This window comes from Oncorhynchus kisutch, linkage group LG9, assembly GCF_002021735.2.
Source record: "Oncorhynchus kisutch isolate 150728-3 linkage group LG9, Okis_V2, whole genome shotgun sequence".
NCBI lineage: Eukaryota > Metazoa > Chordata > Actinopteri > Salmoniformes > Salmonidae > Oncorhynchus > Oncorhynchus kisutch.
The window spans coordinates 28,206,569-28,350,747 of NC_034182.2; the positions used below are offsets into that span (position 1 = coordinate 28,206,569).

General features: G+C 43.9%; 5 protein-coding genes and 1 long non-coding RNA gene across 33 annotated transcripts; 5 read left to right on the forward strand and 1 right to left on the reverse strand.

The window, feature by feature from the left end:
- Window positions 1-14,507: 14,507 nt before the first annotated feature.
- On the reverse strand, window positions 14,508-19,496 carry LOC109896454 (B-cell CLL/lymphoma 6 member B protein). Of its 2 annotated transcripts, none has more exons than XM_020490711.2 (11): window positions 19,365-19,496; window positions 18,954-19,040; window positions 18,596-18,822; window positions 18,258-18,503; window positions 17,751-17,942; window positions 17,210-17,602; window positions 16,957-17,072; window positions 16,666-16,803; window positions 16,315-16,457; window positions 15,987-16,124; window positions 14,508-15,676 (listed from the first exon to the last, which is right to left on the reverse strand). In XM_020490711.2, exons 2-11 carry the CDS (start codon window positions 18,984-18,986, stop codon window positions 15,536-15,538), a joined length of 1,767 nt encoding a protein of 588 aa, XP_020346300.1. In that variant the 5' UTR covers window positions 18,987-19,040; window positions 19,365-19,496; the 3' UTR covers window positions 14,508-15,535. The 2 variants fall into 2 exon arrangements, with proteins under 2 accessions (XP_020346300.1, XP_020346299.1); XM_020490710.2 differs by having other exon boundaries at window positions 16,657-16,803.
- Window positions 19,497-25,634: 6,138 nt separating this feature from the next.
- LOC109897025 (thyroid receptor-interacting protein 6-like) lies at window positions 25,635-37,967 on the forward strand. Of its 8 annotated transcripts, none has more exons than XM_031832317.1 (10): window positions 25,635-25,717; window positions 28,323-28,533; window positions 28,823-28,959; window positions 29,234-29,317; window positions 29,402-29,995; window positions 30,176-30,272; window positions 30,429-30,598; window positions 30,816-30,994; window positions 31,142-31,262; window positions 31,437-37,967. In XM_031832317.1, exons 2-10 carry the CDS (start codon window positions 28,332-28,334, stop codon window positions 31,566-31,568), a joined length of 1,716 nt encoding a protein of 571 aa, XP_031688177.1. In that variant the 5' UTR covers window positions 25,635-25,717; window positions 28,323-28,331; the 3' UTR covers window positions 31,569-37,967. The 8 variants fall into 8 exon arrangements, with proteins under 8 accessions (XP_031688177.1, XP_031688181.1, XP_031688176.1 ...); XM_031832321.1 differs by having other exon boundaries at window positions 25,657-25,717; window positions 31,104-31,262; XM_031832316.1 differs by lacking the exon at window positions 25,635-25,717 and adding an exon at window positions 25,741-25,874.
- Window positions 37,968-40,766: 2,799 nt separating this feature from the next.
- On the forward strand, window positions 40,767-46,194 carry LOC109896456 (thyroid receptor-interacting protein 6-like). 4 transcript variants are annotated; one of them, XM_020490714.2, is made up of 10 exons: window positions 40,767-40,873; window positions 41,208-41,400; window positions 41,705-41,841; window positions 42,098-42,211; window positions 42,416-42,916; window positions 43,096-43,189; window positions 43,343-43,503; window positions 43,716-43,894; window positions 44,529-44,649; window positions 44,756-46,194. In XM_020490714.2, the coding sequence occupies exons 2-10, from the start codon at window positions 41,217-41,219 to the stop codon at window positions 44,885-44,887; spliced, it is 1,623 nt and encodes a 540-aa protein (XP_020346303.1). In that variant the 5' UTR covers window positions 40,767-40,873; window positions 41,208-41,216; the 3' UTR covers window positions 44,888-46,194. The 4 variants fall into 4 exon arrangements, with proteins under 4 accessions (XP_020346303.1, XP_031688183.1, XP_020346301.1 ...); XM_031832323.1 differs by having other exon boundaries at window positions 43,099-43,189; XM_020490712.2 differs by having other exon boundaries at window positions 40,781-40,947.
- Window positions 46,195-49,392: 3,198 nt separating this feature from the next.
- On the forward strand, window positions 49,393-88,037 carry LOC109897026 (thyroid receptor-interacting protein 6). Of its 14 annotated transcripts, none has more exons than XM_031832332.1 (10): window positions 49,393-49,781; window positions 50,066-50,202; window positions 50,448-50,561; window positions 50,647-50,956; window positions 51,074-51,222; window positions 51,387-51,483; window positions 51,643-51,812; window positions 52,017-52,195; window positions 59,872-59,992; window positions 60,126-62,302. In XM_031832332.1, exons 1-10 carry the CDS (start codon window positions 49,580-49,582, stop codon window positions 60,255-60,257), a joined length of 1,611 nt encoding a protein of 536 aa, XP_031688192.1. In that variant the 5' UTR covers window positions 49,393-49,579; the 3' UTR covers window positions 60,258-62,302. The 14 variants fall into 14 exon arrangements, with proteins under 14 accessions (XP_031688192.1, XP_031688184.1, XP_031688193.1 ...); XM_031832333.1 differs by having other exon boundaries at window positions 49,400-49,781; window positions 51,390-51,483; XM_031832328.1 differs by lacking the exons at window positions 49,393-49,781; window positions 50,066-50,202; window positions 50,448-50,561; ... (5 more) ...; window positions 59,872-59,992; window positions 60,126-62,302 and adding exons at window positions 82,394-82,628; window positions 82,851-83,058; window positions 83,348-83,484; ... (5 more) ...; window positions 86,099-86,219; window positions 86,363-88,037.
- Window positions 74,888-81,680, forward strand: LOC109897027 (thyroid receptor-interacting protein 6). Of its 4 annotated transcripts, none has more exons than XM_031832339.1 (10): window positions 74,888-74,990; window positions 75,357-75,567; window positions 75,830-75,966; window positions 76,230-76,343; window positions 76,550-77,119; window positions 77,343-77,439; window positions 77,599-77,768; window positions 77,979-78,157; window positions 78,863-78,983; window positions 80,551-81,680. In XM_031832339.1, exons 2-10 carry the CDS (start codon window positions 75,366-75,368, stop codon window positions 80,575-80,577), a joined length of 1,617 nt encoding a protein of 538 aa, XP_031688199.1. In that variant the 5' UTR covers window positions 74,888-74,990; window positions 75,357-75,365; the 3' UTR covers window positions 80,578-81,680. The 4 variants fall into 4 exon arrangements, with proteins under 4 accessions (XP_031688199.1, XP_031688196.1, XP_031688197.1 ...); XM_031832336.1 differs by having other exon boundaries at window positions 79,133-81,603; XM_031832337.1 differs by having other exon boundaries at window positions 77,346-77,439; window positions 79,133-81,603.
- An 11,470-nt stretch (window positions 88,038-99,507) lies between the features above and the next one.
- On the forward strand, window positions 99,508-102,132 carry LOC116375227 (uncharacterized). The gene is made up of 2 exons (XR_004210952.1): window positions 99,508-100,290; window positions 101,527-102,132. It is a non-coding gene; the product is annotated as an uncharacterized LOC116375227 (long non-coding RNA).
- The last annotated feature ends 42,047 nt before the right edge of the window (window positions 102,133-144,179 follow it).

Below are 144,179 nucleotides of genomic sequence, written 5' to 3' on the forward strand. Positions count from 1 at the left end.
TCCAAGGCTCTTCCTAGAGCTGCCCGCCCGACCAAACTGAGCAATCGGGGGAGAAGAGCCTTGATCGGGGAGGTGACAAGAACCCGATGGTCACTCTGAAAGAGCTCTAGAGTTCCTCTGTGGAGATGGGAGAACCTTCCAGAAGGACAACCATCTCTGCAGCAGTCCACCAATCATGCCTTTATGGTAGAGTGGCCAGATGGAAGCCGCTCCTCAGTAAAAGGCACATGACAGCCTGCTTGGAGTTTGCTAAAAGGCACCTAAAGGACTCTAAGACCATGAGAAACAAGATTCTCTGGTCTGATGAAAACAAGATTGAACTCTTTGGCCTGAATGCCAAGCATCATGTCTGAAGGAACACATTGACCCGTAAACTGACTCGGTACCGGTACCCCCTGTATATAGCCTCGTTATTGTTATGTTATTGTGTTACTTTTTATTATTTTTACATTTTGTTTATTTGGTAAATGTTTTCTTAACTCTTCTTGAACTGCACTGTTGGTTAAGGGCTTGTAAGTAGGGAAGATGGGAAGATCTACACTTGTTGTAGTTGGCTCATGAAACAAATAAAGTTTGATTTGAGAGGAAGGGTTAAGGTTAGGGGAAGGGTTAGTTAAAATGCTAAGTAGTTGCAATGTAGCTAAAAAGTAGTAAGTAGTTGAAAAGTTGCTAATCAGATCAAATGTTGTCTGTGATGAGATACGAACCTTTGGGTTGCTAGACGTTCGCGTTATAAGCAGACACATCCACTCTGACCAAGCACCCAACTTTTTGCCTTAAGTAACCATCTGTCTTATGTAACCATACCAAACGTAACATATCATACTAATTTACGTGTCCCGGATTTACTTTTACAATGTTAAATCTAGTCTATGAGACCAGGCTGCTTGCGCAATAGGCACCTGTGCTCCTCTGGCCTTTCTCCTTAAAAAGCGTTCCTTAGCTCTTGGAGTCCAAGGAAAAGCTATACTAGAATAGGTTATTTGAAGAGGGATGGAAGCGCTTGTTTGCTAAATGTTATATACAGCAGCCAATAGAACTCACGGGTGACAGAAGAGCGAACGAGAGACGGTGGTAGGCTATAGCAGTTGTTTATTCACACACATAGCCATTCAATCTTCCTGAAGAGAAGTGTAAGACGTCTGCATCTTATTCTGGTCCTATATTATTCAAGCATGTCATTACAATGATGAAGATAAGGACAATGGGAACTTGTTCAATTTAACTGTTGAAAGGAGAAATGAAGCAATGCTAGAGAAAGAGGATATAGGCTAATAACATGAGGGGAAATATTATGAAAGGTACAGTACCAGTCAAAAGTTTGGACACACCTACTCATTCCAGGGTTTTTATTTATTTTTGCCATTTTTTACATTGTAGAATAATGTAAAAAATAATAACTATGAAATAACACACATGGAATCATGTAGAATCATGTAGTAACCAAAAAAGTGTTCAACAAATCAAAATATATTTTATATTTCAGATTCTTCAAAGTATCCACCCTTTGCCTTGATGACAGCTTTGCACACTCTTGACATTCTCTCAACCAGCTTCATGAGAAAAGCTTTTCTAAAAGTCTTGAAGGCGTTCCCACATATGCTGAGCGCTTCTTTTCTTTCACTCTGCAGTCCAACTCATCCCAAACCATCTCAATTGGGTTGAGGTCAGGTGATTGTGGAAGCCAGGTCATCTGATGTAGCACTCCATCACTCTCCTTGGACAAATAGCCCTTACACAGCCTGGAGTTGTGTGTTGGGTCATTGTCCTGTGGAAAACCCATGGCTGCGCCCCTGCCCAGTCATGTGAAATCCATAGATTAGGACCTAATTAATTAATTTTGTTCTATGAACTGTAACTCAGTAAAATCGTTGAAATTGTTGCACGTTGCATTTATATATTTGTTCAGTTTAAAATAGCCCCTATCCTATAATTGTAACTTTGTAGGCCGCATGTCCTGCACCAGCATCGCATGTTCGATCCCAGCTTCATGGTTTGAACGAGGTGCGTAATTCCAGTCCATATTATACAGTACAATACAATACAGTACAGTAATACAATCCACACTCAGAAATATTAGCCTACTGGAGCTTGTATAATTTATGTACCCAAGAGAGCATAGCTACATCTATGGGCTTTTGTGTTTTTCTGTCTTGTGTAATGTGCGGTAGGTAGCCTATTAACGGCACAATCATTTCGGCTCATGAAATGTATTTTAATGTAGGGCTCATAAAATGTATTTGATGTATGGCTCATCAGGCTCAGGTACAGTACACAGCATCAAACTTGAATTTTGATGCCGATCAAAGCTCTAAACAAATCCAGACCTAGTTATATGCTTTATATCAGGGGTGTCAAACTATTTCCATGGAGGGCCTAGAGTCTGTGGGTTTTGGGGTTTTCCTTTCAATTAAGACATAGACAACCAGGTGAGGGGAGATCCTTACTAATTAGGGAGGAGCAAAAACCTGCAGACGCTATTTTCGAAATGGAACATTTGTAAAACACAGGGAAAATGTTAAACCTTTAAAAACACACGCAACAACGGTAGTTTGGACATTTAAAATCTAATGAGAGTTGGGTAGCTTATTTAGTTAGTTCAGTAGGTCTTTCTTTAGGAATGAAACATGAAGGAATGCTAAATCAAAACAGTCATTTCAGTCTTTTCCAAGTGTCTTCTTTTGGGGTTTATTGGGAGACTTCAACCTATAAGGTATATAGCTGCCACCTACTTTACAGGGTAGTGAACGATAGAGAAAAACTACAAAGAAACCATTCCACTCCTTACAGTACAATTCAAATCACATCCCTACAGGCTCTGGGGCCTGTGAGGGCAGAACATTCTTCAAGATTCCTTGCAAGGCCTCTGCTGTAAAATCACTGAGTCTCAAAATGCCTTTAGCTGCACTCAAATTGCAACTTTTCTTTGCTTAGTCCACTCTCTGTGTCCGTGTCCTAAACGTCTTTATTTGTCTTGTTTTCTTTCTTTGTGGATTTTTTACATGCTTCAGCAGATTATTATTCTTAGTGAAACTTTCACCAAACTGAGCAGCCATGTTGTTTCTGTTGTTGAGACAGTTTATGAGCATTTAGGTTCCCCTTGACATTGAAGCTTTTCCCAAAGTCATCACAGCTAAATGTTTTTTTTCTCCTGTGTGAATCCGAATATGATTGGTTAGGTTTCCCTTCTGATCGAAGCTCTTCCCACAGTCACCACAACTAAATGATTTCTCTCCTGTGTGAATCCGTTCATGCCTCCGTAGGCCTCTGTTCAGACTGAAGCTTTTCCCACAGTCACCCCAGATAAAGGTTTCTCTCCTGTGTGAATCCGTATATGTTCCTTTTATGCCTGATTAAGTTCTTCTTGAGACTGAAGCTAAACCCACAGTCATCACAGCTAAATGAGTTCTCTCCTGTGGGAATCATTTTATGCATGGATAGTGTGGCTCCTAAATTTATGTTTCACCCCCCCCCCCCCCCCCCCATGAGAATTACCTAAATGACAGAGTGAAAAGAGGAAAGCCAATACACCACGTTACTGAGTACCAATCTCCACATTTTCAAGCAAAGTGGGACTGCTTCATGTAATGTTATGGTATGCTTGTAATCATTAAGACTGCGTTTCAAACTCAAAGTAGACATCTCTCAGCCCTAAATCCTGAGCCCTTGAATTACGTTTTACATCGTCACATCCGAGTGTACCTTAAATGTCCATTGCGCAAGCGAGGGAGAGTGATGATCGGAGAGGCAACGTCCTTGGTGGACATCTTGAAGTTGAGCTTAAAAACAACCAACCTAAAGCTATTAATGTAGGTAGTAATCTAACGTATCTAGATAGCACTCCTGTCAGGTAGCTAGCTACAGTAACCCATAGCTGGCTAGCTAGTTTTATAGTTTGGTCATGTTCCCAGAAATATGTTTATGAATATAGCTACGTTAGTTCACCTAGTTCAGCTGCAGATGGCCCAGAACAGGGCCGGAATGTCTCGCTCTGCATTGTAATCAGAGGGCTAATATCAATTAATACTATGCATGCCAGTCTCTCTTGGCTAAGAGTTGAGGAAAGACTGACTGCGTCACTTTTTGTTTTTATAAGAAAGATGAATGTGTTGGAAATTCCAAATGGTTTGCATAGTCAATTTACACACAGCACTGACACACATTTACCCCACCAGACATGCCACCAGGGGTCTTTTCACAGTCCCCAAGTCCAGAACAAATTCAAGGAAACGTACAGTATTATACAGAGCCATGAGTGCATGGAACTCCCTTCCATCTGATATAGCGCAAGTGAACAGCAAACCTGGTTTCAAAAAACAAATAAAGCAACACCTCACGGCACAACACCTCTCCCCCATGTGACCTACTTATTGTGTGTATGTACTGACATGTGACCTACTTGTTGTGTGTATGTACTGACATGTATAACTGATAGATGTGCACACATACTACGTGTTATGCAAATTGTAGTCTTTTGTCTGTAATGTCTTTTTCGTTTTGTTTCGGACCCTAGTAAGACTATCTGTCGCCGTTGCCGTCGGCTAATGGCGATCCTAATAAATCAAATTAAATCAAAATCCACATCCTGCCTTTTTAGTCCCATCTTCTGACAGAAGGCCTTTTTGTCCTAATTTTCTTTGTTCTTTCAATTTTCATTCTGTTTTCTTTCTTTGTGGACTTTATTCATATGCTTCAGCAGATAAGCTTTCTGACTAAAGCTTTTTCCTGCAGTCACCACAGCTAAAGAGTTTCTCTCCTGTGTGAATTCATATGTTCAGAGTTCAGGTGTCCCTTCTGATTAAACTTTTTCCACAGTCACCACAGCTAAAGGGTTTCTCTCCTGTGTGAGTCTGTATGTTCATTTTAATTGGTTAAGTGTACTTTACCATGAGTTTTTCTGGTTGTGGTGTTGGATTTAGAATATTGTTTCTCCAATGGTGAGCTGGGATCCAATTGGGGGGTGGGATGCAATGCTAGGCTTCTGTCAAGTTCTACTGGGTTGCTGCTTGTGGCCGAGCTGTGGCCAGCTCGGCCACAAGCCGGCTTGATAATAACTCATTAGTCTGACAAGTAGGACTGATCTTTTTACTTGTCTGAAAGCTCAAGTCACTTGCCCCCCCCCCCCCCCCATTGTGTTGTATGATGCAAGGAGCCACTTTACAAAATATAATAAATTATTATCACTGGTATTGACAACGGAGGGCTGCTGGTCTCTGATCTAATGTATTGTATCTCCTGCTGTTGTGGCCTTGTGCCAAGCACTTAACCCCTCACAAAATAAAATACTGCAGGGTCATTCCACCTCAAAAAGAACAGGAAAGGATTTTGACACCCACCATCTCAGATTGTTCTGAAATTGTTTCTGTTGTTAGAAACAGGTAAGATTAACTTTCCTTCAACATTATTTTGTTGAAATGTAATTTGATCTCTGAGAAATTAAACAAATCGATTGCACCCAAATTGCCCATTTTGATCTATAGGATTCATATAATATTCAATGAATATAGTACCTAACATCTGATTTGGACCAAACTTTTTTCTAACAATGAGTTAGACATGAGGAATCCAAAGAAATTGCCAAAAAAAATCACCAACAACCCCCTACACCCTACGCCAATTGCACCCAAACAACGAGTATATAGTATAAATTCCCTACGTCTGACAAGTAGCATGGAACTGCGGCTCGAGTATTGTGGAGTATTGTTTCTTCATCCTATGTAATGTATTCTCAGGTAATATGGTGATGTTTTTTTCCCCCTGTTTGGATAAATAAGTCATTGAAGTTGTTAGATTTATGTCCCATCCTACATCCTGATATTACTAGGTTCTGACCACTAGATAGCGCTGTCAAAGTTTTTTAAATCTATATTTGTTGGTAAGAATCCTCTCTTAGTTCTTAAACATTTTATGGTATAATCTTCATCAGCTAACTTTTTGTGAATGTTGAAGCATTTATGCAATCACTACAAGCACATAAATCACATAAAGGCTTCATCAATCATAAAGGTCATGATAAAATGACTGATATTATCTGATAGAACAAAACAAATAAGATATCCTAACATGCTGACCAGACCGGACATGTCGCTTGCGCAAGCGTCGCAAAATACATTTAGAAATCCATGTTATTCAATTATTGCACCCACACTGCTCGCACGCGCCAATGAGCGTCTGCGTTGCCAAGGGCTAAAATAGAAGTCATTTCTATTTCTGACGCAGATCGCGCTGAAAGTCCTGCCTCTCCCATCTCCTCATTGGTTTATAGAAGCAGGTACCCACATGCCATCTCCTCATTGGTTATACCCATGTGGGTGATTGAAAGACGAAATGTTTTGCCAGTTGTCGTGGTAAAAGTGTAGATGCCAATCACCATATAATTTCAAAGATGAAAAAGCCTGGAACGAGGAGAGATGACTAGAAATGATTCGGTTGGCCGTTTTATTTGTGGATTAATTGTCGGAGTGGAAGACCTTGTGCATTTCAGGTAAAATAACAACTCAATGTTTATATCCGAGGACAAATTAGCTAGCAACAGCAAGCTAGCTAGCTAAATTGCCATAGTTGTTTAATGCTTTTCGACCTGTCCCCAAATTAATGTCATTGGTTCAGAGTTTGTTTTGATATTTTAACCTGCATGTCGTGATCACGTTTGGTGTAGTGGGACAAAATAAATGTATGCACGATAGCGCACGATGGCGCACGCTTGCAGCCGGTTTGGGTTCCGTGTAAGCCTTAACCTCAGACCTCATTTTCGGCATATATCCCAAAACTCTATTTTTTCCCCCATTAATTTCCACCATAGGAATGGCCAACCAACCAGAGGAACCAGACTTTAGTTCTGGGTTAAGCATAAAGAATGATAGAGGACTGTCCCATTATGTCCCATTATGGTGTCTGTGAGCACATGAGCAGCACCATTGTTTGAGCCCATCTCCATTTTTAAGTAGTCCGTTTCCTTTTTCTACGACCTCTGAGTTGGTGAACAAACTGAAAGAGTGCATACTGCCAACTGGAGTGTGTTGTTTGAACAGATATAAAGCCAAGATTGGCCATTTCCTTCCACCTGCAGTTATGTAATGTTTGATCACGAGTATAATTCATTGGCTTGTCCCTTCTGATGACCTGGATGAAATTATGTGATTCTATCTTAACCCATAGGATGTCCCACCCAGTTGACTACTTAAAAAATGTGGAATTCCTCAATGACGCTGCACATGTTAAAACAGAGTTTTGAGCACTACAGTCCTCTATCACTCTCTATTGGGTTAACCGAGATTAGTTGTGACTCTAAAGTGCAGTTTTACCAACTAACAGAAACCAACACTAGAGGGAAGTAAAAGAACACTTTAACTCATGTTGAGGGTAACTCAACCCATTGTGTCCTGTACTATTGGGTACACACACACAAGGGCACGCGCACACGCACACGGACACACGCACACACACACACACACACACACACACTTCTCCAACATCACAACCCAAAATTATTTTCACATTCACATTTTCACCTATGCCAATTGGCCCCAAACTCAATTCTATCAGACTGGCAATACAATGAGCAGTGCAATTTTAAAAAATCTATATTTTGTTATATTCGTTTTTGTTTTGTTTAATTTTTGCAAGGATGTCGTTCATTTCCAACTCTAAGCATAAAAATAAAAACAGATCATCAAAATTTCTCATGTTTCAAAACCCCGAGCACATTTTCAATTTACTGAGTACAACAAAGAAATTCACAAATCCACTGTACCAAATCAGTCTTTCAATTTGAATAGATATTCAATCTAAGTATCTGCTATTAAAAATGCAATATTCAATTCATTTTTTCAATGATTTTCTTGTCATTTGTTAACAATACAATTACCTATCACTTCATTAATCTGCTCAAAGTTGATAGCTACTAAACCAAAATGATGAGGTGCGTAGTTAACCTACGGTACCAGTCAAAAGTATGGACACACCTACTAATTCAAGTTTTTTTTCTTAATTTGACAGTTTTCTACGTTGTAGAATAATAGTGAAGACGTCAAAACTATGAAAAAACATTTAGGGCTATCTATATACCACCCTACCTTGTCAGAACACAAGTGATTGGCTCAAACGCACTAAGAAGGAATGAAATTCCACTAATTAACTTTTAACAAGGCTCACCTGTTAATTTTAAATGCATTGATGCTGGTTGAAAGAATGCCAAGAGTGTGCAAAGCTGTCATCAAGGCAAAGGGTGGCTACTTTGAAGAATCAAATGTAAATATATTTTGATTTGTTTAACACTTTTTTGGTTACTACATGATTCCATATGTGTTTTTCATAGTTTTGATGTCTTCACTATTATTCTACAATGTAGAAAATAGTAAAAATTAAGAAAAAGTGAGTAGGTGTGTCCAAACTTTTGACTGGTACTGTATATAGTTTCATAACGTAGCATTATGACTATAACTAATGTTCCCTGACGGAGGGAACTGAGGTACCATATATTATGGGGAGTCACACTCTCGCGGCTTTGGTTGAAGGATATACAATCACTCCTGACCAGTGGTGGAAAAAGTACCCATTTGTCATACTTGAGTAAAAGTAAAGATTCCTTAATAGAAAATTACTCAAGTAAAAGTGAAAGTCACCCAGTAAAATACTACTTGAGTGAAAGTCTTAAAGTATTTGGTTTTAAATATACTTAAGTATCAAAAGAAAAAGTAAAAACAATTTCTAATTGCTTACATTAATCAAACCATATGTTTTGTTTTTGTTATTTATGGATAGTCAGGAGCACTATTACTTAAGTACTTTACACCACCGCGCCTGACAAGGCCAATTAAATCTGTACAGGTGATACTGTAAGCGTGAGGCTCAGATTCATTCCTTCATTTAATACCGCTCTTCACAGAGTCCAGGAATGGGTGGTGCGGGGCCAAACAGGTGTTGTACCTCATTGCCCTCCTGCAAGGAACAGTAGCTATAACACTACGTTCCCTTTTTAGTCATTCAACTTTGGTACAATATACTATGGGAAAATATAATCATGCCTCAAGCCGACCCCAAGGGATACTACATGATACGACCCATGGCAGATCACCCAGACCTGACCTCTCCAGATGCGGCAGTCTGGGTATTGCGAAAACGACGCACTGCTTAGTGACTTTCCCCTGTCCCAGCCATAAGCAGACTGTGTGTTACACAGGGTGCAGTGACATCCAAGCGATAAAACCTCACAAAAGTGTGTGTTGATGCCCAACTCGCCACAGCACAAATATCTCCTATAGTCAACCCTTTAAACAACGCCCAAGACGCAGATCCCTGGTGGAGTGGGCGAGTACACCGCGTAGTAACCCTTGCCCCTTGCTGCTATATGCCAGGGAGCCTCCACAATCCAGTGGGGGAGACGCTGCTTAGACAGCGCCCGGCCGCGAGCTGGATTAGCAAAACATACAAAAAGTTGGTCACGTAACCGGATATCCCGGGTCATTTTAATGTATGTGGGTAAAACTCGCACCGGACACAGGGCATGTGTCCTCTGTTGTTCTTCAGAAGCAAAAGGAGGAGGTGAAAAGGGAAATAGCTCAAAAGCTGAGGACCTGCAGGACACAGCCATGACTTTCGGGGAGAAGGCCACATTTGGACACAATGTAACCATCGAGTCGACCCGGGGTGAATTGAGTACAGGAAGGGTGTACGGATAACTCGTGGAGGTCCCCAACACGTTTAGTCGATGCCAAAGTGCTGAGCAGGGAAGTTTTGTAGGAAAGGATCTCCATATCCACCGATTCCAGACGCTCAAAGGGGGAACAGTGCCTCCAAAACCAGCGCCATGTCCCATGTGGGCGCAATAGGTTTAGAGACTGGTCTGAGATGACGTAGACATTTCAGGAACCACACCACCAGCGAGTGAGCCCCCGGTAAGGTTCAATCAATTTCCACATGACTCGCTGAGATGTAGCCATGTACACTTTTAAAGTGAATACACAGAGCACTGAAAAGGAACAAGTCCTTTATCTTGGCACCAGAGCTCAAACGCTTGCCACTTATACGAATACAGCCCTCTCGTGGAGGGTGCCCTTGCAGACTGAATGGTAGCAATAACATTCAGAGGTACATCTCTAGCCATCACTTTGGCCCTCTTAGAGGCCAGGCCTAAAGGAATCAAATCTCTGGCCTCGCTTGCCAAATATGCCGTGTTCCAGGGCCACCAGATCCCTGTGCAACGGGAGTCCCAACATAAATGACCTGCATGAACCAAGGCTGCCTGGGCCAATGGTGAACCACAAGAATCGCCAGTGCATCCGTTCCCAACGGGCCACTCGGGTTCCTCATCGAGAAAACTAGACTGCACATTTTCTTGTGACACATAAAGATCTACTTTGGACCTGCCGAACATGTCACATACCTGGGAGAGCTTCCACTCCTGAGAGAGAAGTTCCCACCTGGATAAAACATCTGCATCCAAGTTGAGGCAACGTAGGCCTGACAGGGACACCCGAAGTGACCGACTTAGACTGTGAGATGCGTTGCCCAAAGCGAAAGCGTGTGTGCACTGCTGCCCTGCGATAGGGAGCGAGTCAATGTTAGGCGGGATAGAGATAGTCTGTCCCCATCTGTTGGTACCCACCACCACTGACACATTGTTGGTTCTGACCAGCACAAGCCGGCCTGACAAAAACAGGGGGAAGCGCCTGAGCACCAGATACTCCGGGTAATTGAAATAGTGTGCTCCTCACCAGTGTCAAACCACCCAAATTGAGTTACCTTTGTACAGCGCACCCCACCCTCCGGAAGAGGTGTCTGTTGTGTTCACCTTGCAGGATACAACCCTGATAATAGCAGAGGGTCCCACCACTGGGCCATAGCCCGTAGGCCTGACAGGGACACCCGAAGTGACCGACTTAGACTGTGAGATGCGTCCAGGTGAGTGGCTAGCACAGCGATGGAAGGGCCATATCAACAATAGCCCTACGGGAACGACTTCCTTCACAGAATCCATCATCCCCAGTAGGCATAGGCACTGGCAAAAAACGCACTGTGTGACCCAATCAAAATTTGGCAGGGCCCAAACCCGGACACCCTCCGTGGGGATAGAAAAGCATGATACGTGAGTGAGTCTAGCTCAAGACCCGGAAACGGAATGCGCTGAGATGGAGTCAGACATCTCTTTTTCTGGTTTCTTATGAGGCCTAGAGTCTGAATATGGGAAAGTAGTATGGATGTGTATAACACTGCTTGCCCCCTCGACTCCACAGCCACCAGCGGTTCTTTGAGCATTCTGAGTTTATAGACTGAGGTGCTTGCTAGAATGGGAGGCAAAGCTGAAGATCCAGCAGTCCCGGATTTCGACACGGGAACCACTCGGATTGCCTGCTTCTGGATACGGGAGGATATTCCTCCCTCAAAATGGCCACTGAGGCCTTGGGAATCGTCAGCGTGATGACACTGCAGAAGCATAGTGGGACACAACAAATTGTAGCCTGTATCCTGACATCACAGTTGGCATGACCCAGGGCGACACTGCTCAGACTGCTCTCAACATGCACACATTCTGCCATTGGATAAAATGTCAAGTTCTAGTCAAATACTGTATGTACAATTATATTGACAATTTACTATTCTTTCTATTCAGCACTACATGTGTGTCTTGTATTTTTTTGCTATGGGATTAAATGGTAGTTAAAATGACTAAATGGTGAGCCTATAATTACAGTACATTATTTATTGGTGACTAAACAAAATGTGCGCATGCTATTTATTTATTTTTTTACTCCCTTTTCTCCCCAATTGGTAGTTACAGTCTTGTCTCATCGCTGCAGCTCCCATACAGACTCGGGAGAGAAGAAGGTACCCAACCGCACTGCTTCTTGACACAATGCCCACTTAACCCGGAAGCACCAATGTGTCGGAGGAAACAACATACACCTAATGACCGTGCCAGCGTGCACTGCACCGGGAGTCGCTAGTGCGTGATGGGACAAGGACATCCCTGCCGGCCAAACCATCACCTAACCCGAACTACGCTGGGACAATTGTGCGCCACCCCATAGGTCTCCCAGTCACTGCCGGCTGCGACAGAACCTGGACTCAAACACAGATCTCTAGGGCACAGTGATGCAGTGCCTTAGACCACTGCGCCACTCGGGAGGCCCATGCTTATGGTATTTCACAGAAATCTTTTGTATGAATGTCTCAGGGGTGAAAGCTGTGTGAAACCCCAATGAATGCACAACCAAGGGTTCTGCACATACGATAGGGGACATTACTAACCACTGGGCACAGACGTCAGTTCAACGTCTAGTTGTGATTTATATTTGGTTAAAATGTCAATGTGAATTCAACATTTAATCAACAAGAAATAAATGTCACCATGTCATTGGATTAAGTTTAAAAGTTGGGTGGGAAAAAAATAAAATGACTTCTTGCAAATCCAGTCAGTTTTCAACGTTGATTCACACAGTTCTTGCACAGTGGGTAGTGTTATCGGTTTAGAGTTTTGTACTTAGAGCTTTTAAAATATATCACTTACATCTGAAAAATGTGCCAAAGTGATTGAAAAAATGTGGAGCAGAATAGTCCGCGCTGGTTATGGAGCATAGAATGAATGATCAATTGATAGATAGCCTGTAACGTGTGATACAAGCATTGACATGTGTGAGGATGCTGCCAGTGTCAAGAACTAATATGGGTCAGCAGATGAAATGTCTGTTGATTTACAGACGGTAGGCCATGTCATGTCAGTGACTATCTCGTTGATGGAAAGGCTGGGGGAAGGGGTTGGAAAGTCCCCTCTCCTTTCCAACATTTCTCCAAATGCCTCTTCTCCTCGCTGCCGTTCCCACAGACAATGGCTGTGTCTGCAAACGTAATGCATCCTCCATCCATGTTTCCTCAATGACTCTCAAAGGAGCGCATTGGAGGAGTGGATCCAAGTGTAACAGTATAACTTTAGACCGTCCCCTCGCCCATACCCGGGCGCGAACCAGGGACACTCTGCACACATCAACAACAGTCACCCACGAAGCATCGTTACCCATCGCTCCACAAAAGCCGCGGCCCTTGCAGAGTAAGGGGAACCACTACTTCAAGGTCTCAGAGCAAGTGACGTCACCGATTGAAAAGCTACTTAGCGTGCACCGCTAACTAAGCTAGCCGTTTCACATCCGTTACACTCACCCCCCTTTTGACCTTCCTCCTTTTCCACAGCAACCAGTGATCCGGGTCACGGCACCAATGTAACAGTATAACTTTAGAACCTCCCCTCGCCCATACCCGGGCACGAACCAGGAACCCTCTGCACACATCAACAACAGTCACCCACGAAGCATCGTTACCCATCGCTCCACAAAAGCCGCGGCCCTTGTAGAACAAGGGGAACCACTACTTCAAGGTCTCAGAGCAAGTGACGTCACCGATTGAGACGCTATTTAGCGCGCACCGCTAACTAAGCTAGCCATTTCACATCCGTTACACAAGGTCCCTCCCTCAGACCTCGTCCTCCAATGAGCTTTGAGTGGAATCAAGGAAGGTGGAAACAAGGATTAGACAGATAGTATTCACACAGGTTGCACCCAAAATAGCACTCAATCCCCTATAGTGCACTACTTTTGACAAGGGCTCCGGTCAGACTAGGGCTTGGCCAAAGGTAGTGCACTGTATAGGAATAGGGTGTCACAGATGAGATGATCAGGTCCTTCTGCCTGCCACAAGCCCATCACAGAGCAAGAACTGAGGGTGACAGACAGTTGGAGAGTTCAGCAGGGGCCACTGCTCCCTTCACCACAGGAAGCAGTATGCTATCACATAGTGGATGGCAGTGTGCACTCCGCATTACAGCCCTGCCGGAAACAGGTGCCCAGGTCTCTATCTATTGTTCCTTCCCTCAACAACAGCCAGACCCAGAGAGCGGTTTGCGTCATTGTTGGCTCCTCTGCACAAGAAGTGAGTCATGGGGGTTTGAAGGGTGAGTTAATGGGAGGAAGGAAGTCTAGGGAGGAGATGTGTGTTTTTGGTTTTGCTATCCTTGTGGGGACCAGTAGTCCTTGCACGGATAGTAAAACATTTTGCCGGTCGCCACAAGGAAAATAATTATTTTAGACTTCGGGCTTTACGGTTACAATTAGGTTAGGGGTTAGGTTTAGGGGTTTAGGATTAGGGGTAGGGTTAGGCTAAGGGTTCGGGAAAATAAGATTTTTAAATGGGAATCAATTGTTTGTTCCCCACAAGGATAGTAAAACAAACGTCTGGGTATATGTGTGGATTTGGAAAGTCCTGCATCCCTAAATCCTAAATCACTCATTATTAGTATGGCGGGTAGAATGCTGAGTCCAAAATGATATTGAATATTTAGATTGCATCCATATCTTATGTCTGAATCTTTTCAGATAAATACAGTAGTACCATGTCGTTGTTTCCTTAACGGTGGTACAGGAACTTAGGCATACACAAGCCATCTCCAGGGGGTATGTTATTTAGTCCTCACACGTTCAACACATAGTACAACTTAAAAAGATACAACTCATTTGTAGTTAATGGCAATCAATTTCATTTAATTGGTATAAAACAGTCCTTGTCTTTGTCCAGCAAAAGAACACCATACAATTTCAGATATCAACATCATCTCTCATCCATTTTTTACAGTAGCATTATTTTGCTTTTATGCTCTGAGAGCCCATATTCCTTCATATACAAGAGACGGAAGTCCTGTGCCTGCTTGGACTCCGAAATAAAATTATAATTAATCACGGATGACAAGTTATAATCTTACATTTAAATAAAAAGCTTTAGAAGAACACAGCAGGGATGTAACGGGCAAATATCTGATCCAATATGGCACATCATTATACAAAAGCCCCAAGTATGTAAAAAATAAACATTAGTTAAAAAGCTATTTAAAGCTGTCACAATCGGGGTAGTCTATTCACACGTTAGTGCTGAGGGCATCATGAACTTTGACCTATCTTTGTCTATATTGTTATGCAATGACATCTTTGTAGTATCCCTTCCAAATACTCAACGATCCCCAATGTGTCCCAGTCCCTAAAAATACCTGTGAGACTGGGAAATAAATCAAACTTTCTTTCACGTGCTCTATCCATTTCTACAGCTCCCAACCTCATAGCAATTTACTACATCATTCTCTCTCTCTCTCTCTCTCTCTCTCTCTCTCTCTCTCTCTCTCTCTCTCTCTCTCTCTCTCTCTCTCTCTCTCTCTCTCTCTCTCTCTCTCTCTTTCTCTTTCTTCCATTCTCTCTCTCTCTCTCTCTCAAACTGATGGGCTACAAAAACATTCCATACTACTCCCAGTAACTCTTGACAAGATCCAGGTTATACTGACCTAACTCATATGTGCCTCACTGACAGCATGTAGAGGACAGGCATCAGCATGCTATCTACATATCAGCTCAGATCTCTGGCCCTGCTGTCTTTCCCCAAATCATATTAGAACATCATGGCTTGATTGGCTAATCACATACAGGACCCATGTACTTCCAACTATATGTTTAGGTGTTATAATGGGGTTAGGGGTTAAAGTCCGGGTTCAAAGGGAAGACATTTAACAGGCCTGCAGGATGGACTGGTAGGGGTCGGCCAGGACCTTGTAGTGGATCTTGTTGTTGGTGACGGCGCCGTGCTTCTGCCTCAGGTGGAGACGCAGCTGGCTCTTGTGGCGGACGTGCAGGTCACACTTCTCACACTGGGATAAGAGGGAGGGGAGGGGAGAGGGCAATGTCATGGCATCATAATGTTGTTGATGGTTGTAAACAGACAAATGATCTATTTCGTCATGGAACAACTGTTTGTATTGCAAGAGGTCAAACACAAGAGGTGTGCGGCGCGCCTTCGTGCATATGTGTATCTGTCTGCACACGAATGTGTGTGTCAAATCAAATTGTATTCGTCACATGCGCAGAAATACCACAGGTGTAGACCTTACCAGGAAATTCTTACTCTCAAGTCGTTAACCAACAATGCAGTTCCCTGTAAGGTGTGAGTGATGTACTCACAGTGTAAGGCTTCTCGCCCGTGTGAATACGCAGGTGGCTCTTCAGGGTCTGCAGGTGACGGAAGCGAGTGCCACAGGTGTGACAGGGATAGGGCTTCTCCCCTGTGTGAATCAGAACATGGGCTCGCAGGTGGGCCACCTGTAGGTTAACACACGTGCACGGGTCAGCCAAATGAACATTGATAAATAACGTATAACATAACATGGCTATAACATCAACCAACAACTTTGACTTCGACCTTACACTTTGTTCCTGCACACACACACACACACACACACACACACACCCTCTGTTCAACACCTGTCCCTCATCTGTGGTGGGTCCTCACCTGAACGAATCGGGTCCCGCAGGTATCACAGTGGTAGGGCTTCTCTCCAGAGTGGATGCGGGAGTGAGTCTTCAAATTGGCGGGCCGGTTGAACTGGGCGCCACACACGTTGCAGCGGTACGGCTTGTCGCCGGCAGCAGGGGCTGGAAAAGAAGGAAAAGAGAAGTTCAATGAAACACACACATCAACTACCTATGGGGATAATCAACTGCAGTCATAATGCATAACTGTCCAAACTGCTGCAAACCCCCCGTTCGTTACTTTGATGATAAATGGCACTCAAACATCATGTCATGGAGGTTTGTATGTCAAATGACCACACCATCAGATGTCATTGGTTACCTGCCTTACCTGTGCAGACAGCCTTTATCACGCTCAGGTTGTCGGAGTAACGGAATGGCAAGCCGTAATTCTTGCGCTTGATTGGGTGTTGGCAGTGATGGGCAGCCTCTGGCTCCAATGGGCGGGGTGCCAGATAGCAAGGCGAGGCTGACAGGGAGGGGCAGAAAATATATACTAATACGTATCTCATATATATACATGTGACACGTATGTACATTGTAAGCATACAACACAAGTATGATCTCTCACTGTTTAGCCGGAGAAAATACGTGTTTTAGGTTGTAGTAACTGCTGTAGTACCTGTTCCTTCCTTGTGGGTGGGAGGCTCCATGGGGTGGTCCTCAGAGTGTGCTGACAGCCCTGTGAGGGGCACCAGAGGAGGGCTACGGCCAGGGACATCATAGCAGGAGACGTGCCTGGAAGACAGAACATAGTCATATTGTCCACATCAGTGCCAAGTTAGCCCATTTAAACTATCTCCTTGGAAAGTTTATTTGGTCAATATGACTTGTTGGTTTTAAAATACCAGTATTGCAAAATATTGACAACACACCTGTCATTTTGGCCAGATCCTTCCCCTGGCCATGCCTCTATAGTTGGCTTCAATGTCACCTCCATCCTATCAGAGGTGGGGGTGTGCCTAAGCTGCTGCTGGTCCTCCTCAGGCTCCTCCTCCTTCACCGTGGTTATGGCACAGAATGGATTGAGGACGATGTACTTGTACTTCTTCCAGTTGCACGCCTTAGGGTCAGGGCTGTTCTTGGGTTCACCCAGGTTACAGGTTTTGGACTCAGCAGGAGAGTTGGGCTGGCAGCTGGAGCGGGATGGGCTTTCTGGAGAGGGTGTGGGGAGAGGGGATTCAGGCTCCAACTTTAGTTCCTTTGACCTGGGCTTACGGGTCAGGAAAGTCCCTGGCTGCAGAGAGGCCCGGATGTCTCCAGGGACCCTGCAGGAGAAAAAAAGGAACTCATGTAATGAGCAAACTGAACATAGACAATGGCACATAGAGACAAACGCACACACATGCTACTGACAAAGAGATAAGCAGACACATGTACACACACACTCTCCCTCTCTCTCTCTCTCTCTCTCACCTGGCTGAGTCAGGGCAAATATGGCCCTCAGCCTCCGCTGCGGGCTGTGAGGGGGTGGAGACAGCGAGAACAGACGGGCGGGGTCTTCCATTGATAGGGGGACTGGGAGGAACTCCCTCTGAGGGTGCCTCAAACACTGCAGACACCGTGGAGTCCAGCTCCACTTGAGGGCGAGTCCCTCTCATCCTCTCACTGTGTGGGGAAACAAAAGGAACTGTCAGGTAACGCCAGTCAAAACCAATTAACAAGAGACCATAGGTAAAGGATTCTTTAACATAGTTTCGACCTGTAGGACAGATTTAGAAGCCTATTTAAAGCTTAAAACGTTTACAGCTAACTGCCTATTCAAGTCTACCCCAAAGTCTCTAGGTGACACGGTATTTCAGTCAATTTTCAGTAAACTTTCCCCATGGGTGATTTTAGTTTATCCTGTTAGCTAGCATCATCACTCTCTTACCTCCCACCCCCCAAGGCTCACCCATAGACGTATAGAAAAAAGGGGCTCACATGTGTAACATGAAAGCTCTGCAGGTGTCAGCCACGTGGTCCATCTGCAGGTAGGTGGCGACGGCGAGCACCCCGGGGACGGTGTGTGACGTGAGAGGCAGCCGGGAGGTGTACATGAAGTCCAGAAGCAGGGAGACGCTAGAGGGGTCCAGGGAGTCAGGGAGAGACAGGGTTAGGGCCTGGCCTCCAGCACCACTCTGTACGGGGGAGGACACACGATGGCAGTACAGGGAGTAGAAGAACCCACTGAGAGAGAGAGGACAGAATGTGCAATTTAGTGCAAGAAAAAGAAGAACAAGAACAAGAAGATTACAATGCATATTATCCTCTGAGCTGACCTGCAGGCAATGAGCACAGCACAGTGAGCCTGCAGTTGGGCAGTGCCCACCATGAGGGTGGCATCGGTCAGAATGTTCCGGTGCCTCAGCTCATTCAGATTCAGCAGGACATCGTTGGAGTGGCGCGTAAACTCCTTCACATATCCCTCCGCAGCAGCCGCATCAGACGCCACCACCGCACGCCTTCCTCCAACCTGGTATCCCTCCACCACCTGGATCTTGCTCATCTTTTGTTTGGGAGAGGAAGGAGAAAGATATATAACGGTAGAGTTGCAACGGCACTATGTATTATATTAAAGTTTCTAAAATATACAATGTACTGTCCCAGTAAAAATGCAGCTCTCTCACATTGACCTACCTTGTTGAGGAAGGCACCAGCTAGAGAATACATAGAGGGCAGTCTCCTGGACGCCTCTGTTAGGTGAGACCAGCTCCCTACTCGTACCTGCAGGAAGCAAAACATGACGACACTGAAACATAATGCAACTTAATATGAAATACTTCATGCACAACAAGACATGGATCTCATTACATCATGAAAAATACCAACAACAAAAAAGAAATAGCCACAAAAATAGATTCTTATCAACAACATAATTCGCCCTCCGGGTGAAACCATGTTGATCGAATGTACTTTTAGACAGAAAAGTGGTATAACGAGCATCCCTGACGTCGGTTTCAATCAAACCAATCCAGGCAACCCCTATATGTTATCAAACATCATGAAACATGATCGAACCCTTAAATAAACATCTAGGTAACCACTCACCCCGACCAGCAGGGACGAGAATCAATGTGCACAATGCTGACCTCGCAACCCTCAGTTCAACTGTCAGCTACCTCAATATAGCTATCCCAAGATATGACCTACCACAGCTGTCTGAGAAAGACTGTGGAGGTTAGCCGGAGGGAGGGGAGTCTTTATAACATAGCGCAGGAAGCCGCATGCAGACCAGCTCCACTCATGTCCTCTTTCCTCAACGGCCCACACGTACCCTGGAAGCTGTGCTGCCGGCAGGGTATTTTTAGTGGACTATTAGTTTTTCTAACCCCATAGTCTCTGCAAACAAAGTAATGGCAGGAAAGTGGTGTGAGTAGAACAAAAATATACGAGGATCCGAAGGGAATAGGGATTATGTTGCTGAGGGTGAGGCTCTCCAGGAGCTGAACCTTAGGGTCAGAGAAGACCATCCTCCATCCTCCACCACCAACGCCTTCCTCCCCATGAACCCTCTCCAGGAAGTTAAAGAACACCTACATGTTAGATAAACAAACCTTGTTCCAAACTCACAACCTGCCCCTCGGGAACTGAGGCTCTTCAGATATCAGAGAAGGGACCATTCTTGAAATGTAACATTGTATAGACAGAGCAGAAGCCATTGACTTGATGGATTTAACGTTGCACTTCCACATACATCAGGCTGAAACATTTTCTTTCACACCAGACACATATAGTATCCTTACTCAACTCACTGCAACTTAGGGTGAGCATACAGCAAAATCTGTGTGAAAATCAGACAGAGACTCGCAAATGACATGATGTATACCTCTTAGTCATGCAGTCATAAAGAGTATATTTCTGAGGTGACAGATCCAGGTGAACGTAAAGTTATGAGCTCTCCGTAAAGTCTTCCGGAAGCTTCTGGCCTACTGCCTGAGGGGAGAGGCCAACGTGTTATGGGCACTTAGAGGAAGGAAACGGGAGAGTGTGGGGAGGAGGGAGGCAGGGGGGCGATATGGGAGATACTCTCTCCCTGGCTTGCAAAACAACAACCGCCAAGACTGTTAGAAAAGCAGAGGACAGATGCGCAGGAACTGCCGAACACACACACACACACGCACACACACACACACACCATATATGAATGCATCCTGCGAGGCGCACCAAGAAGAGGAGGAAAACGCCTGCGCAGGACATCCGTCAATAATAAGTGGAGCAGGAGACATGGGGAGGGGATGAGGGAGGGGAGGGGGGGGGACAAAGTGTCAAAGGTCAGCATTAACTTAAAAACAAGTGGAAAAGTGACCATCTTAAGCACAGCCTTGGTTCACAAAGAGGTGCATGACATTACAACACACAGACCTAATAGACGGGCTGCTTCAGTGCACCATGAACTTGCATTTCCTTCAGATCAAATAATTCTGACAGAACCGGAGGACCTTGAGCGAGTTTCAAGGCGTCTGTCGGTAGGTCAAGACCAGAAGGAGATAAGAGTCAAGAGAGAGAGAGGCCCGCCCTTGCAGAAACAGCAGACAGTCCATAGGGATGATGCAAATTGCAAACCTGAGATTTCAGTTTCTGTTGAATGTGTTTTTCTTTTTTATCGTTTTGTGGTTTTATAAGCAGTGAGAGAGGGTAGGTTCTCCACCATTTAAGGAAAACAAGCATTGAATCTGTCAAGATGATGCAGATAATACTCCCTGATTCGTATTATTTAATCTCTGTAATAGGGTGTTAAAGTTATTATGCATGAAACAACAAATTCATGGACTGTTGAAGCCAACCCAAATCAAATAGAAGAAAAATACTTCCCTTTAAAAGGAGACCAATGTTAATCCCATTTTTCTGTCAGTGAAAAATACTTCCCTTTAAAAAGAGACCAATGTTAATCCCATTTTTCTGTCAGTGATTTTTTTTTTGTGTAGGAGTTGAAATATATGTGTACAAGCTGCAAACAACGACAAATCAACCAATATGGCCATGTTTGGGTATAAACCCATAGTGTAAATGCGAGTCGGAAGCAGAGTGTTTTGCCCGGGGTGTTGAGTGCGTGTGTGTGTCCTTGTGCTTGTATTTGTTTTGATGGAGGCCAGATCAATTGTGTCTTATAAAAAAGGGAGAAAAAAAAAGATGAAAGATAAACAACATTTAAGAAAACAGAGAAAAAGATGTAGCCTGGGTCTAAGATACTTCCAGGCATTGTGAGAGGAACGGAAGAGGGGGGCGGTTGAGGAAAAGTGAGAACATTACGAAACAGGTTCGCCAATGAGCGGAAGCCATTCAGTCTGTCCAGTTGGCAAGGCTCTGCTAGCTAATGGAGACTTCCCCTTGTTCACCCAATCTGTCAGTGTCCACTACTATGCCCATGTAAATGATAGGAGCTTTATCAAAACTTTAATTTGGAAGGTTGTGGTTATTGTAGTGTGTTATGGTTGTCGTTCTGATACTGTATGTACAGGACTAGAGACCGGTTGGGTGAAACATCACCTCCGTACAGTAACATTGTGGTTATATAATCAAGGGCAAAGGTCAAGAATCTTATCAAATAAAACAAGACAGAGTTAAAGAGTACAATTTAAAGAACACTCTAAAATACTTAGCTTTTTTGATTATGCACATTTTTCATAATGCATTTGACAATGAATTCTTTCATGTTTGACTATATTTCCTATTTTGTTTCTGGTTCTGAAGCACAAAAAATGCAATTCCGGGAAAGCTCTTGATTGGGCTGTCGCTTTGTTGCTTGGGGAACTACTTTACTACATACCGTAAAAGGTGTTGACAACAAGAGCCTGAAACAATAACACAGATTCATATAAACTGTTTCTTCCTGTGCTTGCCGAGCATTCTGGACATATAAGGGCAAGCTGTAACCACTATCCTGATAGAGAAGGTTAGAGGGGGGGGGGGGGTGTAGGAATTTTGTCTCCCTTAGATGGCGGTAGGAATTAGAAAAAAAGAACAGAAAACCGGTGCAATGAAAAACAATAAAGCAAAACATATTGGAATAGAGCTTCATTTGAAGCTCTGTCTGGGGACATAGGGGAGTGGGCGAGATACAGTGTCTGGGGACATAGGGGAGTGGGCGAGATACAGTGTCTGGGGACATAGGGGAGTGGGCGAGATACAGTGTCTGGGGACATAGGGGAGTGGGCGAGATACAGTGTCTGGGGACATAGGGGAGTGGGCGAGATACAGTGTCTGGGGACATAGGGGAGTGGGCGAGATACAGTGTCTGGGGACATAGGGGAGTGGGCGAGATACAGTGTCTGGGGACATAGGGGAGTGGGCGAGATACAGTGTCTGGGGACATAGGGGAGTGGGCGAGATACAGTGTCTGGGGACATAGGGGAGTGGGCGAGATACAGTGTCTGGGGACATAGGGGAGTGGGCGAGATACAGTGTCTGGGGACATAGGGGAGTGGGCGAGATACAGTGTCTGGGGACATAGGGAGTGGGCGAGATACAGTGTCTGGGGACATAGGGGAGTGGGCGAGATACAGTGTCTGGGGACATAGGGGAGTGGGCGAGATACAGTGTCTGGGGACATAGGGGAGTGGGCGAGATACAGTGTCTGGGGACATAGGGGAGTGGGCGAGATACAGTGTCTGGGGACATAGGGGAGTGGGCGAGATACAGTGTCTGGGGACATAGGGGAGTGGGCGAGATACAGTGTCTGGGGACATAGGGGAGTGGGCGAGATACAGTGTCTGGGGACATAGGGGAGTGGGCGAGATACAGTGTCTGGGGACATAGGGGAGTGGGCGAGATACAGTGTCTGGGGACATAGGGGAGTGGGCGAGATACAGTGTCTGGGGACATAGGGGAGTGGGCGAGATACAGTGTCTGGGGACATAGGGGAGTGGGCGAGATACAGTGTCTGGGGACATAGGGGAGTGGGCGAGATACAGTGTCTGGGGACATAGGGGAGTGGGCGAGATACAGTGTCTGGGGACATAGGGGAGTGGGCGAGATACAGTGTCTGGGGACATAGGGGAGTGGGCGAGATACAGTGTCTGGGGACATAGGGGAGTGGGCGAGATACAGTGTCTGGGGACATAGGGGAGTGGGCGAGATACACTGTCTGGGGACATAGGGGAGTGGACGAGATACAGTGTCTGGGGACATAGGGGAGTGGGCGAGATACAGTGTCTGGGGACATAGGGGAGTGGGCGAGGTACAGTGTCTGGGGACATAGGGGAGTGGGCGAGGTACAGTGTCTGGGGACATAGGGGAGTGGGCGAGATACAGTGTCTGGGGACATAGGGGAGTGGGCGAGATACAGTGTCTGGGGACATAGGGGAGTGGGCGAGATACAGTGTCTGGGGACATAGGGGAGTGGGCGAGATACAGTGTCTGGGGACATAGGGGAGTGGGCGAGATACAGTGTCTGGGGACATAGGGGAGTGGGCGAGATACAGTGTCTGGGGACATAGGGGAGTGGGCGAGATACAGTGTCTGGGGACATAGGGGAGTGGGCGAGATACAGTGTCTGGGGACATAGGGGAGTGGGCGAGATACAGTGTCTGGGGACATAGGGGAGTGGGCGAGATACAGTGTCTGGGGACATAGGGGAGTGGGCGAGATACAGTGTCTGGGGACATAGGGGAGTGGGCGAGATACACTGTCTGGGGACATAGGGGAGTGGGCGAGATACACTGTCTGGGGACATAGGGGAGTGGGCGAGATACACTGTCTGGGGACATAGGGGAGTGGGCGAGATACACTGTCTGGGGACATAGGGGAGTGGGCGAGATACACTGTCTGGGGACATAGGGGAGTGGGCGAGATACAGTGTCTGGGGACATAGGGGAGTGGGCGAGATACAGTGTCTGGGGACATAGGGGAGTGGGCGAGATACAGTGTCTGGGGACATAAGGGAGTGGGCGAGATACAGTGTCTGGGGACATAGGGGAGTGGGCGAGATACCGTGTCTGGGGACATAGGGGAGTGGGCGAGATACAGTGTCTGGGGACATAGGGGAGTGGGCGAGATACAGTGTCTGGGGACATAGGCGAGTGGGCGAGACACTCTGTCTGGGGACATAGGGGAGTGGGCGAGATACAGTGTCTGGGGACATAGGGGAGTGGGCGAGATACAGTGTCTGGGGACATAGGCGAGTGGGCGAGACACTCTGTCTGGGGACATAGGGGAGTGGGCGAGACAGAGAGCGAGATACAGTGTCTGGGGACATAGGCGAGTGGGCGAGATACAGTGTCTGGGGACATAGGGGAGTGGGCGAGACAGAGAGCGAGATACAGTGTCTGGGGACATAGGCGAGTGGGCGAGACAGAGAGCGAGATACAGTGTCTGGGGACATAGGCGAGTGGGCGAGACAGAGAGCGAGATACAGTGTCTGGGGACATAGGCGAGTGGGCGAGACAGAGAGCGAGCGAGATACAGTGACCTTCGGAGAGTATTCAGACCCCTTGACTTTTTCCACATGTTTTTTTACCTTACAGCCTTATTCTAAAATGTATTAAATAGTTTTTCCCCCTCATGTATCTACGCACAATTCCTTTGACCCCATGGCTTGTTTTTTTGCTCTGAAATGCACTTTCAACTGTGGGACATTATATAGACAGATGTGTGCCTTTCCAAATCATGTCCAATCAATTAAATGTACCATAGGTGGACACTAATCAAGTTGTAGAAACATCTCAAAGATGATCAATGGAAGCATGATGCACCTGAGCTCAATTTCAAGTCTGATAGCAAAGGGTCTCAATATTTATGTAAATAAGGTATTTCTGTTGTTGCTTTGCTTATAGGACATTGTGTGTAGATTGATGAGGAAAAACATACTTAATACATTTCTATCTATCTATCTATCTATCTATCTATCTATCTATCTATCTATCTATCTATCTATCTATCTATCTATCTATCTATCTATCTTTTTGCAAAGGCTTCTTTGTAACATGAAGAACATTGTTTGTCAATTGCAAATTCCTAGAAGCCTATCAGGTGCAGGTAAGTCGGTTTTTTTAGTAAGAGGGGGATGTCTTAAAGCAGGATCAGCTAACAAAATGGACATTTCCAAATCTGTCTGACATGGGCTATGCATTGGGTCATAACTGATCAAAGACTGTGCCTGTGCCATGCAGAGTCTCTGCCAATACAGCGTCTGTAACAGCATGAGCAGTACAGTTGAGGTAATCTCCATTTTGAAGTAGTACATTTTCATCTTCACAACTGGCTGATCCCTCTGTAATGTACAACATGCAGCACGTCATACCCCATCCTCCTAATTCAGGCATGTGCTCATGGTCCACCACGTTTTTTTATTCATAATAAATTAATACATTCATGGTTCACCACGAAGTTCACGTCGCACATTTGAAAGGCTATGATGACGTAGCAAGCTGAAGGCCTGTGATAAAAGCAGGATCCATGAGAAAGTAGGTTACTAGACGAAAAAAATAAGTAGCTAACTGTAAAGAGGTACTTTTATTCTACACCGAATAACTCAAAGTTTAATTTCGCGTGCTTGTGTTCAAGTGTAGGCTATCCTTCATGTGTAGCCCAAACAAACAACTAAACAAACATGTCATTACGGTAATTGTTGTAATTTACCTGCATTACCTCGCAAGTAGACAGACGTCAGTGTAACTGACCAATTTGATATCCCTAGCTAGGCGACATTGACGCTGCAGCAACCAAAATTGGATTAAAACTGAAAAAGTGAATCATTTTCTAGACATAATTAGTTAGCCTACTAACTAGCGTACACATGTTATTTGCCTCGGCGTAATTTGACAAAGCAATAGTTTCTACCTTTGATCGTGTATAAAGTTGCGGTGCAAGTAGGCTATAAGATGTAACATTGTTTGTACGTGATCTAGCCTCATTGTCGCTTCACTGAAATATCTTTCGTTTGTAAATGAGTATGAAGACGAGGAGACCGAATGCTTTGGGATTTTAAGAGGTAGGACATCTTAATTCCAGCCTATTCGCCGTAGCCTACAATACCTACGTCCCAATCGCAGTAGTCGTGTTATTGTTTTAATTGAAGAAGTTTTGGTAGGCTGGAATTGCAACACTGTAAAGTTGCTATTGCTGCGACAATGTATCAACTCTAGCGCGCTCCAGCTCTCCAATTCAATTTACGTTTGACAGTTAGCTCAAATCAAAAGTGTCGTTATCATGATTTAGGCAACTGATATCAAGTTGGTTAGTGGTCTTGTGATCCACCGTAAGACTAAAACAAATGGATTTTAATCACAGAATGATAACGCCGCTGTGATAAATTATCCGGCCCAGCAATCCTCGGATTTGAGTGTGTGCTCAGCCTGATTTAGGTTTAAATCAGATCGGTGGGAGGAGGGACAGCTACTCCATAACATATAGACCATGACTCGAGCCATTAACGTGTAGTTAACATAATCCAAACTACGTTATACATTTGATAGTTTATAAATATGAGGTGTAAGGTAGATTAAAATGATCACCATAGGGGCTGTCATGTTCAAAGTTTGGACAAGAATGTAGTGTATCCTAATAAAATGGTAGGCCTAATTACAGTCCCATCCTTATAGCTGTACCCTACCAGTCAGTGGTTTTATTTTTTTCCACTGCCTTGTGTATTTTGTTATGAACTAGGTCCAGGTGCCTAAGCAGAGACATCATTGCACAACATTTCCTCTCTTGTTTTTGTTTGGGATCATTTAGAGTTGAGTGTAAACGTCAGAGACAATAACTATTGTAGTGGATACAGACCCATGGGTAATAGTGGGACAAGCCATAGGTCTCGCACCTGTGGGGTTTGTGTGCGTTTTTGAGTTTGTGTTTTGGCGCACTCTGGAACAGAGTCGTATACTACATCGCTAAAACAATGTTTGCCAGCTGGCAACAACCAGAAATTACTATAGATGTTCTGCTTCATTAAAAAAGTAAAATGGACCCCCCCAGGTGCAAATTTTGGCATTTGCCCTAGCACTACACAGCTGATTCAAATAACTGACTCATCAAGCTTTGATTATTTGAATCAGCTGTATATTGCTAGGGTTAAAAGATAAACGTGAACATTTCAAGTTTCTTTCCAAAGAATGCAGTGTTTTCTGAATATTTAGGCAAGTTGGCTGGCTAACTCATTGATCCTGCTTTGTAGTATACCCCTCTGGTGCCTCTGTTGGCTGGAATTCCCTTATGGTTGGGAATGCACTATCAAACTTTATTTGTCATATGTATAACGTTAACGTGAAATGCCTACTTATACAATCCCTTAACCAACAGTGCAGTTCAAGAAGAGTTAAGAAAATATTTACCAATTAAACTAAAGTAACATAATAACCAGTACTGAGTCAGTGTGTGGGGGTACAGGTTAGTTGAGGTAATCTGTACATGTAGGTAGGGGTGAAGTGACTATGCATACATAATAAACAGCGAGTATCAGCAGTGTACAAAACCAATGGGGGGGTGTCAAATCAAAATCAAATCAAATAGTCTGGTGGCCATTTGATTAATTGTTCAGCAGTCTTATGGCTTGGGGGTAGAAGCTGTTAAGGATCCCCTTTTGGTCCTAGACTTGGCGCTCTGGTACCGCTTGCTGTGCGCTAGCAGAGAAAACAGTCTGACTTGGGTGACTGGAGTCTCTGACAATTTCATGGGCTTTCCTTTGACACTGGCTATTATATAGGTCCTGGATGGCAGGAAGCTTGGCCACAGTGATGAACTGGGCCGTATGCACGACCCTCTGTAGCACCTTAGGGTCAGATTCCGAGCAGTTGCCATAGTTGCTTCTCAACTATAAGCCTATTGTTAAACCACGTATGTGAGTTGACATAGGAAATCCAGGTTGAAGCATTTCTGGGTTTACAGTGCTTACCTGTGACCTAAATATGCCAACAGAAAGTATGTTGGTGTGGCAGTTTTAAAAAATCTAATTGCCAAAATAGACTTGCAGCTGTGTTCGTTTTAATATAAGAACCTGATTAATACCAACATGTAAGTGTTTTGTTATAGTTTTAAAGTATAACAGTTTAATCACGGCAACCTTTTTTTCAGAACCCTGACATGTCTGGTCCTACCTGGCCGCCTCCAAAGACTCTGGGTAGCCCAGTGAGACCGGTACCTCGAATGTCCCAATCTGGACCAGCCGTGTACAGACAGCTGCCCATGAAGGTCTCCTCGGACACCCGGCCCAAGTATGTGGTCCATGACCAGAACAGAGGAGGAGGCGGAATGGCCACTAGGTACTTGGCTACAAGATCCACAGGTAAGAACACAGTGGTGGGCCTTACATTACACTGGGCTTGTCTTGTGTGAAACCTTGCTATTATGAACTTGTGCTGGACTATTGTGAAAATCAGAAGTCCGTTATTCTGTAGCTCAAGCCTTGGAGTAGAACGTTGGACCTGACACACTACTGAGTACACCAACAGCTTTGGTGATTAGCACTTGATGTAAATAAATGTTTGTCATGTGATTAATGTTAAGTGTACTCTGTGGTTATTAAGTCTTGTTTGTAAATGTTGAAGTGCACTGTTTTGTATTTCTTTCTTCAGCTGGGCCCATGCCGCACCACCACCAAGAGGACCCAGGGTTTCACTCTAAATCTAATGACCACTACTACCAACCACCTCCCCACCGGCTCAAAGAAGACCCATCCTTGAACCCTCACATGGACCGCTACCAGCTGATGGTAGGTTGTAATTGCATCTGTAGCCTGGAATTCCCACTGATTATTGGTCCATTTCACCATGGTGTTTAGTGTAGTTTCTAGGCAAAGATTTGTAGTAATGTAATTTTGTAATGACGCCAGAAATGGCTCAGTAATACTAAAATAAAAAATGTATTGGGACAAAGGACAAACACGTGCACATTTCTACATTTGCTCTACCTATTCATCTCCTTCTGTTGTGACATTTTATAAAGGCGCCCATCTTTATTATGTGATCCTGCTCAATTTTCTAAAGCACCACTCCAACATCGATGCAGAGATTGATTCGCTCACCTGCATGCTGGCCGATCTGGACAGCCATCCACAAAACAGCGCACAGGTAGGCTACACAGACTGACTACATGGGACTGTTAGGAATGCTTTAAATATATATATATATATTTATGGTTCCATTCTTTCGCAGCTGTACGACAACGTGCCTTACGACAAACACATCTCAGGGGACTGCTACAAACCCTCAGCCCAGCCAGGAGAACCCTCTCAGGGCAGGCAGTCCATGGGATTCTCCCCTCACCCCCAATCCCAGTCCCAGTACCCTCCTGCATCCCCATACCCCAGTGATCCCCACCAGGGTCTCCAGTACTTCCCTCAGCCAGACTACACTGACGCCCAGGTATCCAAACGCTACCCCCAGCCTGTCCCTGCACCCTACACTACCACCTCCACTCCTACTGGCCCGAGGTTCAGTGTCCAGGTCAAAACAGCCCAGCCTGTCACCAACTCCCAGACTGTTAGGCAAGCCGAACAGGCTTACACCCCTCCCCCACACCGCCAGCACACGTTGTGGCCCCCATCCCAGAATCAGACTGGCCCCCTGGGCTGGTACCCTCCACAACCCGATTCCCAAGCCCAGGAGCTGCACTCTGAGAAGGGTTACAAGGGGAGTGATGCAGGGTCTGGAGGGAGAGCTACCCAGTGCCCCGTGTCCAATAGAGGCCCAGAGACTCACCAATCAGGGTCAGGCTCGGCACCAAGCTCCGCCTATCAGCCCAGTAAGGTGAGTGTCTGTGGAGTTCAAACATCTGCGACTGTTTGTGGTGTCTCTTCTTTTTTTTTTTTAAGGTAAACTATGGTCCTTTTTGAATACGTATCTTCAGTCTCTTGGTTTCACTGACCTAAATGGGAAAGTAAAGTCTCTATGTTGATCTTTAATGAAAAAGTTCATATATTTGTCAAGCAGGGGACAGCAGCTCTGAGGCCAGAGGAGGAGTTGGACCAGCTCACTAAGGAGTTGGTGTATGACATGAATCATCCCCCTACAGAAGAATACTTTGGTACGTTCCACTTTCTTTCTAATAAAATTGTATGTCCTATGTTTTGACTGGACTGTTATTACATCTTAATTTTTCCTTGGGTGACACCGTTCCTTTCAATGCCACAATATGTCTCTCCCATTTTCCTCATCTCTTCTCCCCTTTCAATACAACCAGGTCGCTGTGCACGTTGCGGTGACAACGTCCTTGGCGACGGCAGTGGCTGTATCGCCATGGAGCAGGTGTTCCACGTGGAGTGTTTCACTTGCATCACCTGCCACACTCGTCTTCGGGGGCAACCGTTCTACGCCCTGGACAAGCAGAGCTACTGCGAGAGCTGTTACATTGTGAGTGGCTGTCACTGACTGTCCCCTTTGTATTGAGAAGGCTCTTCTCGCTCTCTTTTGTTCTACGTTTCTTTTTAGCCGTATTCTCTCAATTCATCAGTTGATCTCGCCTTCTCTTTCACTCTTTCTCGGCGTCTATCTCCATAACTATTGGCTTCTCTCTCACACACACACTATTCTGTCTGAACCTGTGCTGCCCTTCTCCCTCCCCCCTCAGAGTACCCTAGAGCGCTGCTCCAAGTGCTCCAAGCCCATCCTGGACCGTATCCTACGGGCCATGGGCAAGGCCTACCACCCGCGCTGCTTCAATTGTGTTGTGTGTGGCTGCTGCCTGGACGGTGTGCCCTTCACCGTGGACGCCACCTACCAGATCCACTGTATAGACGACTTCCACAGGTTAGAAACACGGACGCAAATTACGCTTTGAGTTGAAGTTTTAGGCATGCGTCTATTGGACAGATTATTATATCTGATTGTTAGTTTTCCACCCTCTGAACTCTGTTAGTGTTGACGCTGAAACTTCCAGCCTCCTGTCCCACACAGGAAGTTTGCCCCACGCTGCTCAGTGTGTGGCCAGGCCATCATGCCCGAGCCTGGCCAAGAGGAGACGGTCAGGATAGTGGCGCTGGACCGCAGCTTCCACGTCAACTGCTATGTGTGTGAGGTGAGTGGTCACTGTGTGTGTGTGTGTTAGTTAAACATCTCATTCTAGTTGAGTGATGTTTACAGTTTGGCAGGCCATCACGTCAAAAGTTCACAGCCCAATCAGTTGAACCCAATCCAGTGTTCCTGCATTGACCCTGTGTGTGTGTGTGTGTGTGTTCTCTGTCCCCTCCAGGAGTGTGGTCTGCTCCTGTCGTCTGAGGGTGAGGGGCGAGGCTGTTACCCCTTGGACGGTCACATCCTGTGTAAGGGCTGCAGCGCCCGGCGCATCCAGGACCTCTCTGCTAAAATATCCACTGACTGCTAACCAACTATGGAAAATCACATCTTACCTTTTAACCTATGACCCCCTCAACCCTTTCATTACTTTCACCTGCTTTACGTAGAAGTTGCCGTAATGACCAGATCTGGAATCAGTCCTACCCTTCTTTGACTCATAATCTTAACCACAAGGGGGAAATGTTAACCTGACTTGAGATCAGTGTCGAAGGGCATCTTCATCCCCCTTCACTTTAATCCTCTCAGCCGTTCTTTATACTTCAGATGCCCAAAGCTGAGGAATCAGTAGTAGTTGGCCTACTATTGAACCTCAATCTGACAGTCTCCAATATGAAGTCATTATTTAATTTCCCTTGACCAGGTTTATTTGTACAGGTTCAAGACAGGGTATTGAAACATGGATTGACGACAATAAGTTCGATCCCCTTCCGTATCCTCTGCTTTACACTATCACCTATCCTCTACATTCTCTACCCCTACTCCCTTTCCACCACACCCTATCCCCTATCCCTCAGTCCCATAGCAGTACTGTATAGAGCCCCTGACCTGCAGGCAGCAGGGGCTGCACTACCCCAAACCCTTGACTCTACTATTGCTCATCTCACACACTATCCTGCATGTTGCACACTATAGCTGTGTTTGAATACTCATGCTAACCATACTATTTGTGACGTGAATTGTCTATATACTATGCTTATTGGTCATAGTATGGATATAGTTAGTATGCCAAATGTTCCTGTATGTCTTACTAAATGGTATCTTGCACCAAAATAAGAAAGAATCCAGTAACCGAAAGGTTGCTGGATTGAATCCCCGAGCTGACAATGTAAAAATCTGTATTTCTGCCCCTGAACAAGGCAGGATACCCATTGTTCCCCTGTAGGTGGTCATTGTAAATAAGAATTTGTTCTTATCTGACTTGCCTAGTTAAATAAAAAGTCATTACAGCAGTATATTCAGGCGGTATGTTAGCTAGGCTACTTATACATCAAACTTGCCAGTATCTTATCTATAGGCTATCTAACTACCCAACGTTTATTGACTTGATTATTCCCGTCATTCTTAGTTTAGCTAAATGGTATAGTCGTAGGACATTCGGACGCTTTCTTAAATTCTCTCGTCCCCCTTGTGGTTAAGATGGCCTGCCAACTTTAGCTTGGGGTCAGAACGCTGAAATAAATTTTACTCCTCATCCCGAGCGTCCAGAGCGGAATGCTCTGAATTTACAAGCGCAGTCTGGCACTCAAGATTGAGTTTAAGAACACACCCGAAGTCGTAAAACGTCTTAATTTATGCAAACTAGCTAGTAAGAGGTTGTATATTAACATTCACAACTTCCGGTAGAGAGGCGAAGCGCTAGTACCCTCAACTGTAAGGATCCCATTTCGTTCACAGTATACTGAAATGAACTAATCGTTTGTAGTACTCATTAAGTATGTACTATACAGTATGTTAGTATGGGTATTCCCAACACAGATCATGTCTCACACACACAATCCTGCATATGTTGCACACTTTCACACACACTCCTACCAGACACAGGTGGGACATGAATGGAGCTCTATGGAAAATAATTATTGATATATATTGACGATGTGGTGGATGATAAGTATGAACATTAGGTGATATTGAGGAAGAGTAGGATAATGATGAGAAATACAATGTCTTCCTTGCTGTGGGGTAACTGACAAGTCCAGATAATAACAGTGCTGAACTTCCTCATAAACAAAGTGCACACATGCAAAGTATTTCTGTGACTGAGTTTATATTACAGGTGGTTTTAGTTGTGGAGTGAATGTGTTTGGAGACCAAGTGGGTGTAGTCAGTGTGTTGTGCAGTGAATAAGAGTTTTTAGAAAGTAGAAAGAAAGATTGGTTAGAGAGAACATGATCATTAATTTAATTGTACCTTTATTTAACTAGGCAAGTCAGTTAAGAACAAATTCTTATTTTCAATGACGGCCTAGGAACAGTGGGTTCGGGGATTCGAACTTGCAACCTTCCGGTTACTAGCCCAACGCTCTAACCACTAGGCTACCCTGCCGCCCATTAAAGTCGATGCTTTGATCTCATTGGATGTTAATAACTTATTTTTTTTATGTAAATGCAACTTTTTTAAATGAGGCAAATCCATTAAGAACAAATTCTTATTTCCAATGACTGCCTACCCCAGCCGAACCGGACAACACTGGGCCAATTGTGAGCCGCCCTATGGGACTCCCAATCATGGCCGGATGTGATACAGACTGGAATCAAACCAGAGACTGTAGTGATGCCTCATGCAGTGCCTTAGGCCGCTGCGCCACTCGGGAGCCCCTATGCACTGTAGCCCGTCATGTAATGGTATTTGGCACCACATGTCAGAACATAACATCAATATTGTATTCCCCAGAACAGCGTTTTGTATAATGATAATGGTGCTGCATTTGAGAGAATGTTACTTGTATACCAGTCCAAACCCCCTCTTTTAAAATGTTCATGTGCTTTTCAAATGTTTTTCCTTTTTTAACATTTGGGTTGATTTGATACGTTACAATGAAGATGCATAAGGTGCAATGAAGTATGCTTGCCATTGTCTTACAGTTTTTCTCAGTCGCTTTGGTGCATTTTTCACATCATCCCTAACATGTGCAAAATAGTAAGTGCATTTTTCAGAACAATTTGTACAAACTGCAATATACAATAGATATGTTTCTAAAGCTAGTCAGTCACTAAAAATACTTAGTACATCTCAAAAGTAAATATTCATGCCAATGATCATGAGAATGTTGTCATTGTTCACGACCAAGGTCGTCAAAATGTTTAGGCATATTGTCAATGTAACTGCACTTTGACAGTATTACCTGATGTAAACTTAGGCTATAGTTTGGATGACAGTTACTGTATTGAAAATGCACAAGGCTGCACTTCTATAGCATATCAATTTCAACAGTACTATTTACATATTACTGTATGTGGGTTATTGATTGAAAGAGACTGGACAACCCAATGGGCACAAAGGAAAAACTAAATTAGAAAAACACAGGAAACCACCCCTAAGGCACAACTTTGCCCGCAGCACAGTTGTGCTGTCTCTACACACCCAGACGTTCCTGTCTGTCGGCCCACATATGTGCAGGCGTCTACTGTGATGTCCTCACATGCTGCATCCATTGCAGCCAGCAGGGTCATCTGTGTGTGTGGCTGACGATCGTACACCTTCCACCTCCATGCTGAAAAGAACTCCTCAATTGGGAGGAATTCTATGAGCATCCTCGGGTGGGTCACAAACCATTGCCTTATGATGTTTGATCGATGGAAACTCACATTATCACAAATGACCACATACTTTGGCAAATCCTCTCTAAACAGACCCCTCATCATCAGGGATGAGAGCCCTGTAGAGCGTCTTTAAAAAGTTGAGTAGATGCTGGGTGTTGCATGGCCCTATAAGGGATATGGGTTAGGACACCATGATCTAAAATAGCAGCACACATGGTGATATTTCCTCCCCGTTGGCCTGTCAAATCCACAGTAGCTCTGTGACCGATGATATTCCGACCCCGCCTTCTGCATTTGGTCAGGTTGAAGCCAGCCTCATCCACGTATACAAAGTTGTGAGAGGGTTCACTTGATTCCAACTCCATTATACACTATATCCCAGAACACACAGTTGAATTTGTTTTGGTAAGGAAGAGTGACAAAATGTACATATATTGCATGTTCCTTCCACAGCAATGGAAATGTGTGCAGTTTATGCTTACTGTACTATGTATCACTATAAAATGTTGCTGTAAAGTAGTTACATAGATATATGTTTTACCTGTACGTACTGGTACCGTAGCTCCTTAACTCTGTCCTCATTCCTTTGGAATGGTACACGGTACAGCTGTTTCATACTCATCTGGTTTCTATGCAGCACCCTGTCGATTGTTGAGATGCTAACCGTATGGATGTTTTCAAAGACATCGGTGTCTTCTATAATGGTCCTTTGTATTTCCCTGAGTCTCATGGCATTGTTTGCTAGGACCATGGTGAAAATAGCCTCCTCCTGTTGAGGTGTGAAAAGGCATCCTCTGCCACTGGTTTGAGGTAATCTTGCAGTCCTATGTGTGGGAAAATGCAGTGATGCATCGCACACTTTCACATAGACAAAAACTATGCGAACACACATTTTACTGTAAAACAAACAGGTGGGTGCATGTAAGGTGCAGTATGTATCTGTATAGAGTATATTTCTGTATGCTGTGAAATATAAGTGGACTACTGTAATATGAAGCATTGTAGGAAGTATACAGTATACTGCTCATATACAGTAACAGTGCACTGTACATTGGTGGACATACCTGTTCTCTCTTCGAAACGTTTGAACTATTGAGGACACTGTTGATCTCCCAATATTCGGCTGCACCCTTCGACCCGCCTCAGCCATTGTAAGGCTATGATTGACAACATGGTCTACAATATTGGCCCTTATGTCATCAGATATGCGCCTATGTCCTCTTCCGCCTCTTCCTCTGTTTTGCCTTTCACCACGCATCCTTGCTCCTCTTCTTCCTCCTCTTGGCTGTTGACCCTGTTCGTTTCCTGGTCCATCCATTATTGGAAAATTGCAACTCTGTGTTGTGGTCTGTCTATATATGCTTGCCAATTGATTCTTCATGAGATGCAGCTTTGAGCAATTTAGACAACTGGTTGATTGTTGGTTGAACTAACACTTTACATTGCTTCATGAGTGAGGGTCAATTTCACCTGCACGATTCATCAATTCAAGTTTTTGTACAAAAGGTCTACTAGACATGTGTAAAACTATGCTTGACAGTTTATGACAAATAGTTCAACAATTTTGCATGTAAAGGCTTATGGAAGGAACTAATGCCTAGATGTTTTGAGGGGTAAGACTATTCAACAGAGAACCATCTATATTTTGATCAACATGACATGAGCAATTGATAATGTGGAAAAATGCTGACACTTGTACATTATATATTACAATTTGTTCAAAGGAATAAGAAATTGTTTTAATGATGTGCACAAGTGACGAGATTATTTGGAATTTGTACAAGTAGTATCAAGAATTGCACTTTTTTGATCTAAGAAATGCACCAAAGAGACTGAGAAACTGTAAAAACCTCTTAAGGCTCCAACCCTTTTTTTCCCCCAATTTTCACCTAAAATGACATACAAAAAAAATAAAAAATAAAAGTAAAGGAAACACTTTGAAGTTGGTGGAATTGTGAAATTAATGCAGGAGAATATAACACATTAGATATGGTAAAATATTATTTTTAAAAACATGCAAGTCTTTATATATATTTTTGGTTCCATCTTTGAAATGCAGGAGAAAGCCCAAAAAGTATTATTCCAGTTTAGGCAACATTTTGATTTTGGCCACGAGATAGCAGGAATGTGTGTGCAAAGTTTTAGACTGATCCAATGAACCATTGCATTTCTGTATTTAAAAATAAAATACAAATTCAGGTCTTCCCAAATGTGCCTATTTGGTTTATTGATACATTTTCAGGTTCATAACTGTGCACTCTCCTCAAACAATAGCATGGTATTCTTTCACTAATAGCAACTGTAAATTGGACAGTGCAGCTAGATTAACAAGAAGTTAAGCTTTCTGCCCATATCAGATATATCTATGTCCTGGGAAATGTTTTTGTTACTTACAACCTCATGCTAATCACATTAGCGCACGTTATCTCAACTGTCCTGTGGGGTGGGGGGGGGGGTCACCGATCCCGTGGAGCTTAATGAGAAACCGGCATCTCCATGCTTGCCACTTGGGCTGAGAACATCCTCTTGTGTTCATTATGGGTTTTTGTTTAAGTTTAGCCTTAGGACTTTGATTTGTGTCCAATCCCTGCCCTCATAGCACCATCGACCATGTTTAAGTAACTCTGCGACATTGGAATTATTCACACATTGTGTTGATGTAATTTGTCCTTAAGATTCTCCGTCCCGCTGTCTTCATTTTGTAACGTAAAAACTGGTAGTATGGTTTTACGGTTTTGAAGCTTCTCTTCCAACTACAGGACCCTTAAAATACCAATTGTTTCCTTTGTCCAGAATCATGTTTTGTTTCAGTATTTTATTCTTCTCATAGTATAGGTCAATGAGCACAATGATATGAAGGTCCCTGTTTTGAGCCCTGTGAGTTGAATTTCCACTTTATTTATTTCAACTCCTGTTGTACTGCTATTGTCACCAAGTCTATGTTTATCTGTGATATTGAGATTAACTGTGTAATTGTTTTATGTTCCACAGCATCGTACAGATAAGTGCAGAATCATCTTATTTGTCCTTGAGCGGAATAGACTGAGCAGGTGTTTGTACAATTTGACTCGAGTTTGAAGTAGGTGTGTGTAAATGATTAGCTTTCTTCTCGAATGCTGATTGTAGTATGTGATCAATTCAATAAACCATCCTTTTTTTCCAGCATACTACGCCATGTGTACAGTTGAAGTTGGAAGTTTACATACACTTAAGTTGAAGTCATTAAAGCTAGTTTTTCAAACACTCCACACATTTCTTGTTAATTAACAAACTATAGTTTTGGCAAGTCGGTTAGGACATCTACTTTGTGCATGACACAAGTAATTTTTCCAACCATTGTTTGCAGACAGATTATTTCACTGTATCACAATCCCAGTGGGTCAGAAGTTTACAAACACTAAGTTGACTGCCTTCAAACAGCTTGGAAAATTCCAGAAAATGATGTCATGGCTTTAGAAGCTTCTAATAGGCTAATTGACAATATTTCAATCAATTGGAGGTGTATCTGTGGATGTTTTTCAAGGCCTGCCTTCAAACTCAGTGCCTCTTTGCTTGACATCATGGGAAAATCTAAAGAAATCAGCCAAGACTTCATAAAAACAATTGTAGACATCCACAGGTCTGGTTCATCCTTGGGAGCAATTTCCAAAAGCCTGAATGTACCACATTCATCTGTACAAACAATAGCATGCAAGTATAAACACCATGGTACCACGCTGCCGTCATACCGCTCAGGAAGGAGACGTGTTCTGTCTCCTAGAGATGAACGTACTTTGGTGCATAAAGTGCAAATCAATCCCAGAACAACAGCAAAGGACCTTGTGAAGATGCTGGAGGAAACTGGTACAAAAGTATCTATATCCACAGTAAAACGAGTCCTGTATCAACATAACCTGAAAAGCTGCTCTGCAAGGAAGAAGCCTCTGCTCCAAAACCGCTATAGAAAAGCCAGACTACGCTTTGCAACTGCACATGGGGACAAAGATCGTACTTTTTGGAGAAATATCCTCTGGTCTGATGAAACAAAGTTAGAACTGTTTGGCCATAATGACCATCGTTATGTTTGGAGGAAAAAGGGGGAGGCTTGCAAACCTAAGAACACCATCCCAACCGTGAAGCACGGGGGTGGCAGCATCATGTTGTGGGGGTGCTTTGCTGCAGGAGGGACTGGTACACTTCACAAAGTAGATGGCATCATGAGGATGGAAAATTATGTGGATATGTTGAAGCAACAACTCAAGACATCAGTCAGGAAGTTAAAGCTTGGTCGCAAATGTGTCTTCCAATGGTCAATGACCCCAAGCATACTTCCAAAGTTGTGGCAAAATGGATTAAGGACAGCAAAGTCAAGGTATTGGAGTGGCCATCACAAAGCCCTGACCTCTATCCTATAGAGAATTTGTGGGCAGAACTGAAAAAGTGTGTGTGTGCAAGGAGGCCTACAAACCTCACTCAGTTACACCAGCTCTGTCAGGAGGAATGAGCCGAAATTCACCCAACTTATTGTGGGAAGCTTGTGGAAGGCTACTTGAAACGTTTGACCCAAGTTAAACAATTTAAAGGCAATGCTACCAAATACTAATTGATTGTACTGTATGTAAACTTATGACCCACTGGGAATGTGATGAAAGATTTAAAAGCTGAAATAAATAATTCTCTCTACTATTTTTCTGCATGTTTCACATTCTTAAAATAAAGTGGTGATCCTACCTGACCTAAGAAAGGCAATTTTTACTTAGATTAAATGTCAGGAATTGTGAAAACTGAATTTAAATATATTTGGCCAAGGTGTATGTAAACATCCGACTTCAACTATATGTCTTTTGATAGACTGCTGTTCTAGACCCCAACCTTAAACCTGTTCAGTATGATTTCACATGAACCTATGAGAAAGCGACATACTTAGAACATTACAATAAGTTTTAGATTTTTGATGTCAATCATACACCAACATTCCAGACCTTAATCAATGCAAAAAATTAAGTAGCTATCATTTTACAGTACATGTGTGACATTGTAAGAAATAGGTCTTTAAATGATCCAACAGGAAGAAGAGGGGCTGCTTGGTGATGGTGAGGAGCCGGGCTAACATGATGTGAAGGTCTTCCAATAGAAGTTCCGGCATCCTGCCTTGCGTTCCCGTTGGTTGAGGGGTAGCTGGCGCACCACCTCCGACCTCACCCCGAGTGCCTCCTCCAGGTCTGGTAGTACCTCGTTCTCCCCCGCGGCTGTGGTCATCAGGTCCAACATCTTCAGCAGGAGGATGTGGGAGAGGTCCTGTAGAGTACAGTACAATACAATAAAATACAACTACAGAAACGACTACCTGACTGGCACCATGGATATGGCCATGTATATTTGATCTTTGTTGCTAGACTCCATAACATGATGGTTTTCTTGGGACCACTTATTCTGTCAGTTATTCAAGGACCAAAACATTATCAGAAGCTTCATGAAATCATTTAACAAGTACAAGTTATGGTCATTTAATCTGACCTGTCCTCTTGAAATTGTATCACTTTTGAACTGACAATATTACAGAATATCTTTCAAGAATGAATAAAAACACTATGCACATTTACCCTGTTTATACCTGGTTCAAACATGCATCCTTTTTTGTTGTGGGACAAGCCATAGATCTCGCACCTGTGGTATCGTGCACGTGTTTTGTTCTTTGAGTGTGTGTGTTGGTGCACTCTGTGGAACATAGTGGTATACTACATAGCTGGATCAATGAGTTAGCCAGCCAAATGTAATGAACATCCAGAAATAACTTGATTTTCTGGTTCATTAAGGGAGTTAAACTTTGATGTGTTTTTTTCTGTTGCTGAGTCAATTAGACCAGGGTTTCCCAAACATGGTCATGCCCCGCCCCCAGGTGAATGTTTTGGCTTTTGCCCTAGCACTACACAGCTGATTCAAATAACCAACTCATCAAGCTTTGATTATTTGAATCAGCTGTGTATTGCTAGGGCAAAAAGAAAAACATGCAGTCAGGGCAACCCTGAATCAGGCCACGCACATTTCAAGTTTCTTTCCAAAGAATACAGTTCTTTCTGAATAATTATTCAAGGTAGCTGGCTTACTCCTTGATCCTGCTTTGTGGTATACCCCTCTTGTGTCTTTGTCTACTGGCATTCCCTTATGGTTGGTAATGGTACTCTCTTGCTGCTTCTCAACTATAAGACTATTGTTAATCTGCGTATGTGAGTTGACACAGGACATCCAGGTTGATGCATCATTGGGTTTCCAGTGCTTACCTGTAACCTAAATAAGACAGTGCACCTGTTTTTTAAAAATATTTTTTAATGTTTTTTTTATATGAGAAACGTATTAATACTAACATATTTTAAAACTATAAAACACTTGCACAACAGTTTAATCACGACACCCTATTTTTCTTTCAGAACCCTGACATGTCTGGTCCTACCTGGCCGCCTCCGGAGAGACCCGTCCCCCAGATGTCCGACTCTGGACCAGCCGTGTACAGACAGCCGCCCAAGAAGGTCTCCTCGGACACCCGGCCCAAGTATGTGGTCCATGACCAGAACAGAGGAGGAGGTGGAATGGCCACTAGGTACATGGCTTCTGGACCCACAGGTAAGAACATGGTGATGGGCCTTACATTACACTGGATTGTCTTGTGAAACCTTGCTATAATGAACTTGTGATGGACTATTTTGAAAATCAGAAGTCTGTTATTCTGTAGCTCAAGCCTTGGAGTAGAACGTTGGACCTGACACACTACTGAGTACACCAACACCTTTGGTGATTAGCACTTGATGTAAATAAACATCTTGATGCAAATACATGTTTGTCATGTGATTAATGTTAAGTGTGTACCCTGTGGTTATCAAGTCTTGTTTGTAAATGTAAAGTGCACTGTTTTGTATGTGTTCTACAGCTGGGCCCATGCAGCACCACCACCAAGAGGACCCAGGGTTTCACCCTAAATCTAATGACCACTACTACCAACCACCTCCCCAAGGGCTTGAAGAAGACCAATCCTTGAACCCTCACATGGACCGCTACCAGCTGATGGTAGGTTGTAATTGCTTCTGTATCCTGGAATTCCCACTGACTATTGGTCCATTTCACCATAGTGTTTAGTGTAGTTTCCAGGCAAAGATTTCTAGTCATTTAATTTTGTTATAAAGCCAGAAATTACTCAATATCCAATATTCAAATAAAAATGCATTTGGCCATTTCTTTTTTGTATACCTATCCATCTCCTTCTATTGACATTTTATTAAGGAATCCATCTTCATTATGTGATCCTGCTCAATTTTTTAAAAAGCACCTTGCACCTCCTGAGAAGCTGATTGGACACCACTCCAACATTGAGGGAGAGATTGACTCGCTCACCTGCATGCTGGCTGATCTGGACAGCTATTCACTAAGCAGCACACAGGTAGGCTACATGACTACAATGGACTGTGAGGAATAAAGGATACCTTTTAGACTTAATACAGAAGCATAAGACTGTTTACACTTTCGGACAGCTATGAAAACAGTATCACTGGTTCCTCTGGATATTTAGGCCTCGGTTGTTAGTTACATATTTTTTAATCCAGTACTTACAATGTATTTATGGTCCCTTTCCATTCTTTTGCAGCTGTACGACAACGTGCCTTACAACAAACCCTCAGCCCAGCCAGGAGCCCCATCTCGGGGATGGCCGTCTATGGGTTTCCCTCAGTCCACGGACCATCCTGCACCCCCGAACCCCAGTGATCCCCACCAGGGTCTCCAGTACTTCCCCCAGCCAGACGACACTGACGCCCAGGTCTCCAAACCCTACCCCCAGCATGTCCCTGCCTCCACCTCTACTGGCCCGAGGTTCAGTGTCCAGGTCAAAACAGCTCGGCCTATCACCTACTCCCAGACTGGTAGGCAAGCCGAGCAGGGTTACACCCCTCCCCCACACCGCCAGCACATGTTGCGGAACTTGCCCCAGAATCTCGCTTCCCAGGCGCAGGACTCCGACAGGAGCTTCAAGGGGAGTGTCGCAGGGTCTGGCGTGAAAGCCTCCCAGAGTTCCACTCCCAAAAGAGTCCCAGAGACTCATCAATCAGGGTCAGGCTCGGCACCAAGCTCCGCCTATCAGCCCAGTAAGGTGAGTGTCTGGAGTTCAAACATCTACTACTGTTTGTGGTGTCTCTAAGATAAACTATGGTCCTTTTTGAATACTTGTATCTACAGTCTTTTGTTTTCACTGATCTAAATGGGAAAGTGAAATCTAAATGCTTAACTTTTTTTTTTTTTTTCCTGGGAAATGTTCATCTATTTGTTCAGCAGGGGACAGCAGCTCTGAGACAAGAGGAGTTGGATGGGCTCACAAAGAAGTTGGTGTATGACATGAATCATCCCCCTACAGAGGAATACCTTGGTACGCTCCTCTTTCTAATAAAATTGTATGTCCTTTATCAATAACAGTCCAGTCAACACATCTTAATTTCCCCTTGGGCGACACAGTTCATTTCAATTCCACAATATGTCCCTCCCATTTTCCTCATCTCTTCTCCCCTTTCAATACTACCAGGTAGCTGTGCACGTTGGGGTGACGTAGTCCTTGGCGGCTGTATCGCCATGGAGCAGGTGTTCCACGTGGAGCGTTTCACTTGCGTCACCTGCCACGCCCCTTTCCGGGGGCAACCGTTCTACGACCTGGACAAGCAGAGCTACTGCAAGAGCTGTTACATTGTGAGTGGCTGTCACTGACTGTCCTCTTTGTATTGAGAAGTCTCTTCTCCCTCTTTGTTCTACCTTTTTTTTTTTTTTTTAGCAGTAGTCTCTCAATTCATCAGTTGCTCTTTTTTGTTCTTTCTCCGTATCTATTGGATTCTCTCACACCACACACACACACACACACTATTCTGTCTGAACCTGTGCTAACCCTCTCCCTCCCCCCTCAGAGTATCCTAGAGCGCTGCTTTCTGTGCTCCAAGCCCATCCTGGACCGTATCCTGCGGTCCATGGGCAATGCCTACCACCCGCGCTGCTTCAACTGTGTTGTGTGTGGTTGCTGCCTGGACGGCGTGCCCTTCACCGTGGACGCTACCTCCCAGATCCACTGCCTTGACGACTTCCACAGGTCAGCAACATGGATAGGAAACACTTACTCGCCGCCAGATACTGACTGTACTTATTTTTTTTTACCCAATTTCATGATATCCAATTGGCAGTTAGTTTTGTCCCATCGCTGCAACTCCCATACGGACTCGGGAGAGGCGAAATCACAACCCCCGCTAAGCCGCACAGCTTCTTGACACACTGCTCACGTAACCCTGAAGCAAGCCGCACCAATGTGTCGGATGAAACACTGTAGAACTGGCGAGGGTGTCGGTGTGTATGCTCCATCGCTAGAGCGCGATGGGATAAGGACATCCCGGCAAGCAAAACCCTCCCCTAACCCTGGGTTGGACGCTGGGCCAATTGTGCGCCTCCTCACGGATTTCGAACCCGAGGCTGTAGTGACATCTCAAGCAGTGCCTTAGACTGCTTCACCACTCAATCAACTCATGTCTAAAACCTGAACTCAAAGCATAATTCAAAGTTTAATTGATCAAGTCTCCCATTGATCAAATCATTTCTGAATTACCCTTTACGGGTTTAAGTCTAGACATGCGTCTATTGGACAGATTATTATATCTGATTGTTAGTTTCCCACCCTCTGAGCTCTAATGTTAGCGTTGACGCTGGTACTTCCTGCTTCCTGTCCCACACAGGAAGTTTGCCCCTCGCTGCTCAGTGTGTGACCAGGTCATCATCGCCGAGCCGGGCCAGGAGGAGACTGTCATTATAGTGGCGCTGGGCCGCAACTTCCACGTCAAGTGCTATGTGTGTGAGGTGAGAGGTCACTGTGTTAGTAAAACGGTCACTCAAGTTGAATGATATTTACAGTTTGGCAGGCCATGTTCCTGGATTGACCCTGTGTGATATCTGTCTCCTCCAGGAGTGTGGTCTGCTCCTGTCGTCTGAGGTTGAGGAGCGAGGCTGTTATCCCCTGGACGGTCACATCCTGTGTAAGGGCTGCAGCGCCCAGCAAATCCGGAACCCCTCCGCCAAAATCTCCACTGACCGCTAACCAACTATGGAAAATCTTACCTTTAATCGATGACCTGTCAACCGTTCCATTACTTTCACCTGCTCTGGGGTAAAAGTTGCCCTAAGGAACAGATCTGGGATCAGTTCTACCCCCTCTGATACATAACCTTAACCACACGTAGGAAATGTTAACCTGACTTGAAATCAGTCTCGAGGGGGAACTTCATCCTCATAGTTGTTCGTTATTCTTCAGATGCCCAAAGCTTAGGAATTAGTAATAGGCCTACTATTGAACCTCAACCTGACAGTCTTCAATGTCAAGTAAAATTAAATTATGACTTCATAAGGTTTATAGGTACAGGGTATTGAAATGTGGATGGATTTAAGTTCAACCCATTTTCCTTATCTTCTGATTTACACTATCCTCTACCCCTACTCCCTTTCCATCCACCTCCTTCCCCTCAGTCCCATACCACGCTCTCACACACGATCCTGCGTGTTTCACGCTCTCACACACGATCCTGCGTGTTTCACGCTCTCACACACGATCCTGCGTGTTTCACGCTCGCACACACGATCCTGCGTGTTTCACGCTCGCACACACGATCCTGCGTGTTTCACGCTCGCACACACGATCCTGCCCAACAAAGGTGGGACATTGAAGGAGCTCTATGTAAAATTATTGATAGATATTGTGGATGTGGAGGATAAGTAGGAAAATGAGGTGATATTGAGGAATACAAAGTCTTCCTGGCTGTGAGGTAACTGACCAGTCCAGACAATGGAACACATGGCGACCAAGTGGGTGTAGTCAGTGTGGTGCAGTGAGTAGAGTTTTTAGAAAGTAGACTGAAGGAAAGATTGGGAAAAGAACGAGTTGAGTCAAGTCAATGCTTTGATCTCCTTGGATATTAACACAGTATGTAGGTTGTCTTATATCTTGCACCACATGTCAGAACAGAACATCAATATTTTATTCCACAGGACAGTGATTTGTATAATGATAATTGGTACTGCATTTTAGGGAATGTTATGCTAGTCCAAACCCCCTCTTTTAAAATGTGAATGTGCTTTTTAGATATTTTTCCTTGTTTAACATTTGGGTTGATTTGATACTTTACAATGAGGAATAAGGCACAATGAAGTATTTTTGCCATCGTCTTACTGAGAAACCGGGTTCTCCATACTGGCCACGTGGGCTGAGAACGTCCTCTTGTGTTCACTTTGGGTTTTTGTTTAAGCTTAGCCTTAGGAGTTTTATGGTTTGCACAATTTGATTTGAGTTTGAAGTGTGTGAATGATTAGCTATTTTTCATACAATAAACCATCCTTTTTTTCAGCAAACTACATCATGTGTATATCTTTTGATAGATCGCTGTACCTATTCAGTATTACACAGGACAACCTGTCACAAACCTACCAGATGAGCTAAATTACTTCTGATTGCTTCGAGGCAAGTAACACTGAAACATGCATGAGGAGCACCAGCTGTTCCGGACAATTTTGATCACGTTCTCCGTAGATGATGTGAGTAAGACCTTTATACAAGTCAATATTCACAAGGCTGCAGTGTCAGACTGCTTACTAGGATGTGTGCTCCGAGCATGCGCTAACCAACTGGCAAGTGTCCTCACTGACATTTTCAAACGGTCTAGGTCTGAGTGTGTAATACCAACATGTTTCAAGTAGACCACCATATACCCTGTTCCCAAGAACACTAAGATAACCTGCCTAAATGACTACTGACCGTAGCGCTCACATCTGTAGCTGTGAAATTCTTTGAAAGGCTGGTCATGGCTCACATCAACACCATTATCCAAGATACCCTAGACCCACTCCTAATTTGCATACCGCACCAACAGATCCACAGATGATGCAATCTCTATTGCACTCAACACTGCCCTTTCCCACCAGAACAAAAGGAACACCTATGTGAGAATACTGTTCATTGATTACAACTCAGCGTTCAACACCATAGTGCCCTCAAAGCTCAACACCAAGATAATGACCCTGGGACTAAATACCTCCCTCTGCAACTGGATCCTGAACTTTCTGACGGGCTGCCCCAAGGTGGTAAGGGTAGGGAACACCCATCCGCCACGCTGGTCCACAACACTAGGGGCCCTCAGGTGTGCGTGCTCAGTCCCGTCCTGTACTCCCTGTTCACTCATGACTGCATGGCCAGGCACGTTTCCAAATCCAAGTGTGCCAATGACCGTGATCACCGACATTGATGAGACAGCCTATAAGGAGGATGTCAGAGACCTGACTGTGTGGTGCAAGGACAACAACCTCTCCCTCAATGTGATAAAAACAAAGGAGATGATTGTGGACTACAGGAAAAGGAGGACAGAGCACTTCCCCATTCTCATCGACAGGCTTTAGTGGAACAGGTTGAGAGCTTATATCCACATCACCAACGAACTGTCATGGTCCAAACACAGTCTTGAAGAGGGCACGACAAATCCTATTCCCCCCTCGAGCCTGAAAAGATTTGGCATCGGTCCTCAGATCCTCAATTTTCAACAGCTGCATCATCGATAGCATCCTGTCTGGTTGCACCACTGCCTGGTACGGCAACTGCTCGGCCTCCGACTGTAAGGCACTACAGAGGGTAGTGCGTACGGCCCAGTACATCACTGGGGCCAAGCTTCCTGCCATCCAGGACCTCTATAACAGGTGGTGTCAGAGGAATTCCCTAAAAATTGTCAGAATCCAGCCACCCTAGTCATAGACTATTCTCTCTGCTACTACACGGCAAGCGGTACCAGAGCGCCAAGTCGATGTCCAGAAGGCTTCTTAACAGCTTCTATCCCCAAGCTACAAGACTCCTGAACAGCTAATCAAAGGGCTACCCAGACTCCTCTTTTACGCTGCTGCTACTCTCTGTTTATAATCTATGCATAGTCACTTTAACTCTACATGTGACCTTAACTTACTAGTGCCCCCGCACATTGACTCTGTACCGGTACTACCTGTTTACAGCCTTGCTTGTTATTTAATGGTGCTGTTGAATTATTTGTTAATTTTATTTAACTTTTTTTCTTAAAGCATTGTTGGTTATGGGCTTGTAAGTATGCATTTCACTTCAAGGTCTACACTTGTATTTGGCACGTGACATAAAAAGTTTGATTTGAAAAGCAGGACATTAAGTTTATTTGATTTGACGTCAAGCATACACCAACAATCTAGACCTTAAACAACTCAACAAATTAAGTAGCTGTCATTTACAGTGCCTGTGTGACACTAAGAAATAGGTCTTTGAGTGATCCAACAGGAAGAAGAGGGGCTGCTTGGTGATGGTGAGGAGGCGGGCTAACATGATGTGAAGGTCTTCCAATAGAAGTTCCGGCATCCTGCCTTGCGTTCCCGTTGGTTGGGGGGGGTAGCTGGCGCACCACCTCCGACCTCACCCCGAGTGCCTCCTCCAGGTCTGGTAGAACCTCGTTCTCCCCCGCGGCTGTGGTCATCAGGTCCAACATCTTCAGCAGGGAGGATGTGGGAGAGGTCCTGTAGGGAATGAGTAGAAAACAATAGAATGTAAATTAAACTGCAGAAACAACTACCTGACTGGTAACATGGCAATTACCTTGGATATTTGAACTTCTTTGTTGCTAGACTCCATAACATGTTTTTCATGGAACCCTTAATTCTGTCAGTTACTCAAGGACCAAAACATTAGAAGCTTCATCAAATCATTTAACAAGTAGAAGTTATGGTCTTTTAATCTGACCTGTCCTCTTGAAATTGTAGGAAAAAGCGCATCCAGCCAACCAACTACCTACCACATCTTTGTTTTCTGCTCTACCGCACCCCAGTATTTCTACTGGCACATCCTCATCTGCACATATATCACTCCAGTGTAAATTGCTAAATTGTAATTACTTTGCCACTTTTGGCCTATTTATTGCCTTACCTCCTTACTTCATTTGCACACACTGTATACAGATTTTTCTATTGTGTTTATTCCATGTGAAACTCTGGGTTGTCTTTGTCTCACTGCTTTACTTTATCTTGGCCAGGTCGCAGTTGTAAATGAGAACTTGTTCTGAGCTGGTCTACCTGGTTAAATAAAGGTGAAGATATATATATTACAGAATATCTTTCAAGAATGAATAAAAACGCCATACACATTAGCCCTGTTTATACCTGGTTCTAACATGCATCCTTTGTCCTTGTGGGACAAGCCGTAGGTCTCACATATCAGGAATTTGTGCGTGTGTTTTATTTTTTGAGTGTGTGTGTTGGCACACTCTATGTAACAGAGTGGTAAACTACATAGCTGGATCAATGAGTTAGCCAGCTAACTTTGACAATCAACTGGAAATAACTATTTATTTTCTGGTTAATTCAAATTAAGGAACTTAAACTTAGAGATGTTGTTTCGGTTATTGAGCCAATTAGACCAGGGTTTCCCAAACACGGTCATGCCCCGCCCCCAGGTGACTGTTTTGGCTTTTGCCCTAGCACTACACAGCTGATTCAAATAACCAACTCATCAAGCTTTGATTATTTGTATCAGATGTGTATTTCTAGGGCAAAAATAACAAAAACAATTATGTATGTTGGTGTGGCAGTGACAAGTCTTCTTGCCAAAATTGGACAGTGTAGCTGTTTTTTAAAGTCATTTTTTTTTTTATAAGAACCTGATTAATACCAACATGTAAGTGTTTTGTTATAGTTTTAAAGTATAACAGTTTAATCACGACAACCTTTTTTTAAGAACCCTGACATGTCTGGTCCTACCTGGCCGCCTCCAAAGACTCTGGGTAGCCCGGAGAGACCCGTCCCCCAGATGTCCCAATCTGGACCAGCCGTGTACAGACAGCCGCCCAAGAAGGTCTCCTCAGACACCCGGCCCAAGTATGTGGTCCATGACCAGAACAGAGGAGGAGGTGGAATGGCCACTAGGTACATGGCTTCTGGACCCACAGGTAAGAACATGGTGATGGGCCTTACATTACACTGGATTGTCTTGTGAAACCTTGCTATAATGAACTTGTGATGGACTATTTTGAAAATCAGAAGTCTGTTATTCTGTAGCTCAAGCCTTGGAGTAGAGCGTTGGTCCTGACACACTACTGAGTACATCAACAGCTTTGGTGATTAGCACTTGATGTAAATAAAATGTTTGTCATGTGATTAATGTAAGTGTACTCTGTGGTTATCAAGTCTTGTTTGTAAATGTAAAGTGCACTGTTTTGTATGTGTTCTACAGCTGGGCCCATGCAGCAGCACCACCAAAAGGACCCAGGGTTTCACCCTAAATCTATTGACCACTACTACCAACCACCTCCCCAAGGGCTCGAAGAAGACCAATCCTTCAACCCTCACATGGACCGCTACCAGCTGATGGTAGGTTGTAATTGCTTCTGTGTCCTGGATTTCCCACTACTATTGGTCCATTTCACCATGGTGTTTAGTGTTGTTTCCAGGCAAAGATTTGTAGTAATGTAATTTTGTAATGAAGCCATTATTAAAATGTCCTGGGACAAACACATATTTTCAGATTTCTACATTTTCTGTCTATCCATCTCTTGCTGTTGTGACATTTTATAAAGTCACCCATCTTCATGTGACCCTGCAAAAAAAAAATGAAGTACCAGGGACCTCCTGAGAAGCCGATTGGACACCATTCCATCATCGATGCAGAGATTGACTTGCTCACCTGCATGCTGGATGATCTGGACAGCTATTCACAAAACAGCACACAGGTAGGCTACCTGACTGATGACATGGAACTGTGAGGAATGCTTTAAAAAAAAAAATATATATATATATAGTTCCTTTCTTTCGCAGCTGTACGACAACGTGCCTTACAACAAACACATCACAGGGGACCACTACAAACCCTCAGCCCAGCCAGGAGCACCCTCTCAGGGCAGGTTGTTCAAGGGTCTCCCACCTCACCCCCAACACCAGTACCGTCCTACACCCCCATTCCCCAGAGATCCCCTGTACTTCACCCAGCCAGACTACGCCGATGCCCAGGTCTCCAAACCTTACCCCCAGCCTGTCCCTTCCTCCTACACTACAGCCTCCACCACTACTCGCCCGAGGATTCGCGTCCAGGACAAAACAGCCCAGCCTGTAACCTACTCCCAGACAGGTAGGCGAGCTGAGCAGGGTTACACCCCTCCCCCACACCACCAGAACGCTTTGCGGCCCTCGCCACAGAATCAGACTGTCCCTCATGGCTGGTACCCTTCCAACCCTGCTTCCCAAGCCCAGGAGCTACACTCTGAGAGGCGTTACAAGGGGAGTGCCGCAGGGTCTGGAGGGAGAGCTACCCAGTGCCCCACGTCCAATAGAGGCACAGAGACTAAAAAATCCGGGTCATGTTCGGCACCACACTCCGCCTGTCAGCCCAGTAAGGTGAGTGTCTGGAGTTCAAATGTCAACTGTTTGTGGTGCCTCTAAGATAAACTATGATCCTTTTTGAGTACTTGTATCTCCAGTCTCTTGGTTTCACTGATCTAAATGGGAAAGTAAAATTCTCTATGCTGATTTTTCCGGAAAATGTGCATTTATTTGTCCAGCAGGGGACAGCAGCTTTGAGACCAGAGGAGGAGTTGGACCAGCTCACTAAGAAGTTTGTGTATGACATGAATCATCCCCCTGCCAAAGAATACTTTGGTACGTTCTGCTTTCTTTCTAATAAAATGGTGTCCTTTGTAAATAACAGTCCAGTCAACACATCTGAATGTCTCCTTGGGCAACACAGTTCATTTCAATGCCACAATATGTCCCTCCCATTTGCATCATGTCTTCTCCCCTTTCCCGCCATACTACCAGGTCGCTGTGCACGTTGCGGTGACAACGTCCTTGGCGACGTTAGCGGCTGTATCGCCATGGAGCAGGTGTTCCACGTGGAGTGTTTCACTTGCATCACCTGCCACGCCTGTCTCATGTGGAAACCGTTCTATGCCCTGGACAAGCAGAGCTACTGTGAGAGCTGTTACATTGTGAGTGGCTGTCACTGACTGTCCTCTTTATGTATTGAGAAGGCTCTTCTCCCTCTTTTGTTCTACATTTATTTTTAGCAGTAGTCTCTCAATTCATCAGTTGATCTCTTTTGCTCTTTTTCACCGTCATCTCCATTGATTGGATTCTCTCTAGCGCACACTATTCTGTCTGAACCTGTGCTGCCCCTCTCCCTCCCCCCTCAGAATACCCTAGAGCGCTGCTCCAAGTGCTCCAAACCCATCCGGGACTATATCCTGCGGTTCATGGGCAAGGCCTACCACCCGCGCTGCTTCAACTGCGTGGTCTGTGGCTGCTGCCTGGACGGCGTGCCCTTCACCCTGGATGCCACCGCTCAGATCCACTGCCTAGATGATTTCCACAGGTCAGCAACACAGATTGAACACACTTCCTCGTTGCCAGATACTGACTGTATTTTTATTTTTTCACCCCCAATTTCATGATATCCGATTGGTAGTTAGTCTTGTCCCATCGTTGCAACTCCCATACAGATATATTTTTAGACCTTATTACTGTAGCCAGCTAATTATCTACTAGCTATTTAGTCATTGTTAGCTACTGCTAGCGGTCTTTACCTTTTTTAGCTCCGACACCTGCCGCTTCATCCTGGATAGCGCGGCTAATACCTGCCAGTCTGCACAGCGCGATATCAGCCCTGAGCATATCAAACTGCTTTTTTACCCTCACTACATCACTGGATTCCTGCTGCAAGCTCTGGACCATTACACCACATCATCGCAGGTTGCTAGCTGTTACTGATTTGTTATTGTGGCTAACGCCCTTGTCCAGAAGCTGCACGAGCTAGGCCCATCTCCCGGCTAGCAAACGAAGTACATCAACTAAAATGCCTCTCTTGCCAATTGGCCTGGACCCTTTATTGACACGGAGCCCCGCCGATCCATCACGGCTGGTCTGCGTCGTGGATGTTGAAGACCCATCTGCTATCCCCGGCCCGCTAGCTTCCTCTAAACCTTGTCTCCCGCTCGCCTAGCGTAGTAACGACTACCGAAGCTCCCTGTTTTGTCTATTGCTGCTCATTGGACCCTATAATCACTCGGCTACACAATTGATGCCTGCTGGACTGTTCATTAACACAGTACTTCATTTTGTTTAACAGCCTAAAACTCAGGCCCTGTGTGTAGCTACCCTTCATCACCATTTACCCTTTGTCTTACCTGTTGTTTTTGCTCTCCTGTGATTGCTTTATGCCTCTCGTCAATATGCCTTTATCTTCTTAGGGCTATGCTCCATTTCCCCCAGAATGACATGCCCAAAGTAAACTGCCTGTTGCTCAGACCCTAAAGCCAGGATATGCATATAATTGGTACCATTGGAAAGAAAACACTTTGACGTTTGTATAAAATAATGTAGGAGAATTTGTTTTTTTGAGACCATGGTCTTACAAAGGCAAGTATAAAGGTATACTCAATTCTAGCTCCCAGTATGCAATTCCTAAGGCTACCATAGGGTGTCAGCAGTCTGTTCAAGGATTCAGACTTGTAACTTCCAAAATGAATAAGAAATATCAGTTGTACTACAGGGACAGTCTTGGAAATTTGTGTTCAGCCATGCCATGAAGACCAGACGCACCTGCTAAAATTGGTTTGGACATACTACTTTCCGTAAGAAATATTATAGTTTACATTTTAAGGGATCTGAGGAGTAAATAAATGTATTTTGACCTGTTGAAACAAAGTTTAGGGGTAGATTTTCAGATTCCTTTCTCTGCAGTTGAACGAGTGGGTTACTCAAATCGATGGCGCCAGCTAAACTGACTTTTTGGGATATAAAGAAGGATTTTATCTAACAAAAGGACACGACATGTTATATCTGGGACCCTTTGGATGACAAATCAGAGGAAGATTTTCAAAAAGTGAATATGTAATCACTATTTGTGAATTTAAGAAACCTATGCCGGCAGAAAAATATTTAGATGTGGGGCGCCGTCCTCAAGCAATGGCATGCTTTCGCTGTAATAGCTACTGTAAATCGGACAGGAAGTTAGATTACCAAGAATTTAAGCTTTCAACCGATATAAGACACTTGTATGTACAGTGGGGCAAAAAAGTATTTCGTTTGCAAGTTCTCCCACTTAAAAAGATGAGGCCTGTAATTTTCATCATAGGTACACTTCAACTTTTTTTGAATTTTTTTTTTTTTTGTATCTTTAAAAGAAGATACAGGTCTGTGAGAGCCAGAAATCTTGCTTGTTTGTAGGTGACAAAATACTTATTTTCTGCCATAATTTGAAAATAAATTCATTAAAAATCCTATAATGTGATTTTCTGGATTTTTAGTTGTCATAGTTGAAGTGTACTATGATTAAAATTACAGGCCTCATCTTTTTAAGTGGGAGAACTTGCACAATTGGTGGCTGACTAAATACTTTTTTGCCCCACTGTACCTAAATGATTAATATCCGTAATTCTGATTATCTTTTGAATTGCACGCCCTTCAGTTTCACCGGAAGTTTTCCTTCTAGCGGGATGCCTAGCCCTTTACTGCAGAGCCCCTATTCCCCCTCAACATGTCAGATAGCCCTTTTGTCCCACCCCCCACACATGTGGAGACCGCACCTAGCTTAACTGTCGCCTGCAACCTCATCTTCACTCAAAGCCTAGGTTTACCTCCGCTATACTCGCACCCTACCATAACCTTGCCTGTACACTATGCCCTGACTCTATCCTACCACACCCAGAAATCTGCTCCTTTTAATTCTGTTCCCAAAGCACTAGACGACCAGTTCAAATAGCCTTTAGCCGAACCCTCCTCCTGTTCCTCTGGTGAAGTAGAGGTTAACCCAGGCCCTGCATGTCCCCAGGTGCTCATTTGTTGACTTCTGTAACCTTAAAAACCATGGGGTAATTCGGGTTAATTCATGTTTTTCATCAAAGCCTCCTCCCTAAGTTTGCTTTATTCACTGCTTTAGCACACTCCTCTAACCCTGATGTCCTAGCCTTGTCTGAATCCTGGCATAGGAAGGCCACAAACTTCTGAAATTTCCATCCCCAATTATCGTCAAGATAGAACTACTAAAGGGGGCGGAGTTCTGTCCTTCTATCCAGGTCTATGCCCAAACAGCTTCTACTTTTAAAAAAATTATTTGACCTTTTTAGCTAGTCAAGTCAGTTAAGAACAAATTCTTATTTTCAATGATGGCCTAGGAACAGTGGGTTAACTGCCATGTTCAGGGGCAGAAGGAGAGATTTGAACCTTGTCAGCTCGGGGATTCGATCTTGCAACTTTTCGGATACTAGTCCAACGCTCTAACCACTAGTCTACACTGCCGCGCCACCTCTTCAGAAATAAGTCCCACACTGTTGCCGCTTGTTATAGACCCCCCCCCCCCCCCCTCCTCAGCTCTAAGCTGTGCTTGGGCACCATATGTGAAATTATTGCCCCCCCCCCCCCATCCATCGTCAGAGTACGTACTGCTAGGTGACCTAAACTGGGATATGCTTAACACCCTGTCTGTCCTACAATCTAAGCTAGATGCCCTCAATCTCACACAAATTATCAAGGAACCTACCAGAAACAACCGTAAACATGGGCACCCTCATAGATATCATCATCATGACCAACTTGGCCTCTAAATACAGCTCTGCTGTTTTCAACCAGGATCTCAGCGATCACTGCCTCACTGTTATGGGTCCGCGGTCAAATGACCACCCCTCATCACTGTCAAACACTCCCTAAAACACTTCAGCGAGTAGGCCTTTCTAATCGACCTGGCCCGGGTATCCTGGAAGGATTTTGACCTCATCCCATCAGTAGAGGATGCCTGGTTGTTCTTTAGAAATGCTTTCCTCACCATCTTAAATAAGCATGCCCCTTTCAAAAATTGTAGAACTAAGAACAGATAAAGCCCTTGGCTCACTCCAGACTTGACTGCCCTTAACCAGCACAAAAACATCCTGTGGCGTACTGCACTAGCATCGAATAGTCCCTGCGATATGCTACTTTTCAGGGAAGTCAGGAACCAATATATACAGTCAGATAGGAAAGCAAAGGCTAGTTTTTCAAACAAATGCATCCTGTAGCACTGATTCCCCCAAATATTGGGACACCAGTCTATGGCGAATAAGAGCATCTCCTACCTGCCCAGTTCACTGAGGCTAGGAAACACTGTCACCACCGATAAATCCACGATAATCGATCATTTCAATAAGCATATCTCTATGGCTGGCCATGCTTTCCACCTCGCTACCCCGACCAACAGCTCTGCAGCAGCCCAAGCACCCCCCCCCCCCTGCTTCCTTCACAAATCCATACAGCTGATGTTCTGAAGACCTAAAAAATCTGAACCCCTACAAATCAGCTGGGCTAGACAATCTGGACCCTCTTTTCCTAAAATTATCCGCTGCCATTGTTGCAACCCCTATTACTAGTCTGTTCAACATCTCTGGGATTCCTAAAGATTGGAAAGTGGCCACGGTCATCCCCCTCTTCAATGGGGGAGATACTAGACCCAAACTGCTACAGACCCTTGTTCCATCCTGCCCTACCTTTCTGTAGTCTTCGGAAGCCAAGTGAACAAACAGATCACCGACCATTTCGAATCCCACTGGACGTTCTCTGCTATGCAATCCGGTATCCGAGCTGGTCATGGGTGCACCTCAGCCACGCTCAAGGTACTAAACAATATCATAACCACCATTGATAAAAGACGCTACTGTGCAGCCATCTTCATCGACCTGGCTAAGGCTTTTGACTCTGTCAATCACAGCATTCTTATCGGCACACTCAACAGTCTTGGTTTCTCTAATGACTGCCTCGCCTGGTTTACCAACTACTTCTCAGAGTTCAGTGTGTCAAATCGGAGGGCCTGTTGTCCGTACCTCTGGCAGTCTGTATGGGGGTGCCACAGGGTTCAATTCTCGGGCCGACTCTTCTCGGTGTATGATGTCACTCTTGCTGCTGGTGATTCTTAGATCCACCTCTACGCAGACGACACCATTCTGTATACATCTGGCCCTTCTTTGGACACTGTGTAAACAAACCTCCAAATGAGCTTCAACGCCATACAACACTCCTTCCGTGGCCTCCAACTGCTCTTTAATGCTAGTAAATCTTAATGCTAGTAAAACTAAGTGCATGCTCTTCAACCGATAGCTACTCGCCCGAATTGCGTCACTACTCTGGACGGTTCTGACTTAGAATATGTGGACAGCTATAAATACCTAGGTGTCGGGCTAGACTGTAAACTCTCCTTCCAGACTCATATTAATCATCTCCAATCTAGAATATTCCTTCACTCATGCTGCCAAACATTCTCTCGCAAAACTGACTATCCTATCCTACTATCCTACCGAAGTCCTTGACTTCGGAAATGTCATTTACTGAAGTCTCCAACCTACTCAGCAAATTGGATGCAGTCTCAGTGTCATCCGTTTTGTCGCCAAAGCCCCATATACACTGCTCAAAAAATGAAGGGAACACTAAAATAACACAACCTAGATCTGAATGAAATATTCTTATTAAATACATTTTCTTTACATAGTTGAATGTGCTGACAAAATCACACAAATTATCAATGGAAATCAAATTTATCCCATGGAGGTCTGGATTTAAAGTTGAAAACCACACTACAGGCTGATCCAACTTTTATGTAATGTCCTTAAAACAAGTCAAAATGAGGCTCAGTAGTGTGTGTGGCCTCCCTACAACGCCTGGGCATGCTCCTGATGAGGTGGCGGATGGTCTCCTGAGGGATCTCCTCCCAGACCTGGACTAAAGCATCCGCCAACTCCTGGACAGTCTGTGGTGGATAGAGCGAGACATGATGTCCCAGATGTGCTCAATTGGATTCAGGTCTGGGAAACAGGCGGGCCAGTCCATAGCATTAATGCCTTCCTCTTGCAGGAACTGCTGACACACTCCAGCCACATGAGGTCTAGCATTGTCTTGCATTAGGAGTAACCCAGGGCCAACCGCACCAGCATATGGTCTCACAAGGGGACTGAGGATCTCATCTCTGTACCTAATGGCAGTTAGGCTACCTCTGGCGAGCACATGGAGGGCTTGTTCGGCCCCCCAAAGAAATGCCACCCCACACCATGACTGACCCACCGCCAAACCGGTCATGCTGGGGGATGTTCCAGGTAGCAGAACGTTCTCCACGGCATCTCCAGACTGTCACGTCTGTCACATGCTCAGTGTGAACCTGCTTTCATCTGTGAAGAGCACAGGGCGCCAGTGGCAAATTTGTCAATCTTGGTGGTCTCTGGCAAATGCCAAATGTCCTGCACGGTGTTGGGCTGTAAGCACAACCCCCACCTGTGGATGTCGGGCCCTCATATCACCCTCATGGAGTCTGTTTCTGACCGTTTGAGCAGACACATGCACATTTTTGGCCTACTGGAGGTAATTTTGCAGTGCTCCTCCTTGCACAAAGGCGGAGGTAGTGGTCCTGCTGCTGGGTTGTTGCCTTCCTACGGCCTCCTCCACGTCTCCTGATGTACTGGCCTGTCTCCTGGTAGCACCTCCATGCTCTGGACACTATGCTGACAGACACAGCTAAACTTCTCACAGCTCGCATTGATGTGCCATCCTGGATGAGCTGCACTACCTGAGCCACTTGTGTGGGTTGTAGACTCCGTCTCATGCTACCACTAGAGTGAAAGCACCACCAGCATTCAAAAGTGACCAAAACATCAGCCAGGAAGCATAGGAACTGAGAAGTGGTCTGTGGTAACCACCTGCAGAACCACTCCTTTATTGGGGGTGTCTTGCTAATTGCCTATAATTTCCACCTGTTGTCTATTCCATTTGCACAACAGCATGTGAAATCACACTTCTGTGAAATCAAACTGTCCACTTAGGAAGAAATACTGATTGACAATAAATTTCACATGCTGTTGTGCAAATGGAATAGACAACAGCATGTGAAATTTATTGTCAATCAGTATTTCTTCCTAAGTGGACAGTTTGATTTCACAGAAGTGTGATTGACTTGGAGTTACATTGTGTTTTAAGTGTTCCTTTTATTTTTTTGAGCAGTGTACTAGCCACCACTGCCATCTGTATGCATTCGTTGGCTGACCCTCGCTTCTTATTCGTCGCCAAATCCACTGGCTCCAGGTCATCTAAGTCTTGGCTAGGTAAAGCCCAGCCTTATCTCAGCTCACTGGTCACCATACCAACACCCACCCGTAGCACACGCTCCAGCAGGATTATTGCACTGGTTATCCCTTAAGCAAACACTTCCTTTGGCTACCTTTCCGTCCAGTTCTCTGCTGCTAATGACTGGAATGAATTGTCAAAAATCACTGAAGCTGGAGACTTATCTCCCTCACTAACTTCAAGCGTCAGCTGTCAGAGCAGCTTACCGATCGCTGCAGCTTTACACAGCCCATATGTAAATGGCCCATCCAACTACCTACCTCATCCCCATATGTGTTTTTGCTTTTCTGCTCGCACACCCTCATCTGCACATCAATCACTCCAGTGTAAATTGAAATTACTTCGCCACTATGGGCTATTTATTGGCTTACTTCATTTGCGCACACATTATACAGAGTTTTCTATTGCGTTATTGACTGTATGTTTATTTACCCCCATGTGCAATTCTGTTGCTTTTGCCTCACTCCTTTCCTTTATCTTGTTCAGGTCGCAGTTGTAAAGGAGAACATGTTCTCAACTGGCCTACCTGGTTAAATAAAAAACCCGGACGACACTGGGCCAATTGTGTGCCGCGTCAAAGGTTTCGTCTGTAGTGACGCCTAAAGCTGTGCCTTAGAACTCTGCGCTACTCCGGAGGCCACTGACTATACTTCAGGCATGCAATCAACTAGAACACTAGCACAACAATCAGATATAATCATCTGTCCAGTAGACCCATGTCTAAAACTTAAACTCGTGAAGTGTAATTCAGAGTTTAACTGGTCAATGGGAGACTTGATCAATTCAATTTTGAATTACGCTTTGAGTTTACAAGTTCTAGACATGAGTCTATTGGACAGATTATTATTATATCTGATTGTTGTTTTCCACACTCTGAGCTCTGTTAGTGTTGACGCTGGTGCTTCCTGTCCCACACAGGAAGTTTGGCCCTTGCTGCTCAGTGTGTGGCCAGGCCATCATGCCTGAGCAGGGCCAGGATGCAGCGGTCTGTATAGTGGCACTGGACCGCAGCTTCCACGTCAACTGCTATGGGTGTGAGGTGAGCGGTCACGTGTGTGTGTTAAACAGGTCACTCAAGTTGAATGATGTGATAGCCTGCCAAACCCCCCCCCCCCCCCCAGTTGAACCTAATCCAGTGTTCCTGGATTGACTGTTTTCTCTGTCCCCTCCAGGAGTGTGGTCTGCGCCTGTCGTCTGAGGGCGAGGGGCGAGGCTGTTACCCCTTGGACGGTCACATCCTGTGTAAGGGCTGCAGCGCCCGGCGCATCCAGGGCCTCTCTGCCAATATCTCCACTGACTGCTAACCAACTATAGGAAGTCACCTTCTACCTTTAACCTATGACCCCCTCAACCCTTCCATTACTTTCACCTGCTCTGGGGTAGGCGTTAGAGATCTGGAATCAGTCCTACTCCTCTGATACATAACCTTTAACCACAAGGGGGAATGTAAACCTGACTGTGTCTAAGGGCATCTTCATCCCCCTTCAATTTCATCCTCTCAGCCTTTCTTCATATGCCCAAAGATGAAGAATCAGTAGTAGTTGGCCTATTGAACCTCAATATGACAGTCTTCAATATGAAGTCATTATTTAATTTCCCTTGACCAGGTTTGTTGGAACAGGATTACAGGTTATTGAAACATGGATTGACAATAAATTTGACCCCTATGCCTTATCCTCTGAATCATACGATCACATTCTCTCTATTCCTACTCCCGTCCCACTACACCCTATTCCCTACCCCTCAGTCCAATACCAGTACTGGATAGAGCCCCTAATCTGCACCCCCACCCCCCACCCCATCCCAAACACTTGACGGCACCACTGCTCAACTCACACACTATCCTTCATGTTGCACACTGTCTCACGCACACTATCCTTCATGTTGCACACTCTCACATACACACTATCATGCCAGACACAGGTGGGACATGGAAGGAGCTCTATGGAAAATAATGATTGATTGATATTGACTATGGAGGAATACTATACGTACTATAATTAGGTGATATTGAGGAAGAGGAGGATAATGGCGATGAATACAATATCTTCCTGGCTGTGGGGTAACTGACCAGTCCAGATAATGGAACATTATATTTTGTGTGTTGTGCAGTCATGTGTTTTTAGAAAGTAGATGGAAAAAGAGATTGGTTAGAGAAGCAGATCACTAAAGTTGATGCTTTATTATTGGATGTTAATACAATATATAGGCTGTCATATAATGATATCTTGCACTGTATGTCAGAACTTAACATTTAATATTTTATTCCACTGGACAGCAATTTGTGTACTGCATTTTAGATAATGTTACTTGTATACCAGTCCAAACCCCCTCTTTTAAAATGTTCATGTGGTTTTTTTCCTTTTTAACATTTGGGTTGATTTGATACGTTACAATGAAGATGAATAAGGTGCAATGAAATGTTTGCCCTTAAATCACTGAGAAACTGCGATCTCCATGCTGGCCACGTGGGCTGAGAACATCCTAATATGGGTTTTTGTTTAAGCTTAGCCTTAGGAGTTAGATTTGTTGGCAATGTTTAAGTAACTCTGAGTTATTCCCAAATTGTAATTTGTCAATTTAGTTTGTCATTTTGTCTTGTAATTTAAAAACTGCTAGTATGGTTTGATGGGTTTGAAGCTTCTCTTCCAACTACAAGACCCTTAAAATATCAATTATATTGTTTTTTGGGGTCCAGATTCATGTCTTGTTTCAGTATTTGATTCTTCTAAGAGTATAGGTCAATGAGCACAATGATACGAAGGTCCTTGTTTTGAGCCCTATAAGTTGCATTTTTCACTTTATTTATTTCAACTCCTGTTGTTCTGCTATTGTCACAAAGTTGATGTTTATCTGTGATTATGAGGGTAAGGGTCATCACTTTGTTTTCACTGTGTAATTTTGTTCCACAGCATCCTATTGATAAGTACTGCAGAATAATAATTTGTCCATGAGAGGAATAGACTGAGCAGGTGGTTTGTACAATTTGACTCAAGTTAGAAGTAGGTGTGTGTGAATGATTAGCTTCTTTTTCCTCTCTAATGCCGATTGTAGTATGATCAAAGACAATAAACCATCCTTTTTTCCAGCAAACTACACCATGTGTATGTCTTGCTAGACTGCTGTACTAGACCCCAACCTATGGAAAGGCACCATACTTAAATTAATGTTCCAAGTTTATTTGATTTGAGGTCAAGCATAACCAACATTCTAGACCTTAAACAATGCAACAAATTAAGTAGCTGTCATTTACAGTACCTGTGTGACAATGTAAAAAATGTGTCTTTAAATGATCCAAGGAGAAGAGGGGCTGCTTGGTGCTGGCACGCTAACATGATGTGAAAGTCATTCAAAAGAAGTTCCAGCATCCTGCCTTGTGTTCACCGTTGGGTGAGGGGTAGCTGGTGCACCACCTCCGACCTCACCCAGAGTGCCTCGTTTTCCCCTGCTCTGTGGTCATCAGGTCCAACATCTTCAGCAGGAGGATGTGGGAGAGGTCCTGTATCGAAGAAAACAATAGAATAAAATACAACTACAGAAACCACTACCTGACTGGCACCATGGATATTTGATCTTTGATGCTAGACTCTGTAACATGATGGGTTGTCATGGGACCACTTATTCTGTCAGTTATTCAAGGACCAAAACATTATCAGAAGCTTCATGAAGTCATTTAACATACTTGTAGAAGTTACAATCATTTAATCTGATCAGTCCTCTAGAAATGTTTGAGTTGACCGTATGACTATCTTTTCAAGAATGAATAAAAACACACACACATTTGTCCTGTTTATACCTGGTTCTAAAATGAATTGTTTGTCCTGATTTTTCTCCACATTTTTAGAGTAGACCATTAAAAGACTTATCTGATTGAGTTCTTCCTGAACACCTTCAGAGGAAGTAGGTACCCATCGTATCTGGATATGTTACAAGTGTAGATGGATTTAGACAATGAAACCATTGAATCTTGACATCAATATTTTACTTGAAAGAATGTCAAATAATTTGATTGCAGGGAGGGACAGGGACATATGTTCACAATGCAGACATACTGGATGAGACTCATTTTACCACCACGTGTCGTTGGAACGGCTACAATGTGGGCACGATCAGAATGTGGAGAAAACCTGGACAAAGGACTCATGTAAGAACTAGGTATAAATGAGGCTATTGACACAAGTTAGTCAGCCACTCACCTTGTCCTTGGTTGTGTCTGCTCTCTGTAGTGCATTTAACACATCTCTGTGTGGAGCGATGCTGACCCTCGCTAGCAACACTGAAGCAGAGCCACCAGTAACACCTGTAGCTGAGAACACAGCATCTACCCTGTCCGTATGTTTGGCTATTGATTCAAATGTAATCGATTGTATCCTTCAATGCTATATTCAGCAGCAATAATCTTAGACTGGATGTCCAACAATAACCAGCCTAGAGTGGAGAACAAAACAAATGGCTGGATCTGAGAGAAGGAAGGTTGTTTGGTCCACATACAAAACACAGCCACGTTGAAGTTGTACGTAACATTGGCGCCACCAATATATAGATTTCTTCATCCTTGGATCAACCTCGCTTGGACGAATACAGGGATGTGATTGGTTCCCTGTACAGTGCACTACTTTTGACCAGGGCCCTGTCTGAAATGGCACCCTATTGGGAATAGTAAAGGCATATAAGGAATATCTGAGACTCATTCACAGTCTAGTGTTGGTCCAGTGTAAGGTGCTACCAGAGGATGGAGGTTGACGTCCTTCTCAGCCAGGTGTTGACGTCCTTCTCAGCCAGTCCCAGTGGTGGTGTGCGTCAGTTGAGATCAGCCCCACCAGCCCAGATGCGTGTATCTGGAATGATGTGTGGTTCTGACGCTCCGCACAGAGCTGCTAATTATATGAAGAGACTCAAATGTTGATTGGAAGGTCTGCCTAATGTCCGCTCAACCCCCCCCTTAGTCTCTAGCTTTTCCTTCCCCCCCATCATGTTCGCAGAAGAAGTAAGCATTCATCTCACCAGGTGCATATTCAAACAAATAAATGTGGAAGTCGTTACCTTGTTTCAACACATATGCTTTCTGTTTCATAGTTGTAACTTAAACACTCCACAAATAAAATTGAACACTTTTTTGATTTACATTTTTATTTTTGGGGGGTTTTACATCTAGCCTACATAAACTAATGAAAATTCTATTTTGTTATTTGACATACACATTTTTTCAATATTCTAATGTTATCTAAGAACTTCACAAACACAGCCAAGTTATTATTTTTACGATAGCATATAGTGTATGGCATTTATTAATTACGTTGTTAAATTGTGGATCAATCCACCAGAGAGGAGAAGCGTAGTCAAATAAAATAAAATCAAATGTATTTATATAGCCCTTCTTACATCAGCTGATATCTCAAAGTGCTGTACAGAAACCCATTCTAAAACCCCAAACAGCAAGAAATGCAGGTGTAGAAGCACGGTGGCTAGGAAAAACTCCCTAGAAAGGCCAAAACCTTGGAAGAAACCTAGAGAGGAACCAGGCCATGAGGGGTGGCCAGTCCTCTTCTGGCTGTGCCAGGTAGAGATTATAACAGAACATGGCCAAGATGTTCAAATGTTCATAAATTACCAGCATGGTCAAATAATAATAATCACAGTAGTTGTGAAGGGTGCAGCAAGTCAGCACCTCAGGAGTAAATGTCAGTTGGCTTTTCATAGCTGATCATTAAGAGTATCTCTACCGCTCCTGCTGTCTCTAGAGAGTTGAAAACAGCAGGTCTGGGACAGGTAGCACGTCCGGTGAACAGGTCAGAGTTCCATAGCCGCAGGCAGAACAGTTGAAACTGGAGCAGCAGCACGGCCAGGTGGACTGGGGACAGCAAGGAGTCATCATGCCAGGTAGTCCTGAGGCATGGTCCTAGGGCTCAGGTCCTCCCGACACATAAACTACTGCCGAATAAATACTGGAGGCTGAGACAGGAGGGGTCAGGAGACAATGTGGCCCCATCCGATGATACCCCCGGACAGGATCAAACAGGAAGAATATAACCCCACCCACTTTGCCAAAGCACAGCCCCCACACCACTAGAGGGATATCTTCAACCACCAACTTACCATCCTGAGACAAGGCCGATTATAGCCCACAAAGATCTCCGCCACGGCACAACCCAAGGGGGGGCGCCAACCCAGACAGGAAGATCACGTCAGTGACTCAACCCACTCAAGTGACGCACCCCTCCTAGGGACGGCATGAAAGAGCACCAGTAAGCCAGTGACCAGAGGTAGAGAATCCCAGTGAAGAGAGGGGATCCAGCCAGGCAAAGACAGCAAGGGCCTTCTGTTGCTCCAGAGCCTTTCCGTTCACCTTCACACTCCTGGGCCAGACTACACTCAATCATATGACCCACTGAAGAGATGAGCCTTCAGTAAAGACTTAAAGGTTGTGACCGAGTCTGCGTCTCTCACATAGGTATTCAGACCATTCCATAAAAATTGAGCTCTATAGGAGAAAGCCCTGCCTCCAGCTGCTTGCTTAGATATTTTAGGGACAATTAGGAGGCCTGCATCTTGTGACCGTAGCATATGTGTAGGTATGTACGGCAGGACCAAATCGGAAAGATAGGTAGGAGCAAGCCCATGTAATGCTTTGCAGGTTAGCAGTAAAACCTTGAAATCAGCCCTTGCCTTAACAGGAAGCCAGTGTAGGGAGGCTAGAACTGGAGTAATATGATCAAATATTTTGGTTCTAGTCAGGATTCTAGCAGCCGTATTTAGCACTAACTGAAGTTTATTTGAGTGCTTTATCCGGGTAGCCAGAAAGTAGAGCATTGCAGTAGTCTAACCTAGTAACAAAAGCATGAATTAATTTTTCTGCATCATTTTTGGACAGAAAGTTTCCGACTTTTGCAATGTTACGTAGATGGAAAAAAGCTGTCCTTGAAACAGTCTTGATATGTTCATCAAAAGAGAGATCAGGGTCCAGAGTAACGCCAAGGTCCTTCACAGTTTTATTTGAGACGACTGTACAACCATCAAGATTAATTGTCAGATTCAACAGAAGATCTCTTTGTTTCTTGGGACCTAGAACAAGCATCTCTGTTTTGTCCGAGTTTAAAAGTAGACATTTCGCAGCCATCCACTTCCTTATGTCTGAAACACAGGCTTCTAGCGAGGGGAATTTTGGGGCTTCACCATGTTTCATTGAAATGTACAGCTATGTGTCATCCGCATAGCAGTGAAAGTTAACATTATGTTTTCGAATGACATCCCCAAGAGGTTAAATATATAGTGAAAACAATAGTGGTCCTAAAACGGAACCTTGAAGAACACCAAAATCTACAGTTGATTTGTCAGATGACAAACCATTCACAGAGACAAACTGACATCTAATGAGTTCTGTGGTTGCCATGGCACCGTGAGGTCGTCTAGGCAGAGAGCTGCTGTACATTTTCGAATATAATATAATATAATTTTTGGATAGCTAGCTAGCTAATGTTAGCTGGCTAGCATCGTTTTGATTTGATTATGCCAACTGTCCGGAGGTTGAGGATGGAGAGAAGCCTGAAGGCAGAGGTGTAAAGAGATGACAGTTGACTATTATCATATGAAATCATGTAATAAGTTATAAGGCTACTCCTGAATTACTATTGTGTGGTGTGGTTCCTGGCACCTTGTGGGTGCTGCATTTTGGTAGTAGGGAAGAGTAGCTAGCTAGCTAGACCAGTGGCTAGTACGGAACTGTGACTTTATCTGACTGAGTCCTACTACAAAGCCACTGTCACGTCTACTCCGGCTCCTCCCCTCTGGCGGGCGACGTCACCGGAATACTAACGACCGGTCCTGGGATTCATCATTATGCACACCTGGCACTCATCATGATTCACACCTGTACTTAATTACCTCTACTTTATAGGTCTCTCCCTTTATTAATTCCTCTTTTGTTATTATCCCGGTGTTCATGTATTCCCGGCGCTGTTATGCTGGCTCGGTATTTGGTTGTTGTTTTAGTAAATGTTTCACCTGCGCCTGCTTCTCGACTCATAGCGGCTTCATTACAGCCACAGATGGCATGTATGGTGAGACACCATGATGACAACGTTCTGCCTGCTGCCAGCCTGCTCTCAAGCCATTGGCACAGTGTAATTGGGGGCTAGGGGACACCTATACAAAAACTAATGTAGATCATTTTGGATAAGTGTCTGCTAAATGACATTGTATTGTAACACTTTCTTCATATTGACTGAAAGTGTACTTGGAATGTGTTACATGTGTACGTTAGGTATCCTGTAAGTGTATTACAAGTATTATTCTAGTATTATTTAAGTATACTTCATGCATATCGCAAGTGTACTTAGTATGCTTTTAGTATAGTGTAAGTATATTTGTACCTAAGTTTATACAAAGTGTTGACAACAGAAGTGCAAAATGCCACTGGTTCACAGTTACATTAAAGTTGCCACTCCAGCCACAAGTGCTTTGTGAAAGGCCTATTGTAACAATGGCTGAGAGGAAGCCTTGTTTAGTCAAGGTAACCTTAGTGGCTTACTCATTCATTTCAATAGCCAATGTGGTTCATAAGTAAGAAGTGTACTTTTAAGGACAATATAGAAAAGACAATGGGTGTGAAAATGTTTACCAATGACATTTCAGAGAGCCTTTAAAGGAGCCATTGGGTTGACTTGTCACCAACAGATTTGGAAAATGTGGCAGTTTCCTGTCATGCCAAATAGTTCAAACTTCCAAATAGTGTTTCCCCCCTGTGTCACAATGGACTAAAACATGGTTACACAGGTTTCATTTTGGTAGTCTTACAAATCTTCATGGTATCAAAAGTATACACCTCACACATATATGGTTATTGGCTCAAATTTTATAAGACCCCTGTACCATGTCAGATATTTAGTTGAACTATATTTAAGTGTCTGTTTACGTCCCAATATTGCATGTTATTTACAGCACAGAAAATTAAAACATAACCTTGTTTTTTTAGTTGTAAATGAAGAGGACTATTCAATGATGCTCTGTTGGTCAATATTCCCCTTCGATGACTCCCTATCATCTTGTCAAGCAGATATCTTACACCAATATGTTTGTAATTGCTCTCATCCATATCATGGCCCAGGCTTCCATTAAGTAAGTAAGTCTTGTCATAGACAGAACAGTCCATAGTGGCAGGAGCCTATCTTCTTGTTTCTGTGGCATGAAGCCACTTGATGTACAAGTACACCCATTGGCCAGGACACTAGTCTGACACAGGCTCTTACCACCAATCTATCTCCTTCATGCTGAGTGCCAAACAGAGGCATCGGGTTACATTTATAGAGTCTTTGGTAGGACTCAGGGGATCGAACTCCCAACTTTTAATGACAAGGCCATTGTGTTGGTTCCAGGTGTCTTGTATGTGTCAAATTTCAAACTGTAAAACATTTTTATCCATTTCTATAAGTTATTTGAAAGCATTTTAGGAGATGAAGCACCCCCCTATACACATCGATGGGACAGCAGTGGAGAAGGTGGAAAGTTCCTCTGTGTACACATCATGGACAAACTGAAATGGTCCACCCACACAGACACTGTGGTGAACAGCGCCTCTTCAACCTCAGGAGGCTGAAGACGTGGTTTGTCACCCAAAACCCTCACAAACTTTTACAGATGCACAATTGAAAGCATCCTGTCGGGCTGCATCACCACCTGGTACGGCAATTGCACCGCCCATAACCGCAGGGCTCTCCAGAGGGTGGTGCGGTCTGCACAACACATCACCGGGGGCAAACTACCTGCCCTCCAGGACACCTACAGCACCCGATGTCACAGGAAGGCCAAAAAGATCAACAAGGACAACAACCCCCCGAGCCACTGCCTGTTCACCCCGCTACCATCCAGGAGGCGAGGTCAGTACAGGTCCATCAAAGTTGGGACCGAGAGACTGAAAAAAACTTCTATCTCAAGTCCATCAGACTGGTTAACAGACATCACTAACACAGTGAGGCTGCTGCCTACATACATACTTGAAATCATTGGCTGCTTTAATAAATGGATCACTAGTCACTTTAATAATGCCACTTTAATAATGTTCACATATCTTGCATCACTCTCATATCTATATACTGTATTTTATACCATCTATTGCATCTTGCCTATGCCGCTCTGTCATTGTTCATCCATGTATTTATCTGTACATATTCTTATTCCATTCCTTTACTTCGATTTGCGTGTATTAAGTACTTGTTGTGGAATTGTTAGATATTTCTACACTGTCGGAACTAGAAGCACAGACACTTCGCTCCACTTTCAATAACATCTGCTAACCATGTGTATGTGACCAGTAACATTTGATTTCATTTATATGGCCATATTGACATTCTGTGTGTGTGCATAATGCTTTTAAATGCGTTTTTGCCTCAGTCCTTTCTAACCTGTCATGCGCGGCTTGTGAGAGTAGTAGAGGGAAACAGAAGACATGGGTGTTCAGGGATGGGGCCATAATAGCAAATGATAGCTCCAACCGTACAATAGTTAGAGCCATAGAGAACTGGACCTGCTCAGTTTGACACAACTGCATTTAGCGGCTATCGGAGTTTACTCATGTAACACAGTTCTATGAACTAAGTGGCGCAAGTTGATTGAGAGTGAATAATATGCCCACTGCACCTATGAATTCAGTGTAATGTATAGAACAGACACGATTCCCTTTTCTATCTCACAGACACTCATATTTGATTTACACAATACCTTTCTATCTGAACATTCTGTAAAGTAACATCCTCCTGAACAGGCCCGTGGAGACTCCATCTGCCGGCCCGTACCACTATGTTACTGTAACTGAGGTGGTTTGGTGACTGACCACGCTTGTGTGATGCGTAAACTTGCCTGAGACCTGAAGGGTTGTTTTGTAGTCGATGCCTGTAGGTTTTGGCTTGGCAGGCAAGTGAAGTGTTAATGATCAGGTTATACTCAGTTAACAATGACTACAAAAAAACAAACAATGACTACTGTAAGATCTTCAGTGTCTTCACCACACTGTCTGTGTGGGTGGACCATTTCAGTTTGTCGTTGATGTGTACGCCGAGGAACTTAAAACTGCCCACTTTCTCCACTTCTGTCCCTTCAATGTGGATAGAGGGGATTCCCTGTGGATTGGGGATGCCCTGTCATCATGGTCTGTTATGATTTCCTACAATCCCAATGAATATGATCATGTCTCTACTTTTGCGTACTCTAAAAATAGCCTATCACCTTTGGACAGGAATTTAGAAATAAAATTCTCCAACAGAATGGAGAAGACTAAATATTTGGATAATTTAGAAACAATATCAAGAAAATAAATTATATCTATCTTTTGGATGTCTGTGATAAACTTTTACATGGAAATTTTATTTTTCAGTCTGTAGGACTCCACTATGTCTGACAGTACAATCACATACTGTTTTTCTAATTGAGGCCGGAACATGAACAACACCCATATCCTGTAGGTAGGCAGGGTCGCCATGGTGTAAGGACTTGTGTCTTGCCATCTGGTAGTCCTTGTTTCCTAAAGGGAAATTGTTGGATTTACAAACTCCTGGCCACTAGGTAGCATACCTTATTTTAAATGAATAAATTGATCTCGCCTCTCTTCTCACCCTTCATGTAGTCTTAGTCATCCATTTGCTGTCGTCTAGTGAACATATTTCCTTGTTGTCCTCCTGCTATGTTTTATCTACTGTGTAGTCCTTGTTTGCTGCCATCTAGTGTTCTCCTGCTCTCAATTTTTGACCACTGCTATTGTCTTTTCCAAAAATAATTGTTTATTTATTTATTTTATATAATATTTTTTATATTATATTATATTTATTTATTTTAAATTTTTTATTAATTTTTTATTCCTCCTTTATTTAACCAGGTAGGCCAGTTGAGAACAAGTTCTCATTTACAACTGCGATCTGGCCAAGATAAAGCAATGCAGTGCGACAAAAACAACAGAGTTTCACATGACACAATATAGAAATCTAGGCAATAGATAGGCCGTAGAGGTGAAATAATTACAATTTAGCATTAACACTGGAGTGATACATGTGCAGATGATGATGTGCAAGTAGCCTAGTGGTTAGAGCATTGGACTTGCATTGGACTTGTAACCGAAATCAAATCCCCGAGCTGACAAGGTAAAACTCTGTCATTCTGCCCCCTGAACAAGGCAGTTAACCCACTGTTCCTAGGCCATCATTGAAAATAAGAATTTGTTCTTAACCGACTTGCCTAGTTAAATAAAATTAAAATAAATAATTTAAAGTAGACATACTGGGGTGCAAAATAGCAAAAAGGATAAATGATATGGGGATGAGGTAGTTGGGTGTGCTATTTACGGATGGGCTGTGTACAAGTACAGTGATCGGTAAGCTGCTTAAAGTTAGAGAGGAAGATAAAAGACTCCCCCGAGCCCGTACGGGAGTTGTAGCGATGAGACAAGATAGTAACTACTAACAATTGGATACCACGAAATTGGGGAGATAAGGGGGTAAAAAATTACAAATCTGATTGATGCGTACAGTTCGATTCACAGATGTTAATTTACAAAACAGGGGGCTGCAAACGACAGTTCAAGGGCAGTCAGAGGTCAGTAATCCAGGGCAGTGTCAGTAAGGTAAAAAACAGCAGGCTAAGAGCAAGCAGAGGTCAGTAATCCAGGGCGGTGTCAGAAAGGTAGAGAACGGCAGGCAACCTCAGGGTCAGGGCAGACAGAATGGTCAAAACCGGGAGGACTAGAAAACAGCAACTACAGCAACTCGAAAATGGGAAAACACAAGGGTGGGACTTCACGGGACAAGACAAACTGGCAACAGACTAACAGAAAACGCAGGTATAAATACACGCTCATCCAGAGGCGGCGCTCCTAGTAAAACTTAAATCAGTTTTACCTAAATTCTATCAGCATGTTAAATGTGCAACCAGTGGGAAAAAACTCAAGACCAATCTTTACATCACACACAGAGACGTGTACAAAGCTCTCCCTAACCCTCCATTTGGCAAATCTGACCATAATTCTGTCCTCCTGATTCCTGCTTACAAGCAAAATTTAAATCAGGAGCACCAGTGTCTCAGTCTATAAAAAAGTGGTCTGATGAAGCAGATGCTAATCCACAGGACTGTTTTGCTATCACAGACTGGAATATGTTCCGGGATTCTTCCGATGGCATTGAGGAATACACCACATCAGTCACTGGCTTTATCAATAAGTGCATCTAGGACGTCGTACCCGCAGTGACTGTATGTACATACCCCAACCAGAAGCCATGGATTACATGCAACATTTGCATTGGGCTAAAGGGTAGAGCTTCCGCTTTCAAAGATCCCGGGAAGCTTATAAGATATTCTGCAATGCCCTCCAACGAACCATCAAACAGGCATAGCGTCAATACAGGACTAAGATCAAATTGTACTTCACAGGCTCTGACGCTCGTCGGATGTGGCAGGACTTGCAAACTATTACAGTCTACAAAGGGAAGCACAGCCGAGAGCTGCCCAGTGACACGAGCCTATCAGACAAGCTAAAAACTTCTATGCTCGCTTCGAGGCAAATAACACTGAAATAACACTGCATGAGAGCATCAGCTGTTCGGGACAACTATGTGATCACGCTCTCCGCAGCTGATGTGAGTGAGACCTTTAAACAGGTCAACATTCACAAGGCTGCAGGGCAAGATGGATTACCAGGACGTGTACTCCGAGCATGAGGTGACAACCTGGCAAGTGCGTTCACTGACATTTTCAACCTCTCCCTGTCTGAGTCTGTAATATAAACATGTTTCAAGCAGACCAACATAGTCCCTGTGCCTGTAGCACGTCTGTAACCGTGAAATTCTTTGAAAGGCTGGTCATGGCTCACATCAACACCATTATCCCAGAAACCCTAGACCCACTCCAATTTGCATACCGCACCAACAGATCCACAGATGATGCAATCTCTATTGCAATCATCACTGCCCTTTCACACCTGGACATAAGGAACACCTATGTGAGAATGCTATTCATTGACTACAGCTCAGCGTTCAACACCATAGTGCCCTCAAACTCAACACTAAGATAAGGACCCTGGGACTAAACACCTCCCTCTGCAACTGGATCCTGAACTTCCTGACGGGCCGCCCCCAGGTGGTAAGGGTAGGGAACACCACATCCACCATGCTGATCCTCAACATTGGTGCCCCTCAGGGCTGAGTGCTCAGTCCCCTCCTGTACTCCATGTTCACGCATGACTGCACGGCCAGGTACGACTCCAACACCATCATTATGTTTGCCGATGACACAGTGTTAGGCCTGATCACCGACAATGATGAGACAGCCTATAGGGAGGAGGTCGGAGACCTGACCGTGTGGTGCAAGGGCAACACCCTCTCCCTCAATGTGATCAAGACAAAGGTGATGATTGTGGACTACAGGAAAAGGAGGACTGAGGACGTCCCCATTCTCATCGACGGGGCTGTAGTGAAGCAGGTTGAGAGCTTCAAGTTCCTTGGCGTCCACATCACCAACAAACTAACATGGTCCAAGCACACCAAGACAGTTGTGAAGAGGGCACAACAATACATATTCCCACTCAGAAGACTGAAAAGGTTTGGCATGGGTCCTCAGATCCTCAAAAGGTTTTACAGCTGCACCATCGAGAGCATTCTGACAGGTTGCACCGCTGCCTGGTGTGGCAACTTCTCGGCCTCCGACCGAGAAGGCACTACAGGGTAGTGCGTACGGCCCAGTACATCACCGGGGCCAAGCTTCCTGCCATCCAGGACATCTATACCAGGCGGTGTCATAGGAATGCCCTAAAAATTGTCAAAGACTCCAGCAACCCTAGTCATAGACTGTTCTGTCTGCTACCACACTGCAAGTGGTACCGGAGCGCCAAGTCTAGTTTCTAAACAGCGTCTATCCCCTAAGCCATAAGACTCCTGAACAGCTAATGAAAGGGCTACCAAGACTATTTGCATTTCCCCCACACCCCTCTTCTACGCTGCTGCTACTCTGTTATTATCTATGCATAGTCACATTAATAAATCTACCTACATGTACTTATTACCTCAATTACCTCGACACCGGTGCCCCCACACATTGACTATGTACCGGTAACCCCTGTATATAGCCCCGATATTGTAATTTACTGCTGCTCTTTAATTATTTGTTATTCTTATCTCTTACCTTTTTTTATAGCTATTTTCTTTTACATTAAGGGCTTGTAAGTAAGCATTTCATTGTAAGGTCTACTACACCTGTTGTATTCGGCGCATGTGACAAATACAATTTGATTTGATTTGACAAGATTGCTGTTGTTTATTATAGACTATATTACTTCATCTTGTTCCTCTATCTCCAAAAGGAAACAATGTGAACAGCAGCTGACAGTGTCAAAATAACCATTGCTAGGCTACATTTGCTCATGAATTATAGGAAAACCATATACACCTTTAAAATGTTTAGCCTGCTGCTACCAACGGCAGGATTGTCAGACTGAAAGACTTAACATCTCACAATGCCTTCATATACGATACGCTACAACTTCATTTGGGATCATTTAGAGTTGATCGTAAACGTCAGAGACAATAACTATTGTTGTGCATACAGACCCATGGGTAATAGTGGGACAAGCCATAAGTCTCACACCTGTGGGATTTTGTTTTTTGAGGGTGTGTGTGTGTTGGTGCACTCTGTGGAACAGAGTGGTATACTACATAGCTGGATCAATGAGTTAGCCAGCTAACTTTAATAAACAACCAGAAATAACTATAGATTTTCTGGTTCATTAAGAAAATTAAAATTAGATATGTTTTTTTTTCGGTTGTTAAGTCAAATAGACCACGGTTTCCCAAACTCAGTCATGGCCCCCTCCCCAGGTGCATGTTTTGACTTTTGCCCTAGCACAACACAGCTGATTCAAATAACTGACTCATCAAGCTTTGATTATTTGAATCAGCTGTGTATTGCTAGGGCAAAAAGAAAAAAGTGCACCCAGGGGGCCTCAGGACAGAGTTTGGGAAGCCCTGAATCAGGCCATACCTTTTTAAAGCTTCTTTCGGACTATTTGGGCAAGTTAGTTGGCAAACTCATTGATCCTGCTTTCTAGTATACCCCTATTTTGTCTCTGTCTGCTGGAATTCCCTTATGGTTGGGAATGGAGCTGTCTTCCTGCTTCTCAAATATAAGTCTATTGTTAAACTGCGAATGTGTGTTGACATAAGAAATCCAGGTTGAAGCATCTCTGGGTTCCAGTGCTTACCTGTGACAAATATGCAAACAGCAAGTTGGTGTGGCAGTGACAAATCTTCTTGCCAAAATAGGACAGTCCAGCTGTTTTCTTTTTTTTATAAGAACCTGATTAATACCCGCATGTAAGTGTTTTTTTGTTATAGTTTTAAAGTATAACAGTTTAATCACGCCAACATTTTTTTCAGAACCCTGACATGTCTGGTCCTACCCAGCCGCCTCCGAAGACTCCGGGTAGCCCGGAGAGACTCGTCCCCCAGATGTCCGACTCTGGACCAGCCGTGTACAGACAGCCGCCCAAGAAGGTCTCCTCGGACACCCGGCCCAAGTATGTGGTCCATGATCAGAACAGAGGAGGAGGCGGAATGGCCACTAGGTACTTGGCTACAAGATCCACAGGTAAGAACATGGTGGTGGGCCTTACATTACACTGGGCTTGTCTTGTGTGAAACCTTGCTATTATGAACTTGTGATGGACTATTCTGAAAATCAGAAGTCTGTTATTCTGTAGCTCAAGCCTTGGAGTACAGTGTTGGACCTGACACACTACTGAGTACATCAACAGCTTTGGTGATTAGTTCTTGATTAATGTAAGTGTACTCTGTGGTTATCAAGTCTTGTTTGTAAATGTAAAGTGCACTGTTTTGTATGTGTTCTACAGCTGGGCCAATGCAGCACCACCACCAAGAGGACCCAGGGTTTCACCCTAAATCTATTGACCACTACTACCAACCACCTCCCCAAGGGCTTGAAGAAGACCAATCCTTGAACCCTCACATGGACCGCTACCAGCTGATGGTTGGTTGTAATTGCTTCTGTATCCTGAAATTCCCACTGACTATTGGTCCATTTCACCATAGTGTTTATTTTAGTTTCTAGGCAAAGATTTGTAGTAATGTAATATTGTTATGATATATATATATATATATATATGTCCAATACTAAAATGTATTTGGACACATTTTCACATTTATACATATTCTACCTATCCATCTTTTTCTGTTGTGACATTTTATAAAGGCACACATCTTTATTATGTGATCCTGTTACATTTTTTAAAGCACCGGGGACCTCCTAAGAAGCTGATTGGACACCACTCCAGCAGTGATGCAGAGATTGACTCGCTCACATGCATGCTGGCCGATCTGGACAGCCATCCACAAAACAGCGCACAGGTAGGACACCCGACTGACTACATGGGACTGTGAGGAATAAAGGATTCTTCTGAATCTTAATAGAGAAACCTTTGACTTTGTTTTATTTTCATATCTGTCTGAAAGTGTTCCTGGCTCCTGTGGATATTTAGGCCTCGGTCATTATTTGCATTGTAAGGAATGCGTAATAAAATATATATTTATGGTCCCTTTCCATTCTTTTGTAGCTTAATGACAACGACCACATCTCAGGGGATCGCTACAAAGCCTCAGTCCAGCCAGGAGCATCTGCTCAGGGCAGGCCGTCCATGGGTTTCCCCCCTCACCCCCAACCCCAGTATCGTCGTACACCCCCATACCCCAGTGATCCCCACCAGGGTCTTCAGTACTTCCCCCAGCCACACTACACCGATGCCCAGGTCTCCAAACGGTACCCCCAGCCTGTCCCCGCCTCCTACACTACCGCCCTTACTGGCCCGAGGTTCAGTGTCCAGGTCAAAACAGCCCAGCCTGTCACCTACTCCCAGACTGGTAGGCAAGCCGAGCATGCTTACACCCCTCCCTCACCCCGCCAGCACGCGTTGCGGTCCCCACCCAAGAATCAGACGGGTCCCCAGGGCTGGTACCCTCCCCACCCTGCATCCCAAGTCCAGGAGCTGTACTCTGAGAGGGGTTACAAGGGGAGTGTCGCAGGGTCTGGAGGGAGAGTCACCCAGTGGCCCATGTCCAATAGAGGCCCAGAGACTCATCAATCAGGGTCAGGCTCTGCACCAAGCTCCGCCTATCAGCCCAGTAAGGTGAGTGTCTGGAGTTTTTTTTTCTTTCCTTTAGGGGCGGATAAGCTTAATTTTGCAGCAAGATGCTTCCATCAATGTAAATGTCTACGGTTTTTGGAGCCTCTTAAGGTAAACTATGGTCCTTTTTCAATACTTGTATCTTCAGTCTCTCGGTTTCACTGATCTAAATGGGAAAGTAAAATCTCTATGCTGACTTTTCTGGGAAATATTCATATTTGTCCAGCAGGGGACAGCAGCTCCGAGGCCAGAGGAGGAGTTGGTCCAGCTCACTAAGAAGTTTGTGTATGACATGAATCATCCCCTTACAGAGGAAGACTTTGGTATGTTCCGATTTCTTTCTAATAAAATGGTATGTCCTTTGTGTTGACTGGACTGTTATTTACATCATCATTTCCCCTTTTATGACAGTTAATTTCAATGTCACAATATGTCCCTCCCATTTGCCTCATGTCTTCTCCCCTTTCAATCCATACTACTAGGTCGCTGTGCACGTTGCGGCAACAACGTCCTTGGCGACGGCAGCGGCTGTATCGCCATGGAGCAGGTGTTCCACCTGGAGTGTATAACTTGCATCACCTGCCACACTCGTCTCCGGGGGAAAACGTTCTATGCCCTGGACAAGCATAGCTACTGTGAGAGCTGTTACATTGTGAGTGGCTGTCACTGACTGTCCTCTTTATGTATTGAGAAGGCTCTTCTCCCTCTTTTGTTCTACATTTCTTTTTAAGCAATATTCTCTCAATTCATCAGTTGATCTCAATCTTTTTTGATCTTTCTCGCCATCTATATCCGTAGCTATTGGATTCTCACTCGCACTATTCTGTCTGAACCTGTGCTAACCCTCTCCCTCCCCCCTCAGAGTGTCCTAGAGCGCTGCTTTATGTGCTCCAAGCCCATCCTGGACCGTGTCCTGCGGTCCATGGGCAAGGCCTACCATGCGCGCTGCTTCAACTGCGTGGCGTGTGGCTGCTCCCTGGATGGTGTGCCCTTCACAGTGGACGCCACCTACCAGATCCACTGCATGGACGACTTCTACAGGTCAGCAACATGGATAGACCACACTTACTCAGTGCCAGATACTGACTTAACTTTTTTTTTCTTTTTTTTTACTCTCAATTTCACTATCCAATTGGTAGTTAGTCTTGTCATATCGCTGCAACTCCTAAACGGTCTCGGGAGAGCCGTGCGTCATCCGGAACATGACCCTGCCAAGCCGCACTGCTTCTTGACACACTGCTCATGTATCCCGGAAGCCCGCCGCACCAATGTGTCGGAGGAAACACCGTAGAACTGGCGAAGGTGTCAGTGTGCATGCTCCCAGCCTGCCACTGGAGTTGTTAGAGCGCGATGGGATAAGGACATCCGTGCCAGCCAAACCCTCCCCTAACCCGGATGACGCTGGGCCAATTGTGCTCCACCTCTCTGGTCTCGAACCCTAGTTTTAGTGACGCCTCAAGCAGTGCCTAAGACTGCTGCTCCACTCAGGAGACCACTGACTGTACATTAGGAATGTAATCAAATGGAACACTAGCACAACAATCAGATATAATAATCTGTCCAATAGACCCATGTCTAAAACTTAAACTCGTAAAGTGTAATTCAGAGATTACTTGATCAATTAATCTCTGAATTACACTTTGAGATTTCAAGTTTTACACATGTCTATTGGACAGATTATTATATCTGATTGTTGTTAGTTTTCCACCCTCTGAGCTCTGTTATTGTTGACGCTGTCCCACACAGGAAGTTTTCCCCTCGCTGCTCAGTGTGTCGCCATGTTATCGTGCCTGAGCCGGGCCAGGATGCGGCGGTCAGTATAGTGGCGCTGGGCCGCAGCTTCCACGTCAACTGCTATGGGTGTGAGGTGAGTGGTCACTGTGTGTTACTAGAATAGGTCACTCAAGTTGAATGATGTTCACAGTTTGGCAGGCCATCACATCAAATGTACACAGCCCCTCAGTTGATCCTAATCCAGTGTTCCTGGATTGACCCCGTGTGATATGTCTCCTCCAGGAGTGTGGTCTGCCCCTGTCCTCTGAGGGTGAGGAGCGAGTCTGTTACCTCCTGGATGGTCACATCCTATGTCAGGGCTGCAGCGCCCGGCACATCCAGATCCCCTCACCAAAAAATCTCCACTGACTGATAACCAACTAGGAAGTCACCTCTGACTTTTAACCAATGACTCTTCCATTACTTTAATCTGCACTGCGGTAGAAGTTGCCCTAAATAATAGATCTGGAATCAGTTATACTCTTATTCATAACCTTAACCACAAGGGGGAAATGTTAATCTGACTTGAGATCAGTGTCGAAGGGCAACTTCATCCCCCTTCACTTTTATCCTCGCATAGCCTTTCTTTATACTTCAGATGCTCAAAGCTGAGGAATCAGTAGTAGTTGGCCTACTATTGAACCTCAATCTGACAATCTTCAATATGAAGTCATTATTTAATTTCCCTTGACCAGGTTTATTTGTACAGGTTCAAGACAGGGTATTGAAACCTGGATTGACAAATAGTTAGACCCCTTTCCTTACCCTCTGCTTTACACTATCACCTGTATATATATTCTCTACCCCTACTCCCTTTCCACCACACCCTATCCCCTACCCCTCAGTCCTATAGCAGGACTGTATAGAGCCCCTGACCTGCAGGCAGCAGGGGCTGCACTACCCCAAACCCTTGGTTGCATCACTGCTCATCTCTCACGCACTATCCTGCATGTTGCACACGGTCTGTCACGCACTATCCTACATGTTGCACACTGTCTCTCACGCACGATCCTACATGTTGCACACTGTCTCTCACGCACGATCCTACATGTTGCACACTGTCTCTCAGCTACTATCCTACATGTTGCACACTGTCTCTCACGCACTATCCTACATGTTGCACACTGTCTCTCACGCACTATCCTACATGTTGCACACTGTCTCTCACGCACTATCCTACATGTTGCACACTGTCTCTCACGCACTATCCTGCCAGACCCAGGTGGGACATGGAAGGAGCTCCATGGAAAATAAAGATTGATAGATATTCACGATGTGGAGGATCATAAGTAGGAAAATGAGGTGATATTGAGGAAGAGGAATGAGGAATGAGGAATACAATGTCTTCCTGGCTGTTGGGTAACAGTCCAGATAATGGAACATATATTTTGTATACCACTAAAGTTAATAACCGTGCTGATCTGCCTCATAAGCAAAGTGCACATATGCAAGGTATTTCTGTGACCTGAGTTTATATTGCAGGTGGTTTTGGTTGTGGAGTGAATGTGTTTAGAGACCAAGTGGGTGTAGTCAGTGTTGTGCAGTGAAGAGTTTTTAGAAAATAGATGGTAAGAAAGATTGGTTAGAGAACGAGATCACTGAAGTTAATGCTTTGATGTTAATAGTTTTGATTTTAAATGCAACCTTTTCAATTTTACTAGGTAACTCTGTTAACCACACTAATTTAGAACGACGGCCTACCCCAGCCGAACCCGGATGACGCTGGGCCAATTGTGCGCTGCCCTATGGGACTCCCAATCACGGCCGGATGTGATACAGCCTGAAAATGAACCAGGGACTGTAGTGACGCCTCTTGCACTGATATGCAGTGCATTAGACCGCTGCACCACTCGAGAGCCCTTATGCAGGCTTTCATATAATGATATATGGCACCACATGTCATAACATAATATTTTATTCCACAGGACAGTTATTTGCATAATGATAATTGGTACTGCATTTCAAACCCCCTCTTTTAAAATGTGAATGCGCTTTTTAGATATTTTTCCTTGTTTAACATTTGGGTTGATTTGATACTTTACAATGAGGAATAAGGCACAATGAAGTATTTTTGCCATTGTCTTACTGAGAAACCGGGTTCTCCATACTGGCCACGTGGGCTGAGAATATCCTCTTGTGTTCATTATGGGTTTTTGTTTAAGCTTAGCCTTAGGAGTATGATTTGTGCTGCTAATCCCTGTCAAAGCACTATCGGCCATGTTTGAGTAACTCTGACATTTGAATTATTCACACATTGTGTTGAAAGTGTCTTAAAGATTTTTCATCCCGCTGTCATCTGTTTTTAATGTAAAAACTGCTAGTATGATTTAATGGTTTTGAAGCTTCTCTTCTGACTACAAGACCCTTTAAAATATCAATTATATTGTTTTCTTTGTCCAGGATCATGTTTTGTTTCAGTATTTGATTCTTCTAAGAGTATAGGTCAATGAGCACAATGATATGAAGGTCCTTGTTTTGAGCCCTATAAATGGCATTTTTCACTTATTTATTTCAACTCCTGTTGTTCTGCTATTGTCACAAAGTTGATGTTTATCTGTGATTATGAGGGTAAGGGTCATCACTTTGTTTTCACTGTGTAATTTTGTTCCACAGCATCCTATTGATAAGTACTGCAGAATAATAATTTGTCCATGAGAGGAATAGACTGAGCAGGTGGTTTGTACAATTTGACTCAAGTTAGAAGTAGGTGTGTGAATGAATAGCTTTTTTCCCCCCTTTCCCCTAATGCCAATTGATCATACTACATAGACAATAAACCATCCTCTCCCCCGCGGCTGTGGTCATCAGGTCCAACATCTTCAGCAGGAGGATGTGGGAGAGGTCCTGTAGAGTAGAAAACAATAGAATAAAATACAACTACAGAAACCACCATGGCACCATGGATATGGCCATGTATATTTGATCTTTGTTGCTAGACTCCATAACATGAAGGGACCACTTATTCTGTCAGTTACTCAAGGACCAAGACTTTAGAAGCTTCATGAAATCATTTAATAAGTACGTTAGTAAGTTATGGTCATTTAATCTGACCTGTCCTCTTGACATTGTATCACTTTTGAGCTGACAATATTACAGAAAATCTTTCAAGAATGAATAAAAACAATATACACACGTTCCCTGTTTATACCTGGTTCTAACATGCATCCTTTGTCCTTCTGGGACAAGCCATAGATCTTGTACTTGTGGGATTGTGTGTGTTTTTTGAGTGTGTGTGTTGGTTCACTCTGTGGAACATAGTGGTATACTACATAGCTGGATCAATGAGCTAGCTAACTTTGATAAACAACCAGAAATTTCTGGTTCATTAAGGAAGTTAAACTTAGATATGTTGTTTCGGTTATTGAGTCAATTGACCAGGGTTTCCCAAACACGGTCATGCCCCGCCCCCAGGTGAATGTTTTGGCTTTTGCCCTAGCACTACACAGCTGATTCCAATAACTGACTCATCAAGCTTTGATTATTTGTATCAGCTGTGTAATTCTAGGGTATAAATAAAAACTTGCACCCAGGGAATCTCTGAATCAGCCCATTACCCATTTCAAGGTTCTTTCCAAAGAATAACCATTCTTTCTGACTATTTAGGCAAGTTAGCTGCTTAACTCATTGAACCTGCTTTGTGGTTTACTCTTTTTGTCTCTGTCTGCTGGAATTCCCTGATGGTTTGGAGTGTCGCTGTCTTCCTGCTTCTCAACTATAAGCCTATTGTTTAACTGCGTATGTGAGTTGACATAAGAAATCCAGGTTGAAGCATCTTTGGATTTCCAGTGCTTACCTGTGACCTAAATATGCAATCAGCAAGTATGTTGGTGTGGCAGTGACAGGAAGTTTTCTTGACAAAATATTAGTGCATCTTTTTAAAAATGTTATGAGAATCTTATTAATACCAACATGTAAGTGTTTTGTTATAGTGTAACTGTTTAATCACAATTTTCTTTTTCAGAACCCTGACATGTCTGGTCCTAACTGGCTGCCTCCGAAGACTCCGGGTAGCCCGGAGAGACCCGTCCCCCAGATGTCCGACTCTGGACCAGCCGTGAACAGACAGCCGCCCAAGAAGGTCTCCTCGGACACCCGGCCCAAGTATGTGGTCTATGACCAGAACGGAGGAGGAGGACTGGCCACTAGGTACTTGGCTACTAGTCCCACAGGTAAGAACACAGTGGTGGGCCTTACATTACACTGGGCTTGTCTTGTGTGAAACCTTGCTATAATGAGAACTTGTGATGGACTATTGTGAAAATCAGAAGTCTGTTATTCTGCAGCTCAAGCCTTGTAGTAGAGCGTTGGACCTGACACACTACTGAGTACATCAACAGCTTTGGTGATTAGTTCTTGATGTAAATAAAATGTTTGTCATGTGATTAATGTAAGTGTACTCTGTGGTTATCAAGTCTTGTTTGTAAATGTAAAGTGCACTGTTTTGTATGTGTTCTACAGCTGGGCCCATGCAGCACCACCACCAAGAGGACCCAGGGTTTCACCCTAAATCTAATGACGACTACTACCAACCACCTCCCCAAGTTCTCGAAGAAGACCAATCATTGAACCTTCACATGGACCGCTACCAGCTGATGGTAGGTTGTAATTGCTTCTGTATCCTGGAATTCTCACTGTCTTGGTCCAGTTCTATGGTGTTTAGTGTAGTTTCCAGGCAAAGATTTCTAGTAATGTAATTTTGTTATGAAGCCTGAGATTGCTCAGAATATTCAAATAAAAACATATTGGGACAAATGCATTACTACACTTCCTCTACCTATCCATCTCTTTTTCCAGCACTGGGGAACTCCTGAGAAGCTGATTAGACACCACTCCAGCAGTGATGCGGAGATTGACTCACTCGCCTGCATGCTGGCTGATCAGGACAGCCATGCACTAAACGGCACACAGGTAGGCTACCTGACTACATTGGACTGTGGAATAAACTATTCCTCCAACATAAACATGTGACTTAGTGAATTTTCATCTGTCTGAAAGTTTCACTGGGTCCTCTGGATATTTATGCCTTGGTTAGTTATATTGTAAGGAATGCATAAAATGATTATCCATTATTTCGCAGCTGTACCACAATGTGCCTTACAACAAATACATCTTGGGGGACCACTACAGACCCTCAGCCCAGCCAGGAGCCCCATCTCAGGGAGAGCCGTTTATGTGTTTCCCACCTCAGTCCACGGACCATTCTACTCCCCCTAACCCCAGTGATCCCCACCAGAGTCTCCAGTACTTCCCCCAGCCAGATGACAACGACACCCAGGTCTCCAAATCCTACCCCCAGCCTGTCCCTGCCTCGTACAATACCGCCTCCACCCATACTGGCCCAAGGTTCAGTCTTCAGGTCAAAACAGCCCAAACTGTCACCTACTTCCAGACTGGTAGGCAAGCTGGGCAGGCTTACACTCCTCCCCCACACCGCCAGCATGCATTGTGGTCCCTGCCCAAGAATCAGACTGGCCCCCAGGGCTGGTTCCCTCCCCACCCTGCATCCCAAGTCCAGGAGCTGCACTCTGAGAGGGGTTACAAGGGGAGTGCCGCAGGTTTTGGAGGGAGAGCTACCCAGTGCCCCATATCCAATGGAGTCACAGAAACTCACCAGTCAGGCTCGGCACCAAGCTACGCCTATCAGCCCAGCAAGGTGAGTGTCTGGAGTTCAGACATCTAATGTTTGTGGTGTCTTTTTTTTTTAAGGTAAACTATGGTCCTTTTTTGAATACTTGTATCTCCAGTCTCTTGGTTTCACGGATCTAAATGGGAAAGTAGAATCTCTATGATTTTTCTGGAAAATATTCATATTTGTCCAGCAGGGGACAGCATCTCCGAGGCCAGAGGAAGAGTTGGGCCAGCCCACTAAGAAGTTTGTGTATGACATGAATCATCCCCCGACAGAGGAAGACTTTGGTATGTTCCGATTTCTTTCTAATAAAATTCTATGTCCCTTGTGTTGACTGGACTGTTATTTACATCATAATTTCCGCTTGGGCGACTCAGTTGAATTCCACTATGTCCCTCCCATTTGTCTCCTCGCTTCTCCCCTTTCCCTCCATACTTCCAGGTTGCTGTGCACGTTGCGGCGACAAAGTCCTTGACGACGGCAGCGACTGTATCACCATGGAGCAGGTGTTTCATGTGGATTGTTTCACCTGTGTCACCTGCCAGGCTCATCTCCGGGGGCAACCGTTCTACGCTATTGACAAGCAGAGCCACTGCAGGAGCTGTTATATTGTGAGTGGCTGTCACTGACTGTCCTCTTTTTGTATTGATGTTTTTCTCCCCCTCTTTTGTTCTACATTTCCTTAGTAGTGTTCTCTCAATTCATCAGTTGATCTCCACATCTCTCCGTATCTATTGGATTTTCATTCACACTATTCTGTCTGAACCTGTGCTGCCCCTCTCCCTCCCCCTTCAGAGTGTCCTAGAGCGCTGCTGCATGTGCTCCAAGCCCATCCTGGACCGTGTCCTGTGGTCCATGGGAAATGCCTACCACCCGCGCTGCTTCAACTGTGTTGTGTGTGGTTGCTGCCTGGACGGCGTGCCCTTCACCGTGGACGCCACCTCCCAGATCCACTGTATAGACGACTTCCACAGGTCAGAAACACTGATAGACCACACTGACAGTACCCGGTGGCAGATACTGACTACTTATTTTTTTTTACCCCTATTTTCATGATATCCAATTGGCAGTTTTGTCCCATCACTGCAACTCCCGTACTGTCTCGGGATAGGCGAGAGCCGTGCGTCCTCAAACACGACCCTTCCAAGCCGCGCTGCTTCTTGACACACTGCTCGCTTAACCTGGAAGCACGCCGCACCAACGTATCGGTGGAAACACCGTAGAAATGGTGACCGTGTCAGCGTGCATGCTCCCGGCCTTCCACAGGAGTCGTTAGAGCACTATGGGATAAAGACATCCGTGCCAGCCAAACCCTCCGCTAACCCGGATGATGCTGGGCCAATTGTGTGCCGCCTCACAGATCTCGACCCTTGTCTTCAGTGACACGTAAAGCAGTGCCTTATACTGCTGCGCCACAGATTTACTTTAAGCAGGCAATCAACTGAAACACAACATATCTGTCCAATACTCATGACTAAAACTTAATTGCACTTTACGAGTTTAAGTTTTAGACATGAGTCTATTGGACAGACGATCTGTTTATTGTTAGTGTTGACACTGGTGCTTCCTGTCCTATACAGGAAGTTTGCCCCTCGCTGCTCAGTGTGTGGCCAGGCCATCATTCCCGGACCAGGCCAGGATGAGACGATAAGTATAGTGGCCCTGGACCGTAACTTCCACGTCAACTGCTATGTGTGTGAGGTGAGTGGTCACTGTTAGTTAAACAGGTCACTCAAGTTGAATAATGTTGGCAGGCTATCACATCAAATGTACACAGACCCCCTCAGTTGCACCTGATCCAGTGTTCCTGGATTGACCCTGTGGAGTTTCTTTGTCTCCTCCAGGAGTGTGGTCTGCTCCTGTCCTCTGAGGGTGAGGAGCGATGCTGTTACCCCCTGGACGGTCACATCTTGTGTAAGGGCTGCAGCGCCCAGCACACCCTGAACCCCTCAGCCAAAATCTCAACTGACTGCTAACCAACTAGGAAGTCACCTCTGACCTTTAACCGATGACCCCCTCAACCCTTCCATTTCACCTGCTCTGGGGTAAAAGTTGGCCTTAAACAGATCTGGAATTAACCTTAAAAACAAGGGGGAGATGTTAAACTGACTTGAGATCAGTGTCGAAGGACAACTTAACGCCCCTTCACTTTTATCAGCTCATGGCCTATCTTTGGGTATCTGAAGAAGTGCAGCCCTCAGCTTTATCGCCCCCCCCCCCCCCGTTCAAACCTTTGACTGCACCACTGCTCATCTCACACACTCCTGCATGTTGCACATTGTCTCACACACACTTTATTGTATGTTGCACACCCTCACACACACCATCCTGCCAGACACTGATGGGATTGACATTGTGGAGATATTGATGTTGTGGAGGATAAGTAGGAAAATGAGATGCTATTGAGGATAATGAGGAATACTGTGTCTTCCTGGCTGTGGGGTAACTGACCAGTCCAGGTATTGGAACATATATTTTGTATACCACTAAAGTCTAACAGTGCTGAACTGCCTCATAAGCAAAGTGCACATATGCAAAGTATTTCCGTGACTGAATTTATATTACAGGTGTTTTTGGTTGTGGAGTGAATGTGTCTGGAGACCTTTCATGGCAGAGCTAGTGGGTGTAGTCAGTGTGCGTTGTGCAGTGAATTGAGTTTTTAGAAAGATTTGATTGGAGCGAACAAGATCACTGACGTCATCGCTTTGATCTCATTGGATGTTACTACAGAATTTAATCTGTCAATATAATTAAATCTTGAACCACATGTCAGAACATAACAAATATTTTATTCCGCAGGACAGTGATTTGTAAACACAACTGGTACTGCATTTGAGAGAATGTTACTTGTATACCAGTCCAAACCCCCATCTTTTAATATGTGAAAGTGCTTTTTAGATTTTCCTTTTAACACTTGGGTTGATTTTATACTTTAATATGAAGATGAATGCGGCGCAGTGAAGTGTGTTCGTCTTACTGAGAAAGGGGACTCTCCATGCTTAGCCTTAGGAGTTTGCTTTGTTGGCCGTGTTGAAGTAACTCTGCGACGTAGTTATTCACACATTGTGTTGTAATTTCTCCTTGAGATTCTCCATCCCGCTGTCTTTGTTTTAATGTAAAAACTGCTAGTATGTTTTGAAGCTTCTCTTCTGACTACAAGACCCTTAAAATCAATTATATTGTTTTCTTTGTCCAGAATCATGTTTCAGTATTTGATTCTTCTCAGCGTATAGGTCAATGAACACAATATGGTCCCTGTGTTGAACAGCATTTTTCACTTATTTATTAACTGCTATTGTCACTAAGATGTGTATATGAGGGTAATGGCCATCACTTTGTAACTGTTTAACTTTATGCTCCACTGCAGAATAATGATATTTGTCAGAGCGGAATGGACTGAGCAGGTTTGTACAATTTGACTTGCATATGAAGTAGGTGTGTAAATGTTTAGCTTTATTTTTTTCTTTAATGCCGATTTGTAGTATGATCAAAGACAATAAACTGTATTTTATTAACCTACACCATGTATGTCTTTTGCTAAACCACTGTATTAGTCCCCAACCAATTCAGTGTTATTACACATGACAACCTATGGAAAGGCAACATACTTAGTAGAACATTAAACTAAGTTAATCTGATTTGAGGTCAAGCATAACCAATCTAGGTCTTCAACAATGCAACCAATTAAGTAGCTGTCATTTACAGTACCTGTGACATTAAGAAATAGGTCTTTAACCACAAGGCTCAGACCCCCCCCCCCCCCCATCCACTAGATGGCAGCAGTGTGTGTGCAGAGTTTAAGTCTGATCCAATGACCCATTGCATTTCTGTTAAATGTATCAAGACTTCCCAAATGTGTATTTTAACTTGTCATGTTTAAAACTGTGCACAAACAATAGTGTTTTATTCTGTCACTAGCTACTACAAATTGGACAGTGCAGTTAGATTAATAAGAATGTAATCTTTCGGCCAATATCAGATATGTCTATGTACTGGGAAATGTTCTTGTTACTTCAAGCTAATGCGATTAGCATGATAGTTCAACCGTCCTGCAGGGGGCCCACCAATCCTAAAGAAGTTTAAATTAAATGATCTAACAAGGTCGAGGGGCTGCTTGGTGATGAGGCGCGCTAACATGTGGACTTCCAAAAAGTTATCTGATCGTGACCAGATCTTCTTGAACACCTTCAAAGGAAGTAGGCACCCATCGTATCTGGATATGTTACAAGTGTAGATGGATTTTGACAATGAAACCATTTCGTTTTGGCATCAATATTTGACTTTAAAATAATTATTGCTTTGAAAGAAAGCCAAATCATTTGAATGCAGGGAGGGACAGGGACATTTGTTCACAATGCAGACATACTGGATGGATGAGAGACACATTTTACCACCACGTGTCGTTGGAACGGCTACAATGTGGGCACTATCAGAATGTGGAGAAGATCTGGACAAAGGACTCATGTAAGAACTAGGTATAAATGAGGCTATTGACAAGTTAGTCAGCCACTCACCTTGTCCTTGGTTGTGTCTGCGCTCTGTAGTGCATTTAGCACATCTCTGTGTGGAGCGATGCTGACCCTCGCTAGCAACACTGAAGCAGAGCCACCAGTAACACCTGTAGCTGAGAACACAGCATCTACCCTGTCAGTATGTTTGGCTATTGATTCAAATGTATATCGATTGTGTCCTTCAATGCTATATTCAGCAGCAATAATCTTAGACTGGATGTCCAACAATAACCAGCCTAGAGTGGAGTACAAAACAAATGGCTGGATCTGAGAGAAGGTTGTTTGGTCCACATACAAAACACAGCCCTGTTGAAGTTGCACGGAACATTGGCGCCCTCAAAATATAGATTTCTTCATCCTTGGATCACCCTCCCTTGAACCAATACAGGGATATGATTGGTTCCCTGTACAGTGCACTACTTTTGACCAGGGCCCTGTCTGAAATGGCACCCTATTGGGAATAGTAAAGGCATATAAGGAATATCTGAGACTCATTCACAGTCTAGTGTTGGTCCAGTGTAAGGTGCTACTAGAGGATGGAGGTTGACGTCCTTCTCAGCCAGGTGTTGACGTCCTTCTCAGCCAGTCCCAGTGGTGGTGTGCGTCAGTTGAGATCAGCCCCACCAGCCCAGGTGCGTGTATCTGGAATGATGTGAGGTTCGGATGCTCAGAGCTGCTAATTATATGAAGTGACTCAAATGTTGATTTGAAGGTCTGCCTACTGTCCACTCATGCCTCGATAACGTAAACTAATGAAAATGCTATTTTGTTATTTGAAATATATTTGTTCAATATTCTAATGTTAGCTAAGACCTTCACAGCCAAGTTATTTTTTCCGATAGCATATAGTGTATGGCATTTATTAATTGCGTTGTTAAATTGTGGATCAATCCACCAGAGAGGAGGAGCGTAATGAGTTCTGTGTTTGCCATGGCACCGTGAGGTCGTATAGCACTTTCCCTTACAAACGTTTTGTGTAACTAATTAGCTATTTATTTAGCTTGTTATTATAGTCTGAATAATTTGAATCCAGCACGTTTTCAAGACAGAAGTTAGCTGGTTAGCAATGTTTTGATTTGATTATGCCAACTGTCCGGAGGTTGAGGATGGAGAGAAGCCTGAAGGCAGAGGTGGAAAGAGATGACAGATGACTATTACCGTATGGAATAAGTTATATGGCTACTCCTGAATTGCTATTGTGTGGTGTGGTTTCTGGCACCTTGTGGGTGCTGCATTTTGGTAGTAGGGAAGAGTAGCTAGCTAGCTAGTCCAGTGACTGAGTCCTACTACGAAGCCACTGTCACGTCAACTCTGGCTCTTCGCCTCCGGCTGGCGACGTCGCTGGAATACTAACCACCGGTCAACCGCTCAACCCATTAACAAAGTGTAATTGGGGGCTATTCTTTGGGTGCTGAAGTCAGCCGATTTTGATAAAACAACATTTTATGCAACGTCAGAGCTCCAGTAAGACCACACTAGTCGCCACTCAACTCCGCTCAAGTTTTTGGCTAGGAGACACCTATACATAAATGTAGATTGCTTTAGCGTCTGCTAAATTACATATTGTGTTACACTTTCTTCATATTGACTGAAAGTGTACTTGGAATGTGTTACAAGTATACTTTAGGTATACTGTAAGTGTATTACAAGTATACTTGTAATACATACTTAGTATGCTTTTAGTATATTTGTACCTAAGTTTATACAAAGTGTACACAACTGAAGTGCAAAATGCCACTGGTGCACAGTTACATTAAAATTGCCACTCCAGCCACAAGTGCTTTGTGAAAGGCCTGTTCTTATTCCATTCCTTTACTTCAATTTGCGTGTATTAGGTAGTTGTTGTGGAATTGTGGAATGTCAGTGCTAGACCTCTAGTGTCACTTTGACCTCAAAGTGTAAAATAGTAATGCACCCTCCAGGGTCAGGTCAAATCAAATCTCATTTTATTTGTCACATACACATTCTTAGCAAATGTTCATGTGAGTGTAGCGAAATGCTTGTGCTTCTGGTTCTGACAGTGCAGTAATATGTAACAAGTAATCTAACAGTTCCCCAACAACTACCTAAAACACACAAAATGGGTGAATGGGAATATGTACAGATAAATATATGGATGGCCGAGCGGCATAGGCAAGGTGCAATAGATGGTATAAAATACAGTATATACATATAATATGAGTACTGTAAGATATGTAAACATTATTAACATGAAAATCATTTAAAGTGGCATTGTTTAATGTGACTAGTGATCCATTTGTTAACGGGGCCAGTGATTGGGTCTCCAAGTAGGCAGCAGTCTCTGAGTTATTGATTGCTGTTTAGCAGTCTGATGGCCTTGAGATAGAAACTGTTATTCAGTCTCTCGGTCCCAGCTTTGATGCACCTGTACTGACCTCGCCTTCTGGATGGTAGCGGGGTAAACAGGCAGTGGCTCGGGTGGTTGTTGTCTTTTAGCTTTTTTGCCTTCCTGTGACATCGGGTGCTGTAGGTGTCATGGAGGGGTAGAGGTAGTTTGCCACCGGTGATGTGTTGTGCAGACCGCACCACCCTCTGGAGAACCTTGCGGTTGCGGGAGGAGCAGTTGCCGTACCAGGCTGTGATACAGCCCAACAGGAGGCTCTCGATTGTGCATCTGTAAAAGTTAGTCAGGGTTTTGGGTGACAAGCAAAATTTCTTCAGCCTCCTGACGTTGAAGAGGCATTGTTGCGCCTTCTTCACCACACTGTCTGTGTGGGTGGACTATTTCAGTTTGTCGTTGATGTGTACGTTGAATAAATTAAAAATATCCACTTCTGTCCCTTCAATGTGGATAGAGGGGATGCTCTGTCATCATGGTATGCTAGTTATGATTTCCTACAGTCACAATGAATATGATAATGTCTCTACAATTGCGTACTCTAAAAATAGCCTATCACCTTTGGACAGCAATTTAGAAATACAATTCTCCAACAGAATTAACAAGACAAAATATTTGGAAGAATAATATCAATAAAATGATATCTATCTTTTGGATGTCTGTGACAAACTTTTACATGGAAATTTTATTTTTCAGTCTGTAGGACTCCACTATTTCTGACAGTACAATGCAGTACAATCACATACTGTTTTTCTAATTGAGGCCGGAACATGATCAACACCCATATCCTGTAGGTAGGCAGGGTCGCCATGGTGTAAGGACTTGTCTTGCCATCTGGTAGTCTTTGTTTCCCAAAGGGAAAATGTTTGGACTTACAAACTCCTGGCCACTAGGTACCCTACCCTATTTTAAATGAATTAATTGATTTCTCACCATTTTTGTAGAGTCTTAGTGGTCCCTTTGCAGTCGTCTAGTGAACACATTTCCCTGTTGTTGTAAGGGTTTTCTTCTGGTGAAAGAGAGGACCAAAATGCAGCGTTGTGATGATTCATGTTATTTTAATAAAGGAAAAACTATACATGAATAAACTACCAAAATAATGAAATGTGAAAACCTAAACAGTCCTATCTGGTGAAAACACAGAGACAGGAACAATCACCCACAAACACACAGTGAAACCCAGGCTACCTAAATATGGTTCCCAATCAGAGACAATGACTAACACCTGCCTCTGATTGAGAACCATATCAGGCCAGACATAGAAATAGACAAACAAGACATCCAACATAGAATGCCCACCCAGCTCACGTCCTGACCAACACTAAAACAAGGAAAACACATACGAACGATGGTCAGAACGTGACCTAAACCTATAGGGGAGGGTCTGGGTGGGCATCTGTCCGCGGTGGCTGCTCTGGCGCTGGACGTGGACCCCACTCCATAATTGTCTTAGTCCACCTCCTTAGCGTCCCTTGAGTGGCGACCCTCGCCGCTAACATTGGCCTAGGAAACCTAACAACGGGCCCCACTGGACTGAGGGGCAGCTCCGGAATGAGGTAGCTCAGGACTGAGGGGAAGCTCGGGACTGAGGGGAAGCTCGGGACTGAGGGGAAGCTCGGGACTGAGGGGGAAGCTCAGCACTGAGAGGAAGCTCAGGCAGGTAGTAGGCTCTGGCAGATCCTGGCTGTCTGGTGGTTCTGGCAGATCCTGGCTGACTGGCGGTTCCGGCAGATCCTGGCTGACTGGCGGATCCTGGCTGAATAGCGGATCCTGGCTGAATAGCGGATCCTGGCTGAATGGCGGATCCTGGCTGAATAGCGGATCTGGAAGATCCTGGCTGACTGGCAGCTGTGGCTGCTCCATGCTGACTGGCAGCTCTGGCTGCTCCATGCTGACTGGCGGCTCTGGCTGCTCCATGCTGACTGGCGGCTCTGGCTGCTCCATGCTGACTGGCGGCAATGGCTGCTCCATGCTGACTGGTGGCTCTGGCTGCTCCATACAAACTGGCAGCTCTGGCGGCTCCTTGCAGACTGGCAGCTCTGGCGGCTCCTTTCAGACTGGCAGCTCTGGCGGCTCCTTGTAGACTGGCAGCTCTGGCGGCTCCTTGCAGACTGGCAGCTCTGGCGGCTCCTTGCAGACTGGCAGCTCTGGCGGCATCCTGCAGACTGGCAGCTCTGGCGGCATCCTGCAGACTGGCAGCTCTGGCGGCATCCTGCAGACTCTTGTAGACTGGCAGCTCCTTGCAGACTGGCAGCTCCTTGCAGACTCGCAGCTCTGAACAGGCGGGAGACTCCGGCAGCGCTGTAGAGGCGGAAGACTCTGGCAGCGCTAAACAGGCGGGAGACTCCGACAGCGCTGGAGAGGAGGAAGGCTCTGACTGCTCTGAACAGGCGGGAGACTCCGGCAGCGCTGTAGAGGAGGAAGGCTCTGGCAGCGCTGGACAGGCGAGGCGCACTGTAGGCCTGATGCGTGGTGCTGGCACTGGTGGTACTGGGCCGAGAACATGCACAGGAAGCCTGGTGCGGGGAGATGCTACCGGAGGGCTGGGGTGTGGAGGTGGTACTGGATAGACCGGACCGTGCAGGCGCACTGGAGCTCTTGAGCACCGAGCCTGCCCAACCCTACCTGGTTGAATGCTCCCGGTCGCCCTGCCAGTGCGGCGAGGTGGAATAGCCCGCACTGGGCTATGCAGGCGAACTGGAGACACCGAGCGCAAGGCTGGTGCCATGTAAGCCGGCCCAAGGAGACGCACTGGAGACCAGATGCGTAGAGCCGGCTTCATGGCACTTGGCTCGATGCTCACACTAGCCCGGCCGATACGCGGAGCTGGAATGCACCGGGCTATGCACCCGCACTAGAGACACCGTGCGCACCACAGCATATCAAGGTGCCTACCCGGTCTCTCTAGCCCCCTGGTAAGCACAGGGAGTTTGCGCAGGTCTCCTACCTGGAGTAGCCATACTCCCTGTGAGACCCCCCCCCAATACATTTTTGGGGCTGACTCTCGGGCTTCCGTCCGCGCCGCCGTGCTTGCTTCGACAACTCCATTCTCCGATAACCCTCCGCGCACTGCTCCATTGAATCCCAGGCGGGCTCCGGCACTCTCCCTGGGTCGACCGCCCACCTGTCTATCTCCTCCCAAGAAGTATAGTCCATACTCTTGCCGTACTCCGTACTCCCATGTCCATTCCTCTTTTCGCTGCTGTTGCTGCCTTTCACCACGCCACTTGGTCCTGTTGTGGTGGGTGATTCTGTAAGGGTTTTCTTCTGGTGAAAGAGAGGACCAAAATGCAGCATTGTGATGATTCATGTTTGTTTAATAAAGGAAAAACTATACATGAATAAACTACCAAAATAATGAAATGTGAAAACCGAAACAGTCCTATCTGGTGAAAACACAGAGACAGGAACAATCACCCACAAACACACAGTGAAACCCAGGCTACCTAAATATGGTTCCCAATCAGAGACAATGACTAACACCTGCCTCTGATTGAGAACCATATCAGGCCAGACATAGAAATAGACAAACAAGACATCCAACATAGAATGCCCACCCAGCTCACATCCTGACCAACACTAAAACAAGGAAAACACATACAAACGATGGTCAGAACGTGACAGTTGTCCTCGTGCTATGTTTTATCTACTGTGTAGTCCTTGTTTGCTGCCATCTAGTGTTCTCCTGCTCTCAATTCTTGACCACTGCTATTGTCTTTTCTAATAGAGTAACACAGTATGAGTCATAATACCCATAAAACCTAGTGGTCAAACAAGGAAATGCTTCCAATAGTTTTTCCTCCATACATTTTCCCATAGGGGATTTTAGAAACATTTAAATGAAGAACTTTGTTTCGTGTAGGCTTACCCTGGCATGACGTTTTGATAACCATGTAAATCTCAAGGTGACTTTTATCAATATATTTGCATGCATTTACTCCCCAAAAATGAAATGCTAATTATCTGCTAATGTGGCTGTCATAAAGAACTACAAATGCCATGATGATCTCGACGAGACTGTCAAATCGAGGCAAAGGTAAGAATTGGATTAACTCTCTATTGTTAGCTAAATTCAGGAATTAATACATTGGCTATTTCTTTAAAAATGACAATTCTGTCTTGTGCAAGTTTTAAATGGACACAATACCAGTTATCAAAGGTATCAGCGAGAGATGACGTGCAGGAGCTTGCAGGGATTTGTAGTCTTGCATGATGTCTACTTTGATGCTAATAAGCCTTTTCTAATCTGAGAGTAAATAGAGCCCAAAATATTGATAAAAGTTACCTTGGCCAAGAGATTTACATGGTTTCAAAACGTCATGCCAGGATAAGCCTACACGAAACACAGCCCTTATTTTAAGTGTTTCTAGAATTCCCGATAGGAAAAATTAATGGTAGAAAAACGTTTTTTGACCTCTAGGTTTTACGGGTATTATGACACCTCCACTGTGGGGATCTATACTTCTAACCTTAAAGTGAAACTATGGAATATTGAAAATGAAATTGTTATTTTTTAAACCTCCCGTTTTGGACTCGACGTGTCAACGTATGGCTCATACATGTACATTGATAATAAACCATCTGCAGTCCTCTCCCAGAGAATAAAGGCACATAATCCTTAAATTCTAACCTGGCATCATTTAGTGCAGGAGATCTGCACGCTTGTCCCTGTTATGTGGTGAACATGCAGCTGAAGCAAAGGGGATTGCTTGGCTGCATTAGTTATTTTTAGTTGAATGTTTATTCATTTTTTTTTATATTTAAAAGGGAATTGTTTTACCATATTAAAATGACAGTTCAGTTCACATAAGGTTAACCTTAAAATGAGGGACAGACATAAATTAATCACAAATAAATCATGCTTTTCAGAAACGGCTTTGTCAAAGCAACACAATAATTAGGGCTTTACAATGATGGTGAAACTTGGAGACATTTTGTGATTAAGTGGGTTAGAAGCTTGACTTTAGCAAGCCTTTAAGCCTTTTTTCATTTAGCAAGCCTTTAATCAATCTGATTGACTGATTTCTCCTATCAGGACTCAGGATTAGACCCAAATGCATACAATTCGATTCACAGATGTGTATTTACAAAACAGGGGGCAGGCCAACGACTGGTCAAGGGCAAGCAGAGGTCACTAATCCAGGGCAGTGTCAGTATGGTACGGCAGGCAGGCAGGCTCAGGGTCAGGGTAGGCAGAGGTCAGTAATCCAGGGCAGTGTCAGTATGGTACGGCAGTGAGGCAGGCTCAGGGTCAGGGTAGGCAGAGGTCAGTAATCCAGGGCAGAGTCAGAAAGGTACAGAAGGGCAGGGCAGGGCAGGGCAGGGCAGGGCAGGGCAGGGCAGGGCTAGAAAACAGCAACTACAGCCACTCGAAACCGATGAGACAGGGCAAGACAAACTGGCAACAGATAATGGAAAACGCAGGTATAAATACTCAAGAGATAATGGGGACAAATGGGAGACACCTGTTGGGGGGTGAAGAGAAGCACAGGACAGGTGAAACAGATTTGGGTTTGACATCTCCATATGGTCTATATTAAATGGCATTTAATTTAAAATAACAGGCTTTTAAAAGTCAATATCGGTGCACATCTTCTATTTAAAATATCAAAGGGCACTCTTTTTATGGAATGACCCAATTATCCATTCATTATGTTTACTGTTGTTTATTATAGATCTAGTATATATTCTATTATTTGAACTTGTACAATGGTAACAACAGGTGACAGTGGCAAAATAACCATTGTTAGGCTACATTTGCTCATTAATTAAAGGAAAACCATGTGCACTTTTAAAATGTTTAGCCTGGTGCTACCACCAACAGGTTTGTCAGACTGTAAGACATCTCACAGTGTCTTCATATACTATAGGATCCCCATTTATGCCCCCGGTAGCCTTGCCTTTGTTTTTGCATATGTGGGAATGGGCTTCAATGTGGTCTTGGCACCAACTGTAAATCATTCTAATTGTCTGTCCTGTCTCTATCTGAAATAAGAAACGGAGAACGTAGCTGCCCCTTTGCCCGGGCGCCACGACGACAGCTGTCTCTGGCTAATGCATTTTCTTCTCCTGATGCCATCCGCCAAATTATGCTGAGATTTCGTTGGGACAGCTTGAATCGATCACAATCATGTCACGCTGTGTTTTCTTTGCAACATCTTCTCCTGTGTGTGTGAGTAACACGGCTGTGTGGAGCTAGCGCCGAGGAAGGGTCAAAGCATTTGGAGTCAATGTGGTGGCGAAAACACAATCATCAGTTGTGTGTTACAAGTGCGGCGAGTCCTGGACCATTCCCAACCACATGCTAGTTCTGTAAAGTCAGTTCATACTCTGAATGTAAGGGAGCGTCTGAGCCTGCAGTGGGATTCACACTCACCAAAGTAGGCACATACTGTAGAGAGCTTGAAAACAAACCGTGGATGTTTTTTTAAGCAGGCAAATCAGTTAGGAACAAATTCTTATTTACATTGACGGACTATTGGAGAACAGTGGGTTAACTGCCTTGTTCAGAACAACAGATTTTTACCTCGTCAGCTCAGGGATTCAGATCCAGCAACCATTTGGTTACTGGCTCAATGCTCTAACCACTAGGCTGCCTGCCGCCCCTCATGAACTATTAACTTTACTTTAAATGCAACTAATCCCTTTGAAAACTGACTATGTGGCATCGACCTGCAGGAGGTTTGTTTATTATGATTGAGTGGGGTCTGACAGATGGGTGTGTCTTGATGGTGGCAAGGACACACCCAAGAAACACCCACATCAAACCACACCCCCAAGCCAACTCACACTTGGCCTCTGTCATGGCCGCCAGCAGTTCTTGAAGAGCAAGCCAAAAAAAACGATGCCAAATCAGCTTGTGCAGTTCCCCTTTAATTTAGTCTCAAGTCTAATGCTAAGGTAAGTGTACTCCTGATGCGTCACTAGAACTCATTCAGGGTGAAAAGAAACCCAATCGAGATATCATGGCCACCTAAGGCCCATTACAAGGTGTAAAGGCAGTAAAACAATTTAAACCCGACCAGGTCCTCACTTAGACCTTGGGCTCTTCTCTTCTGTACTTCTGCTCTGTCTCTAATCTGATGGCAGCATGCATCTACTATCCTCTGGATCAGGTGATCACTCCTGCCTCTGCCTTCAATAAAAGAACATCCTATGGAAAGAAGTGGGCTCATCTTATTACTTCAATTCTGAGAGGCATGGAGAAACAGGTTCGATGCATCAGAGGTTGGGTAATGAGAATAGGATGTTTTCATGACGGAGAAGACTAAGGGCTCTATTCAATCCGTATCGCGGACATTCAGCGTTACAGCGTGATTAAAATTGAATGGCAATGTTCCTGCTTTAGCGCAGACTGCATTCACGGTAAACCCTGCATTTCTCGGCTCAATCGCAATCTGTAAAGCTTCAGCGACACAGATTGAATAGAGCACCAATTTATTTGAATTGTATTGTCTTTTAAATATAGTATTTATTTAAAACAGTTTCAATACTTAGTGTATTATTTACATAATATCTAAAAATCGATAGAGCTTACCCTTCCTAAAAGGGATTTTTATCTAGGACATTAGAGAGTCAAGTCAAAAATAGCCACGTTGAGAATGTCCAAGAAGAAATGCCTTCAATAAATCATTTAGGCAAGTTGGTTTAAAGTTTGACATTCCTATCTTCATATGTAATCAAAATATCCCTGGCTGATGGTGTGTGAGACCCAGTCATCTGGTAGGGGACCTACCGTAAAAGAGAAAGCCAAGAAAGCCCTCATGTGGGTTGTGGATGCTTCACGGTGAACAATGATGTTCTATACGTGCCCAATGTTTGTGTCACGTTCTGACCTTTATTTCCTTTGTTTTGTCATTATTTAGTATGGTCAGGGTGTGAGTTGGGGTGGGCAGTCTATGTTTGTTTTTCTATGATTTGGGTATTTCTATGTTTCAGCCTAGTATGGTTCTCAATCAGAGGCAGGTGTCATTAGTTGTCTCTGATTGAGAATCATACTTAGGTAGCCTGGGTTTCACTGTGTGTTTGTGGGTGATTGTTCCTGTCTCTGTGTTTGCATCAGATAGGGCTGTTTAGGTTTTCTCATGTTTATTGTTTTGTTTGTCTATTCATGTATAGTTTTCTTTATTGAAGAACCATGAATAGAAACCACGCTGCATTTTGGTCCACCTCTCCTTCACCACAAGAAAACCGTTACAGTTTGTATATTGACCTCGTTTCCACTTTCCCTCTGTAGCGCCACAATTTCTGTACAAGACATCCATCCATCCCTTGCTTTATCCTTTGCTCCAACTGTCGCTCCATCCATCCATTTTCTACCACAACATGAATTCTTATTAGAGAGGTTAGGTATTTATAAACTCTCCCCTGCCAACATTTGGGACAATTTGTGAAAGGTAGCCCTTGCTGCCAACACTCCAAGCCCTCAACAGCTAAACAAGATAAGCAGACAGCCATGTTTCCCTCGTAACAAAACTGAGCGCTGAGGCGTGGACCAGACAGGTTTAAATATAGCCGCTGATAAGATAGATCATTTGTCTCTGTTTAGTTGTCTACGATTATGTCACTTAACCTGGCATGTCACTTTGTGTCCCCTAAGACAGTTTGGACCACCAAGCTATTGAAGATAATTACTTTTTGTTTGCAAGCTCGTACAGTGTCCGTACAGACACATAGTCAATAAGTGGACAAGATGGCTAAAGGATGTTCTTTCAGTGGATAAAAGAGACCAATATCCTAGTCAAAAGATGCCTCCAGTACAATGGCATGCAAGCAGGACCTTTCATGGACTCCCACAGGTTGCGGCCAACGATGGAGGCCCTCAAGGACTGCACCTCGGCCGGGGAAACAAGTCGGGATACATGGAGGTGGAAATCCTGAACCCCCAAAAGGAAAGGCCCATGTAAGTCACTGATAAGGTACAAAGAGGTGCGTGTGTGTGGGAACAGAGAAACGTGTGTGTGGGTATAGAGAAATGTGTGTGTATGTCTGGGTATGTAATACTGTGTGTGTATGTGAGCATGCGCTTTCTCCAGCCTCTCAATTCCAGCAAGTCGCTTTGTTCACCAACCATCTCCTGCCTGTGAAGAGTGGAGATGGTGTCTTAAAAAGGAATGGGGTATACCGTTGGCGGGTAGGACTAATGCGCCGCCCCCCACCGCCTCTCCTGTTGTCAGTAGAATGCCAGTCTCAGTGCAAAGGCGAGAAAGTGAGAGAATGAGAGATATTGTGGCCCGGTGCCAATGCACCATGAGTCTCCTGTGCAGACAGTAATTTCTCATCTAGGCTGACTCAATAACGGAACCTGTGCCCCACCTTTATTGAGCGTCTGGGATCTCTACCCACAGAGCACAGCCCGGTTTCTCTCTTTTGGAAAGGAATTTGCACAGGTAATGTTGCTAGAATTAACTGATTTAGAGACTGGATTAAACAGGTTTGTTGGGGTTGTCGCTTTGTCTTGTTGAAGGGGCTCAGCTAATTGTCCTCTGTAGTTTTAAGGCATATTTCCCTATCAATCACACCCTACTTACCCATGGCCTATAGTGAGTATGGTCAGAATCCTTTTGAACTGCACCGGGTTTAAAAGTGTTCAAGGCAACTGAATTTGTAGCAAGCAAGCAAAAATAATAATCTGAGTTTATTACATGTTTCAAAGGCAGTGGTACTTAAGCAATTGTTGACAAATGCCCTTACAATTACACGTACATCATCATAATTTGTATTCACTGACATGTCAGGCAACTCATTGGTTTAGGAATAAGTGACACTATGACCCAGATTTACTAAGCGTTTGAGCACCAGTTTCTTTTCTCCAAAAGGGGATAATGAAAAATGTAAAATTAAGTCATGTTTTTGTTATTTTATCACTTACTGAAGAAAACTGGTACAAACACTTTGCATGTCAAGGGAAAAGATAGTTTGACATCATGTTGCACACGGAAATGTAGTCTCTGAATGAGCCATAATCTTCCCAACAACACTGAACGTGATGAGTCTAAACTTCATTGAAACTGAACTAACAACAGTTTAGTGCTAAACAAAAGCACAGACCCAAAGCACTACCAATGCCTCTACTCTTGGCTTTGGTTCAGGCACCTACAATACAGTACTCTCACTCCAGCATCTCTTTCTCTTTCAGGAATATTGAAACTCCTACTCTCTGAGCTGAAGACTTGTCATTGGGAGGCAGCTCGTTAGAGACTTCCCCTGTAATGTGGGAGGAAGCTCATTAGAGAAATGCTAAGGCGTGGAGAGGAAAGCAGGAAGGGGAGACACATGCAGCAGAGGGGAATGGAAGTCAGAGACATTCGGATAATTAATGTTTGTCTCCTCCCAGTGGCTGACTCCTGGGGACATCGTGCTTTATCAAGCGCAAAGCCCCAAGAGTGTATTGCCGCAGCAAAGGTGTGGTGACACAGGTACTGTACATAGAAAGAGAGGAGAGGGCCGGCACCACATGACACTGCACCGCATTGTAATCTAACAATTAGTCCAATTGAGCAATCTCATCTGTTGTCCAACTGGACAGTTGTGTATTATGCAGATGCCATTTCGACTAAATAAATCTCATTCGTAACGCTTATGTAATTCTCATGTGATCTTCTGCTGTTAAAAGTTCAATTGAAGCTTGAAGAAAGTGTTAATGAATGTCTACTGGTAAATATATCATTGGGTGTTTAAGATGTGTGGAATAAGATCTCACCATGACAGAAGGGTATATTTGATAAGCATTGTTTATAAAAATTTAAAAAATGGACTACGTGTTGTGTTGATTTAGAAGTTGAGGATTTGGCTGGAGTGTGAGTGAACCAGGAAAAGGCATTGAGGACAACCAGTTGAACATTTAATATTGTATTAGTTCTACTTGGGGTATCCTTCACATTGGCCTACATTTTTTTCAGTTTCACTTAATAGATTTTACATTTTTTAAACTAACCAGATTAAACTCTTAGGGCACTTCTTAATGAGAAGAAACCTAAACGGTTGAGTTAAATGATATAAAAAGCTCAATTTAACGTGATTATCTTGGTAGGACCCCTGCTGTCATTGGTTCCCAAACCCTTTTAAGCTTCAGGACTAGGAGCTATTCTTAGAGGCGGACATTTTAGTTTGTTTTAGTGACAAGCCTTATCTATAACCATACTGTATAGTGTACGAGGACTGTAACCTTTTACCAGTAATGCAACTCTCACAAGAGCTTTGAACACCCTGTTTGAATGTGTTTCTGCGTGACAGTAACTAATGTAGCACTAGGTAGCAGCCCAGGTTGATAGTGAAATGGTTAAAATAAATATTTTACCTATGATAGATGTCTCTTTCAGACAATATATTTCAGTATAACTGCATGTCGTTCTGCCCCTGAAGGCAGTTAACCCACTGTTCCCAGGCCGTCATTGAAAATAAGAATTTGTTCTTAACTGACTTGCCTAGTTAAATAAAGGTAAAAAAAAATGTTTAAATCAAAAACGTGTAATAGCTTAATATGTTGTTCAGCATCACTGACTAGTCTAAAGGATGTAATTACAAAAGCTTTCCAATGATGCATTGTTTCATAAAAAAAAATACATGTGGAAATCAGATTTCCAAACACGCTAGCAGGATTAGCCTAAATCCACAACATCAAAAACCTTAGCCACAACTTCGCACCTTGTCGACAAAACCCTCACATAAAAACTAAGCCCCCCCTCCGAAAAAGGGAGCTTGACTTGCAATGTACCACGGTTCCTGGTGAACCTTTCAAGTTCCTTTGCTGCTGGAAATTCGGTTTGCCATGCGCTGCACTGCTTTACCTTACTGGGGCAGGATTTTATGAAGTCTTTTCTCCAGGGCTTTGGAGCACATCCCCAGCAGAAATCGTCTGGAGAATATCTATCCTCTGTGTACGCGATGCAGAAGAGAAAATGAAGCTATTTTTGCAGCCTGTCTATGTCATAATAAACTAGTCGAGTGGTACCAGTGATATTAATATTCCAGCTGTCATCTTTTCCTCTCTTCTGGGCTGAGCCTCTAAATTTTGCACCAGATAAAGAGTACCACAAGTATGTGGACACCTTCTCATCAAACATATCATTCCAAAAATCCTGGTCATTAATATGAAGTTGATCCCCCCCCCCCCTTTCTGCTATAAGAGCCTCTAATCTTCTGGGATGCTTTTCACTAGATGTTGATACATTGCTGCGGGGACTTCCATTCAGTCACAAGCGCATTAGTGAGGCACTGATGTTGGGCGATTAGGCCTGGCTCGCAGTCGGCGTTCCAATTCATCCCAAAGTTGTTCGATGGGGTTGAGGGCAGCTCTATGCAGGCAAGTCAAGTTCTTTCACACCAATCTCGATAAAACATTTGTGTATGGACCTCGCTTTGTGCACAGGGGCATTGTCATGTTTAAACAGGAAAGGGTCTTCCCCAAACTGTTGCCACAAAGTTGGAAACACAGAATTGTCTGGAATGTCATTGCATGCTGTAGCGTAAAGATTTCCCTTCACTGGAAATAAACCCAATCCATGAAAACCGTCCCAAACCATTATTTGTCCTGCACCAAACTTTACAGTTGGCACGATGCGTTGGAGCAGGTAGCATTCTACCGGCATTCGTCAAACCCAGATTTGTCCGTCGGACTGCCAGATGGTAAAGCGTGATTCATCACTCCAGAGAACACGTTTCCACTGCTCCAGAGTCCAAGATTTACACCACTCCAGCCAACGCTTGGCATTGCACATGTGTCACACCCTGATCTGTTTCACCTGTCCTTCTGATTGTCTCCACCTCCTTCCAGGTGTCACCCATCTTCCCCATTATCCCCTGTGTATTTATACCTGTGTTCTCCATTCCTAGTTCATCTTGTTTGTCAAGTCAACCAGCATTTTGGTCTCAGCTCCAGCTTTTCCCAGTCTCTCTCTTTCTCACCCTCCTGGTTTTGACCCTTGCCTGTCCTGACTCAGCGCCCGCCTGCCTTAACCACTCTGCCTGACCCTGAGCCTGCCTGCCGACCTGTACCTTTGCCCCACCTCTGGATTTTTGACCTCTGCCTACTCGGACCCTGAGCCTGCCTGCCGTCCTGTACCGTTGCCCCACCTCTGGTTTACTGACCCCTGCCTGCCTTGACCTGTCTATTGCCTCCCCCTGTTGGAATATTAAACCATTGCCTATTCTGGTTGTCTGGTAGTTCGCCTACCATGGTGGTAACTCCACAGCTCCTCAGTGACCTACCTTCTCAGGATCCTCGCTTACCTCCCCCCGGAACGCTTCAATGGAGAGCCGAGCACCTGTCCAGCGTTCCTAGCTCACTGTGCCCTTGTCTTCGAGCTTCAGCCCTCCTCCTTCCACACTGATCGCTCCAAGATAACCTACCTCATTATGCTGATGTCCAGGAGGGCTCTCACCTGAGCTATTGCCGTGTGGGAACAACAGCCGGCCATATGCACTGTCTGGAGGGTTTTGGGAGAAGTGAGGAAGGTTTTTGATGCCCCATTTCCCGGGCGAGAGGCCACCCGGAAGCTAATCCAGCTTTGGCAGGACTCCTGCAGTGTAGCTGATTTATGCGGTGGATTTCCACAGGTGGGCAGTGGAGAGTGCTTGGAATCAAGAGCCACTGTTCAATATGTTCCTTCACGGTGTCTCGAAAAAGGTCAAGGACGAGTTGGCAGCCCAGGAGTTACCTACGGAGCACGATTCCCTCATCGCGTTGACCATCCGTATCGATTACGGGAATGACGGGAATTACGGAGGGAGAGGGAATTGGATTTTGCTCGCACGCCCATGGATCCCACCTTGCCTCCGAGTCATCCCGAAGCTCCCCGCGGTCTCGTTGCCGAGAGAACCCGATCAGCCCCCGCTCTTCCCCGAGCAGGAGGAAGAGGTCGGCGTACCTTATGCCCAGATGTTTCTCCGCCGCTATCGTCGTACCTGGAGGAGCGCCCGATCAGCCCTCCTCAAGACCACTTCCAGGTATCGACGACAAGCGGATCGCCATCGTACCCCGGCTGTGAGGCGTCTAGGTGTAGCAAGTAAGGCGGAGTCAGGTGCAGGAAATAGAGATGAGTAATTCACGTTACTTTACTCAAAACAACAAATATTCCAAGAAGGAAAATTACCAAGCTCACAAACACAGACCAACATACAACGAACAAAGTCGCACAAAACCATGGGGGAACCAGAGGGTTAAATAAGGAACATATAATTATGGGAATGGAAACCAGGTGTGTACAATGAAGACAAAACAAATAGAAAATGAAAAGTGGATCGGTGGTGGCTAGAAAACCGGTGACGTCGACCGCCGAACACCGCCCGAACAAGGAGAGGGACCAACTTCGGCGTAAGTAGTGACACCGGCTCCCCGGTATCGTCTCGGCCAGAAGGTATGGCTATCCACCCGGGACCTGCCCTTCAGGGCGGAATTTTGCAAATTCTCCCCCCGGGTTATAGACCCATCTCCTCTCTCCAAGATTATTAGCCTTTCTGATGTTCGTCTTCTGTTGCCCCTTACCCTTCATACACATCCCACCTATTTTGTGTCCAGAGTCAGCCCTTTGTCTCCTGTTTCGCTTTTTCTCGCCCTTCTGGTTTTGACCCTTGCCTGTCCTGACTCTGAGCCCGCCTGCCTGATCACTCTACTTGCCCCTTACCGTGAGCCTGCCTGCCGTCCTGTACCGTTGCCCCACCTCTGGTTTACTGAGCCCTGCCTGCCTTGACCTGTCTATTGCCTGCCCCTGTTGGAATATTAAACCATTGTCTATTTGACATGTCTGCATCTGGGTCTTACCTTGATTCCTGATCACATGGTTATCTTAGGCTTGTATGCAGCTGCTCGGCCATAGAAACCCATTTCATGAAGCTCCCGAGGACAACCAGTTGGACATTTAATATTGTATTAGTTCTACTTGGGATATCCTTCACACAGGCCTACGTTTTCACAGTTTCACTTAATAGATTGAAAAAATGTTAAACCAACCAGATGGTTGCAACCTAGGACAGATGATTTTTACGCGATACGAGCTTCAGCATTTGGCGGCCCCATTCTGTGAGCTTGTGTGGCCTACCACTTCACGGCTGAGCCGTTGTTGCTCCTAGATGTTTCCACTTCACAACAACAGCACTTACAGTTGACCGGGGCAGTTCTAGCAGGGAAGAAATGTGACGAACTGACTTGTTGGAAAGGTAGCATCCTATGACGGTGCCACGTTGAAAGTTAGAGCTCTCCAGTAACGCCATTCTACTGCTAACGTTTGTCTATGGAGATTGCATTGCTGTGTGCTCGATTTTATACACCTGTCAGCAACGGGTGTGGCTCAAATAGCTAAATCTACTCATTTGAAGGGGTTTTGTGTGTATATATAGTGTACATTTTCCTTTCGTAGGACTAGCAGTTTTTAAATGCAGAGGTGGCTGTGGGAAATATCTGTATATACAACCAATGTCTGAAAGATGGTGGTGGGTGATGGAGAGAGTGGAGACGTGTGTCTGTGTAGGCAACTATAGTAGAAAGAAATGAACTAAGACAAAGTTATGTAGCTTTTTTTATAGCACAACCACCAGCTCGCTTGCAAGGTTCCCAAAAGGGTTCTGCTACACTCAGTGTGTGTGTGAGATTGGGCCTCTTCCCTCCTTTGATTCAGTAATTGAGGTCTGTGGGGTGGAGACAGAACCGACTGACTCTTGGCCCCGGAGGACCCCAGGCTTTCAGACTTCCAGACTCATTGGACTCTAGGTCCTTACAGGAACACTTTGTACTGTTTGCAGCCCCGCACATATCCTATTTGATAGAGAGAAGACAGGAGAGCGGGATGGTGAAGGGGTGAAGTATCAGGAGTGGGTTCATCTCTACTTGGTGGTTAGGGGAATCTTCTCACAGACTACGTTTAGCACCTGGTGTTCTCTCCTTCTAAAGCAGCTTATATGTCTTGGACAAAAACCTTAGGGCACTTCATAAATGAAACATCTGAAATAGAGGTAATGGTATATGAGCAGTCTACCACATAGTAAACAACTACTCAGTTTACACCAGGACAGTCATTTGGGAGGTACTAACCTTGAGGTCCTCAGCTCTAAAAATACAATTTTCTAAAGTAATGTTTTGAGCAAAATGATCGTCATCCATTCACAGTCAAAGATTATGGTTCAACATGAGAATCACCTGAAGCGATAGCAGCATTGTCAGACTGAGGTTCTAACTAGTGTAACTGTAATTTTGAGGGTTACTTTTTGGGGTGCTTTTTAGCGTGACACTAAATTAGCATAAAAGCTAACTCCCTTTGGTTGTTCTCTTGCCACTTCAGTGATTCAGGTACAGGCTTGAAGAACACCTGTTGAGATGACAATAAAATGTGGATAGCTTTTATTATCTGATTGATACAATGTCTTATTTGTTTGCATTCATTGCAGGCAAATTTTTGTCCCAGGTTTTAAAGTGGTAACAAAATATTTTTGTTATTGCTAAGTAGTATACTGAATTGAAACATTCTTCTGAAGTTCTAATTTGAGAATATGTTAAGTTCTAGAATATGGTTGAAGTTCTAGAATATGGTTACGGTTGAAGTTCTAGAATATGGTTACGGTTGAAGTTCTAGAATATGGTTGAAATTCTAGAATATGGTTGAAGTTCTAGAATATGGTTACGGTTGAAGTTCTAGAATATGGTTACGGTTGAAGTTCTAGAATATGGTTGAAATTCTAGAATATGGTTGAAGTTCTAGGACCAAATGTAACACATATTCTACATGCAGGTTATAGTACATTTAACAAAATAGGACTTTTATGTATTTTCTGAAACTCAAGCTAGCTTTACTCAATTTGGAAAACCTACTGGAACAATATATACATTGTTTATATCAGACTATATTGCAAAATATTGTTTCAATATTGTTTCAATATTGTTTCAAGTTTGATTAAGAATACAGGGAGGGGGAGCCTCTCCAAAAATTGACTTTTAGTCTTGAAAGCATATTTCAAATGAGGAAACATGCATTGATAGATCAGAATTAATCTACATCCCCTGTGGGTCCAAAGGCGTCAGTAAACTGGAAATGCCATTGGGCTGGTAATAAGGAGAAAATGGATGAATCCTGTGGTGGCTAGAATATTGCTCTGAGTTGATGGGCTTTCACAACAACATTAAGTATGATTGAGAGCACCGGAAACTGACATATGAGACCTCTGGTCAGCTGAATATTGTACAATAATGAAGCCAGGGCACTGGCTCTTCTAGTCAGACCTGGGTTCCAACACTATTTGAAATCTTTCAAATACTTGGAGAGTTTGCTATAGCCTGCCTGGAGTGACAGATGGGCAGGTTTTGCAGTTTTGGTATGGTTCTATTGGTCCATTACATCAGGCAAGCTCAATCAAGCACAGATGAGAGCAGTGCATTTGCTTAACACTGGATGTACAGTACATATGTATCTATGATACCGTGTAATTGTTCATTCAAGGGAAAGAAAATAAAGTAAATGAATCGAATGCATTATTTATTGAAAATGTTCTGTGTATAATTGTATTTTTTATTAGAAGCATAGGGAATTCATATAATTTGTTACATACACGTATGCATGTTGTAGTAGATGCTATGCTATACAACTGTAGGTGTGGTCGTTTAGATTGCAGAACAGCTCATACTATTAAACTGGCCATACTGAGCAACACTAATGTTCATGAGACAATCTTAATTACTGAACAAAAATATAAACGCAACATGCAACAATTTCAAAGATTTAATGAGTTACAGTTCATATAAGGAAATCAGTTAATTGAAATACACGACTGGGCAAGGATGCAGCCATGAGAGAAATAACTTTTGCGCATTTGGACAATTTCTGGGATCTTTTATCTCAGCTCAAGAAACACAGGACCAACACTGCATGTTGCTTTTATATTTGTGTTCTGTATAATATGCTAACATCCCGTTTGCTGTATGAAGTTAGAGTTGCATTTTGTCACCAGAATGCATCATCCTCTCCATAGATGGCACTGTTTCACTGCATACTAGAGAAGAGGTCTGATTCCCAGACTCTCTACCCAGTGGTGATCATGTACAGTCAGACCTTGATCATAGAGATAGCGTCATACCATATACCACGCGCGCACACTTCCTGGAATTGCAATGGGTTGACATACTGCCTAAGGACAAGATGGTTGCAGGCTTAGCACATACGGATGACAAAGTAGAAGCTACTGTAGCTTGAGTCAGACATATTCAGTGCTTGGTGGTAATAGTCTCATGCAGAGTCTGAGCACACACGGACTGTCTGTACATACATTTATCATGCACACACACACTCACAGCCAGCCCCAGGCAATGGAGATACTGAACGGCAAATTTTATACAAGACACAAACACACACAGAGTCCATCTTGGCTTGGTCAAATGGACAGACTGTTGCATAAAGGTATACTGTTTTAATCTATTTTACTCAGAAGAAGAGTGTAGTTGTAAGTGGGACAAGGGATTGCTAGGCCCTGTTATTCAACTCACCTCATGGTCTTCGATTGGAGGGACTAAAAGCCTCCACTGAGTTAGCCAATGACTGTGAATGATAATATTTTTGTTCATATTTCCATTTGACCTTGTTTCTGTCCCAAACGGTGCGTTAATGTAAATGATTGAAAAACTGAACTTTTCGAAAACTGCCAGTCACGCTATGAATGAAGGCAGAAAGATATTAACCCTCTACTGCACACATTTTGTTTTTTCATTCAAACAAATATTCCATCCTATTTTTTGGAAGGCTTTCTGATAATATATCACTAATTCATGTATTTACTTTTACCCCCCACACACAGAATTTGTTTTGTTGCCTTAGGGCGAACTGAAATACCAGGGAAAATTCATTATTTTCAGAACATACAAGTTCGTCTTAAACTAATATTTCACTTAATCTCAAACCTGATTCTTGGGTCCATTCTTCCTCGATGTCACTCTCCTCAAGCTTACTGACCTCACTGTAAGAGGATATGATTCAAACTGCTCGTTTAGGCTCCTTATGCCCATAGAATGTCTCTGTGAATGCCAGTGGATAGTTTGGCAAAAACATTGACAAAGCAATAACTTCACATTAAAATACACTGAGCATTGAGTCTTTCCTTGAGCATGATATTGCTCTGAAAAGTAGCCAAACTGCACAACGTTGCCCTTACGTAACAAAAAATATTAAAATGGTTGAATAGAGAAACAAAATATGTAAAACCATTCTATCAAATATGTTGCTTTAGAGATTCCTACACAAGTACATGTTTTTTTTCATTTGAAAGTTATCTCTATTTAAACATGCAAAACACCATGCACTCACGTCGCTCTGCTTCCTGAATGAAGGTCCCTCCCCCAATTAATACATCATACCAACTTCTGCACCTTTTTTGGATTGTTTACAGACTTGTCATTGCATATTGTCATGTGTAGGATTTTTGGGGGATGGGGCGTGAGAGGTAAAGTTTTCTGTTGCCCGAGGACAACGACATGGAGTAGAGTGTTAAACACATCAATGGCATTATATTATTATCTTGCTCAAGGGAATAACAGCAGATTTATTCACCTTGCCTTCTCAGGGATTCGAACTAGCGACCTTTCGGTTACCAATGCGCTTAACCACTTAGCTACCTGCCACCCGTAGAGTATTTTAGGTTAAGAAATGGGAAGCGAAAAGTAGTCCCTCCCTGTTTCAGTCCGTTTTGTGCCTAATGAAGGCGACCCTGTACACCTTGCAAATTAGGTCACCACAGCGAGTGCTTTCTGAGCTCAAACCAATAGAAATGTCAAGATTCCTTTCCACAGACTGGGCTAAGTGTAGCTTATGAGATGAGGCAGAGTGTCGGTGGGAACGGATCAATAGCTTTGATGATATGAATGCATCTCACACTTGGGTGTCTATGGGAAAATAAGAGTCTTCACCTACCCAACAGGACTAAGTGATAATGGAGAAATACATGTCCTTTTAGGCTGTGGTCCCAAGGGAAGCCAATGTGAAAATCTTGGCGATTTTGACACACATTTCAGTTTGATAGTAGGTGTTTTTGAATACATTGTACATGACATTGACAACAAGTGCACAATCACATGTTATTACACAATTACTATTTTCTTAGTTGAACAATTTTCCCAATGCGTCTATAAAGTTGTTGGACAATAGAAAGTGACAGCTGCGGTGGCAGATAGCCTAGCGGTTAAGACCACTTGGACAATAAGTGAAAGCTAGTTCGAATCCCCAAGTCCACGACGTGGAAAATCTTTCCAAGCCCTATTTTTATTTCTAAGAAATGTGTACATTGTGTGTACGGTAGAACAAGATCGGTAAGAATAAATAGAAGACATTTAAAACTGGATTGCACTGAGACACACTCTTACAGCGATGATAGTATACTGCACAGATGCTGACCTTTACCTTGCTGGGACAACGGGGATTTCAAGGAGAACTTGAATTTGAGGGCTCGGTTTTGATCTTTGAAAACAACCTCAGCACACGTAAGACTCTTTCATTTTTGACATTTCACTTGTAATTGGAAAACATCACAATGTGTTCTTTTGAATTGGAAATTAATCGTAAGATGCTGTCGCTCAATAAATTCAATACCGAATATGTCACTTGCAATGACGTGTTGACAACTAACCTGCTTCATGGGTCGAAGATAGAAGACATGAGAAATAGAATAAACATACCAGTATTGTTTTGTGTCAGATAGTATCAGCATTGTATGAAAAGGGAGTAGAGGCTTCCAAGGAAGGGTCCATGTATTTTCAATTACAGTCAATCCGTAACTGATTTGGACAAAGCATCTCAATTGAAAAGCAAGTAACCCTATTCATTCATTTATTTGTTTTTCACTTTATTTGTTTTTCACTTTCATTTGCAATTTAACCTCAATTGATTCAAATTGGGTTTAAACCAGAGTGAAGACACTGCCTCCACACTATTTCCATTACTGCCTGTCTTTTAATGAGAGGAAGAGCGGTATAAATTCTTGGCCAGTTCAGTCCTATTCTTGGCCACTGACCTATTGTTAGAGTCACAACGGCCAACTCGGCAGCTGGGGCCGGCCCACCCCGTTGACGCCGCAGTTCGTGGCCTTGATTGAGCGATGCGACCTGTGCCCCCGCACCCTATGCCGTTTGGCATGGCCCACTCTTCCCTCATCCAAGGGGTCGAGCTTGCCATCTGTCACTAGGCTAGGGATCAGCAGATCCCAATGTGTCTCATTCTACTCTTTGTAGCCCTTTCCCAGAAGCCAAGGAGCCAAAGGTGACATTTACAACTCAACTTTCCTCTCTCAGCACCAAACCAGGCTGCATGCACGGACAGTAATGAGGCCCAGATCCAGGTAGACTTTGCTTTGCTCAAAGGGACTGTTTTGAAGGATTATGTCATCTCACCAAATATCTAATTACCCCCTGGAGACGCTTGGTGTCCTGCCAACTCACCACACCAGAATTCACACTGTTAATCACCAGTCCTCCCTTCCTCACCTTGAAATGCACCTTGTTTTGGCTGAGTGTTTGTTCAGTGTTTATGGTGGCATGGGGCAGCCCAAGTCCTTATTAGTACGGTTCTGTTGTTGTGTGTACCTGACGCTGAAGTAAGTACATTTTAGCTTAATGGAGAATTGTATAATCCTATCCCTGATGTTTCCACACCACAGCACTCTGGGTGCTTTGTTCAATGGTCTGCTCACCTCCAGGAACACGAGGTTGAGTACAACAGCCAAGCCGGAGGAGGCCCAGGAGAGATTCCAAATGCACCAAATCTACACACGGCAAACAGCAAATGGATGCACGAAGGCAATGAGGAAAAGGTAGTAAATATCTGAGTTTAACACACATCATGGCCCCACACCAACAACCATCGTCCCTAGCTTCCTGTGACAGCCCCAGACGTTGTCTGTCACGTTGTCTATCACAGGCCAGGAAGAGCCCCTACGACATCTTCTAACAATGGTACAATCTATTAAGGCAGATACAGAGGCAGTGGTTAAAACAGTCGAAAACTCACAAGGCACTATTTAAAATTCATGGGAGAACTGGTTCAGAACCACGCAGCACTGTTTGCTTAGATGAGGCTACAGGAAGCAACCAGCTCTTCAAGGTCCAGTGCACAGTACTTCTCCACTCCACCCCAACACAACCTCTAGCTGTAAACCTTAAACCTGAGCAAGCAGTGCAGACACCGCCCGGACCACCAACAGTGGGCTGCTGTTCCGGGACGGCAGCCACAGCCTCCCTCTACTAATTCCCTATGCTGCCTCACCTCCAAGCTCCATTCCAGCCTCAGTGTCACGCGGGACATGGTGGGTGAAGGAATCAGGCGCAGAGAGTTCCAGTTGTGAAAAGTGCTCTTTAATACGGCACACAAAAATGACAAGCCCAACAACACAGGGCACGGACAACAAAGTGACTACCCAAAAACACAGGGTACCAAGTTCCGAAAATATATCCACCTCTACCTAAAACGCACACACGTAACATAAAGACAATCCCGCACAAAACAAGGGCGGGTACACGTACTTAAAATAGGGAAGCTCATTAAGCCATACAACGGAACACTGGTGAAACTAATAAGACAAAACAAACAGACAAACGAAATAGGGATCGGTGGCTGGTAGGACAGTGACAACGACCCCCGAGCACCGCCCGAACAGGCAGGGGAGCCAACTTCGGCGTAAGTCATGACAGTAGCCCCCCCTGACGCGCGGCTCTCGCAGCACACCGCCACCGGCCTCGAGGATGACCCGGAGGGCGAGGTGCCGGGCAATCCGGATGGAGGCGGTGGAAGTCTCTCAGGAGAGAAGGATCCAAAGTGTCCCCCACCGGAACCCAGCATCTCTCCTCCGGACCGTACCCCTCCCAGTCCACAAGGTACTGTAGGCCCCTCACCCGGCATCTCGAGTCCAGAATGCCACGTACTGTGTACGCCGGGAACCCCTCGATGTCCAGAGGGAGCGGAGGGACCTCAGGCACCTCACCTTCCTGCAGGGGACCAGCCACCACTGGCCTGAGGAGAGACACATGAAACGAGGGGTTAATACGGTAATACCTAGGAAGTTGTAACCTGTAACACACCTCGTTTATTCTCCTCAGGACTTTAAACGGCCCCACACACTGCGGCCCCAGCTTCCGACAGGGCAGGTTTCGGGTCGAGAGCCAGACCCGGTCCCCTGGTGCGAACACGGGGGCCTCACTGTGGTGCTGGTCAGCTCTCCTCTTCTGCCTTTCTCCCACTAGTCTTAGCGATTCCTGGATGGCTTTCCAGGTGTCCTTGGAGCGCTGTACACATTCTTCTACCGCAGGAGCCTCGGTCTGGCACTGATGCCATGGGGCCAGGACCGGCTGGTAACCCAACACACACTCAAAAAGGGACATGTTCATTGAGGAGTGACGGAGGGAGTTCTGAACATATCTCGCCCACTCACCAGGCCGGTCCCGGCAATATGGCCGCAGAAACCTGCCCACATCCTGGTTTACGCACTCCACCTGCCCATTACCCTCGGGGTGAGAACCCGAGGTCAAGCTGAACAAGACCCCCAGTCTCTCCATAAACACCCTCCAAAGTCTGGATCGGGGGCCCCCGATCAGAAACGATGTCCTCAGGCACCCCATAGTGCCCGGAAGACATGGCTAAACAAGGGCAATGTGATGAGACGGCAGGACTTAGAAAACCGATCCACAACGTCCAGGATCGTAGTACTTCCCTGGGACGGGGGAAGGTCGGTAAGAAAGTCCACCGATAAGTGTGTCCACGGCCGTTGCGGAACGGGGAGGGGCTCTGAGCGCACACCGAGCAGGAGGAGACATAAAATCTCACGTTTTTATCCAACGTGGGCCACCAGTATCTCCCTCAAAGACTCCGCACTGTCCTCTCGATGCCAGGATGACCCGAGGAGGGGAGAGTATGAGCCCAACGGATTAGCTTATCCCGGACCCCCTTGACACGTACTGAGCCCCCGCTGGACAGTTAGGGGGGGCCTGCTCTAACCGTGAGGCCCTCTCTATCTCCGCGTCCACCTCCCATACTACCGGTGCCACGAGACATGAAGGTGGAATGATGGGAGTTGGCTCAACGGACTGCTCCTCGGTATCATAGAGGCGGGACAGCACGTCGGCTTTGGTGTTTTGGGAGCCTGGCTGGTACGAGATGGTGAACCGAAACCGGTGTAAAAAAACATGGCCCATTTAGCTTGATGCGGATTTAGTCTCTTCGCTTCCCGGATATACTCGAGATTACAATGGTCAGTCCAGATGAGAAAAGGGTGTTTCGCCTTCTCAAGCCAATGTCTCCACACCTTCAGAGCCTTGACTACAGCTAATAACTCCCGGTCCCCCACGTCATAGTTCCGCTCCGCCGAACCGAGCTTCCTCGAAAAGAAGGCACAAGGGCGGAGCTTGGGTGGCACGCCCGAGCGCTGGGACAGCACGGCCCCGACCCCCGCCTCGGACGCGTCCACCTCCACTATGAACGCTAAAGAGGGGTCCGGATGCGCCAACACGGGCGCATTGGTGAACAGCTCCTTCAGACGACTGAAAGCTCTGCCCGCCTCTGCTGACCAACGCAAGCGCACCGGTCCTCCCTTCAGCAGTGAGGTAATGGGAGCAGCCACCTGACCAAAACCCTGGATAAACCTCAGGTAGTAATTGGCAAACCCTAAAAAACGCTGCACCTCTTTCACCGTGGTCGGAGTCGGCCAATTACGCACAACTGTAACACGGTCACACTCCATCACCACCCCGGAGGTGGAAATACGATAACCCAGGAAGGAAATGGCCTGTTTGAAGAACACACATTTCTCCGCCTTGCAATACAGGTCATGCTCCAGCAGTCGCCCAAGTACCTTACGCACCAGAGACACATTCACCGCGCGTATAGCAGAATATATCAAGATGTCATCGATGTACACTACCACTCCCTGCCCGAGCAGGTCTCGGAGAATCTAATCTACGAAGGATTGGAAGACAGCTGGAGCATTTTTCAACCCATATGGCATGACGCGGTACTCATAATGGCCAGATGTAATACTAAATGCGGTTTTCCACTCATCTCCTCCCCGGATACGCACCAGATTATACGCACTCCTCAGGTCCAGTTTTGTGAAGAAGCGCGCCCCATGAAATGATTCCACCGCCGTAGTGATGAGAGGTAGTGGGTAACTAAACCCCACTGTGATGGAATTTAGACCTCGATAATCAATGCACGAATGCAGACCTCCCTCCTTCTTCTTCACAAAAAAGAAGCTCGAGGAGACGGGTAATGCGGAGGGCCGAATGTACCCCTGTCCCAGCGATTCAGCAACATATGTCTCCATAGCTACTGTCTCCTCCTGGGATAATGGGTACACATGACACCTAGGAAGTGCAGCGTTCTCCAGGAGGTCTATCGCACAGTCCCCTCGACGATGGGGTGGTAATTGGGTCGCCTTCCTTTTACTGTAGGCGATAGCCAAATCGGCATATTCAGAGGGAATGTGCACGGTGGGAACCTGGTCTGGACTCCACCGTAGTCACACCAACGGAAACTCCTATACACCTGCCTGAACACTCCTCTGACCACCCCTTAAGAGCCCCCTGTCGCCAGGAAATCACCGGGTTGTGCTGAGCTAGCCAGGGAATTCCCAACACCACTGGAAACGCAGGTAAATCGATAAGGAACAGACTACTCTGCTCCTTATGACTCCCCTGCATTACCATGTCCAGCGGCACCGTGGCCTCTCTGACCACTCCTGACCCTAATGGTTGGCTATCTAAGGAGTGCATGGGGAAAGGTAGGTCTAACGACACCAGGGGAATCCCTAGCCTTATCGCGAGCCCCCGATCCATGAAATTCCCAGCTGTGCCTGAATCGACTAGCGCCTTATGCTGTAGAGAGGGAGAAAAGCCAGGGAAAGAGGTTAACTACATAGGGATAGGAGCAGGAGGGCTGGGAGGTGGAAACGACAGGACCTGTTCCGAACGCCCGCAGGCAGCCACTAGGTTCTCAAGAAGGGTGGCCATGTCGATGAGCTCATCCAGCGTGAGGGTGGTGTCCCTGCTGACGTCCTCCCTGATGCTACATCGGAAATGGTCTATCAAGGCCCTGTCGTTCCACCCCGCTCCTGAGGCCAAGGTCCTGAACTCCAGGGCAAAGTCCTGCGCACTCCTCGTCTCCTGACACAGGTGGAACAGCCGTTCACCCGGCCGTAAGACCCTCCGGTGGGTGATCAAATACAGCTCGGAATCGGCGGGTGAACTCTGGGTAGTGATCCATCGCCGAGTCTGGGCCATTCCACACTGCGTTTGCCCACTCTAGGGCTCATCCAGTCAGACAGGAGACGAGGGCGCTCACGCTCTCCTCTCCGGAGGGAGTAGGACGAACGGTCGCCAGGTAAAGTTCCAGTTGTAGGCGGAAACCCTGACCCAACTGCCATTCTATCATACTCCCGTGGGAGCGCCAGCCAAAGAGCCCCGGAGCCGGATGCGGTAGCATGGACAGGAAGTGCTGGAGGGGGGGGGGCTGGAGATGAGGTGGGAGGACCACTGCTCTCCCATCGATCCATCCTCTCCATCATTAGATCCATCGCTGAACCAATCCTGTGGAGAACACTGGTATGATGGGGGACCCTTTCCTCCATTGATGGGAGAGGAGGTGTGGTTTCTCCTGCTGATTCCATGTTGTCAGGTGCGGGATTCTGTCACGTGGGACTAGGTGGGTGAAGGAATCAGGCGCAGAGAGTTCCAGTTGTGTAAAGTGCTCTTTAATACGGTACACAAAAATGACAAGCCCAACAACACAGGGCACGGACAACAAAGTGACTACCCAAAAACACAGGGTACCAAGTTCCGAAAATATATCCATCTCTTCCTAAAACGCACACACGTAACAAAGACAATCTTGCACAAAACAAGGGCGGGTACACATACTTAAAATAGGGAAGCTCATTAAGCCATACAACGGAACACAGGTGAAACTAATAAGACAAAACAAACAGAAAAACGAAAAAGGGACGCCCGAACAGGCAGGGGAGCCAACTTCGGCTGAAGTCGTGACACTCAGACTCCACTCCAAGCTCCATTCCAGGCTCCACTCCAGATTCCATTCCAGCCTCCTCAGCAAGGCTGTGCTTTTTTAGTTAGTTAATAAATACCATGAACTGGAAACCTTGTCTTTAACCATAATTCCTGCATCCTGGCAGATTCACCACAGTGGCAATATCACTCCTCAACCTAGCCTATGATAGAGTCCATCCTAGTCCTTTTCTTTAGGGACTGAGAATAAAGAAAGAGACTGAAAGGAAAATGTATGTGTTTGTATTCGCATGGTATGAGTGTTTGTGTGTAAGTGAGTGCCGGTACATGTGTCTGTGTGAGTGAGTACATGTGTGTGCACTCACTTACGCAAACACACCTACCCAAACTGTGTACATGTGGGGGAAGCATGGGAGTTATGGGATGTGTGTATTTTCTCTCACTTTCCTCTGAACACTTTCCTAGAGGGTATTGATACTCAATGGATATGTGCGAGTCTACCCCTGCATGACAATCTTCAATCCCGGTGTTTCTGACAGTTTCTGAGAGAGAGGTAGAGCGGCAGAAGGAGGAGAGGCGGGAGGGAGGAGGGGGTAGGAGGAGATAGCTCTGCAACTCTCCTGTCAGCGCCTGAAGCACGATTCAAACTAGTGTCGGTGTGTCAGACTTCTGGTTTTGCAGCAATGAAGGCCATCCACTTAATCATATTTCATCTCCTTCTCTTCCTCAGGTATATATATATCCCTCCCTAACTGTTCTTGACCTGAAAAATAGATTTCATAAATTAAGTTTGGTCTTTAAAGGGGAACAGTTTTTTTCTTCTTAGCCCGTTCCCACAGTATTATCAAATACATAATCACTCTAATAGGTCGGCGTGACTTGTAGATATCAAATCAAATGTATTTATATAGCCCATCAGCTGATATCTCAAAGTGCTGTACAGAAACCCAGCCTAAAACCCCAAACAGCAAGCAATGCAGGTGTAGAAGCACGGTGGCTAGGAAAAACTCCCTAGAAAGGCCAAAACCTAGGAAGAAACCTAGAGATGAACCAGGGGGTGGCCAGTCCTCTTCTGGCTGTCCCGGGTGGAGATTATAACAGAACAAGGCCAAGATGTTCAAATGTTCATAAATGACCAGCATGGTCAAGTAATAATAATCACAGTAGTTGTCGAGGGTGCAGCAAGTCAGCACCTCAGGAGTAAATGTCAGTTGGCTTTTCATAGCCGATCATTAAGAGTATCTCTACCGCTCCTGCTGTCCCTAGAGAGTTGAAAACAGCAGGTCTGGGACAGGTAGCGCGTCCGGTGAACAGGTCCGGATTCCATAGCCGCAGGCAGAACAGTTGAAACTGGAGCAGCAGCACGGCCAGGTGTACTGGGGACAGAAAGGAGTCTTCATGCCAGGTAGTCCTGAGGCATGGTCCTAGGGCTCAGGTCCTAGAAAGAAAGAAAGAAAGAAAGAAAGAGAGAATTAGAGAGAGCATACTTAACACACAGGACACCGGATAAGACAGGAGAAGTAATCCAGATATAACAAACTGACCCTAGCTCCCCGACACATAAACTACTGCAGCATAAATACTGGAGGCTGAGACAGGAGGGGTCATAGAGAAGTGTACACTGTAAAGGGGTTACTGTGAATTTGACAGTAGCTTAAAAACTATCAGCTACTACTGGGCAAAGCAGACCAAAAGGACATTTTGAAATATTCAACCATAAGAGTTAAGACTTGCTGCCACTCCAATCTATCCCCGAAACAAATTGATTGGGCACTATAACCATGTATGAGTTAAATTGGTGCAGCATTCTCACTCACGGGTCAAAATAAGCCTCTTATAAGGCACACCTCAAAATATGTTAATGAGCAAGAAACAACAATACCAATACTAGTGGTAAAAATGTTTTTGGTATTGTACTGTATTCTGTGGGGTGGAATTACAGTACCATTTGAAATATAGCACTTATTTGCCCAGGCCACAACATTTTCCCATAATGCACCATAATTTACAGCATGCTGCAGTAAAACGTTTCAGAGTATTTTACTGTTGATAATACAAAAGAAAATTGCACATACTTTATAGTTTTCCGTAACAGTGTAGTTTTGCTCTTGTTTTTGAATTTAAGAATGAGGAAACCGGCTAGAGTAATTGATTTTTGACTGGGGTAGAGGACTCTTGCTAAGAATTAGAGAGCAAATTAAAATAAACATTTACATTTTTGAGGATTTACAGTTCCACATAGTAAACATAATATGGACAAATACAAGATATCACAATATAATTTACATTGAGTGTACATGTCACGTGTGCTCCCTCTCCAACCTCCGACCAGACTGCTAGTTATGGCACACACCTGTCACCATCATTACGGGCACCTGCCCGTCATCAGACTCACATGGACTCCGTCACTTCCCTGATTACCTTCCCTATATATGTCACTCCCTGAACTTGCTTCCTGACACTCAGCCCACTCGTTACAGAATAACGCCTCACCTAAGGGAAGCATCAGGGAGTCGTTTTTTGTTTTGTTTTGGTGGGAATGACCTCGGGTCCGGGAGCCGCTACAGGCTCTCATGCCTCAGACAGATCGTCAGGCTCTCATGCCACCGACGGTTCGCCAGGCTCCCCTGCCTCAGCCGGCTCATCGGGCTTTCATGCCTCAGCCCCTATCGTCAAGCTCCCCTGCCTCAGCTGGTCTGTCAGGAACGCCCCAGGGAGGGGGTACCGTCAGGTATGCTCTTTCTCCAGTGCTCTAGGTTGCCATGCTCCCGCGTCTCAGCCAGACTGACAGGTTTCCCACGCCTCAGCAGAGGTGACCGGTCCTCTCCTGATCCCTGGGATCGTCATGTGGTCTGCAGCTGAAGCCGCGGGTCGGGAGGGGGTCCTGTCACTTGTGCTCCCTCTCCGGCCTCTAGGCCACCAGACTGCTCGTTATGGCACACACCTGTCACCATCGTTACGCATGTCATCAGACTCACCTGGACTCCATCACTTCCCTGATTACCTTCCCTATATATGTCACTCCCTTTGGTTCCTTCCCCAGGCGTTATTGTTTCTGTTTCATGTCTGTGTGCTGTTAGTGTATCTTGTTTTGAATTATGTTTATTTTATTAAAACACTCACTCCATGAACTTGCTTCCCGACTCTCAGCTCATATCGTTACTGTACAAAACATGCTCTTTCCATGACATAGACTGACCAGGTGAAAGCTATAATCCCTTATTGATGTCACTTGTTAAATCCACTTCAATCAGTGTAGATGCCATACAACTCTCCTTCCGTGGCCTCCAATTGCTCTTAAATACAAGTAAAACTAAATGCATTCTCTTCAACCGATCGCTACCTGCCCGCCTGTCCAACATCACTACTCTGGACGGCTCTGACTTAGAATATGTGGACAACTACAAATACATAAGTGTCTGGTTAGACTGTAAACTCTCCTTCCAGACTCACATCAAACATAACCAATCTAAAGTTAAATCTAGAATTGGCGTCCTATTTCGCAAAACAAAGCATCCTTCACTCATGCTGCCAAACATAACCTTGTAAAACTGACCATCCTACCAATCCTCGACTTCGTCGATGTCATTTACAAAATAGCCTCCAATACCCTACTCAACAAATTGGATGCAGTCTATCACAGTGCCATCCGTTTTGTCATCAAAGCCCCATATACTACCCACCACCACGACCTGTACGCTCTCGTTGGCTGGCCCTCGCTTCATACTCGTCGCCAAACCCACTGGCTCCAGGTCATCTACAACACCCTGCTAGGTAAAGTACCCCCTTATCTCAGCTCGCTGGTCACCATAGCAGCACCCACCTGTATCACGCGCTCCAGCATGTATATCTCTCTGGTCACCCCCAAAACCAATTCTTCCTTTGGCCGTCTCTCCTTCCAGTTCTCTGCTGCCAATGACTGGAACGAACTACAAACATCTCTGAAACTGGAAACACTTATCTCCCTCACTAGCTTTAAGCACTATCTGTAAGAGCAGCTCACAGATTACTGCACCTGTACATAGCCCATCTATAATTTAGCCCAAACAACTACCTCTTTCCCTACTTTATTTATTTATTTATTTAGCTCCTTTGCACCCCATTATTTCTATCTCTACTTTGCACATTCTTCCACTGCAAATCAACCATTCCAGTGTTTTACTTGCTATATTGTATTTACTTCAACATCATGGCCTTTTTTTTGCCTTTACCTCCCTTATCTCACCTCACTTGCTTACATTGTATATAGACTTATTTTTCTCCTGTATTATTGACTGTATGTTTGTTTTACTCCATGTGTAACTCTGTGTCGTTGTATGTGTCAAACTGCTTTGCTTTATCTTGGCCAGGTCGCAATTGTAAATGAGAACTTGTTCTCAACTTGCCTACCTGGTTAAATAAAGGTGAAATTAATTAATTAAAAGACGAAGGGGAGGAGATGGCTTAAGGATTTTTAAGACACTTGAGAGATGGATTGAGCATGTGTGCCATTCAAAGGGTGAAGGGACAAGACAATATGTAAGAGTCTTTGAACAGGGTATGAAGTAGGTGCCAGGCACACCGATTTGTGTCAATAACTGCAAACTGTTTTGTTGCTTAAATGTTTCCTGTGTGTATCAAGAATGGTCCACCACCCAAAGAACATCCAGCCAACTTGACACAATTGTGGGAAGCATTGGAGTCAACATGGGCCAGCATCCCTTGCGAAACACTTCCAACACCTTGTAGAGTCCATGCCTTGACGATCTGAGGGTAAAGGGGGTGCAACTCAGTATTAGGAAGGTGTTCCTAATGTTTTGTACACTCTGTGTACATGCCATTTAGCAGACACTTCTATCCAAAGCTACTTACAGTCATGCGAGCATACATGTTCGCACTGGTGGCCCCAGTGATCTGTCATGCTCTTATCTGAGCAATAAAGTGATATCTGTATCAGAATCATTGAACTTGGTGCTATCTACTAGTTCTGAAATACTCTCCATGTCCCTTTCATTGCAAATTAAATTATTTTAATGACCAATAGGGGGCAGAACAACAGTATCTAAGTAAATGCACCTCCAGTCAATCTTTTTCTCAACACAAGTTGAAATCTCTCTCCCTTCCAAATTGGCCAACTTTTAACATATAGATAAATGTCAAACCTAAATAGATTGCCTTATTGATACAGAGCTATGCTATTATCCAAACAGTAGCGTTACAACCAAAAGCTACATTGGAGCATCTGTATGCTAGAGGTATAATGGCTTTAATACATTAATTATTGATTATTATTATTATTATCATAAAAATGAATGACCGGTGATGGCACCGTGTCACCACGTCCAGGACGATTGATATTGCTACACACATACGATTTCCTGATAGATCTTGTCTCGACCTTAGCCCTAAGCAGCTGAGTTGTGCATATTGAGTGTTGAATGGGGCATTGCATGGAGATTTGCGAGGGTATATTAACAACACATAACACCTGTGCTGTAGAACAGTGGTTCCCAAACTGTGGGTTGTGACAAGAGTCCAGGTGGGCAATGGGATTTCCTAGGTCGTAGTATGTTTTTTTGCGACTCAATAGACACCTCAATTAGTGGGTCATGGAGCAAAGCAAGACATTTAGGAACCTTCGCTGTAGACTACAACACTTCTGAAGCTTCTGTAGTTCGACATTCGACATAGCCTTTTCCTCCTCCCTCTCTTCCATTTCCTCATTCTTCCTCCACGACAGAGTAGAAAGCCAGTCTTACATTTGACGTTTCTATGGAAACCCTGTAGCCACCATGAACTCATGAGTTAATTTCCCCGTGGGCAGTTGTAAAGTCTGGCGAACTCTGCTACTCTAGCAAGCAGTCTAATTGTATGTCTCACTGCGCCCTGACATTTATCAATCAATGTTGCATTGCCTCATGGGAAGGGAGCCTATGACAACATTAGAGGCCTCACATGACGTAGCTGTTTACACCTCTGCTTAAAAGGCAGGTAGCATGAAAATAACCACATGTAACATGTGGATTTGCATTACAATACACATCAAAAGTCCCGTGCAAAGTTACACCTCACATTTTCTAGATATTACATAAAACCGATCAGAAATCCAAGGAATACCGAAGTCCCTCTGGAATTTATTATTGCGGGGTGTGATGTTATATGGAAGACCCGGCAACTCCAAATTAAGCTAAATAATTTGCCCTCGTGACTCTTGGTTTCTATATAATTTTTATGCCAACTTACAAGCAAATCATTTATGAATTTATTGTTACAAAATCAGCTTGCAAGGCTGCTAGCCAACTATCTGCTAACGTTAGCCCTACTAGCCTGCTAACATTAGCCCTATCAGCCTGCTAATGTTATGTTAGCACTGCATGAGTTAGCCAGTTGCTATTACAGCTACATTAAAGTAAACCAACGTTTTGTAAATACATAACACCATCTAACCAGTTATCAAATAATGCTATTGGTATATGCAGTTATCTTAACCAGCTAAAGTTTGTTATTTTAACATGCCAGCTAGCCTAGCCAGTTAAGTAGCCTAGCTAGCAAACCACCACAGTTGACATAGCTAAGTAGTAAGCCAAAGAATAACAACAACAGGCAGGAACCCACAGAACACACACACACACACAAATCCAGTAGATATAAAGTAGCGAGAGCTGAGACTTACTGATTGACAGCTGAGTTAGCTACCAAAGAAGAACCAAGGAAAGAGACACTTCAGAGAGGCCGTTTCACCGGCTGAGGGAGAGTCAGCTAATCCAATAGCAATATAGTGAGGTAAATCAAAAGTAAATAGATTCCAGAGGTAATAGTCCAGATGGGCACAGGAAACGAGGGGAAGTCAACAATAAGACAGCGATCAGAAGAAGGCTCCAGGCAGACGGAAATGATCACAACAGTCAGCTAGCGACTGTGCTAAGAGAGAAGATTGGGGCCGTCCACCGGGTCTATTTATGTCAGGAAAGGCTGTGTAGCAAAAACATTTACACATCTTTCCTATGACGGCGACAGAAGTATCAAGATTTTCAGATCTGCGCGATGTGACCGACAGCCTTCATCTTGGCGTGGGTGAATGTGTTGAGAGGTGTCACTGGCCTCTCGTCACTGGTGGTGTGAACAAGAGAGGAAAACAGTGTTCCAACATGGACACACGCACATCACCCACTCACTGAATGGGGAATTCCATTGCCTTTTTCTCCATACTACTATTATTATTATTACTATTTCTGACCACTAGGCTACCTGGGGCGGCAGGTAACCTAGTGGTTAGTGTTGGACTAGTAACCAAAAGGTTGCAAGATCAAATCCCTGAGCTGACAAGGTTCAAATCTGTCGTTCTGCCCCTGAACAAGTCAGTTAACCCACTGTTCCTAGGCCGTCATTGAAAGTAAGAATTTGTTCTTAACTGACTTGAATAGTTAAATGACCTATTTATTGGCTTACCTCCCTTATCCTACCTCATTTGCACACACTGTATATAGACTTTTTCTATTGTATTATTGACTGTGTCATGACGTTGGCCTCTTTGGGTATAGCAAGCCCATCCCCCTCTCCCTGCCTCCCCCTTGCCTCCTTCAACTAGGTTGCTGTGGTCAGAGAGACGTCGTAAATTCCCGAGAAGACCCTGCCACATGGCCACACAGTAGAGAGAGAGTGGATTTTCATGGAGAACAAAGGAAATCCTTCCACCTCACAGAATTTGAGGTACGAACAAATGTCATGTTCCGGAGAAAGTATAAAAGATCGGTGAAGAATCCAGCTACAAACTGGTCCATTTGTCACAACTTGGAGAAGCTCATGGGAGACGGTGTGGCTACATTACCATAACGCTGTTTATATAATAGCCTCCGATATTAGGTATCTAATATTGTATAAGATGAATGATACTGTTTACACAATTTTACAATGTGATTTTGGACTGTTTAATGAAGGGAAACTCAAAAATGGAATTGGATTTGAACTAAATCAGAGGACCGCCCCTGAGCCCAGTTAGGGTCAGACATCCTGGGACAGCCTTTTCTGCCATTCCGAATAAAACCCCCACTCGGGTTTTCGATTACCTCAATTAGGAGATGGCTAAAGGTTGCAGACCATGTTTTTCTCCATTAGGAGGACAAAGGTTGTAGACCATTGCTGAATATTTTAACCATACCACGTGGTTAAACTGTTAGACTATCGATACAGACAGAATAAGAACAAGTCTTTGATATTAATTACTAGTCTGCAGCTAGGAATTCGGTATCATTGAACGGGAAGAATGACAACCGCCGAAACATCCATTCTATAACGAATGTCACTCTGAACTATCCCCTCTAACCAAAACCGAGAGAGAGAGGGAGAGAGACGGACAATTCTACAAAATAAATTTACTTTTCACCAGTGATCAAGACGACACACTGAGCGTAAATATATATATTGATTGCAATTGTCCCCGAATGAGTGAGCGTTCATGTGCAAAGGATTAGCATTTCAACTGTTAGAATTATCACTCTGTAGTGACTTCTCAGTCGACCCCCACTTCCCCTTTTGTCTAACAAGCTGCCATTTCGGTTTAGCCCACTAGGGCACATTCTCCTATCATTTCATGTAACCACATTTACCTTGTTTGTTTGTTTGTTTCTGCATTTCTGTGAATTACTTAGTTAGTAATAAATAAATGATTTAAGACGATTGATGTATGGATGACTCATAGTGAAGACTGTGTTCGTGCAGATAACCAACAATTTACGACATTTGGAATGAGACTAACGTGAGGTAAAGTAAATAATTCATTCATTCGAAGACTAATTGATCAGATAAGATATCTGAAAAGTTACTTTAGGAAATTATAACTTTGTAATCTGAATATTTTTCCTTGGTGCCCCGACTTCCTAGTAATTACGGTTACATGATTAATCAGTCTAATCGCGTAATAACTAATTACAGAGAATCTTTGATAAAAAACTATCAGTCTGCAGTTAATGATAGTAAAGACACGTCAACTGTATGTTTGTTTATTCCATGTGTAACTCTGTGTTGTTGTTTGTGTCACACTGCTTTGCTTTATCTTGGCCAGGTCGCAGTTGTAAATGAGAACTTGTTCTCAGCTTGCCTACCTGGTTAAATAAAGGTGAACTAAATCAAATAAAATTAAAATAAAGGTAAAAAAAATCTATAATAATTAAAAGCTCAGAGCCGACCAACATGCTGCTCTGGGACAAGGTTCCACTTTTAAACAGGTTTAATACAATGCTCAAGGGGCCAATAGAATACTATTTCCTGACGTCTTTTGTTGGTTGACATGGATTCATGTGGCAAACATCACCTGAAAGTGGCAATTTATTAACAACATTTTATTTTGAAGATACTGTTTAGTTTTCAGAAGGGAGAGGAAGAGGCCACTTCTAACAAAGAATCCAAGATGACTACTGTCATAAACATCTTTGATCATACCTTTCCCTCACATTATCCAGTCAACAATATTTCTGATTCAGTCTCAACTAGCAATTACAGTGCCTTCCTAAAGTATCCACGCCCATTAACTTTTTGCACATTTTGTTGTGTTACAGCCTGATTAAGATTTTTTTTGTCACTGTACCCTATAATGTCAAAGAATAATGAAATATTTAAAAGCTGAAATGTAAGTATTAAGTATAAGTATTCAACACCTTTGTTATGGCAAGCCTAAATTATAGGAAAACCTAGTTAAGTCTGCTATCCACCAGACATTTGGAGATGAATTCACCTTTCAAAAGAACAATATCCTAAAACACAAGGTCACATCTACACTGGAGTTGCTTACTAAGAATACAGTGAATGTTCTTGAGTGACCGAGTTACAGTTTAGACTTAAATCTACTTGAAAATCTATGCCAAGACCTGAAAATGGTTGACCAATGACCAATATGACAGCTTGAATCATTTTGAAAATAATAATTGGCAAATGTTGCACAATCCAGGTGTGGAAAGCTCTTAGAGACTCATCGCTGCCAAAGATGCTTCTACAAAGTATTGACTCAGGGGTGTGAATACTTATATAAATTAGATTGTCATTTACATTTGTAAAAATTTATAAGAAAAAGTTTTCACTTTGTCATTATGGGGTGAAAAACACCCATTTAACAACAAAATGTCGAATAAGTCAACGGGTTGGAATACTTTCTGAAGACACTGTATATCGACTTGGCTTTTAAAACTTGCGAAAAATGATACAAAAATGTAACCAACCCGGTCCAATTCCTGATGCAGAGTTACGCTTTTGGCCACGTTTGCTATTGATCTCAACAACCTCTTTATCTTTTTATATTCCTCTAGGTATTCACTTTATTAGTCTCATATTCTCTGCCAGGTTGACAATTATAAGCAACTATTAATGTGGCTTTATTCATCCAGGAGTAGCATTCATTTTGTTCCATCTGTTACAATAGATTTATTGTCATTCGACCATTTTATCTTATCCTGTAAACATATCAAAACAGCTGCTTGCTTCTTGTTATAACTGATAAGGGCTAATAAGCTGAAAGTAGAGCGCTAGGCAGCACACAAACATTGATTTGCCATTCCAATAAAATTGCCATGCGAAAGATGTGCAGAGCAGCATCTAAAGCAACATTAATACTGCTCAAACTATGCCTGAAGATTGAGGCTCGGATATTGGAGATGGTGGACTAGATTTGTTGGACTTTTGATGAGAGATCATTGAAAGTATGACTTACAGAAAATTGTATGTAGCATGATATTGATCAGGTACTGAAATAAATATGTTTATATTCTGTGTGTTTTTCAGGTCTGGGCAGATACCCATTGAGGACAGGACTTAAGAACACTACAGTTGACAGTAGGCCTAGAGGGAAGTAAGCATTTCTGGACGGTAACAACTGAGCTGAATTAAATGAAATGTTAGGAGAAGGAATTAAAGTAATGTCTCTAGATAGACCAGAGTTACAAAGTAGGGGATAAAACACAGATGGACAAATATGTTCAGTGGCAAATGAAACAATCTTAAGACATTACATTAAATCATTATTTTAATGTTTAGTTTAACTTTGTGGATACCTTCTATGTTTACGTCTCTCTGGAAAAGAAGCAGGTATAGACTCTGCACCTAACAAGTGCCAAACAAACACTTGGTGAAACCCTATGTGTGATCCCTAGTCCATACAATCTCCATTTTTTTGTGAACTAAATTGGCTTTGCACAAACTAAATAGCTAATTACTGCCATCCAGGGACATGGCTTGGTGAATCCACACCTCTCCTCTTAGTGTTATGATGTAGCAGGAAAGGTATTAAAAGGGTTCATCATGCTCATTAGCAAGGTGGGCCCATATGGTGCCCGAACAGATGCCTGCATTGCTTCTTACATCAACAGACATTTTTCTAAACTCTAAACTCGACGGGGATACCACCATTCATCTCGGAGATGTATGTACATTTCAACCAAGCCATGGATTGCTGTATTGCTTCTCAAGATGTTTTTTTTTTCTTAAAATAAAATGTAAAAAGGCACACAGATACAGGTATGAACGAATGCACACAGGCATGCTCTATGGTAAGAACCATCTCAGTTCCCGGGGCAAAAACCCTGTGCTCTCCTGGAGCATGAGTACAGGACAAGGCTGCTTCCGTCCATTCTGTGACAGCTGCCGGGAGCTGACATTGTGGTAGTCCATGTGGGGTCAAACAACACTAGGAGGGCTAGCTCGGAACTGCTGAAAATTGATTTTAAAGTAGCTCTGAAAGATTCCAAAAAGCGGCCAGTTATTTCAGGTCCAGTACCACCATTGGGCCGTGGGTTTGAAAAATTCAGCTTGGTTCCTGGACTCTGTCCACACATTTCAAGGCTGCGTTGAGACTATCATTTATCAATGATCCACAAACCCAGATAATCCCTCCCATTGAGTCACTGATTTGTGGTAATGCTGCTGCAAATGTACATTATCCCAGGGCTGATGGCAGTCACAGTGTAAGTATCATCATTTATGTCCCTCTAACTCTCCTGAATGCTCCTGTCAATCCTACAGTTATTGAGTAATCATGTGCCTATGAACCAGAGTTATACTGTTAGCACTGAGGTGGTGTGCCCTAGGAGGAAGTCCACTGTGTGCAGCTCACATGCACTATAAGCTTCAACATAAATAACATTGTCATGTCTACTTCCGATAAGCTTCCCTGTAAAGCAATAAAACAATAAAGCATCCCAGAAAAGTTCTAAAAATAGCTCACATTAACATACAGTGCATTCGGAAAGTATTCAGACCCCTTGACTTTTTCCACCTATTGTTACATTACAGCCTTATTCTAAAATTGATTCAATAGTTTTTTTCCCTCATCCATCTATACAGAATACACCATACAGTGGGGCAAAAAATAATTTAGTCAGCCACCAAAAGTTCTCCCACTTGGATTTTCTTTTCTCATTTTGTTTGTCATAGTTGAAGTGTACCTGTGATGAAAATTACAGGCCTCTCTCATCTTTTTAAGTGGGAGAACTTGCACAATTGGTGGCTGACTAAATACTTTTTTGCCCCACTGTAATGACAAAGCAAAAACTGGTTTTTAGATTAATTTTGTACATTTATTACAAATAAAAACAGAAATCTTCCATTTACATAAGTATTCAGACCCTTTACTCAGTACTTTGTTAAATCACTTTTGGCAGCGATTACAGCCTTGAGTCATCTTCTCTGCAGATCCTCTCAAGGTCTGTCAGGTTGGATGGGGAGTGACGCTGCACAGCTATTTTCAGGTCTCTCCAGAGATGTTAGATCGGGTTCAAGTCCGGGCTCTGGCTGGGCCACTCAAGACATTCAGAGACTTGTCCCGAAACCACTCCTGCGTTGTCTTGGCTGTGTGTTCAGTGTTGTTGTCCTGTTGGAAGGTGAACCTTCACCCTAGTTTGAGGTCCTGAGCACTCTGGAGCAGTACTTTTTTTTGCCATATCTTCAATCTAAGCCTACAAGAAATTGTGTGCCCTCAGACTTGGAGGGAAGCAAATGTCATTCCGCTACACAAGAATAGTAAAGCCCCATTTACTGGCTCAAATAGCTGACTAATCAGACTGTTACCAACCTTTAGTAAACTTTTGGAAAAAATTGTGTTTGACCAGATAGTGATATTTTACAGTAAACAACTTGACAACAGACTTTAAGCACGCTTATAGGGAAGGACATTCAAGATGCATGGCACTTACACAAATGACTGATGATTGGCTGAGAGAAATTGATGATCAAAATATTGTGGGAGCTGTTTTGTTAAACATCAGTGTTGCTTTTGACATTATCAATCTTTGCTGCTGGAAAAACATATGTGTTATGGCTTTACACCCCCTGATATTTTGTGTATAAAGATTTAACCGTCTAACAGAACACATAGGGTGTTCTTTAATGGAAGCCCCCCCAGGTAGAATCAGGAATTCCCCAGGGCAGCTGTCTAGGCCTCTTGCTTTTTTCTATCTTTACTAATGACCTGCCACTGGCTCTGAGTAAAGCCTGTGTGTCTATGTACGCGGATGACTCAACACTATACACATCAGCTACTACAGTGAGTGAAATTACTGCAACACTTAACAAAGAAATGCAGTCAGAATGGTTGACAATAAATAAGTTAGTCCCAAATATTCTACAATTAAATGTATTGTATTTGGGACAAATCATTCACTAAACCCTAAACCTCAACTAAATCTTATAATGAATAATGTGGAAAATGAGCAAGTTGAGGCGACTAAACGGCTTTGAGAACTGGATTGTAAACTGCCATGGTCAAAACATGTTGATGCAACAGTAGCTAATAAGTCTGTCAATAATAAAGCGCTACTCTGCCTTCTTAACAACACTATCAACAAGGTAGGTCCTACAGGCCCTAGTTTTGTCGCACCTGGACTACGGTCCAATCGTGTGGTCAGGTGCCACAAAGAGGGACTTAGGAAAATTTCAATTGGCTCAGAACAGGGCAGCATGGCTGCCTCCTATATGTACACGGAGAGTTAACATTAATAATATGCATGTCGATCTCTAACGGCTCAAAGTAGAGGAGAGATTGACTTCATCACTACTTGTTTTTGTAAGAAGTATTGACATGCTGAATGCACCGAGCTGTCTGTTTAAAACCTCTCTGTGATAGGATCTAGTTTACTGAATTTCCACCTAATTGACGTGCCCATGGTAAACTACCAGTTACTCAGGCCCAGAAGCCAGGATATGTATATAATTGGTAGCATTGGATAGAAAACACTTTGAAGTTTCAAAAACTGTCAAAAGGCAAAAATCCAAAGAAAATCCAACCAGATTTTTTATTTTTTTGTCCCAGGCTCTTATAATGGAAACCTATTGTTCCTATGTAAATCCGTCTCCCAGATTGCAATTCCTATGGCTTCCACTAGCGGGACGCCTATCCCTAAATTAAACTACTAGCACACAGGTTAGACACCCATCCATAGCCCACAAGACATGCCACTAGAGGTCTTTCACAATCCCAAAGTCCAGAACAGACTATGGGAGGCACACAGTACTACATAGAGCCATAGCTACATGGAACTCTATTCCACATCAGGTAACTGATGCAAGCAGTAGAATCAGATTTTTTTTTAAGAGTTAAAAATATACCTTAAGGAACAGCCGGGACTGTGAAGAGACACACACAGGCACAGACACACGCTGACACATACACACTATAAGACACGCACTCTACACACACGTGCACATGGATTTTGTAATGTAGATATGTGATAGTAGAGTAGTGGCCTGAGGGCACACACTTAATGTGTTGTGAAAATTGTTATGCAATGTAATATAATGTAATATTTTAAATTGTATGTAACTGCCTTAATGTTTCTGGACCCAGGAAGAGTAGCTAGGAAGTTTTGGGGAAATATTGGGGATCCTTAATAAATACAAATACAATACAAAACACATGCACACAGACACAAACACACACATATAGACACACACACACACATGCACACACACACACTGCCTTACAAAGTAAATAATACAAGCTTTAAGGGAAATAATAGCAGACACACTCCATTTGTACCCTTCATGTACCTTTCCATTGAAATTAGATAATTGCTGGGAGATACATGAATGGCATATCATTACCGCACTAGTAATTTGTCATTGAACAGTAATTGAAGGAAAATACATAGCTTTGGTAAAAGAACACACAACACATATTAATTACATGAACCATGAAGACACTTTTTTTGTAAAATAATGGGGCAATAGGCCATATACATGGTTTTATGTAAAAGACTGCGGCAAAAGATCAAAAAGACTGTGGAAAAAGACCAAATACAGTACATGGTTGTGTTACTCTCCCATATTACTGGGACATTATATAAATATACCTTACAGTACATATACACTGAGTATACAAAACATTAGGAACACATGCTCTCTCCATGACATAGACTGACCAGGTCAATCCAGGTGAAAGCTATGATCCCTTATTGATGTCACTTGTTAAATCCACTTCAATTAGTATAGATGAAGGGGAAGAGACAAGTTAAAGAAGGATTTGTAAGCCTTGAGACTGTTGAGACATGGATTATGTATTTGTGCCATTCAGAGCGTGAATGGTCTAGACTAAAGATTTAAGGGCCTTTGAACGGTGTATGGCAGTAGGTGCCAGGAGCACTGGTTTAAGTGTGTCAAGAACTGAAACGCTGCTGGGTTTTTCACACTCAACAGTTTTCTGTGTGTATGAAGAATGGTCCACCACCCAAAGGAAATCCAGCCAATTTGACACAACTGTGGGAAGCACTGGAGTCAACATGGGCCAGTATCCCTGTGGAACGCTTTTGACACCTTGTAGAGTCCATGCCTCAATGAATTGAGGCTGTTCTGAGAGCAAAAGAGGTGGCAACTCGATATTCAGAAGGTGTTCATAATATTTTGTACACTCCGTGTACATGATTTTATGTAAAAGACTGGAGCATAGGCAATATACACAGTGGTGTAAAGTACTTAAGTAAAAATACTTTAAAGTACTACTTAAGTAGTTTTGGGGGGTTTCTGTACTCTACTTTACTATTTATATTTTTTACTACTTTTACACTACATTCCTAAAGAAAATGTTGTACTTTTTACTGAATACATTTTTCCTGACAACCAAAAGTACTCGTTACATTTTGAATGCATAGCAGTACAGGAACATTGTCAAATTCATGCGCTTATCAAGAGATCACGTGGTCATCCCTACTGCCTTGGCCTGGCGGACTCACTAAACACAAATTCATACTTTGTAAATAATCTCTGAGTGTTCCCCTGGTTATATTTTAATAACAATAAAATTGTGCCATCTGCTTTGCTTAATATAAGGAAGTGATTTATACTTTTAATTTTACTTTTGATACTTAGCTATATTTTAGCAATTACATTCACATTTGATACTTAAGTATATTTAAATCCAAATACTTTTACTCAAGTATTATTTTACTGGTTAACTTTCACTTTTACTTGAGTAACTTTCTATTAAGGTATCTATACTTTTACTGAAGTATGACAACTTGTTTTTTTTTCCACCACTGCATATACAGTACAGTACATGGTTGTGCTATTCTCCCATATTATCGTAACATTATATCAACATGCATACACATACAAAGAATGTCTGGTCCCACTATAAAACATAACTTAATGAAGCCTTCATAACTTTCATATACAGTACCTTTTAATATGTCCCTTCATGTATCTTGATGAATGCCACAATCCCCCCATCACCACCCTTGCTTTTCATAAACTAACACTCACACTTGTCTTTTACCACTGATTTTGCTGACACAGTAGCTACTCACTGAGAATGTTGTATTCCCTATGACTGTGATATCTGATTGTCACTCTTAACTACTTAAGGATGAATGCACAAAAAATAGCTAAGTCGCTCTGGGTGGGGTCTGCTTAAATGAATAAAATGTTCATGTAAAATGTATTACGTCTGCTTAAATTATTTTTGAAAGGCTTAGTAAGACTCCATGTATGTTAAAGCCTTTAGAAGTTGTTTGTTTAAAGTAGGACACTGTGTTTCTCAGACTAGCAACATGCTGTAGCCATTCAACAGGGGAGTGAATGAGCAACAAGTCTACACAAACGGAGGGATAGATAACTTGATATCTTCATATACTTAAAGAAGCCCCACTGTCAATCAGAATCCATCATGGTATCCAGACAGGAAGGCAAAACACAATCACGTTTAGTTTGAGTTTTCAAACCAGATCAGACAACAAGACTATGGTGGCAGTAATCCTACTGAATCCAACAAAACATTTTGCTTTGCAAACTTTCTCCACTGACCTCAATGCGTTCCGTCATATCAATTTCAGCAGGAGACACAGACTGAGAGAAGAGTGTAGGGAGTCACCTTGGGTCAAGCGTTTTGAAGCTCTTCACCGCGGGCCCAGAAACCTTCCTGCCCCGCGTGTCTAGGCATGCTCTGGCGACTGTCATCTCCGTCCTTTTGTGCGATGGACTCATTGCACCTGTCTCCTGTCAATCACTCACCACTCTGGCACTGGAGTGACCCTCATTAAGCACTGTGTACCCATATGGCATGGCGGACAGTGTGTGTTTGTGTACAGATGTCGGATCTTAATTGGATCAGTATTTTGTTGCTGAGATTTTTCCTGCGCATTCAAATGAGCAAATCATTCTTTTACTGGAAACCCGGTGTTCTCGTTCTCTCCATGCGGGGGCAGTCATTCGGACCAGTGCCAGCTATAAAAATCACCATTTCGCCTTCACTCGTTCAAACACTAAAAGCAGAAGACAGAACATTAATAAATGTCTTACTGCTAATGTTGGCCTACTGGTCATATTACTGCAACATTAAAATGTACAAAAGTGTGTCTGAAATGCATCCATACAGTAGGCTACACCTAAACCATAGCCTACTGTAGCCTATCAAAACTAATTGCACACACAGGCCTATAATATCAGATGTAAAGACAAGATGAAATTGAGAATAGTGAGGTAGCCTGTGGAATGGAGCGCAATGGCGCATGAACGAGAGCTCTAATAAAGAAAAGAAGGAACATACAATATATTAGCAAACTTATGGTTACGCAGTTCAATTATGGCCTGGGGTGGGTTAACGGTTAGGGCTGCTGCTTTCAGTGCACACATATAGGCCCACCATGTCAGTGTGTGTTCAATTCTGGGCAACTTCATTCTGGAATAAATAAATCAAGCCTCGCGATTGACTTGATTTAGTTACACATTTAAAATATGGACAGTCCAGGGATATTTTACCCCCCCCCCCCGATATTGATAGAAATTACAATTTTTCATTTAATGGATAAAACCATTTGGAAACAAATACAAATGATAACAGCAGGCTACACTAACATTCTTTTCAAGTCATACAAAGTGCTGCGTAAATTACCACGGTAGATTTTCCGTGGTAACAAGTTAATACTTCATTTCTATTGTACGGAATGCTTGTCAAATAGATAAATAACACCTTAGTCTGCTCAGAAAGGACTAAGTTGTTCTGATGATAATACCAACCAGAGGGTGAGCATATCTTGACTTTGGTTGCAAGCAGGACTAAGGAAACACACACATCATATTTAGGGAGCTGTAAGGAGCTGATCAATTATGGTTGCACTTGAGATCAGCTGTGTGGGTGAATTTAGCGTTGTAGCGATGGTTTAAGGAGACATCAGCTGGCGATAATCTAGTGCCATCGATGGTTGCAGTAGACCCCTTGTTATTTGATTATATTCTAATATATTCTGTAGCCTACCATTATCACAAAATGTGAGGTGTGAAAAACGATAATAGGCTACTGTTTGTGTTTCGCTGAGTTGATGAGCTGATTTGGGCCATAAGTTGATTGAATGATGTACAACTACTATAGAACGATAAACTTTCCTCCTGTGTGTATGTTCACCCACGTTTTATAGGTAGGTTATGTAAAATTTGTCAATATAGTTATGGTCTTTGGTGTGGACTACCCTTACAATAGGTGATATTTTCATTGCTAAGCTGTTATGTGCTGGCTACTGTAGCATAGGCCTACTGTACTTTCAGTTTGATGCCGGCATTTGAAGTCATCGTTCTTGTGGATTGAAAGCCTGTATTGTGTGGCTTTAATATTTATTTTATTAAAGCTGTCAAGCTGTTTAGGCTTTTTAGCCTATCCAAAGACAATTTTGATGAGACTACGGATAGCTGAGACACATTTCTTTGATGTGTAAATGATCAGACTATTCGTTTTGCTTCTTGAAAACATTGGAATAAATTAACTTGTGAGCTTAATGGAAACTATAATATAGACTCTCTAAATTAATACAAAAATGAATGGCCCAGTGCAGTCAAAAATGTGATTTCTCTGTGTTTTATATATATCCACACTATGAGGTTGGAATAATACTGTGAAATAGTGAAAATTATGATAATGCCCTTTTAGAGTAAGAGCTGTTTTGGAATAGACTGCCTGAAATTTCAGCCTGTTTTGGTGGGATGGAGTTTTAGCCTGCTTGGTGACATCACCAGGTGGTAAATGAGTTAATAGACCAATAAGAAAGAGCGTTCCAAACCTCTCTGCCAATAACGTTTTCCCCTCCCCACTCAGATCACTCCCAGACAGTCGTAGCAACATTCTTGCTTGAGAAATTGCCATTTACTAAGAAGCAATTGTTTTGTTTTCAGTTAAAATAGTACAAATAAACAATTACAGTAAGGTACTTCATTGTTATCCAGAAAGGATTTGATATTGACCTAAAAACAGCTGCATTGGACCTTTAACGATCTGGTGGTGGAACTCCTCCACTCATTTAGTGCATGAATCCAAAGTGAAATGTCAAACTTGCCATGTAATTCAACACTTAAAAGTCTTCTTAAGTTTTGAATTTCCACCTCAAAATCTCAGGCCTGAATCTCAGCATAAAGTTTATTTTCTATTTCTTTTCTCCTTCAATACTGGAACCATTTAGCATAGCATCTACGTATTGTTGCTTGCTAGATCTGTGCATGGTCTATGAATCAATTTAACCTACCTACCTGTATTATTTATAATCATGGTTTATGTTGGATATGTACTCACAATCGAATATTATTTGTCCAATGACTTAAACTTTCTTAAAGGTATTTTTGAAGGCGAGGGGCAGTCAAAACACACGAGACGCGCTGTAGCCTGCACGTAGACCACAAAGGCAACTTTAAATGGTACCCAGTGGATCTGCAGTCTAAGGTACAATCCCACTGGGCACATACTGGTTGAATCAACGTTGTTTCCATCCCATTTCGATAACATTTTGTTAAACCAATGTGAAATAGATGTGGAATTGACTTCTGTGCCCAGTAGAATGTATGTACGTGCATCTGCCCCCTGGCGGCGATTCTAAATATTTCTTCAGATATTCCAATTCTTCTGCTGCGGCAATATTTGCCTCCGGCAACGAAATGGGTCAAATTATGATCTGACATCTGGATGTGTGTGTGTGTGCCGTAGGTGTGTGTATGTATGTGTGTTTACCCTGAAACAGATTGGCCTGGAGGACAAGGCCAACCTCCGGGTCGGATCACTCACAGAGAACCTCATTGTCACGGTTACACTGATGGGGGAAATATGGCAGACGAGGTGGGGGCAACCATAATGGCGCCCTCACAGCTGCTTGCGAATGTCATCCCAGATGTCCCCTATATCCAACAACAGCCGAAAGAGGATGATCACAGGCCACATGGAATAATATCTCAGTGAGACCAAGGAGAGAGAGCCAATTGATGAGCGAGCCGATTGATGCAGTCTGGGTGGCATTGGAGTGGATCGCTATTAAGCATGCCCTCCAAATAATATTGGGATTATAGCTTGCGGGTCATCTAATCTTCCTAGAAATTAGATACCATTTTCAAGGTCCTTTGGATAGTGTGGGCAGGATATTGTCTAAGTCCTTTGGTTTGTATGGGCAGGATATTGTCAAAGACTTTGGTTTATATGGGCAGGATATTGTCACGGTCCTTTGATTTGTATGGGCAGGATATTGTCACGGACCTTTGGTTTGTATGGGCAGGATATTGTCAAGCTCCTTTGGTTTGTGTGGGCAGGATATTGTCAAAGTCCTTTGGTTTATATGGGCAAGTTATTGTCATGGTCCTTTGATTTGTATGGGCAGGATATTGCCAAGGTCCTTTGGTTTTTATGGGAAGGACATTGTCAAGCTCCTTTGGTTTGTATGGGAGTATCAGGCAAGGTTGACTTGGTTGAGAAACTACATGTGTGTAGTTTCATGCAGAGTTGGGCCATTTCAATGAGAGTTTTTGAAAATCGTATTTAATAAATGTGGTGGTGGGACCCTGCCTAAATAGATTTTACTGTAGATGTAAACTTGGGTAAAATATAGCAACAACTAAAAATTGTGTGGTTTGGGTAGGGTGGCAAAGTAATGGGTATATCTTCAAGAATAGAAGGAGAGAGGAGAGTAGCCTTTTATTAAATCAGGTTTCTCTTGGTTATCAGATGTGACGGCAAATGGTTTAGTCTAGGATAAAAGCAGAAATAATGTACTCAAAAAGGCACATTCACACGGCCAATAAATTAAATACTCTTGAATAACCTGAAAACTTGTGTTTTCCCTTTGGATATTTATTATATTTTACTTCAATTTAATTCAATAAAAAATGAATGTAAAGGAAACCTCAACATATAGTGTCTTAATAGGGCGTTGGGCCACCACGAGCTGCAAAACAGCTTCAATGGGCCTTGGCAAAGATTCTACAAGTGTCTGAAACTCTGTTGGCGGGACGCAACACCTTTCTTCCACATCACCAGTCTTGATGCATTAGTCAATAAATTGCATTCAATGCAACAAGATAAGCGTCACCAGTCATTACGCATCAGTCAATACATTGCATTCAATTAAAACAGATATGCATCAAGGGTATTGACACATAAATCAATACATTAATATATTGCCTTTAAAACAAAAAGGTTGGTGATAAAGCTCCAATGGATAACTTGTTCAGAGACTCAGACAGACATACAGACATACAGACAAACAGACAGACAAAGACAGACAAACATACATACATACTCACAGACAGGCAGGTAGGAAGAAAGGCAGACAGACAGACAGCCCACTGGGCACACCACATAATTCCAATGTGGAAATTCGGGTAACAGACAGACAGACCGACATGTGCACTCACAGACAGGCGGACAGACAGACTCTAACCTCAACCCTAAACCTAACCATGAAATTAAATGTATGGCCTCCTGGGGGTACTCTTTAAAAATGCCCTGAGTTTCAAGTCTTTATGTTAAGAATTGACTGTTCTACAGAGGGTGGAAGACAGTGTTTTTGTGTTACTGCAGGGAGAGAATGAAGGACCATGTTGAGGATGAATTAAGCCACTTACTTTAGCCACAGGAAGCTAGATCTCAACACAGGTAATCCCAATAAGGACCATGATGGTTGTGTGGAAGGACAGTCAGCTATCTCAATCGCTGTCCGTCATGGGGTCCCTCATTAACATTGACGGGGCTGTAGTGGAGCAGGTCGAGTGTTTCAAGTTCCTTGGTGTCCACATCACCAACAACCTTTCATGGTCCAAAAACATCAAGACAGTCGTGAAGAGGGCACGAAAACACCTTTTCCCCTCAGGAGACTGAAAAGGGTTCCCAGATCCTCCAAAGGTTCTACAGCTGCACCATCAAGAGCATCCTGACCGGTTGCATTCCCTCCTGGTATTGCAACTGCTTGGCATCCGACCAAAAGGTGCTGCAGAGGGTAATGCGTACCTCTATACTAAGCGGTGTCAGAGGAAGGCCCAAAACATTATCAAATATCCCAGTTGCCAAAGTCATAGACTGTTCTCTTTGCTACCGCATGGCAAGCGGTACCGGAGCGCCAAGCCTAGGTCCAAAAGGCCCCTTAACAGCTTCTACACCCAAGCCATAAGACCGCTAAACAATTAATCAAATGCCCACCCGGACTATTTACATTCAATCAGATCAAGTATTAACCATGAATTTACCAGCGATAGCAAACATCCAGGTAGTGGATGTTTTGGTGGTGTTAGAGCCACTTTCAATGGTTGTTGGCGGGGTGGGACGCTACCGTCCCGAATATCCCAGAGAGGTTTTAATGTGACTCCGTGCAGCCAATGGCAATGTTCGCTTTAGGTATAATACCGGGAGCCACTTGTGGATTTGACAGCTCTAATGCAGTTCCACCTCCAACACCGTCAAAACATCAGCTACTGTATGCAGATGTCGGCTAAAGCAGATCTGATTAAATCAGCCATAAAATAAACAATACATACACATTACCAGTCAAAAGTTTGGACAAACCTAGTCATTCCAGGGGTTTTCTTTATTTTTACTATTTTCTACATTGTACAATTATAGTGAAGACACTTTTTGGTTACTAAATGGTTCCAAATGGGTTATTTCATTGTTTTGATGTCTTCACAATTATTCTACAATGTAGAAAATAGTAAAAATAAAGAACCCTTGAACGAGTAGGTATGTCCAAACTTGACTGGCACTGGCACTGAGTTTCAAGCTTTGGATAATTTCAAATGTAAACTTCAAGTTAATTATTATTATTTTGGATTCACATCTCTTTCTCAATCAAAAATCTAAGTTAACGAATATAATTAAATCAAATCAAACTTGATTTAAAGTGCAATTAAAGTTAGATGTTATTTTATTTTGTCCTAATCTTTAACCTCTACAGGATCGGTGGTCCTCCAGGAGACGGTGGAGCTAACATAGGCTAATGCGATTAGCATGAGGTTGTAAGTAACAAGAACATTTCCCAGGACATAGACATTGCAGAAGCTTCTTAAGGATAGGGGGCAGTATTTCCCCTTTGGATGAATCGCGTGCCCATAGTGAACTGCATCAAAATCTGTCCTAAATTGCTAATATATGCATATTATTATTATTATTGGATAGAAAACACTCTGAAGCTTCTAAAACCGTTTGAATTATGTCTGTGAGTATAACAGAACTCACAGGGCAGGCAATCTTCCAAACTAGTTTTGGAATCCTGAAAGTTGGGGCAACTTTGACGTCATCGCCCCCTCCCTTCCCAACAAGTTATGGATCTGGAAACACTTCCTATGTCTTCGACTAGATGTCCTCATTCAGTAGAAAGGGGAATGGAGCATATGCTGTGAACTTTGACCTAATGGGACGAAAAGTTGTAAGTGTCGCAAAGATTTTCATGTGCGTGAAGGCGCGCTTGGGGAAAGAGTGCTTCCTTTGTTCCAATCAGCCTCAGATGAACATGGATGTCCCGGTTGGAATGATATTTGATCTGTATGATTATAACATCCTGAAGATTGATTCTGCACATAGTTTGACCAGTTTCGTCGACCTGTAATATGTATATTTGGAAGTTTTGATGCACAATTATTCTGGACCAGAAGTCATTTTTTGGGCATTTGAGCTGAAAGTGTTAGCAGATACTACTACATGGAAAATAGAATTGAACATTATGAAACAAAACTATTTATTGTTGAAGTAGGACTCCTTCCACTACATTCTGATCGAAGACCATCAAAGGTAAGGGAATATTTATGTTGTAATTTTGTATTTCTGTTGACTCCAACATAGCGGAGAAATATTGTTACGACTGAGCGCCGTCTCAGATTATTGCATGGTAGGCTAATTCCGTAACGTTAAAAAAAATGTTACGCAGCGGTTGCATTAAGAACCAGTGTATCTTTCTAATTATATGTAGAACATGTATCTTTAGTCAAAGTTTATGATGAGTATTTCTGTTATCTGGCGTAGCTTTCTCTAAATTCTCCGGACATTTTGGAGAATTTTCTGAACATGGCGTCAATGTAAACCGAGCTTTATGGATATAAAATGCATATTATCGAACAAAACATAAATGTACTGTGTAACATGTCATATGACTGTCATCTGATGAAGATTTTCAAAAGGTTAGTGAATGATTTTTCTTTTAATCCTGCTTTTGTGATTATATCTTTTGTTCTACAAAATGGCTGCCTATTGTCTGTGTTTTGGTGGTGGTCTAACATACAGTGCCTTGCGAAAGTATTCGGCCCCCTTGAACTTTGCGACCTTTTGCCACATTTCAGGCTTCAAACATAAAGATATAAAACTGTATTTTTTTGTGAAGAATCAACAAGTGGGACACAATCATGAAGTGGAACGACATTTATTGGATATTTCAAACTTTTTTACAAATTAAAAACTGAAAAATTGGGCGTGCAAAATTATTCAGCCCCCTTAAGTTAATACTTTGTAGCGCCACCTTTTGCTGCGATTACAGCTGTAAGTCGCTTGGGGTATGTCTCTATCAGTTTTGCACATCGAGACACTGAACATTTTTCCCATTCCTCCTTGCAAAACAGCTCGAGCTCAGTGAGGTTGGATGGAGAGCATTTGTGAACAGCAGTTTTCAGTTCTTTCCACAGATTCTCGATTGGATTCAGGTCTGGACTTTGACTTGGCCATTCTAACACCTGGATATGTTTATTTTTGAACCATTCCATTGTAGATTTTGCTTTATGTTTTGGATCATTGTCTTGTTGGAAGACAAATCTCCGTCCCAGTCTCAGGTCTTTTGCAGACTCCATCAGGTTTTCTTCCAGAATGGTCCTGTATTTGGCTCCATCCATCTTCCCATCAATTTTAACCATCTTCCCTGTCCCTGCTGAAGAAAAGCAGGCCCAAACCATGATGCTGCCACCACCATGTTTGACAGTGGGGATGGTGTGTTCAGGGTGATGAGCTGTGTTGCTTTTACGCCAAACATAACGTTTTGCATTGTTGCCAAAAAGTTCAATTTTGGTTTCTTCTGACCAGAGCACCTTCTTCCACATGTTTGGTGTGTCTCCCAGGTGGCATGTGGCAAACTTTAAACAACACTTTTTATGGA

Excerpts from the sequence above, each read along its gene's own strand:
- LOC109896454 (XM_020490710.2), bottom strand. The coding sequence starts at position 18,986 with ATGTATTCTCTAGCTGGTGCCTTCCTCAACAAG. Across the intron at positions 17,073-17,209 it reads GGATCTGGCCAAAATGACAG|GCACGTCTCCTGCTATGATG; the intron begins GTGTGTTGTCAA and ends TCTGTCTTCCAG. Across the intron at positions 16,458-16,656 it reads TGTCTGCACAGGTAAGGCAG|CCCCTGCTGCCGGCGACAAG; the intron begins GTAACCAATGAC and ends CTTCTTTTCCAG.
- LOC109897025 (XM_031832316.1), top strand. The coding sequence starts at position 25,833 with ATGTGTAGCCCAAACAAACAACTAAACAAACATGTCATTACG. Across the intron at positions 29,318-29,401 it reads ATCCACAAAACAGCGCACAG|CTGTACGACAACGTGCCTTA; the intron begins GTAGGCTACACA and ends ATTCTTTCGCAG. Across the intron at positions 30,995-31,141 it reads TGTATAGACGACTTCCACAG|GAAGTTTGCCCCACGCTGCT; the intron begins GTTAGAAACACG and ends TGTCCCACACAG.
- LOC109896456 (XM_020490712.2), top strand. Across the intron at positions 41,401-41,704 it reads CATGGCTTCTGGACCCACAG|CTGGGCCCATGCAGCACCAC; the intron begins GTAAGAACATGG and ends TGTGTTCTACAG. Across the intron at positions 43,190-43,342 it reads CCCTACAGAGGAATACCTTG|GTAGCTGTGCACGTTGGGGT; the intron begins GTACGCTCCTCT and ends CAATACTACCAG.
- LOC109897026 (XM_031832324.1), top strand. The coding sequence starts at position 49,580 with ATGTCTGGTCCTACCTGGCCGCCTCCAAAGACTCTGGGTAGCCCGGAG. Across the intron at positions 50,562-50,646 it reads ATTCACAAAACAGCACACAG|CTGTACGACAACGTGCCTTA; the intron begins GTAGGCTACCTG and ends TTTCTTTCGCAG. Across the intron at positions 51,223-51,386 it reads CCGCCTGTCAGCCCAGTAAG|CAGGGGACAGCAGCTTTGAG; the intron begins GTGAGTGTCTGG and ends TTATTTGTCCAG.
- LOC109897027 (XM_031832336.1), top strand. The coding sequence starts at position 75,366 with ATGTCTGGTCCTACCCAGCCGCCTCCGAAGACTCCGGGTAGCCCGGAG. Across the intron at positions 77,120-77,342 it reads CCGCCTATCAGCCCAGTAAG|CAGGGGACAGCAGCTCCGAG; the intron begins GTGAGTGTCTGG and ends ATATTTGTCCAG. Across the intron at positions 78,158-78,862 it reads TGCATGGACGACTTCTACAG|GAAGTTTTCCCCTCGCTGCT; the intron begins GTCAGCAACATG and ends TGTCCCACACAG.